This window comes from Hyperolius riggenbachi, chromosome 1 (assembly GCF_040937935.1).
Source record: "Hyperolius riggenbachi isolate aHypRig1 chromosome 1, aHypRig1.pri, whole genome shotgun sequence".
Taxonomy (NCBI): domain Eukaryota; kingdom Metazoa; phylum Chordata; class Amphibia; order Anura; family Hyperoliidae; genus Hyperolius; species Hyperolius riggenbachi.
Window position 1 is genome coordinate 512,077,194 of NC_090646.1, and position 116,462 is coordinate 512,193,655.

Here is a 116,462-nt window from a genome sequence, read left to right on the forward strand (position 1 = left end):
GAAGTATGACCATCCTGCGGATGAATGGTGTTGAATGTAGAACACTCCATGACATTAAAACAATAGCTACAAAAGAACATCTGTTCCTGTATTCTATCCTTCTTGCTCCTGAAATGCTAGATGTCTACAAGGTAACACAAATCATTAATACTTTACAAAACCATTAATACTTTACTAGCTGCTCACTAGTGTTTCATTTCAACAATCTTCCCCAAAAGAGTAATTTTAATGAAATAATAAAAAGCTCCCTCGATTTGTATAAAGAACCTTTGGATGAACAGAGGGAGGAGGGTTAATCTCCTATGTATCAGTCTTTGCTGAACATTAAATACATTTAGGTTATTGCTGCTCTTCAAAACCTGAGAAAGATTAAACAAAAACTTTCCTATACCAGCTGCCCCATACCCTGTCCAGTGTTCTCCCCAGAAATTTTTTCCAGCCGGGTGGCATGGAAAAGTAGCCGGGTGGGGCAAGATGAGGGAATACTGGGCCGGCGCTTCTCTGCACAACTCAGAAGAGATGACAGCCGGGTGCTCACCAAAACTAGCCGGGTGGAGCACCCGGCTAAAAGAGCCTGGGGGAGAACACTGCTGTCTAAGCTACTGATAATCTTAGCAGTGCAGTCAGTGCTTTTATCTACAGTAAGTTAAAACCTACTATGCGCCTTGCAACCCCAAAACCTATGGTCTTGAGGCTGAGGGGGTGACCTAATGAAAACTTGGCTACAGAAGACTGACATCTGGAAGAGTCTCTTTTCTGCAAGCCAGCCCTGAGCAGAGACATGTTGGTCACAACTTGGGCCTTCCTTTCAACAGACCAGTGCAGCAATGTGTAATCTACACACAAGGAATAGATCCCACCACCTCCTCAGCTGTCCATGTAGAGAGTTGCCACTAGGAATCATGGGAGGATGACTTGAAACTGGTCATTTAGGCACAGTCATTATGATGGGGAAGGGTCCTAAGACAAGTTATGTTTTTGTAACACAACCCTGGAGCTCCACTTCAAGCAGCAATGGGAGTGGTGACATTCAGCTGCTAATATCCCAGCTAATTCAAATCTGTAAACTAAATGATACTCTAAACAGTAGAAAACAAAAATTACACTGTATATCAATTGTACAGCCATTAAAAAAACACCTTGATATTGTTACAAAGTGTGGCACAACAAACTACAGCTGCTACAGCACAGATAACTGACTGTACATTATACTTCTGCATACACTAAATATGCACTTCATGTGGTCCATTGCACAGTGTAGAAAGCACTTCACATAAGCAAGAAAACAACTATATAAAAAAAACACAAACTCTTATTTTAAAAATATTACACCTGAACAGATATATACCTAGGAGCACGTCTAAAATCACAGAATTACAGAAACTAAACAAATATTGACAGCAGATTAAAGATACTTTTAGGCAGTGAGTTGCTTTAATAGATGCACATAAAATTTGCACTCCGTCTTCCTTTTGGGAAATCCCATCCCAGCTGGGAAAAAATCCATAGCCTTCAACAGCCTATATTTGGTAGTAAGAAAGTGCAGAGGAAACTGTTTATTTGGGCTGGCAAAGACTTTGAGTGAAGCAAGTAAACATCTACCACCCCACTAAGGGCCTGAGCCCACTAACGCAGTTGTGTCTGCTTTTCAGCATCTGTAACATTAATGTGTAACTGAAAAGCAGATACAACTGCATCAGTGGGCTCAGGCCCTAAAAGATACAGCGATATAAAGGCTGAGCGCAAAGTAAACGCAAATCATCAATCAATCCATGGAAAAAGCAAGTCATCACATTCCTGCTCTTAAAGAGAACACGAGGTGTGTTTAAAGAATGTTATCTGCATACAGAGGCTGGATCTGCCTATACAGCCCAGCCTCTGTTGCTATCCCAAACCCCCCCTAAGATCCCCCTGCACTCTGCAATCCCTCATAAATCACAGCCATGCTGTGAGGCTGTGTTTACATCTGTAGTGTCAGTCTCAGCTGCTCCCCCGCCTCCTGCATAGCTCCGGTCCCTGCCCCCCGTCCCTTCCCTCCAATCAGCAGGGAGGGAAGGGATGCAGGCGGGGACTGGAGTTCTGCAGGAGGCGGGGAGAGCAGCAGACTGACACTATAGAGATAAACACAGCCAGCTCTGACAAGCTGTTTGTCAGCACCGTGGCTGTGATTTATGAGGGATTGCAGAGTGCAGGGGGAGCTTAGGGGGGTTTGGGATAGCAACAGAGGCTGGGCTGTATAGGCAGATCCAGCCTCTGTATGCAGATAATATTCTTCAAACCCACCTCGGGTTCTCTTTAAGTCAATGAGAAAACATTGTTCTACTGTGACAGATCACTAGAAGTGGCATATTACTTAACTGACCCACTACTCAAAGGTTTAAATAGAAGCCATTAACTGTGTTTGCAAATAACCCGCTAAATCAATATTTTTTGCCAAAACACAGACAGTTTGCTTCAGGCAGTAAAGGTATTTGAGGCCAATGGAGATTTGCATGACTAAAAAAAATAAAAAAAAAATTGCTAAATGGGTTTATGTAATAACACTGGGGAAAAAAACAGCATAAGATCAAATGCACAATGATCTCTCTCTCTCTCTCCCCCCCCCCCCCCCCCCCCTCCCCAAAAAAAAATAAAAAAATCCTAATTTAGCTACACCAGAAAAGGGGAAATTGAAGTCGACAAATCACTAAACTATCAAGACAGCTGTAGGTTATCTAGATTAGCTACCAAGAGTGGATTTGCCATTTCCAAATGTTGCTTCCTGGGTTGGACAGATCAGGCTTTTACTCAAACTTCCTGATCATTACTCAACAGCTTGTTCTATTTCTTGAACAAGCCAGACCAACTCTATATTGCTGGGTGACTATAGGAAGGTGGAAATGAACAAATGTAATCTATATTTGATTAGAGGGCCTCAAGACCTGATAATACAGTAGATTAGACAGCACTTCCAGCATAACTAAACCCAGCCAAAGCTGATGTCTTAACTCCAACTGAAATCTCTCCTTGCAATCTACTATGCTGTGGCCAACATATCACTTCACAGCTGAACTCCCTGAGTGTACGCAGTCATAGTAGATACCCTTGCTTTGTAATGAAGGAAACAGGATTTGGTGGTACTGAGAATGGTGATGGGGATCTCATCTTTGGATTCCCAACAGGCATAAGTAGCATTAGTGTGGCTTGTGCGGACCGGACCTCATGGAAAAGCATGTGATCAGGTGAGATTTGTAAGGTTCCCATTAGTGATGTTAGCTACGATTCTATAGATACTCGTAATGAAAATTTGAAATTAGATAGCGCTGCCCGTGGCAGAGTAGGGTAAACTTACCTATGCCACTGCCTATAGCTGATGCGTTACACTTGTGGTCCACGTAACTCTACTACTTCCTCCTTCAAACCCGGACGGAGGAAGTAGTACCGTTACGTGGACAACAAGTGGAACGCATCGGTTATAGGCAGCAGCACAGCCCCCTTACACCTCCCCCTCCCCCCCCCCAGGACTATCTAATTTAACTTTTGGACTGCGAGAAGCTATGGACTCTTAGCCAACATCACTAGTAGCGAACATTGTTCTAGAGCAAGTATTGATCACAGCAAATCAAAACCTTACAAACCAATCACCTAATCAAACTAACCACATGCTTCCACGTGAGTTCTTGTCCACATGGGCAACACTAGTCACCATCTTATTCTTCCTGCCAGTAGAAAATGGCATCAGAGCAGTTGGCTTTTGTCTCAATCCATTGGATATTTATATTTAGAAGACCCAAACTCATGCAAATCTCCTCAAGACCAATATGTGCCAAGTATAATCCGCTTTGGAATTGTTCAAACTTGTTAAAAACCCATTAGAAAAAAAACAAAAACAAAAAAAAAAAAAAAAACTACTAGGATAAGGAACCATTTCAGTATACTAAAACAGTCATTTTTAAACTAAACGACCATAAGATTTACTGAAACCTACAGGTGATTAAATTGTCACAATCAACTGACTTTACGTACGCATTTTATAAGAAAACACCCAATTACATTACAGGTTCACTTCAAAGAAACAGTCCCTAAAGAAGAGTGGTTTATGTGCTAAACTGAGCTGGTGTAGGCTGAAGAGCTTCTGAAGATCATTGCTCAGTGGCTCTATCCAGAGTTTCAATGACTCTAGCGAGACGGATATTTAACAGCCTTATTTGGTTGTCCAAGTGGTCAATCTTATCTTCCAGGTTGCTGTTACTGTTCCTCCTCCAGTAGAGACCAACAGGCCCTGTCATGAAATAGATGGCCACAACAAAACACAGAGGTAGCATGGCGTGCTCTGGCTCTCCTTCATACTTGTGCAGGATATACACACAAGATAGTGCAAACAGGATGACTCTGACAAGCCAGAAGAACCGTCCAAATACCACATGTAGGATGTAGAAGAAAAATCCCAGGAAGAGAGATGCTAACCAGTACGCCAGAAGGACAGCCACTACCAGCATAACAGCTCTGGTGGGGTTACTGGCCACCATAGAAGGGCTAAAGTAGTGGGCGAAGTTCGATGCTGTAAGAAAAATAAAAAGAAGAAATGTGGTTAAATTGAACCGATAATGGGAGGAGCAAGTTTATTTTTATGTGTTGTTCCGAATTATGGACTAGATCTTGCTGCAAACAACTGGAGTTAAAACAAACTAGCTACATTTTATCTAAAAGGAACTATTCAACTAGCTATACACCATATAAGCTGATAGTACAAGCCTGGTGCAATTTCACCAACATCTATGTGGGATAAGGAGAAATGGATTGGATGCAATTGGGATATAAAGCTCACGTAGGACATACAATGGAAAATGACGGCAGCCTTATACAACATTGCATAAATATGGTACAATAGAATTGCATATTGTATGACTGACATTAAGTTTTTCTGCAAAATCTGGACCTAGTTGACTATGATCACCACGATAACTTACATCTTAAGTAAACCTGTAAGGATGGATTTTTTTTTTTTTTATAAAAGATATTCGGGTAGTGGGGAACCTCTAAATGGAGGTAAAAGCCATGTACCAGTGCTTGTGCATGCGCAATTTAGCAGTGCTTGTGCACGGATGGGAGTGCAGCCACGTAAAACAATCATCGCTTTTGTGAAATATGTTTAATGGAACCTAGTGCTGGAATGGAGGGGTGTAAGAAGATCAGGGAAGCTAACTATCCAGAGGGTTTTCTGTACTGAGGTAAATATCAAGTCTTTATTTTAAGGCTTCAGGTATGATTTAAACAAAATGTGAAATATTGCGGTACCATTAAAAATACATTCCTTTTCAACAATTCTAGACTTAATGTAAAAGCTTGTAGAAAGCTGCTTGTAGCCAACAGGCCTTTCTGTTATACTGAATGTTATTCCTGCTATTTACATACCACACTGCACCCCAGAGTGCCTAGAGGGAGCAGCCACAACAGCGATTAATTTAGTTTGCTTTGGCTGCAAAGATGAAAGCCTAGATGGTTTACGGCTGGTCAGGACCGCCTCTGTGGAAAATTTAGTATGTGTACAGCGGTGCTCAAACCCTTCCATTCACAATGGTTGATCAGCCTGGCCAACAGCATTTATCTGTCACTCACCTTGCCCACTCCGTCATGTGCCACACCATCATCCTTCCTCCCCCACCATGGCAATAGAACTTGAGGCTAGTGACGAGTCTATACTACCTCAGTCCCAAACTGTTGCCCAAGGGATTCTATCTTATAATTCCCTTAGGTATCTGCATACATTGTCTACGTCCGTGTATGTGGAAGTGACAGCGTCAATGCGGTATCACAAGGCCGATTCCCAAGACACTTCATGCAGAAATTGACTCAGGAATCGGCCTGCGGTGTATGGACAGGCAACTGATCCCTCTCTGATCTAATCCGATTGGAGAGCGATCTGTCTCTTGGTCAATCTGCCCATGCGTCATCTGATGTATAGGCACATTTATCATTCTTGGCAGGGCAACACACAACTAAATTGGGCCTCCCATCTAGGAAGTCTAGATATAGAGATCTGCCACTAAGAACTAGTGCCCCGTAAACAATGGTAGTTTTAACTAGTGATGTCATCTAATGTCTTCCCAAAAGAGCTATATGGCAGACAGAAGACTAAGCTTTAGAAGGGAAGGTCTATTGCTATTAAAAGCAGAGTTTCTAACATTACACCCATACATTACCCGTCTATACCTACTTTGTTTAGGTAGACAAGACTGTTTACAAAAACCATTGGAGGGACACTAGACTGCGGTGGTTGGATCTCTGTGGCAGATTATATTGGAGGTCCAGTTTAACATTTTGATAAACTTTGGGGGCAAACCGTTAACTGTACTATGCAGAAGTAGTGGAGGTAGAAGCAGACAGGATTACTGCAGGGTAGAGATTAAGAAGATACCAATTCAAACAAACGAGTGGTGCTGCATAAACATGGAGAAGTGGACATTTTGATAAACAGGAAAAAGGTCACCAGACACTTTTTTTTTTTTAAATCATTGGTGTGAACAGAAAAGTTAGTTAACAGCTGCACTGTCAAAATCTTTGTCAAGGAAATAATGGACACCCCTTATCTAAAGTATTTTAATGGAGCTTGGAGAAAGCTATGCTTAAAATAACTCACCATCAATCCCAAGTACTTCAAGCAGGTCTGTCCATATTCTCCATAACGTGTCCACCAAAACATCTACTCCATACACAAACCTCTCAGTCATTTTTGAGAAGAACTAATTAAAGAAACAGAACACAGGAAATTAGTTTAAGCATAAAAGGGATTTAAAGTATACCTGACCCAAGGCAAAGCTTCTCAAGGTTAGCAGAGAGAGGCATTCCTGGTGGATCCACACACCTCTGTGCATTGTCTGTTCCTCCTCATCCTACTGTAATTACGACAGCCAGGGGAGTGAGGAGAGGAACTGATAAAGCACAGAGGTATGTGGACTCTGCATGAGCATACCTCTGCTTATCTTCAGTAGTTTGCCTTGGGTCAGGTTTACTCCAACATTACAGTTATAATGCTAATGTGCCAGAGATGCTATGCAAGAAACTATTAAAAGGCCATTTTCATTGTAACACTACCAGTGTTCTCCCCAGGCTCTTTTAGCCGGGTGCTCCACGCTGCACCCGGCTGTCATCAGCTCACCTCCTCATCCTGCAAGTAGAATTACACCGAGCCCACATTCCCCTCTTACACCCCACCCGGCTACTTTTTCATGACACCTGGCTGGGAAACATTTTTGGGGAGAGCACTGCACTACTATAGCAGCACCTTAGAATTGTTAACATACAGCCACCTGCATGGGTTTATCACTTATTGACAAAACTAAGTAATCCTAAGACCACAAGCACAGCTTTATATGTGAACTAAACAAAACATTGTTGTAAATTAATTACTATATAGCTATATATGAGTTTTTTTCACTTAAAGCTTTATGCACAATTGAAATGTTCTTTTACATGCATGCGGGGGAAAGAAAAAAAAAAGTTAGCAAAAACTGGGGCCTTAAACAAAATCTGTAACTAGGAAAAAAAAAAAAAAAGTTCCCCTGGAGGGTACTCATCTCGGGTGGATCCGGAGGCTTCCCCCATCCGCCTGTGTCCCACGGCGGCAGCAATAAAGCTCCCTGAATGGCGGGGATGTAAATATTTACCTTCCCGGCTCCAGCACAGGCGCAGTAACTGCTCTCTGCTTGGAGATAGGCGGAAACCGTCAACCTCTGTCAGTCCGCTCTACTGCGCAAGTCTCCTGCGTAGTAGAGTGGACCCGACAGAGGTCGGGTATTTCCGTGCGGAGAGCCGCAACAGCGCCCCCACTGTAGCCAGAAAAGGTACATATTGCACAGCCTTGTCAGCTGTGCGTTCCATGGGCTGCACTGAGACTGCTGTGGGACACAGGAGGACGGGGGAAGCCTCGATTGGATCCAGAGGCTTTTCACTACTGAGGTGAGTACCCTCCAGGGGAACTTTTTTTCGTTACAGTCTCTTTAAAGTGTACCTGAAAAAAGTGCCCCAAATGAGAACTTACCCAAGTAGAGGGAAGCATCTGGATAATCCAGAGGCTCCCTCCACGTTCCAGTGCTGGAACCTCCTTAAGCTCGTTGACAAAAGCATGACGGAGTTAGGCTGCACTGGGCAGGCTTTACCACTGAGGCTGAGGGGCCCTGCTTGCTACTGTGCAGGGAATGAGCCGTCCTATGCCTGCACAGTGCAGATGAGCGCGTTCACATACAAGAGCTCGGCCACAAACTTCTGAGGGTCCCAGCACTGGATCAGTGGTCAGGAGGAAGATGTGGGGAGAATCTAATTTTTGACAGTTTAATCAAAGCTTACTAAAATCTGTTCATACAAGATCAGCTATATGGCAGAAGGCTGGGCAATCAGAACATAAATACCAAATTTTCACTTTGGACTTCAATGAACCCAAAACAAGCTGCAAGAACAGTGGGTTATATAGGCCATACACACATCAAAGTACTGATCAGAGCGGATGGAAGATTGTGGTTTATCAGAACGAGGCAGGAGATGCGGTCAATCGAGGGGGCTGGTGTGGGGGTCACCTCAATGCAACACTGTGGTTTGATAATTTTCAGCAGGGTCAGTGCTAGAATCTATTGGAAATTGCTCTGAAATGTATTGCTCGAATGTATTCCAAACAGAGAGGAAGTAAGGGCCCGTTCACACTTATAATCGTGAAACGCCTCGCGGGAGTGATTTTCCCGCGATTAACGCGGAAAAATCACTGGACACTTCGGCGGTTTTGGAGCAATCGCGATTAGCGTGCTTTGCACGCTAATCACGATCTCTAATCGCGGAACGCTCGTCGCCGGCAAACCGCTGCATGCAGCGCGGTTGCGGATATAGCTGACCGCAACCGCGGCAGTGAGAACACTGCCACTCGCTACATTGTGTAGCGGTTTTGCCGTGAGCGGGAATCCCGCAATTCCCGCTCAGGTGAGAACGGGCCCTGATGGTTTGGGCCCATTGGACAAAAGGCTGTGTGTGCGGCTACCTTCAGTATTGCACAGTAAAAATCTTATTAAGGTGGCCACTAACGGTCCAATTTCTAGCGAAAATTAATATGAGCGATCAGAAATTTTGATCGGATTGGGTGTAAATAATATCCGTTGATGGGCACAATGGATTATGAACGATCATAAAAACAATCGTCCGATTGGATTTTCGTCGAACGAAAATTTGGATTTTCTTGTTGGTTGTGATAGATAGGAAGCAAAGATTGGTTTATTGATGGTGTAGTGAACAATTTCACTTCCGATCAGAATTATCTGATCGCTTGAACAATTTTTCGCTAGATATTGGACTGTTAGTGGCCACCTTAAGTCTATTTAATATAGAGTTAATGATCAACATCTGGTTATACAGAGAGACTCTTCATGCAATAAAAAGGCACTTTTCTCACAAGCAAGTACTTATTGGTTGACTTTCCTCTGCATGTGAAGAGCCCAGCAGACACCCATCTTAATGACAGGACACAGTACAGGCCTGCAGAAAACAGATGAGTCATCACCTTGCCTTCCTCCTCCTGCAATCAAGCTAAAGCACTGTGCCATATATTGTATAGGCTCAGTGCAGCCCTGCAGCACACAATCTGGATGTAGTACACAGGAAAGACACTGCCATTTTAATGCAGCAAGCAACTGCTGGGTGACAGACGTGAGAGGTATATACACTTCTATAAGCCCAATCACATGTACATGATTTACTCCACATTATTCCAGATGACAGAATAAGTTGCCATTCATCAAATGAATGTCAACATCAACAGCAAATGACCCAGAAGCCTGTATGACTTGCATTAAATGCACGTGTCAGCACAACATTTATGTGAAAGGCCCTAAACTTTTTACAGACAAATCAATAATTTGCTATTGTTTCAACCATTAGTTCAGTGCCTGTAATACCAAGTCTATGCTTATCAAAATCTTAGTGACAAGCTATCAGCCAGAGCTATACAATTTATAGGTTTTTTTCTACACAGGAACTGGGAGGAGCCTCCTGTTTCTCTTCCACCACCCATCTGCATAGCACAGTACATGGTGCATAATTGAGAAACATCACATTTAGCTACAGCCAGCTACAGATTAAATTCATTGTAGACACTGAATGCATCACATGTGATGCTATCAAGAGCAAACCAAAGGCTGTTATATATAAAAAAAAAAAAAAAGGAAGCAGACTTTGGATCAGTGATGTAGCTAGAGATTATGGGGCCATCAGATGTAGGCACTTTTGGGCAATGCCTGTGTCTACCCTATGGATAGGAGTTAACTGAGCTATTGACATTCTCATGCACTCTACACTGCTTCTAGACCATGGGCACTGAGCTAAAGTGAGGGAGGCGGAAGACAAGAAAGTTAAAAGTAAATCCATCAAGTACTACCTGGGTCCCCTTTACTCCAGGGCCCCATAGCAGATGCTATGGCTACTGCTACGCCCCTGCTTGGGAAGGTCAATGATATGCAAATCGTGCTGAATTGAGGCAGGATTATGCAAATTTATGCAGCTTGAAAATTGACACATTTTCTTTTTTCTCTTTCTACTTATTCGTGACTGGGGTGTCCTTCAATACTATCTGCTCTACTGCTGGTCCTCCGTAGTGCTACCCGTGGCCAGAAGTGTTCTGCGCCTGTTTAGAATGCTCCCAGCCAAGGGAGCACAGCCTCTCACCCACCCAGAAGCCACTGACTAGGTTGGCAGCCGCTACGGAGGGGACCCCAGTACACTGGCAGAGAGTGGAGCTGCAGCAAAGGACACATAGGCTTTTAAAGGCTGGAGGAAGCCTTAAGTATATCTGATTTTCTTTTATTGGGCTCATGTATCCTTTAGGTATTTGCGATTATTCAGGTTGGAGTGAGCATCTGAAGTGTCCCACAATGCATCACTGCTAAATATGCAAATCATTCCTTTGTTGTCCCCACAGGCTAAACACACCTCCAGAACCACTGAAATGCAATAATGTGTTAGCTTAATTGTACAGAGCCACAACAATAATGAAATCAGTTAAAAAAAAAAAAAGAAAAAAAAAAATCTATGACAGGCTTACGGTAACTATAAATTTAAAGACCCAAATCGTAAGCCTGGTACATCATACTTATGATTGGCCAATCACTGACCCATTTTACCACCTCCATGTAGTATGAGTGTTAACAGATCTTGAATACTGTGAGCAGATTGTGTAGGCAAAACCCTCATACTACATGGAGGTGGTAAAATTAGTCAGTGATTGGCCAATAAGTTGTAGAAGTGTACCAGGCTTTACCAGTCTCCTCATTCATGCTGGCAATGACAGGCCATGCCAGCAGGTAAGTGTGTCAGCTTCCTTGTCAGGAGCTTTGTTATGTTCCCAAAAGCAGACCCCATCTAAACATAGCTAAAATTGCTAAGATTTAGCAAGTATGAAATTACTTTTATGTTCCATTGTTCCAGTTGACGTGGAAAATACATTATATTGAATAAAGAGGAGTCGGGGAACCATAAACGCATCATCAGCGTTACATGTTTATTATACTAACTCCACAGCCCTTATTGCTGTATTACCTGCCTGGGACATTTTCCAGTCATTCTGTTGCCAGCACTGTTGAAGATCCTTCTCTTCCTAGTGGCAATCAGCCATGAGATTTCACCTACTAAGCAGGACATGCCTAGAGTCACTACTTGCTGCTGCATGGAGCAGGATTTCAGCAACACAGGCCAAAAGGGAGAAAAATGCCTGCAGCAACCCTGGGGACACAATGATCATCTATCCAATATAAACACTTGTACAGACATGACACTTAAAGGATACCCGAACTGACATGGGACATGATGAGATAGACATGTGTATGTACAGTGCCTAGCACACAAATAACTATGCTGTGTTCCTTTTTTTCTTTCTCTGCCTGAAAGAGTTAAATATAAGGTATGCAAGTGGTTGACTCAGTCCTGACTCAGACAGGAAGTGACTACAGTGTCACCCTCACTGATAAGAAATTCCAACTATAAAACACTTTTCTAGCAGAAAATGGCTTCCGAGAGCAAGAAAGAGGTAAAAAAGGGAAATTTCTTATCAGTGAGGGTCCCACTGTAGTCACTTCCTGTCTGAGACAGGACTGAGTCAGCCACTTACATACCTGATATTTAACTCTTTCAGGCTGAGAAAGAAAAAAAGGAACACAGCATAGTTATTTGTGTGCTAGGCACTGTACATACACATGTCTATCTCATTATGTAACATTTCAGTTTGGGTATCTTTTAAAGAGAACCTGTACTGAGTAAAAATATTTAAAATAAATACATGAGGTAACTTCAAATGAACATTACATAGTTACTTTGCCATCAGTTCCTCTCAGAAGCTCACCATTTTCTTCTGACAATAATCCCTTCCAGTTCTGACAATATTTAGTCAGATCTGAAATATATCAGTTGCGGTCAGTAAAATATCAGTTGCTGTTAGTTATAGCTGAGAGGAAACTGATGTACCAGGTAAATGTCCATGTTTCCCTATGGCTCAAGTGGGCGATGTTACAGTTTAACTGTGTGCTGACCAGAAAGCTGTTATGGGTAATGGCCATTTTCAAAATGGAGGACAGAAAATTCCCTTGATCACAGTGAACAAACAGGAAGGGGGATGTGAGTGAGCGTGGCTAGTGTCAGCGGCAGCAGCCCCCCCCCCCCCTTTTTTCCCAGATTCCACAGTATAACAAGTACAGTTAGCCCAGTATAGCAAGTACAGTTAGCCCAGTATAGCAAGTACAGTTAGCCCAGTATAGCAAGTACAGTTAGCCCAGTATAGCAAGTACAGTTAGCCCAGTATAGCAAGTATAGTTAGCCCAGTATAGCAAGTATAGTTAGCCCAGAATAGCAAGTATAGTTATCCCAGAATAGCAAGTATAGATATCCCAGAATAGCAAGTATAGATAGCCCAGTATAGCAAGTATAGTTAGCCCAGAATAGCAAGTATAGTTAGCCCAGAATCGCTGCCCCAGTGTCGCCAGTACAGTTAGCCCAATGTAGCCTCTCCTCTCCCCCCCCCCCCCCCCCGCCGCTCCTGTTACCTGACGAGCAGGCAGTCGCTTCCTTATATTCCCCATAGCTCCTCTCCTCTTGCAGCACCTCGTATTACAGCAGCGCTTCCCGCGCAGCTGCTGTAAGGAAGGGTAGGAAATAGGGCAGCGGCTTCCTGTAGTGGCGATCGCCGTTACCATGGGAACGCTGCCCCGCCTCCTTACAGCATGCGCACAGCAAGCGCTGCTGAAATACGAGATGCTTCAAAGAGGAGAGGGGCTATGGGGAATATAAGGAAGAAAGCGGCCGCCCGCTCATAAGGTATCAGGAACGGCGGCCGCTGGGGGGGGGGGGGGGGGGGGGGGGGGGGGGGGGGGGGGGGGGGGGGGGAGAGAAAGGCCAGATCCGCCGCGGCCCCCCAGAAATCTGCCCACGGACCCCCAGGGGGCCGCGGCCCCCAGGTTGGGGACCTCTGCTATATGGTATGTAGCAAACCAACCTCCTTTCACACACTAGAGGACTTTTTCGGCATTTTAACACCACGGCCATAGTTGGCGTTTTCCAAGGTAAAATGAAAGTCCATAGAATTTCATTTTACCTTTCACACTTAACGCTGTGTTTTGGAGCGTTGCGTTTTGAAGCTCCCAGGAACTTTTTTTAGGGATGACCGCGGCATTTCTCATTACAATTGATAGTAATGTGTTGGCGTTAAACCGCCTGCAAAACATCTGCAGCCAAAATGCAGCGTTTTAGCCTTTTACCGCTGCCTGTAGTGTGAAAGGGCCCTCAGAGGAGAGTTCACAGACACTTTAGGCCTCTTTTAGACAAACAGCGTGTCAAGTGCCTTCCTATTGCAAAATAATGCAACCAAACAGGAGCATTAGTAACCACAAGCATGTCAGTGGTTGACACATGGGGCAATTACCGCCCTGTAAAAATACTGCAGCATGTAGCTACTAGGGCCAGCTGCTGCCAGCTTGGATGCACATGCAGAGAACAATGTGTCCAAGATTCAGAAACTGCTAAAGATCTGGCAATCCGGCTTTTTAAGGCGATGTTGGATGTGCGGCTCCTGTATACATGCTAGATTCTCATCCAAGGCGGTCTTTATAGAATGTACCGTCCGAGTTTAATCTAGCTTGTAAACTTTGTTTAAGAGATCATATATCAACAATGACGCATTGGTTTGACAACAGTGAGTAAAACATTAAACTTCTGAAACGGACCTTCGCCATGTATGTTAAGTGACAAGTATATTTTAATGGCACTACAGTATAATCTCAAACTCTGGTATAGTAAACATTCTGGTATAGTAAACTACCTCTCCAGGTCCCGGCCAATCTCCATTATAAGTCTATGGGAGCAACGCCTGGTATAGTAAACTCTGATATAATATAACTTCTGTTATAGTTAACATGTTTTGGCCCCATGTTATGCTGACTCTGGATATAGTAAACAGATGGTGGTGCATGCATCATTTGTCAGTGTGAAGCCTATGGTCGGCTGCTCTCTTCAGGCTGGTTGCGATGTGGATGCCTGATAACATTTATAAGACAAGAAGAATGGCACCGGCGCTGGATATACAGTACTGTACAAATAAGCAGCCTGTGGTAAATGAGGAATAATGTGAACATAAACCAAAGGATGCAGTGTTACCACTTCCATTTTTTAATCGCAGATAAAAGTATTGTCACAGTCCTCCCATGAGATTGCACCCACTCCCAGGTATCTCTTCCCTTATTAGCGATGATGCTTCTGGTAGCGTGTGGAGCGCAGTACAGGCTACTTTTACTTGTAGTGCAGATCAGTGTGGGTCTACTTGCTGCAAGAGTGCTAAGTCCCGTCTGCGAAGGTATCAGAGCCACTCCCATTATAGATGTGTGATTGGCTTCATGATTGACTCAAGTAAGCAGAAAGTTTTGCAGGACACATGCAACAAGTCCCCGCCCTTGGAGGTATTACATTTAGTTGTATATAAAGCTTTACGAGAGTGCCTATAAGCAGTGCTTATTTGTCCGTACTAGTCTAATTTAGGGGATCCATCAGGAAACCTCAAGGGAACAGTTCTCCAATCACAGTGCCCTCTACAGAACAAAGTGTTGTGGTTGGCTGAATAAGGCGGACATATCTGAAACCCAGCAGTTTCTAGAATTGCTCTATGAGGTTTCCTGCTGGGTCACCTAAACTAGACTAGAACAAATTTGTTTGGAATTTTAAGCCTTTCGTACAAAGCATGTTGCCCAGTGCAGACTGGCACTGGCCAAGGGCTGCTGTACACATGCTGGATGGTTGGAAGAGGCAATCACTATCGACCAAGTTTCATCTAGCATGTGTACGCAGCTTTATGCTCTAACTGTTCTATTCTTCAATAGTTATCAGCTGTTAATGAGTTTTAGATCAAAATAGTTTTCCTGTTTTGGGTTCAAAGTACAATTCTTCAGCTAAACTCCACTAGGAAGTCACTGTACTGGAACATCAGAAGGACTCCTGGAAAGTACAGTGTTTCCCCAAAAGTAGGACATTTCCTGAATGTAAGTCCTAGCCTATATTTCAAGCAAGTTTGAAATATAATCCCTCCCCCTAAAATAAGCTCTAGCCACAGTGAAAGTTCCCCTGCCCCAACACACACACAGACACACACACACACACACACACCTCCCTCCTCTAGAAGGTCAGATCCCCATGTTACACTGCCCAGCCGCATACTTCACACCACAGATCAGCGGTGACCTTCGGTGAAAGCAGCTAGACCTGCACAGTAACAGTGCCGTATACAGGAAGTAACCAGAGATCACTTCCTGTACACGGCGGTGCTGTTACTGTGCAATTCTAGCTGCCTTTACTAGAGATGCGAAGTTCGGATCTTTTCAATGATCCGGATGATTCAAATCGGATCATTGAAAAGATCCGGATCTTTGATCCGAATCTCGGATCATTTTACAAGGGAAGCATTCGGGGGTGAAATGACTAGCAGGACAGGAGAAGGGGAGGGGGGTGGACACACAGAGAAGGGAAGAAGATGGACAGAGGGCAGGAGGGATGAGCAGAGAGCAGAAATGTTTGTTTGTTTGCACACAATACCCACATGCTGCAATCATATGCTTTACATATATTTCACCTATATGTTCATCTGTATACTCCCAACTCCCAAAGCATTCCCAGAAGTGAAGTGCAGCTGTTTAGAGCAGTGCAAGAGGATCATATTGCACAGCAATCACAGTGCCTGCCCTGTCCTAGCCCAGCATGCTGCCTGTAACGTTACTGAGCTGTGCCAAAAGTTTCCAATGTGTTCACTGTGCACAACTGCGGAACAGACAGCCTATAATGAGCAGCACATTATAGCCAGTGTGTGTGCTCTACACATATCTGGCAGTGGTACCGATGTCCCCTCTCTCTCATCTACCTGTGGCTGTGCAAGGCAGCCTCCCCTTCAACAGAGCGATCCATCTCTGCTCTGCTTCCAGGACCCCGCTGCGAGGGGGGGGGGGGGGGGGGGGGGGAGTGTTGCTCCTGGCTCCGCCCCCTTTGCGATCCAAATCACTCATTTTGATTATTCGACTCACAAAATAGATTCAGATCAAAGAGCCGAATCGTTCATGATCCGGACAACACTAGCCTTTACCGCTGATCCGTAGTGCGAAGTATGCGGCCAGGCAGTGGAGCACAGAGATCAGACTATCTATCATAGATGTGGGGAACGGGTGCAGAGAAGGTAACGCAACAGCGGGAGTGAAGAGGATATACACAAGGGGGATCTACCAATACTTTAGGACAGGGGTCTCGAACTCAATTTACCTGGGGGCCGCAGGAGGCAAAGTCAGGATGAGGCTGGGCCGCATAAGGAATTTCACAATCGCGGCGCATCGCCGTTCCTGCCCGCCCCTCTCACTCTTCCTTCACAGAGAGGGGCGGGGAGAAGCGGCGATCCGTGCGGCGATTGACGTCAGGAGGGGCAGAGCTGAAGCTGAAAGCTCTGCCCCTTCCAGGAAATGCCTGCGGATTGCCCCCCGGGCGATTTGGATCGTTTAGCGGCAGGGATGCGGCGGATTACTTGGGAGCACTGAAGCAAACTATAAGGAAGCTTTTGCCTGCGAGGGCCAGAAAATATTGTATCGAGGGCCGCAAATGGCCCGCGGGCCACGAGTTTGAGACCCCTGCTTTAGGGGGGATCTGGCTACCCCCACAAAATATAAGACCTCCCCAAAAATAAGCCCTAGCACATATTTTGAAGGAAGACTCTGTCTTATTTTCAGGGAAATAAAGTATACACCTAAATGTCTGTTACAGCACCTGCCTTTGATATTTTGCACTATAAAATATCTTTTTAGCTTGCAAAGTTGAAGGCCCCCCCAAAAATATTTTCCAAGCAATACACATTAAAAGGAGATGTTTGTATTCTGACTCATAATTCTGCACACATCTGATACACTGTGCTTTAGATGGAAATGCAACATTTTGCATAGTATATGCATAAAGCCCAATAGGCCATTACAGCATACATGAATTACACATCTACCTAGTTTCAAAATATTGCATCAAGCTAATTATCAAGCCAACCACGATTCACCAACAACTAGTGCAGTCCACCCAGGTAGAAGCTAAATGACACTTGACCCTTTACATCTATATATTACAACCCGCCTAGTGCCGATTTTGGTACAGCGTAGGGGGATGGGTTAGTGCTCTCTATGCATTTGCAGTGTGTGCGCAAGCAGCGATGGAGAGAATAGCGGTAAGAGCAGCCATGTGCTCGGCACAGATCGCTTCCCACCTTCTGCAGCGCTCTCACGTTCTCCTCGCCGAACATACTGCTCATGGTCTGGTAGAAGCCGCTGGCGGCTTTGCGGAAGGAGTTGTTCTGCTTGTCGTGTCCCCGGTTCCTGGTGGCTTGTACACACAGAGCTCCCGCCACCAGCAGCAGGCTGAGCATCCAGGGCAGCTTGCAGCGCAGGCGAGTCATCATAGCCATGATGGGCCAGATACAGTCAGAGAGATGTCTTCTCAACCTCAGTGTGGTCCAATGTATGAGCGCTACCTTCCGTCTCCTCCCAGCACCGGAAGATCGGCCCCTTCTTTCCTAAATAAAAACCTCCTCCTCCTCTCCCTGGCGTAAGCAACTGCTGTCATCGTCACGCTAACAAGAGCCCCATTTCCAGAATCATAAACCAGCCTCCTTGTTAGAACCAATGGCTATCAGCATAAAGCGCCAACTACCGTCATGAATTAGTAATCATCCTCCTTATTATATCACTGAGCTGACTTCAAATATTGCTGCTAACCGCCATCATTCCAGTCTAGATAATACCAACCTTGTTGTTCAGACGATACCTCCTGCCCACTGCTGCCAATATGAAGGACTTCTTCTAAGGCAAAACCTTATACCTAATGCCCTCATTACCAAATACAATCTGCTTGCTATATCTACTGACTGCTATTATAAATGGTAGAAAGAACCTCTTTTGCAGCTATGCTTCCTAACAAACAAGTAAAATTAGTAAGAACTGAAGCTAGTAAATATAGCAGCATTTTTCCCTTTTGGGGCTAATCAGTAACCCTGTAAAGGTTTTTTCCTTCCTCTGGATCATCAGGGATATGTGAGGGTACAGGCTAATGTTGTTCTTTATTTTCTGGTTGAACTGGATGGACGGATGTCTTTTTTTCAACCCAAATAACTATGTAACTATGTTATTGAACTGGAAGTTGTATCTATGTTTTATCAATAGTTCTGTTGGAAATTTTGAGAAGTTACCAGGGAGGCTAGTGTGAGGGTCTGGAGATAAATCAGAGGTAGGTTATGGTCCAGCTACAACCACTTTTTGGATACATTTAGACCACATATTAACTACCTACTGTTACTTCCAGCTCAAAAATATTTCCAGAATCGTCCCTTCCTTTCACAGGAGGCTACCAAATGCTTGCATCTGCTCTAACCATATCCAGTCTTGACTACTGTAACACCCTACTCTGTCATCTACCAAAAACCAAACTGGCACCTCTCCAGTCCCTCCTGAACTCTGCTGCCCGTCTTATCCATCTCTCCTAAAGCTCCACTGTACAGTTCCTCTATACAGTGTTCTGAACGTCTCATGTATCTATGTTCCCCAATATTTGTTGTGTTAAGTTGTGTACTTACTATGTACAGCAATACAGAAGATGTTGGCACTATATAACGATAACCCCTGCTCTTTTGAGGTAACAGTTTTTTTTACTATTTGGTGCACAGATGAGCTGCTAATTCCCCTGCCAAATAGTGCATTTTGTCCGAGGCATGGGGGAGGGGGAAAACACAAAATAGATAATAGTGGTTGTTTATTCGAGGGAAATAAGGCCTGAACTGTTTATTGAAGGACATGCTGGCAAAGGTGAATAAGGTATCAGGCTTTTTAGAAAAATGCTGTTTTTTCAGTCTTGTTCCACTCCTTAAACAAGGTTTGACCCTGTTTGAATATAGTGTAGGGGCAGTATGGTAGCACCAGGGAGTAGTGATGGTCATGTCTTGGAGAACTAATGGAGAAGAATGCTTTTGATTTGCTAGTCATGGTCATTTGCTAAAGCAGGATGTTATCATAGCAAATCAAAGCTTTGCAAATCCATCTGCTGATCAAACAAATCACATGCTTCATAAATTCTCCTAGACATGACCATCACTACCAAGGAGGGAATGGCAAGGCTCCATTCATATATTTTGTTTTTTGACACCTCTTTATGCAGAACCAAGTTCAGCCCAAGGAGTTCCCCCCCCATCCAGTATAGGTAGCCAAAGATGCCACCCCCAACTATAGGTAGCCAAAGGTGTGTGTCCCCAGTATAGAGTGCCACGTGTGTGTCCCGAGTAAAATGTATTCCAAGGTAGCCAAAGGTGTCCCCAGTATAGACATCCTTCCCCCATTAGTTAGCCAAAGGTGTCCCCCATTTTAGGTAGGCCCCCTGCTAAAGGTGTCCCCCAGTATAGGTAGTCCTGCCCTATAGATAGCCAAATGTGTCTGCCAGTATGGGCATTCCCCCCAATAGGTAGCCAAAGGTGTCTCCCAGTATAGATATCCCCCTCCCATAGGTAGCCAAAGGTGTCGCCCAGTATAGTTAGTTCCTTCCCCTATAGGTAGTCAAAGGTGTCGCCCAGTATAGATAACTTCCCCCCCCCCAATAAGTTACCATAAGTGTCCTCCTGTATAGGTAGTGCCCCCCATAGGTAGCCAAAGGTGTCTCCCAGTATAGATATCCCCCTCCCATAGGTAGCCAAAGGTGTCGCCCAGTATAGTTAGTTCCTTCCCCTATAGGTAGCCAAAGGTGTCGCCCAGTATAGATACCCCCCCCCAATAAGTTACCATAAGTGTCCTCCTGTATAGGTAGTGCCCCCCATAGGTAGCCAAAGGTGTCCACCCAGTAAAAGTATTTCTCCCCCCCCCAATAGATAGCCAAAATATCCCCCATTTCCCCAGTGCTCCCCATCTTTGAGTCCCCGTGACAGTCTCTCACACCTGCTGATCAGCTGTGACCCGAAGAGGAGAGAGCCGCACAGTAATCACATGGTACACTTCTAACGCAGGAAGTGGCTTGTGATGTCAGTTCCACTTCTGAAGTCCTCTATAACTGCACGACACTCTCCCCATCACTGCTGATCTGCAGGTCTGAGAGACAGCTGTGAGTAATGGTCGGGGTGGTGCTGGCGGGTGCCCAGCATGGGAGGCGCCTGCAGTAGGTGAGGCCCCAAGCGGCCCTGGATATCTAAGCAATGTGTTTAGGGAATGCTTCTAAACTGCCACCCAAAATGATCACTGAAAATTGTTTGAGGCAACAGTTATTGAAAGTCCATACATAGCTGTAGATGGGAAAGAGGGTACCTTAGACTCTGCTTTAGAAATGTGGGGATGAGCTGATCACCATAAAGTGCCATTATTTCTGCAGAAGTAATGGCACTTTTCTGCTGACTAGCTGATCGTGACATAAGTAGAAATCAAATGCTTCTTGAAAGGCAGTTGCCTCCTTTGTTTTCATCTGCACTTTATTCCTGGATCATCATAGTTATTCAGTGACAATCACCATTTTATAGATTATCTAATAGCATTCACTAATTTAAAAGTGGAGAATGTTGTTCAAAAAGGAGTGGAGAACAAAGTGATCCTTTTCAAACACTACCTTTGGCATGCATCTCTAATTTAAAGAGGAACTGTAGTGAAAATAACATAATGAATAAAATTGCTTATTTTTTACAATATTTATTTATATTTAGTCAGTGTTTGCCCGTTGTAAAAGCTTTCCTTAACCTGATTTACATTCTGAAATTTGTCACGGTTGGTAACATCTTTAGTCTTACGAGTTAATTGAAGGGCGCTGCTATATTCATTTAGAGCTGCCTATTCCTCAAGGTCTGGGGTATCCCCTTCCCCCTACCAATACTTGGAGCAAAAAAAGTTAATACAGAGGATGGCACTACGAACAGGCAGAGCCGAGACTCAAACACTGGTTGCCTGTGTCAAAGGCAGAGCCCTCAACCACTACACTATCCAGCCACCACTGGCTGGACTATTCCGGGATGTATAGTTATTATGCACACAAACCAATATATATATGTAAGGATAACGTCAGTTTTTCTAGGTATATAAATTTGTTTATTAAAAGTACAATTTCACAAATATTAAGGTCTGATAAAAATGCCAGGCTTGCTCACAATTAAAACAATGGTCATCTGAATATTTCAAACCAACAACATTCACTCACATATTTCATACTATTCTTAGGTATGCACTCTACCTACCACGGCATAGGAGAGTGCATACCTAATAATAGTATGAAATATGTGAGTGAATGTTGTTGGTTTGAAATATTCAGATGACCATTGTTTTAATTGTGAGCAAGCCTGGAATTTTTATCAGACCTTAATATTTATGTGAAATTGTACTTTTAATAAACAAATTTATATACCTAGAAAAACTGACATTATCCTTTCACATATATATTGGATTGTGTGCATAATAACTATACATCCCGGAATAGTCCAGCAAGTGGTGGCTGGATAGTGTAGTGGATGAGGGCTCTGCCTTTGACACAGGCAACCAGTGTTCGAGTCTTGGCTCTGCCTGTTCGTAGCGCCATCCTCTGTATTAACTTTTTTTAACATCTTTAGTCTTGCCAGGTGAGTTCCATACACAGAGAGAGATATTGCTTGCTTGGCAGTCGGAAAATATTCTTTCCCACGATGCAATGAGGTTCACAGACAGTAAACTGTCAGGTCCTTGGTCTTTACTTCTCACTGTGGGAGGGGTATCAACACTATATCAGCCATACAGACGTTCCTGATGATCTTTTCAAGAAAAACAAAAGATTTCTCATGGGAAACGGGGTATCAGCAGAGCCGGGACAAGGTCCTTCAGCACCGAAGGCTGAGACACCAAAGTGCGCCCCTCCATCCCTGCCACCCCAGCCGTCACACACTGATTGCTATTAGACTAAGAGGCGCCACAGAGCCCACAACCTCCCCAACACCTTGATATCTAGTTATCTGGCATGCAGTCACTGCCATGTATCCCCTTTTCTTATTTCTTTCTGCTTCAAACACAATTAGGAATGACAGCTGAATAAATTCTGCGCCCCCTCCTACCCTGCCCCTGAGGCTGGAGCCTCTCCAGCCTATGCCTCGGCCCGGCCCTGGGTATCAGCTCTGATTGGTTTAATCCTTGATTAAAGTTCCTCTTTAAAAAGTGGCCCCTTTTGAAGTCAATGCTGGCTTAACTTTTCTGACGAACAGTTGTTTACCACTTCTGTTCAAATGACTGGAGCTTTACAGTGCCACACTGGGGTAATTGAAAGTGGACAGTCAAAGTGCTGTTTGCTATTCCAATTAAGCCAATTTCCTGCAGAATGCTGAACTGCGCACTTGTTGAGTAGTTCAGCCTCCCATCTACAGTCCACTGAGCGCAATTTCATGCAGCCAAATGGCAACGTCTGCAGTCTTACGCATGTCAGTTTTCACCTTGCTGTAGTTACTAGGCAGCAAAAAATGCATCATGTCACATTTGAGCCTGGGCTGTGACTGTGCTCGTATGTGACGCAATTTGGTGGCAGTCTTTCCACCACCCATGCCGAGCACTAGTAAGCATCCAGGCAATGCACTGGAGCAGCTGACAGGTGGTGAATTCACTGCCCTTTGCTCCTGTGTGAAAAAGGAAATCACCCCGAGGGTCCTTTCGCAACTGCACTGCACCATTATTCTAGGTACACACAATGCCATTTTCTGACATTTATTATTATTTATTTAAGTATTTATATAGCGCCGACATATTACGCAATGCTGTACAGAGTATATTGTCTTGTCACTAACAGAGGGGCTCATAATCTTGTCCCTAACATAGTCATATGCAGAGGCGTTTCTACCATTGAGCGCAGGGGGGGCGTGGCGCACCGGGTGACTGACAGCCAGGGGGTGTCACCACGACCCCCCATGGTGGCAGAGCAGGAGGGAAAGCAGCACTATAAGGAGAGGCAGCAGGGACAGCGGCGAGGAGGGGGGACATATCCACCTCCGCCTCACCTGGGTCCCCTCCTTCTGCAATCTCCCCCTCCAAAATGCAGTGGCAAACAGGCAGGCAGGGAGAGCGGGAGGAGAATAACTCACCTCACTTCCGCGTTCCAGCCGCTGGAACGCTGTGTCGCCGTCACGTGCCACTTTTGCGCCTTCAATACCGCCCACTGTGCTTCCTTATGAGCGGAAGCACAGTGACCGACATTGAAGGCGGAGATGTGGCACGTGACGGTGACGCTGGAACATGAAAGTGAGGTGCGTTATTCTCCTCCCGCCCGCCCTGCCTGTTTGCAGCTGCATTTTGGAGGAGGGGGAGTGAGGGAGGGGGGATATGTCCCCCCTCCCCGCCGCTATCCCCGCTGCCTCTCCTTCTTGCACTGCCCACCCCTCCTGGGGCAACTTTACTACCTACACTGGGGGCCACTATACTAGCTATACTGGGGGCCACTATAGTACCTACACTGGGGGCAGCTATACTGGGGGCCACTATACTAGCTATACTGGGGTCCACTATACTACCTACACTGGGTGCCACTATACTAGCTATACTGGGGGCCATTATACTACCTACACTGGGGGCAGCTATACTGGGGGCCACTATACTAGCTATACTGGGGGCCACTATACTACCTACACTGGGGGCAGCTATACTGGGGGCCACTATACTACCTACACTGGGTGCCACTATACTAGCTATACTGGGGTCCATTATACTACCTACACTGGGGGCAGCTATACTGGGGGCCACTATACTAGCAATACTGGGGCCCACTATACTACCTACACTGGTGGCAGCTATACTGGGGGCCACTATACTAGCTATACTGGGGGCCACTATACTAGCTACACTGGGGGCCACTATACTAGCTATACTGGGGCCCACTATACTACCTACACTGGGTGCCACTATACTAGCTATACTGGGCTCCATTATACTACCTACACTGGGGGCAGCTATACTGGGGGCCACTATACTAGCAATACTGGGGCCCACTATACTACCTACATTGGGGGCAGCTATACTACCTACACTGGTGGCAGCTATACTGGGGGCCACTATACTAGCTATACTGGGGGCCACTATACTAGCTATACTGGGGCCCACTATACTACCTACATTGGGGGCAGCTATATTACCTACACTGGGGGCCACTATACTAGCTATACTGTGGGCCACTATACTATCTACACTGGGGGCAGCTATACTGGGGGCCACTATACTAGCTATACTGGGGGCAGCTATACTACCTACACTGGGGGCCACTATACTAGCTATACCGGGGGCCATTATACTACCTACACTGGGGGCAGCTATACTAGGGGCCACTATACTAGCTATACTGGGGCCCACTATACTACCTACATTGAGGGCAGCTATACTACCTACACTGGGGGCCACTATACTAGCTATACTGGGGGCCACTATACTACCTACACTGGGGGCAGCTTTACTGGGGGCCACTATACTAGCTACACTGGAGGTAGCTATACTGGGGGCCACTATACTAGCTACACTGGGGGCAGCTATACTACCTACACTGGGGGCCACTTCTATTATTAGGTAGTATAATAGTAGGTAGTATAGTGGCTATACTGGGGGCCACTCTACTACCTATACTTGGGGCCACTATACTGGCTACACTGGGGCGCAGCAGCTATACTACCAACACCGGGGGCAGCAGCTATACTACCTACACTGGGGGCAACTATACTACCTACATTGCGGTCAGCAGCTATACTACCTACTTTGGGTGCAGCAGCTATACTACCTATAATGGGGCAACTATACTGCAACTATACTGGGGGCAACTATACTACCTACACTGGGGTAGCTATACTGAGGGCAACTATACTACATACACTGGGGGCAACTAGCTACCTATACTGGGGGCAACTTTATTACATATACTGGGACAACTAAATTGTAACTATAAGTAACTTTATTACATATACTGGGACAACTATATAACCTATACAGGGGGCACCTATACCTGGCATTACCCACCGTGGCGTGCTTAGTATGCCACACTGGCTTCTTTCCTTCATGTTTTTGGGATGTGGGAGGAAACCCACATAGACACCCCATGGCAGATGTTGACCTGGCTGGGATTCGAACCGGGGACCCAGCGCTGCAAGGCAAGAGCACTAACCACTATGCTAACCCACTACAGATCAATTATTTCCAACATGTCAAATCTGATTTCCAATAGATTTTCTGATAGATTTTCCATTTATTTCTATGGAAAATCGATCGGAAATCAGATCAGACCTTTTCCATTCATTTCTATGGAAAATCGATCGGAAATCAGATCAGAAATTTTAAACATCATCATCTGCGCCCCTTATATATGTATATATGTATATAATTGCACAATATCTGGTCGGTGAAATCAGGGGTAATCCACCGAGGTAGAGGTGGCAGCAGGTGGGAAGGTTTGTCTTTAGCCTCATCACGACAAACAGCAGCGCCATACATTTGTATATATAGGAAATCAGATCAGACCTGTTGGAAATAATAAATTTGACAGAAGATCTGTCAGAAAATTGCATGTGTATAGAACACACACTTTAGTATATGCAGCAGACTTTGTTGACAGGAAAATTAGAGGCAAAGAGCCTTTAAAAAGCACCCTTCTACTCATTTCCTGTGGGTTATGCATGTTTCTAAAGGTGGGCAAGGTGGGTCTTTTCCTGGGTGCAGGGCGGGGGGCAGGGGAACGATTGCAGAGAGTGAGCAGCAGGAGCATTTAAGTTAACTCACCTGATTCGTTTGCCGCATTTACTTCCAGATTCTTTGCTACTCACCTCTCTCCCTGGTAGCAGTAACGGTGTCCTCTAGGTGGCGCTGTTATCAATGAAAGAGACGGGATGCATGGAACCAGGAAGTAAATGTGGTGCGTGGATTTTGGCAGGTGAGTTAACCTGAATGCTCACACTGTGCACACTCTGCATGTGCCCCCCCTCCGGCTACCACAACGGAGGGCACTCTGGCTACTAAAACGAAAGTAAGGGCTCTCTGGCTAAAGCAGCACCCCGGGTTGAAATTACCTGCTTAGCCCTAGGAGCTCTATGGCCTAGAAACTGACCTGGTTACGAGGAGTGCTTTTCACAATGGTACGTTGCCACAAATTTACTGCAGCGCCAATTTTTCTGGACCTCTGAGCTCAGCGGAACGGAAGCTGAAGCGCTGCATTGGGGGCAATGAGAAAACGGAATGTTTCCTCACACAAGTGAAGAAATAGACCGTTCTAAAAATCCACTTTGGGGGTAGGGGTCTGGAGGGGGGATGTGGGGAAACGGAGCGGAAGCATCGGAGTGAAAATGGATCTGATTGACCGGTGATCAGATCCATTTTCAAAAATCCGTTTGCCACTCCAATGCAAGTGTGAACCGGGCCTTAGCTATTTTGATTTCCATATTTCTTTTGCAGCCAGGCTTTACGTTGCAAAAGGTTCTTTTATACTGGTAGACAGGAAGCATGTAGTTTAATCAGCATCAGTTTATAAGCACGGCACCACTAATGCAGCAAAATTCTAAATTTGCATGGTACCATTGACTTTCAGGCAGCGCCGCGGTCACACTTGTCTGCTTTCGTGCGCGTTTTCTGCACAGAAAAACTGATTTCAACTGAGAACTCATGTCAATCAATAGGCTAGGTCACACTTGAATGCAGATTTTGCGCGCAGAAAAAAAGACATCTTGCGCAATTTGTCAGTTTTCTTTATATATTACATTAGCTGCTGTGAGGCAGGGGTCACATTTGTCTTTTAGTTTTCTGAAAAGTGTAGAAAACTGAAAGACAAGTGTGACCGCTGCCTCATTGCTTCCGGTGCGCGATAACGCACTGCAGCTTCTACGTCAGCTAAAGCACTTCTGGCGGATCGCAGGAAGTGTAACATGTTCCAATGAGTTTAAAGAAAATCTATAAAAAAAACAAACAGCCCCTAAAGGTAATTACCTTGGGAGGGGGAAGCCTCTGGATTCTAATGAGACTTCCCCCTGTCCTCTTCCCACTCCAGGATCCAGCGCTGGCAGCCCCAGAAAGATCAGGAGAGCAGGAACAGCTAAAATATTTACCTTCTGGCTTCTGCGCAGGCACAGTAGCGGCTTTCCAATGGGCTCAGGCGGAAAAAGTCGAGCCCATTCAGGTCCGCTCTACTGCGCAGGCGACTCGATCTGGCTTGGCTGTTTCCACCGAAGCCCAGGATCGCGTAAGGTATTCTAGGGCTGCCAGAACTGGAACCCTAATGAGGCTTACACTGGTAAGTGTAAGCCCCATTAGGATCCATAAACTTTCCCCATACGAAGGTAAGTACCCAGTGGCATAGGCTAGCTAAGGAGCTATGGGCCCCCGTGCGAGTTTTATATGCCCCCCAATTACTCTATACATTACAATTGATACGAAGCACCAAAACCTGCCAAGGACAACCACAAGAGGGTATCGAGGTGGTCTATTAACTATTAACCCTTTTTTGGATGGATTGATCAGACAGACAGATAGATGCTGGTAGTGTGCAATATACAATAATAATGCAGTCATAGCGGTACAGCACTACAAGGTTGGATAGGATCTTAGCTGAGCATTACGTACTCTCTATCCCGGTTGTTGTTTGTTGGCATGGAAACAGAGCGCACTGTTAGTGTACACGTCACTTCCTCTTCCGGTGCACAGGAAGCTGCATGTGTCTTTCATGCACGCCACATTGAGGAATTGCGGTGGTAAAGTAAGTTTTGGTGTTCACGGTGTGTATCTGTGCTCTCTTTTCTGCACCGCAAACAGATCGGGCTCTGGTGGGAAAATTGCAGGATAGACAAGCGGCGGAGAAAGGAAATTACTAAAACCTTAGATGCATATTACATACATTGCAGATGTATTACTCTATAGGCACATAAATATTCAAAAGTATCGCCAGTTACTGAGAAAGAAGCAGCCTTGTTGAAATCAAATAGCTATTTTTATATTGCTCTTTGTGCGTTTTCACTTACTCCCTGCCCAACTTGTTTATTTTTTTTAGGCTTTGCTGCAGAGTCTAAGCATGGCAGCTCTTGCTTCACTGCTGACTTATTTACTTCCGCTGGAAATCTGATTGGAGTCAGATGAGGATTGTCTAGCCTGCATGTTGAATGGGATTATCAGTTATGAACAACACTTAGCCATTCTCAATCCATGTGTATCTGGTGTTCTAACATTTCAGCATACTTATTGAAATAGCATACAAAGTCTACTAATGCTGGGTACACACGTTGCGATTTCCCGCTCAATCCGCGGGATCGATCGATTATTTCCGACATGTTCGATCAGGTTTTTATCGATACAGCAGTCGATTTTGCATAGGTATGCAAAATTGATGGCTGTATCGATCGATCGAAACCTGTTCGAACATGTCGGAAATAATCGAATCGATCAGGAAATCGCAACATGTGTACCCAGCATAAGTCATGCAGCCGATAAATGAACGGTGCTAGTTCACTTTAAGGGACCCAAACCTCATAGGGGAATTCTTGTTTGCTTTGATCAAGGGATTGTAAAGAAATATACATATGGTTTATAAGTCCCAATAATTTCATGATACCTTCAGGTGACAATTTGCAAGTGATCAGTGTACAGATGTACTGCTTGGCACACTGTTGAGCATTCCTTTATGTTCTGTTTAGGGGAAAGGAGAAGCAGGAGATATCGTATGGCAAGTCACTGCAGAAAGTCACAAAATGGTAGAGTAGTTTCTGAGTGGATTGCTGAAGGGTTGTCTGGTGATTTTTGTAGATAATTGTACTCTTGCTAGATGAGTGATGTTTACAGGTGACTAAAATCTAGCATGTTTCTGCTTGCGATAATGTAAACAAAAAGCAGAAGTGAGAACTGGTCACATGATTGTGATCAGCCAGTCATAGACTTAAGCCTGGTACACACACAATGGGCTCTATCCATAAAAGGTTACCGCAAGTTTTCCGCTTAAAACAGCGGATTTTCCCGTCCATTTAGCAAAGTGGGCATTCATAAAAGCTGTTCCCGCATGAAAATCTACAATCCCCCAGCAGAGCGAGAAATTTCCGCCCTCCAGTGTTTTTCTAGATTTATCTTGAAAAAAGTAACAAAATGGCCATTCATAAAGTTTAGAGGAAGCGGTATGTGGACGGGAAATACCGCTTCTTCTGATTTTGCGGATTACATACAAGTGAATGGGACAGACCTCCCAGAGAGAGCAGTGCACGGAGGGACTCTGCCGGCTGAAGTGTTTCCGCATGCCTTCCGACAGCTTACCGCCAGCCTTCAGCGGGAGATCTCCGCACTTGCATCGCAGCTGGCAAAATTTTTTTGAATGACCACCCAGAAGTCTAAAATACCGCTGCGGTATTTTCCCTCCAGGAGTTTTTTCGCCACAACTTTTTTATGAATAGAGCCCAATATGTGTTGCGTAGTGGTTAGCGCTCTCGCCTTGCAGCAATGGGTCCCCGGTTTAAATCCCAGCCAGGTCGACATCTGCAAGGAGTTTGTATGTTCTCCCTGTCTCTGTGTGGGTTTTCTCCGGGCACTCCAGTTTTCTCCCACATTCCCAAAAAATCTTACAGATAAGTTAATTGGCTTCCCCCATACACTACACCACAGGTGTCGAACTCCAGGCCTGGAGGGCCAGATCCATGCCAGTGTTTAGGATGGACTGAGAAAGAAAGTAATGTGTTCTACCTGATGGACCACTCCTTTCCTGATTCAGACCCATCAATTCATTTGAGCTGTGTCAAAAATGTGTGAGGACCTCAGCCCTCGTAGGGCCGGTTTGACATCCCTGCACTACACGATACATACAAAGACATATGACTATGGTAGGGACTAGATTGTGAGCCCTTTTGAGGGACAGGTAGTGACAAGACAATATACTCTGTACAGTGCTGCGGTAGATGTCGACGCTATATAAATAATAATTCTCAGCCAAGACAGGTGGTCAGGGCTGCCTCTGCTGAGCATCTGAGCCACAGAACACATTCATCTAGTGCGTGCACTGTGGCCTTCGGCGCTTAATGTTGCGTCGCAAAGAGATCATGAGTGTCAGATCATGATGGGCAAAAGCAAACCGAGATTATTGCTCTCCTACTTACCCCCTCCTACTCTGTTATGTACTGTGCGTCATCCCTTCTTCCTGCTTCATAGCAACAGTACATGTTATTGGCCTGTGTGCTTGGGACAGGTCTTTACAGCACTCACCCCCAATCTGTTGACCAAAGGATCGAGTCCCAATCCCTGCAGACAACATTACTCATGCATGTGTATGCACCTTTACAAAAAAACTTGCTTGATCAAACCAGTGAAGCCAACTTACCTCTCTACTTACTCTCCTACTTACCTCTTGTGCTCTGTCATGTACCGTGCGTGATCCCTTCTCCCTGCTCCATAGCAACTGTACACGTTACTGGCCTGTGGGCTGGGGACAGGTCTTTACAGCACTCACACCTAAACTGTAGCCCATGATTGAGTCCCGGTCCCTGCGGGCAACAGTACTCCAGCGTGTGTATGCACCTTTACAAACCCCTTGCTTGATCAAATTGGTGAAATACATCTCTATGAACTTTTTCAGGAGGAGAATGTCTGTAGTATTGATCCTTTTATTGCATGGTAACTTTTATCATGGGTAATTCTACACTGTAATGATCATGCTGGTAGTAGAAAACTGCAGAGATTCTACTATGTGAATATTTTCAGAGATTTTACGATGGGTCGCATGAGAAAGAGGCATAACTGGAAGGCAAGGCAGAAAGAACAAACTACAGAAGACAAACCTGCAGATCCCATGCCAAATGTGCAAGTGGAGATAGAAGGTGAGGATTCCTGTGCTAGCTGGGGCATGTGAGATTTTTTTTTTAATTATTGATATATAAGGTGTATTTCCAACATTAAAATGAATATAAACCACATATCAACACCCTGCTACTTACTTCTCAAAAATATCTCCAGAATTAGTTATTTTCTTACACAAGAGGCTACTAAAATGCTTGTACATTTCCCATCCTGACTAATGTAACATCCTACTTTGCGGCCTACCAAATACAGACTGGCACCTCTCCAGTCCCTACTGAACTCTGCTGCTTGTCTCATCCTTTTCTCCTCCCACTCCTATGATGCCACCCCTCTCTGCCATTCCCTCCATTGGCTCCCAATTACCCAAAGGATCCAGTTCACACTCATAACACTATCATACAAAGCTCTACATAAGCTAGCCCCTCCATACATTTTTTTTTCATTAATCTCCAAATATCATCCCTCCCGGAACCTTTCGTGACTCCCACGGGACCCTCCTGTCATACAGTTGGTCACTTCCTCTCACTCTTGCATCCAGGACTTTTCACTTATGTCACCTCTCCTTTGGAACTCTCTTCCACAGCTGTCACATGTCATGCTCCAAACTTTAAAATTTTCAAATGTACCCTCAAGACATTACTACTTAGACAAGCGTATAACTTGTTATAGCTAAAATTTGAGGCCCATTGCCTTATCCGCTAACCCCTTTTGTCTACTCCCCTAGTGTTTTCACCCCACTACTCTCTAGATTGGGAGCTTACAAGGGCAGGGACCTCTAATAAACATGTATGAGCATTGGTGATGTTTTCAAACTACACATCAATTATATGTACAGTATTTGTACTTGTCACTAGATCTCCTGATTGTACAGCGTGTTGAACTACTGTATCTATGCTCCCCATTATTGTTTTTGTACTATGTACATCACTATGGAAAATGTTGGCACTATATAAATAAATATCTTTGTTTTTTTATTTTTCTGAATCTGTTTATAAAATATTTCAGTAAGTGAACAACTGAAAGGACTGGATGAGAGCAATGCTTTAGTTTTACCATCCAAGAAATCCAAGAAGAAACAAAATCGGGAGAGGATTCCCACTAAACAGCCCCTGAGCCGTAAACAGAAGAAAGCTCTGCAGAAGGTCCTAGAGCAGAAACAAAAGAAGGGCCAGGTCAGTCAAAATATAGGGCATGCATGTCAAACTCTGGCCCGTGGATCAAATCTGGCCCTCTGAGCCATCACATCACATGATCTATTTGGCTGCAGAAGTTTCTGAATCAAACCAAAACAAGCATGCAGCTAATTTTGTCAGATTTTACAAAAGTCAGAAACTTCTGATCTGCTGCATGTTTGTTTCAGGGTCTATGGCTACAAATATTAGAGAAAGCGGATCAGCAGGTCTGCCAGGCAACGGTTATTGCTTAAAGGGAATCTGAAGTGAAAATAAACTTATGATATAATGATTTGTTTGTGTAGTACATCTAAGAAATAAATCATTAGCAGCAGAGATATGAGTCTCATAGGCAAAAGCAGGGAGGGATTACAGCTGCCCAGAATCCCCCCTCAGACCAGGGCCATTGCAGTGTCTGGGGAGAAGCGCAAGTTGTGACACCAGAATATCTGCATGCATCCTGCAGCTCACAGCACTGCCCCCTTTCTTTTCCTGCTACAGTTCACTTTGGATGGAGCAGCAGCATGTGTACAGAGCATGGAGCAGCTCTGGGGAACTTAACAGAGTCAGCACAGCCCTGTGCCCTGTTGTGTGAATGCTTTACTTTCCCTTTCATTACCAATGTCGACTGTCATTATTATCTGTATCCAAACTGCTCCTGATCGATCCCGTTGCCGGTCAGTCGGACAGGAAATTGCATTATGTGTACCTGGCATGATGTCCTACCATATTATTATACTGTATTGTGTGTGGCTGAGGGCGACCTTTCTGGAATCCCTGCCTTAAAAATCCCGGATTTTCCCCTGAGTCTAATATTGTTTCCAGTACAGGTAGAGTTAAGAAACTCCAGTTGTTATCTACACAAAAGAGCTTCTCTAATGGCCCATACTCACGGGCAGCAAATGTTGCCTGTCGCCAGCACACGTGAGCGTGTGAGTGACAGGCCGGCGACAGCTCCTCGCCAGGTCCCTCCGCGTACACACGCGGAAAAGGGACCAGCGGCATGACGGAAGCTGTCGCCGACGTTCCTCCTCCCCCCCGCCGGAAGCTCTGTGTACCTCAATGGAGGTTGCTGTCGCTAGTCCGCGTACTCACACGGACTAGCGACAGCTGCGGCGGCGACTGTCGCCAGGCGATTGAACTTTTCAATCGCCTGGCGACGGGCGACAGTTCGGGGTGCGCACCCGTTGCGGGCGACAGTTCGGGGTGCCCATACTCACGGGCGACCTGTCGCCGCAACACGCGCGCGCCGCGTGTTGAGGCGACAAAAGTCCCTCGTGAGTATGGGCCATAAGGCTGTTTTCCAAGTGGGAGGTTAAAGTCCCACGTTACAGCAGCCAGTAACGCAGCCTAACTCACAGCACTGTAACATCAATGTGCTGTTCACAGTGCACACGTTGCGTTATATAGTAAGTGCTGCATGCTGTACGTTATACTGGGCTAAGCAGCGTTAGACTGCTTGCACATGCTCAGTAATGTTGGAGGAGGAGGTCTCCCCTCCTCCTCCGCAGCCAGCCACATGGCTAATTAATATTCACTGCACTGTGGAGACTCGTAGTGGGACTGTAGTGTTGTCCGGATCATAAACGAATCGTTCATTTGATCCGGATCTTTTTTTGTGAGTCGAATCATCCAGATCATCACAATGAAAGATTCGGTTCACAGTGGATGTCTGTCTGGAAGAAACAGGAACATACAGAATGTACAGTGCAGGGAAAGTCCTGTCCTGCTAGTCATTTCACCCAGTCTGCTTCCCTAGTAAAATGATTCAAATGATTTGGTTCAAAGATCCGGATCTTTTCAATGATCAGATTCAAATGATCCGAATCCTTAAAAAGATCCGGACTTCCTATCACTAACCTGGAGCGGCTGCTTTGAGAGCTGCATAACACAGCTCAATCTGACGTCCAACTTCAACACCACCATGCGTTGCGTTAGGGGCACGTTATGCGACCATAACGTCCCCTAAAACGCAACATCTTGGTGGGAAAGTAGCCTTAGCTCCACTTTCAAAGTTGCAGAGAACGCTATCTTCTGTCCACTGTATTTTGTTTCTCTGCAGAGTAAGGTTCAAAAGTTCATTAGCTTCCTCTGTGGAATCATTTAGAATGCTGAGTGTAGTGTGTAAACTGCAAATATTAGAGAATGGTGCAATGTTATAAAAAAAAAACTATATAACTGAAAATAAAAATATGAGACTATTTTCTATGCTACTAATGTTCTGTTAATTATCTGTACTACACATACAATTCGTTATATCATAATTTTTTTTCCTCTTTAGTGTCACTTTAAAAGGGAATAAATATGGCAGCCTTCATGTCCCTCTCATTTTAGGTGTCCTTTACTTGATTTATGACAGTTGGTGTGAAGAGTCTATTTACTTAACCCCAAGATTACGCTGTGTTTTTAGTAGAGAAAATGCTGTTTTCAGCAATTTATTATAACCTATTATAAGCAATGGAAAAACATGTATTTAAAGATGAATTGCAAGAAGTGGTATAAGCAGAAGAATACTTTTATGTAACACAGCCTCTAATTTTCATATAAAGATAATATGCCTATGAAGCCTGGTATGTTGTGCATTCACCTTTCGTCTTTTTGTAGAGAGCAGATATTCTCAGTAAGCTGAGTGAAGTGCAGGCTTCGGACAAGGAGTTGAGCTTGCTATATACAACCTCCAAGTTAGGCACTGGCGATCGACTCTTCAGTGCCAAACGGTAAGTTTGCAGTCATATTATTTGTCGAACTTAAACACTTCAGGCTAAGCAGACATTGCAACTAGGAATCGTGCAGAAAGAGCTACTGCAGGCCTTCCTCAGAATGTCCTACACTAAAAAAGAAATATTGCTAAGAAGTCCAGTTTTATCCAGTCATATTTATTTGTAGATCCATTCACCTTAAAGGGAACCAGAGATGAACGTTTCACACAAAATAAACATATCAGTTGATAGCTTGTAAAGAATAAATGCTCTACCTGATAATTTTGCCGCTCTGGTGTGCCTTTTTTAGTGTTTTTTTTTGCATTATTGCTCCAGGAAAAATCAAATATGGCCGCCAGCTCATATCCCTTCTCCTTCCGGGTTATATGAGTTGTTCTGGATGTGCTGTCTAGGCTATATGAGACTAGGCTGCTATCTAGGCTATATGAGAAAGGCTCATCTGTGTGCTTTCATTTTGGTATGATGTACTGCCTGTAGGAAGTGTCTCTCATAGGAATGAAACTGCAGTGATCAGCATCTATGCAGACAGAGCACACAGGGATCATATTACAGCCACAGAGCTTCTCTCTCAGCAGAGCAGCCCCTCCCAGTCATCACAGCTCTCAGTATGCAGGAAATCTAAGCCAGGAGGGGGAAGGCTTGGGCTTGAAAACACTTCACAGTGGAGTGACTCAGCTATAATGATTCCAGGTCAAACCTCGACTGAATAGTCGGTGGATTCTTATCACAGCTGCTAATAGACTAATTAAGCAGATAACAATGAAACTAAAAGCAGGGTAGGTGTTTACTGTCATGTTCCCACTGATAAATGTAATAAAATACATGAGGGTGCTTTGTCTCTGGTTCTCTTTAACACCTCTCCTTGCCACTAATAGGGAGTACCAGGTCTTGTACTTAAGGCCCTGTTCACAGTGGTCAGTAGCATTGCAGAAAAATTCTGCATGTCAATTTACTGCCCATACAATGCTATGGGCTTGTTCACAGTAATGGATCGCGTTATTCTAACTTGCTGCATCCAGGCTTTGTATTAAAGTCTATGGCCAGTCTCCATTGCAGATTACAGTCATTACAACACGTGAGTTATACAACTGACCACTGTGAACCTAGCCTTAGTGATAAACCTATATAAGGCCTCTTGCACACTACATACGATTTGTTATTTATAATAGATTTTTAATCAGTACTGCATGCTGCGTTTTTTCTGCATTTTTCATTCGAGAGCATCCAGGGAAAATAGGAATTGCAGATCGGATTTGCATTGTGCAGGGAGCCTAAGGGCTCTTGCACACTACATGCGATTCCGATTGCAATTTTGACGCGTTTTTTTTCATGCGATTCCAATTTGTGACTTTTAATCGGTACTGCCTGCTGCGTTTTTTCTGCGTTTTTCTTCTTGTATTGGTGGCATCCAGGGAAAATCGGAATCGCAAATCGGATTTGCAGTGTGCAGGGGGCCTCAGTGTGTTTAAAATCTGGTAGTTGAATATACAAAGACAAAGTAGTCCAGTGGTTATGGCTTTATATAGCTCCTTCTTGTTTTTGTTACAGCCACATGTTTGTGTTATGTGATATAAATAGAGATCAGCATGCATAGTGTTTCAGTTGTTTATAGTGAATCTTTGTAGTTATGAAAAGAACAAACAGATTTTCAGTACGGATGGTTTCACACTGTAAACTGGCATCAGCGGTGCGGCATGCCCACCACACCGCCAAAAAACGGGCCTTCAGGGAACACCGTGTTACTACACAGTATCCCCCTTCTGCCATCCGGCCAAACAGAAAGTGCTGCGCGCTTGTAGTCACTTTCCTGTTTTGGAAATACGGAAGTGCACGGAAGCGTATTGTAAAAATATGCTTCCACACATGTTCGCCGCACCACCGCCGCCATCATGTTTAAAAATAGACGCGTCTCCATAGACTTGCATGACTTTCGGACAGACACAGAACGCCACAAGCCACTGCAGGAGCCGCACGGTCAGATAAGTTTGGAAGCGTGTCAAATAGGGCACTTCCAGTGCAGCGCACCACAGCGTGTAGAGAGTGAACAGACTTTCATTAGGCTGTGGTAGCAGTGCGGCAATTTGCCGCACCACCACAGTGTGAAAGGGCCGCAGCACTTTGTAAAACAGAATAAGGATGGCAGGCTCTTTAATCTACAGGTGTCCCTTAAAAGCGATTCACTGGGAAATGCAACATGTTCAAGCTGTTTTGTTTTTTTAGAATTTGACAGTTATAGGGTGCTTTCTTTTAGATCATTAGACAGTGCTGAGGGCCCAGCCCAAGGTTGCATAAGCAGCATCAGTGGGATCAATAAGAAACCTAGGCGAAATGCTGAAGAGGAAGAGGCCAGTGAGGAGTCTGATGATGTGGAGTCCTCTGATAGCGCTAGTGATGATGAAGTTGATGATGAGGATACTATAAAGAAAGAACTGGGAAAGGATGTGGATGATAACAGCCATGAAGTGCAGCTTAAAGTTAAAACGCTTTCACAAAGCTCTCAACAGCCCAAAACTACGCCTGCTGAAACACAGCCATCCGCAGCGCCATCCTCTCAGCCTGCAGTCTTCATCCCTGTGGACAGGACACCCGAAATCCAGGTCAGGATTTTTTTTTTTGTTTCTTTGTTGTACATCTTTTTAGTGTAGCCTCACTTTCATGAAAAAAAATATTCCACAAAATCCATTTTGAAACTTAATTGTATGAAAAAAAAATTACTTTTTTATTTCAATTAGTAGCCACCTACATTTCTTTGCAGTCATGGCCAAAGTGCGCTGTTTGGTGTACAGCACGTCCCTATGTTGCTATCCTCCTGGAAATGTACTTGAGTATATGCAATTAGCAAATACTCTTATCTCTTGGCAAAAATAGAAGTATACTGCCACAACTATAACTTGTAGAGGTTGTAATGGTGATCAATGGAGAACAAAATGTGATTGCTCTTTTATAGAGATGGTCAATGAGATATAAATAATTTTGAGTTGATGCAGGATTATGGAAACTTTGTATGCAATTTTAGACAGCTTGAAAATGGACCAATCTAATCCCCCCTCAGCAGGATTTGGTTGGTCCATTTGCAAGCTGTATATATTTGAATACAAAACTTGCATAATTGTACATCAATTATTTGCATCTCATTGACCATTCCTACTCCTTTTTTTTATAATTTTGTACTATAAAAGTTTTTAAAAATGGAGTACAAGGAAAGGACGCTGTAATTGCCATATAAATAGATCTGTTAAGATGCCCACTAACTGTACATTTGTCAGTGAATGAGATGCGATTGGATTGGCAGAAGATAAACTTCGTTGATGTCCTGAATTGACTGTGAATAATTCTAATGGTAATCACTCAATGTCAGTTTAGTTGTTTGGAAAAATCAACCAAATGGTTATTATAATCGGTTGTAATTCATTGAAAGCACATATTGATCAATTGATGGTGATATAATGGATGTATTTAGACATTTTATTTCTGACCGCATTTATCTGACTATTCGAGCCATTCTTCGCTGAATATTGTACCATAAGTGGGCACCTTTAGTATTAAGTGTGTTAAGGGTGTACATTTTTTTTTTCTCCCTTGAAATTTGGTGTAAAGATGAGTATGATTTCAGCAAAATATGCTCACAAACTTTTAATTAATTACACGGTTTCACAACAGTTTTGCAAAGAACAGGTTTCTGTACCTTAGAGCGCTTTTCCATTTCAACTCACATTCAAAAATGTGATGTAATTCTGATTTTCAGCTTTTTCCAAACACAATCTCCCGCGTATTGTTGTACTGTTTTAGTGTGATCGTCGTTATGTATGATGCACTCTCATACAGGGCTGTGGAGTCGGTCCAAAAACCCACCGACTCCGACTCCTCAGTTTAGGATTCCTCCGACTCCTCTAATTTGCATATTACAATTTTGTTGATTAAAAGTATGTAACATGAAATTCGTCTCTTAACTGCCAACGCTTAGGAATTTTACAAGACAACTGAAGTGAGAAGGATATGTAGACTACTATATTTATTCCCTTTAGACTAAAACTAGTCCTTGGTAAGAGTACTTGTAAAAGGTACAAACCGGAACAAAGAATATCTATCAGGCCCTAGGCAATGTAAGTGTGGGTACATCTAAGAATGATGTGCAGGTACTCTGCAGGGGAATAAGGAGATTCTTCCTCTATTACACATTCTTCATGCACAATCTGAACAAGGTTTATGGGTGACAGACAACACCTCTGTGTTCAATGTGCACAACATTCTCAGTGGATTCCCTGCAGCTCTGTGGGGAGTGCATATGTAGAGTATAGTACTACTGTGTAACAAAGTAAACCTGAGACAGATGAAATTAAAGTTTTATACATACCTGGGGCTTCCTCCAGCCACCTTCAGGATAATCAGTCCCTCGTTGTACTCCTCCACCACCTGGATCTTCTGCTATGAGTCCAGGTACTTGAGCCAGTCGGGCGTAGTGCGCATGCACACACTCCGCCGCCAGGAGCATACTACACCTGTGCAGCACTATTGCGCAGGTGCAGAATGTTCCTGGCTGTGGGAGCGGCATGCGGCCGGACTGCGCTGACTGGCTGAATTACCAGGACTCATAGCAGAAGATTCGGGTGGTGGGGGACAGCGAGGGACTGATTAGCCTGAAGGGGACTGGAGGAAGCCCCAGGTATGTATAAAACTTTACTTTTCATCCGTCTCAGTTACCCTTTAATTTGTAGTCACCAAACCAAATTTTAATAACATATCAAATTATTTGATTTCATGAGCAAAGAGAGTGCATACATTTGCATAAATCAGCATCAATGCGGAATTATTTCCATCTCGTTGACCATCTCTATTAGTGACACGGCTACACATCAGGCTTTATTCTTACAGCATAGATGTTATTTAGTATATATAAGAGATTCCTGTGTACACATCATATATACAGTCACAATCAGATATGTATATCTGACCTTAAAAATACGGGGACTGCTTTATTGAAGCAGCACAAGTAACTAATTTTGATTGGTTTATTTCATTTTTGTGGACTAAGCACAGCTATTACTGTATATATACTGTATATATACATTATTTTTAATGACTATTATCTGAGAAATAGAACATTTTATCATATTTTCTATTTTAATTACAGTTACAAATTCATTAGGAGTCGGAGCATTTTTTCCCGACTCCGACTCCAGGCACCCAAAATTGCCCGACTCTATGACTCCGACTCCACGACTCCGACTCCACAGCCCTGCTCTCATAGACTACATCCTAAATGCAAATGAGAGAAGACTGCAGTAAGCAGTGTGATTGTTGGTAAAAATCACATTACGGCTGATCACTGCAGTTGGAAAGGCGCACCGCTATTACAGTGATAATCAAGACATCCCTGCGATTTCCTCAGGGCTGTAAAATCATGTCTGAGGAGATTTTAGTTTCGCAATGCATTCAGTAGAAAAGGACTCTAATTCCATCCTTAAACAGTGTAACAGAGCTTGCACAGTACGGCCGTGCTTGTACATAAAGGGGAGCATGGGCTGCGAATTAGGAGAGGGTCCCAGCCAATGGTGGTAGGGCTGAGGAGGACATGAGAAGCCTCTGGACCATCCACAGGCTTTTCTCTTTTCAGCTAAGATATACGCTCATATTTCTTTCTGTTCTTGTCCTTAAAGTGGGCCTATAATCATTGCCAACAAAGTAAGCCAGGCGTTGGGTGGGAATGTCAATAGCCCAGGTGTTTAGGAGCCTGCAGAACGTGCTAGACATGTTTGGAGAGGAGCAGGCCATGAATAATTAATTTGGAAGCACAGAACATCATGACAGGCTACTCAGAAGTAGTTTTACCGGTCATTTAAAGGGTATAGGTACCCATCATGGAAAATAATTTGATAAGTCTGAACATGTGATTGATTTGATGGAAGTCATGATTTCTTGGTCAGTCATGCATTGCTTCTGTTTCCTGAGTTGGTTAAAGCAGGAAGTAATCACAGTAAATCAGAAACCTACAAATTGGTCAGCTGATCAAACTGAATAGATACATTTCCATGTTCTGTCTCTTATGAACAACTCCACTGAAGATCCACAGGTCTGGCACAAGCATACTGCCAATTTCGATTTGCTGTCTGCATGTGGCTGTTAATGTGTGGAGGGTTTATTAAGGGTTTGATTTTAAATACTATAAATACTTAAGCAGAATTCTTATTCTCTCCTACAGGAAGCCAGATTAAAACTCCCAATTTTAGCTGAGGAGCAAGTCATTATGGAAGCCATAAAAGAAAACCCTGTTGTGGTATTATGTGGTGAGACTGGCAGTGGAAAAACCACTCAGGTGCCACAGTTCTTATATGAAGCTGGATATGGAAGGTGGGTTGTGGTTTCTGTGTTTCCTGACAAAGTAACCTTTCTTTCACCTTAGGTTTAAGACTCTTATTGATATCACATTTTATCATCTAAAACACTACAGAGAATATGCCACTTTTTACACCCCACATCTTTGTTATGGAAGATCCTAGCTGGTAGTGAACATGGGGGTCCCATAAAGCCCTGCCCCCTTTTCCGAAGCCTTCTCCATAAACTTATCATCATTGAAATGTTACAAGAAACCTTCTTGTAGCCGGCCTCTGCAAGTGTTTTTATTGATTTTTGGTGTTACCACCAAAATGTGATCATTCAAAATCGTAGGTATTCAACTTAGGTCCACCTTGCATATTGGGGTTTTGCCTGTATACAAACACATTAATAATATCTATGTTCTATGACTTGCTGGCCCTCTGAGGAAGTAGCAAAAAGCAGAGAAACGTGTCGGACACCACTGCAAGATCATAGAAATGTTTTGAAATATACAAAACACCCATATACACTTCTAGGGTTATAAACCATTTATATGAAGGACAGGATTTTGTATTAATGAGAAGCACATGGTTATGTTTTACTTATACATATGTAGTAATTGATGATTGTTCAAGTTCAATACCCATTTTCACTTTCAAGTGCAGTACATAAGCTGAGGAAGTATGGTTACAAACAGTCAAGTGTGATCATAAACACATCCTCTGTCTTTAGCAGAATGCACAGCAGACACCGGCACAAGGCATAAGGAAATGCTGTGTGCTGTGCATTCCGTTACAAAATAAATGAACATTTATAAGATATAGCAATTTAATGGTTGATTCTACAAGAAATCACAGCAGACTTCTTTTATTCATTCTTGTATTGCACTGCCATGTTATAATGTTAATAACATTGCTTGAAATAAATGTATCATGATGTGACTGATTTTAAATCTGTTCCACCATGTAGTGACAATGACCTAATTGGTATCACAGAACCACGACGTGTTGCTGCAGTGACTATGTCACAGAGAGTGGCATTGGAAATGAACTTGCCTCAAAGGTTAGTAATGGGTCATTTTTTTGTGTGCTGTAGTTCTATAATAGGAAACATCCAGCCCGAAGATGAATACATTTTTAGTAGGCTTAGGAGGGGTTGAGGCTGGGTTTACTGCTTATGGTGTGACTGAGAACCAGATTACTCTGTATATGGCCATTTTTTTGTGTCATTGTCCTTATGGTATAAGTAATTGGATGTTGCATAACTGGATATTTTACTGATCAATACAGGTGGTCATAGTGTGACCTGGAAGCACAATATTCTCCTGCTTTTTTCAGGGCTTTGCTTTATCACTGTAAAGCCTGGTACACACATTCGATTTCGATTGGCCTATTTTACAACTTGCATGTAGTATGAGGCCCAACAGATTTTGAATAAAACAGATTGCGCAGGAAAGCTCTCATACTACATGAAGGTGGTAAAATTGGCCAATTAAAATTGGGTGTGTGTATGCACCATAAAAGTCACGGCTGCATTTTTTTCTTTTTAGCTTTGTGAACAATGGACCTTTTTAACTTATTTACAAAACCTATTTTCGCTTTATTTTATTTAGCTTCATTCTATGTATGGTTTTCTTTCAGCGTTGTCTCTTATCAGATCCGATACGAAGGTAATGTGTCTGCTGATACCAAAATAAAGTTTATGACTGATGGTGTCCTGCTGAAAGAAATTCAGAAGGTGAATATAATGTAGAAAGAGCTGTATTATGTAATGTCTGGTGGAAATCAGGGGGTTGTCAGTCTTAAGTCATTATTTTTTTTTTTACATTAATTCTTTATTTGTTTTATTTCAGGATTTCTTGTTAAGTAGGTACAAAGTGTTAATAATTGATGAAGCTCATGAACGAAGTGTCTACACTGACATTCTAATTGGCCTTTTATCTCGGATTGTTCCTCTTCGCACAAAGGTTATTTTTATTGTCAACATCCTGTTTACTCCTATTGTTGCTTAGCATTTACTCATAATATTACTGTTCTTTATGTTGCCAGCATCATTTACATCATTCAGTTTGGTGCATAATGTATGTGCAGCATGTGCTGTCCTTAGAATGTGGGAGGGCGGAAGGTGCAGAAGGATGTCTGCTACTGCTGAGAACATGACAGGTGGCTGGGAAAAAAAACATGACTCTGACTATTGCTGTTCTCCTGAGTTTCATCAGGTGGGGAAAAAATGGATGCCCATGCAGATATGCATGACTTTAGCACAAATACTTACTGCTGATCAGTGGTAAACCAATTGCACAGGTTTGAATACCTTGTCCAAATATTGTTTTTTTTTTGGAAAAGAGATAAAGGTTATTCCTCTTCTTTGCACAAACACAAAGTTCTGGTTGAACTTAAAGGAAACATCAATCAAATGATGCTGCCCCATTATATACTTACCCAGGGCTTCCTCCAGCCCCTTGCAGCCGACAGGTCCCACACAGTATCTCTGCGCACAGCTGCTGGCCCTGGATCCCCGCCGGTGCACAAGGCGACCTCAAAGTCATCTCTAGTGTGCCTGTGTGAGCTCTGCTGTCAATCAAGCCCATGTTGTCCGCGGTGTGCTGCACAGGCACAGAGCTACTGCACCTGCGCAGTACACTGTGTACAATGTGGACTTGATTGACAGCGAAGCTTGCACAGGCGTAGTAGAGGAATTCGGCCTATGCACCAGCGGGAACCCCGGGCCAGCGGCTGAGAGTGGACATGCTGCGTGGGACCTGTCGGCTGCAAGGGCTGCAGGAAGCCCTGGGTAAGTTTATCATGGGGGGCAGCATTATTTGATTGATGCTTTTTTTAATGGACAGATGTCTTCTTTTCAACCAAACTAACTATGTTACAAACGAAGGCACTCATAATTGTGTCCGCTGTTAAAGAAACATCTATTGGCTCATTCAGATGCAATATGGGCCAACATTTCTCGGTTATTTCTGAGGTCTATAAAATTCCACTATAAAATACTAAGTATCAGTACAGTATAGCCTCCTACAGGGTGGCCATATATGCGGGGGGGGGGGTTGTCATAAAACATTTTGCATATAAAGTTGCTTTCAGCAGGCAGCATGATGGCTGTAAAACGAATGCAGGCATTATTTCAGTGTGACTCCTGGCTTACCTCTCTGGTATATCTCTGGTGATGGAGAAGGAATTGTTCACATTAACTTATCAGGGTGGATACCGACAGGTGGTTGGACCTGATATTCTGGCTCTGGCTGAAGGAGGAAAAGTAGGCAACCATCAGTCATGTGGCAGCCTCACTTTTTATTCCTGGCATTCATCATGTGCACCTGGCAGTCCAGCTAGGTAAATCTCCGTAGCTGCTTGGTATCATTCTGCTCTGAATAGCCCCGAATCCAATTCTACCAGAGTGCAGGTGGTTAGTGTGGTTGCAGAATTGCCCATGGAGGCCTCTGCTACTTTAGTTGCCTCTCTCAAAATGTAACAGGAGCACTTCACAGCACTAAGTATTGTCTGCTAGGGCCGCAGCCAAATTTGACGGCTATTACAGCAAACTTCTTATTAACCAGGGCAGCAGGATGATGCACACAAATACAGCCAGAGGATATCTTCTCTGGAATCTGCATTTCATAAAAGATTTATATTGCTGAACCTCAACGAAAGTGAAATAAGGTGAACTCCCCCCCCCCCCCCCCCCCCCTTCCCCAAGAGCTTTACTACTGATCAGTGAATAATAATAATAATCTTTACATTGGGTTAAGAACAAATTGGGGGGCTTAGGAACTGGAAGAGGCGAGGCCATGTTTGACTTGACAGAAAGCTGAAATGTACATTAACTAGTACCTCTAAAAATAGTGATAATTTAGGTGCATTTTAATTTGCCTGCTCTGAAATTTATAAACTTTAGATGAAAGTGAACAAAAATTTCATTGTAAAATGTTAGCGAATTACATTCTGATATTTATCACAGGTGGCAGCATATTTAGTCCTGGCAGGTGATATCTGCAGAATGTTTGGTTACTGAGAGTTCCCAAACCAGTACAAAACGTACCTCCCAGAATTCTCTGGTGAGGGGATAGGGGAATTCAGCATATCTATTCAGTCTAAGCTAAACATCAATGGGAGGGCATGGCTACATACCAATATACTGCAATACTGTATATAGATATAGGTAGTGTTTCTGATGCTGAAACAAGGGGAATTATCGTAAAAGTAAATTCTTCTTAAATGTTCTAGTGCCTCTTTAAAGTGTAACTGTCGGGCATAAAATCAAAAATCAATTCTTTATTTTTATCTGGTAAACAAGTAATAAGGATGAAAACCAGGCAATCCAAAAGTAAAAAAAATAAATCACTATTACTTTACTTCTTTAAAAATGATCATTTCCCAGTTTACCTGACTCTTATTTGGTACATCTGCCGGACAAAGGAAGTTTCAGGGCATGCTGGGTTGTCTTTTTTTGTTTTTTGGTTTGTTTTTTTTTGCTTCTTTACTTTACCCTCAGACTTAATTAATGCAGCCTGATTGGCTGAAGCCGCTTTCACTTCTGTTTTCCCCTCCCACACCTCTGTTCCTCTCTGTTTGGCCAATATTTATTATGCTGAGACAATGCACTTTCTATTGCAGAGCTGGGTGGGAGTGCCTAAAGACTGGGAGGAGGGCGGGCAATGCATACACAATCAGCAGAGGAGAGTAAGAGAGGAAATGACATCAGGATTGGCTTCAAGATAGACACAGTTAAAATGGAAAATCCTTAGAAGGATTTTCTCTTTTTTTCTACTATAGAAAAATCACTAAAATCAAAACGTGGACAGTGCAATACATATGGTATGGAAGTAGAGCAAGTATTTATCTACTTATATATGTGTTTTTTTTTTTCTGAGAAAGTATGGCTGACAGCTCCTCTTTCAAGGGAACCAGATACGAATGACGTTTAAAAATGAAAAAAAAATGTTATACGTACCTGGGGCTTCCTCCAGCCCCATAAGCTTGGATCGCTCCCACGCCGCCGTCCTCCTCTGCCTCTATCGCCGGTACCGGGTCCGGTCACTTCCGCCGGACGCGGCCAGTTTTCCGCATGCACAGGGGCTCCCTCCGGCTCTTTACGCCTGCGCAGTGCAGAGGGAGCGCACTGCGCTTGCGTCGACTGGCAGAAACGACGGGACCCGGTACCGGCGGACAGAGGCAGTGCAGAAAGGCGGCGTGGGAGCGATCCAGGCTGATGGAGCTAGAGGAAGCCCCAGGTATGTATAAATATGTTATTACCGTATATACTCGCAAGCAAGCCGAATTTTTGACCCCCCAAAAGTGGGCCAAAAGTTGGGGAGTCGGCTTGCTTGCGAGTCATGGGTGGGTGGATAGGTGCTGTCCCTCCCCGCTCCCCCCACGGCCGCTGCCGCTGCTATTACCTTAGGTGGCGCCGCTTCCTCTATCCCCGTCCTCCGGTAACTCATTCACAGCAGCGCGCCCCCCGCTGCTGTGATGACGCAGGAAACCATAGAGAGCGGTTCCCATAGTAACGGCATCGCCGCTACAGGAAGCCGCTCTCTATGGTTTCCTCGTCATCACAGCAGCGAGAGGCGCGCTGCTGTGAATGAGTTACCGGAGGAGGACGGGGATAGAGGAAGCTGCGCCGCCTAAGGTAATAGCAGCGGCGGCCGCGGGGGAGCGGGGAGGGACAGCACCTACCCACCCACCTACCCACCCATACTGGGGCACTATGCTAGCTATATGGGGCACTATGCTAGCTATACTGGGGCACTATACAAGCTATACTGGGGCACTATACAAGCTATACTGGGCCACTATACAAGCTATAATGGGGCACTATACTAGCTATAATGGGGCACTATACTAGCTATAATGGGGCACTATACTAGCTATAATGGGGCACTATACTAGCTATAATGGGGCACTATACTAGCTATAATGGGGCACTATACTAGCTATAATGGGGCACTATACTAGCTATACTGAGCACTTAGCACTTCACTAGCTAAACTGGGGCACTTCACTAGCTATACTGAGCACTATACTAGCTATACTGAGCACTATACTGGGCACTATACTGGCTATACTGGGCACTATACTGGCTATACTGAGCACTATACTAGCTATACTGAGCACTATACTAGCTATACTGAGCACTATACTAGCTATAATGAGCACTATACTAGCTATAATGAGCACTATACTAGCTATAATGAGCACTATACTAGCTATAATGAGCACTATACTAGCTATACTGAGCACTATACTAGCTATACTGGGGCATTTTACTAGCTATACTGAGCACTACCTACCTATACTGGGCACTATACTAGCTATACTGGGACATACTGGGGGGATCACGCGGCCAGCGTTTCCTACCCCCGGCTTACATGAGGGTCAATCATTTTTTCCTGTTTTTTGGGGTAAAAGTGGGGGGGTCGGCTTACATGCGGGTCGGCTTGCTTGCGAGTATATACGGTATATCTTCTCTGGTTCTCTTTAAGGGATAAACTTTCACTTGCTGTCTTGAGACTCTCTTCATGGATGGCAATCATTTCAAAACTGATACTGTGTTTTACAACAGAAAGGATGCCCTTTAAAATTGGTCATCATGTCTGCTACTCTGCGTGTTGAAGATTTCACAGAAAACAAGCGGCTTTTTCCAGTCCCTCCTCCAGTGATTAAAGTGAGTATGTTTTCCTCAGTTGTTCATGCACGTAATTTGATCTGCCTAAAAGTGCTCATTAATGGTACAATTTTTTCACCAAATGCGATCTTTTGTTGCGATTTTAATGATCTAATTGTATAAAAAAAAATTGCTGTTTATGAAGGTAATTGATGAGGAACGATTCTTTGGTTGATTGCTAAATATGATAAAATGGACACGAAAGTTGGATTTTATGATTGTATTTGAAGAAAGAATCGCTCAGTAAATGTGAACAATCGATAATTACCTTTCTCATTATTTTCTATCATAAAAATCTCATTGAAAGATCGCACTTAGTGAAAAAAAGTTCCATTAATGGTCACCTTTATAGTTTACATTTTGCATGTTACCAGTAAATGACATAGCGCCACTTCTGCTAAAGATGGTTGTTTCACCTGTTACTGATGAAAGAAGCGATGCTTCCCTTCCTGTAAAACAGTAAATCAGTTCATTTCAGACAACTCGGAGGGGGAATAGCATTTTACGACGCCTGGGAGTTTAGCGGCAGCAGGGAGAGTTGTCATTTGGCTAACCCAGCGCCAAAATAATACGCACTCGTAAAACAGATCTGCTGTGCTCTAATAATAAAACAGACATTTAGAGAGTCTCTAATATAATTAATTACTGACTTACTGACACAAATGGAAGTTCCTTCCCCAGTTCAGTCTTTCTTAATGTTCGAAATAGTTTTCTCCATAATTATGTTGTTAATCCTATTACTAATTCTAAGCTGTTTCTAGCATATATGTGACTTCCTCCACGTTGGAGTCATGCAGGGATTTAGCACATACCTAAGGCTTAATCACTCCAAGCCCCAGGAGAATGCCAGAATTGTGTGTTTCATTCATTGTGTGCGCTAAAGTTCCCTAATCACGGGCAGCACCCGTTCAAACCAGGTCAGCGGTTTATGTGTTTGGCAAAAAAAGTAGCCTATGCTGACAAAACTGTAATTTTACAGAAATGTTATGCAAATACTGGCTCTTTCTTAATCAAATGCAAGTCCCGGTGAGGGTTTGTAAACCAAAATCAATAGATATAGCCATACAAAAAAATAAGTACACCCTATGCACAGTTTTTTCTTTAACGTAAGTGGACAAACTGTAAATTAAAAAAAAGGCAGTCCTTAAGTTTAAAAAGTGATATTTGGTTTTCTTCAGTACAAGTACAAGGTTAGTACAAGTTACATCAATAAAGTTAGGTTCCGTACAATGTCCCTTAAAAAAAAATTCAAGCCTTTATTGAATCAAATAAAAACAGTATCAACGAGTAGCTTAGTACAAGTTATAGAATTCCTGGGGCCATATGCAATTCACTTTTTCATCTAGGACAGCGGAGGCTAACCTATGGCACGTGTGCCACTTCCGGCACGCAAGGCCATCTCTGTGGGCAACATGCTGCCCCGTCGCCACAGCTGAATAATCGCACAAATATTTTGCCTGTCCGAAGGCAGACGAAGGAGAAGCAGCAGCCTGAACAGACACAGATCCCTTAGGACCCCGTTGTGCTCTGTAGGCTGACTCATAAGCGCCCGACTGAAATATACACATTTTCCTTCAACACTGGGAAACAGATGCTTTTGAGTCAGCCTGCAGAGGAAAGAGGAAAGCGGGTCCTTTAGACTGTGTAACTCGTGCTGTCCCGGGATACTGCTGTTTCCTGAGATGTGTGTGATTCCTGTGCTGCGATTCCTGGTTTCTGAGACTTGGTGAGTCCAGTTTTTTTTCCCTATTTCTCTACCCTCCATGTGGCTGTCTATCCTCCCTCCAGCCCCCCCTGTGGCTGTCTCTGTCCCCCCTGGTGTGACTGTCTCTCTCTCTGTCTCCCTTGGTGTGGCTGTCTCTCTTTGTCTCCCCCTGGTGTGGTTGTCTCTCTCTTTGTCCCCCCTAGTGTGGCTGTCTCTCCCTCTTATGTGGCTGTCTCTCTCTCTCCCCCCTTATGTGGCTGTCTCTCTCTATCTCTCCCCCCTTATGTGGCTGTCTCTCTCTCCCCCCTTATGTGGCTGTCTCTCTCTCCCCCCCCCCCCCCATGTGGCTGTCTCTCTCTCTCTCCCTCCTTATGTGGCTGTCTCTCTCTCCCCCTAATGTGGCTGTCTCTCTCCCCCCCTTATGTGGCTCTCGCCCCCCTTATGTGGCTCTCTCACCCCCACTTATGTGGTTGGCTCTATCTCTCCCCCCTTGTGTGGCTCTCTCTCTCCCCCCCTTATGTGGCTCTCTCTCTCCCCCCTTATGTGGCTCTCTCTCCCCCCTCCCCCCCCCCCCCCGATGTGGCTGTCTCTCTATCCAACCTAGTGTGGCTGTCTCTCTGTCTATGTCCCCGTGGTGTGGCTGTCTCTCTTTCTGTCCTCCCTGGTGTGGCTGTCTCTTACTTTCTGGCCAAATGCTGCACTCATTGCGTTTATTTTCTGGGGAAAAGCTGCACTCATTGCGTTTATTTTCTGGGGAAAAGCTGCACTCATTGCGTTTATTTTCTGGTGAAAAGCTGCACTCATTGCGTTTATTTTCTGGTGTCTGAGGTAACTGTTGCTGCATTTATTATTTAATGGTCATAGTTGGCTATACTTGCTGCTTTGGGGTTACGGCGGGTATACTAATAAATAACATCACAAAGTAGGATGTGCGTAATTATTCAGCCCCCTGAGTCAATACTTTGTAGAATCACCTTTTGCTGCAATTACCGCTGCCAGTCTTTTAGGGTACGTCTCTACCAGCTTTGCACATCTAGAGACTGAAATCCTTGCCCATTCTTCTCTGCAAAACAGCTCCAGCTCAGTCAGATTAGATGGACAGCGTTTGTGAACAGCAGTTTTCAGATCTTGCCACAGATTCTCGAGTGGATTTAGATCTGGACTTTGACTGGGCCATTCTAACACATGTTTTGTTTTAAAGGATACCACAACCAGGAAAAAATATAGCTGCAGTGTGTTGGGGGTTTTAAGTACATACCTCTGGTCCTCCTGAATGGCGGCAGACGGAGGGGGGGGGGGGGGGGCAGGAGGACCAGAGGTATGTACTTAAAACCCCCAACACACTGCAGCTATATTTTTTCCCGGTTGTGGTATCCTTTAAACCATTCAATTGTTGCCCTGGCTTTATGTTTAGGGTTGTTGTCTTGCTGGAAGGTGAACCCCAGTCTCAAGTTTTTTGCAGATTCCAAGTGGTTTTCTTTCAAGATTGCCCTGTATTTGGCTTCATCCATCTTCCCATTAACTCTGACCAGCTTCCCTGTCCCTGCTGAAGAGAAGCACCCCCAGAGCATGATGCTGCCACCACCATATTTGACAGTGGGGATGGTGTGTTCAGAGTGATGTGCAGTGTTAGCTTTCCCCCACACCTAGCGTTTTGCATTTTGGCCAAAAAGTTCCATTTTGGTGTCATCTGACCAGCGCACCTTCTTCCACATGTTTACTGTGTCCCCCACATGGCTTGTGGCAAACTGCAAACGGGACTTCTTATGCTTTTCTGTTAACAATGGCTTTCTTCTTGCCACTCTTTCATAAAGGCCATCTTTGTGCAGTGCACGACTAATAGTTGTCCTATGGACAGATCACCCCACCTGAGCTGTACATCTCTGCAGCTCGTCCTAAGTCACCATGGGCCTCTTGACTGCATTTCTGATCAGCGCTCTCCTTGTTCGGCCTGTGAGTTTAGGTGGACGGCCTTGTCTTGGTGGGTTTACAATTGTGCCATTCTCCTTCCATTTCTGAATGATTGCTTGAACAGTGCTCTGTGGGATGTTCAAGGCTTTGGAAATCTTTTTTTAGTCTAAGCCTACTTTAAATTTCTTAATAACTTTATCCCTGACCTGTCTTGTGTGTTCTTTGGACTTCATGGTGTGGTTGCTCCCAATATTCTCTTAGACAACCTCTGAGGCCCTCACAGAGCAGCTGTATTTGTACTGACATTAGATTACACATAGGTGCACTCTATTTAGTCATTAGCACTCATCGGGCAATGTCTATGGGCAACTGACTGCACTCAGACCAAAGGGGGATGAATAATTACGCACAGCCCACTTTGCAGTTATTTATTCGTTAAAAAAAAGTGGAATCATGTATGATTTTCGTTCCACTTCTCACATGTACACCACTTTGTATTGGTCTTTCACGTGGAATTCCAATAAAATCGATTCATGTTTGTGGCAGTAATGTGACAAAATGTGGAAAACTTCAACAGGGCCGAATACTTTTGCAAGCCACTGTAATTTTCATATTTTCTTTAAAATAGCTTTTCAAAATTTTACAATTGAAAAAGTGACCAAAAGTTGGTGAAAAGGTGCTACTGAATTTATTTTGAATGTTTTCTGGCTTGCTGGAGGTTTAAAACACATTTTACGGCAAGGTGTGAAAATATCACCTAGAGAAAACTCAGGTGAAAAAGTGAATTGCATATGGGCCCTGGTGTTTACCTTGATGTTTTTTTGTGCAAGTTTTAGTCTTGCCTTGATTACCTTTTAGGGCTAACGTTCTCCTCTGGCACACCACCTCATACATTTTTATCATCATATTAATGCCAAAAAATTTCTTCTTGCTTTATATAGTGTGGTAACCCCTTACCACACTATATAAAGAATCTTTTGAACTTTTAGTGAGGGAAGACTAATAGGAGATACACACACATATACTTTCTACAGTATTCCAAAATGTATTTTTTTTTTCTGGAACTTGCCCTTCAAACCCCACTTAAAAGAAAATGCCTGTGAAGATAACGAAGAGAGAGACAGGATAAACCCTGGCCTGACATTGGGGTCATTGCACGGATTCTGGACCAGAAAGTATCACCAAATACTCCTGACTTACTTGAGCTCCATAGAGTCTTGAGTTTGCTTCAAAACCCCACTTCAATCACAGTTGTTCTTTTAAACCTGTGCAAGCACGTTAGCCCCATACACACGCACAAGGCATGTCGCCCAGTAGGGACGGACTGGGACTTGATCTCTTAGACAACATTGTGGGGCCGAGGCTGTACGGACATGTTGTGAGACTCCAGGCTAGAAACGCGTTCCGTTGCTGACAAGAGGGGAGGCGGGCCATTGGAGCTGAACACGAGGGGCATCACTGAGTTTGGAGAAGAATGCCCTTGGTCAGTGCTTGGCTGAGTTGATCAGCTAGTTGGATTGCTCGCCAACATCCCAAGGGAAATGGGGGGGGGGGGCTGTACACATGCTAGATCAGGGGTCAGGAACTATTGTAGGATGAGATCCTCACACTTTGGCCCAATAGGCTGGGAACATGTCCTACAAAGTCACTGGACCTGACAGGGTCCAGGGTGGGACAATTGAAGCGGCTGTTAGTTTTGGGGGGAGCATGAGTAAGATAGTAGTGCATGCTACAGCAGTAGCATGCCTACTTTGAAAATGTTTCTTGCGCTGTCACATTAAGCTGTGCTGCTTGAGCAGTGTAACTTTGTGAATCAACCCCTACTAATTTGTCTGTGAGCCAGATGCAGCCATCAAAAGAGCCATAGGTTATCTACCCCTGTGCTAGATACTTAGCACAGGTGGTCGTCTTTGGCTGCCTTGGCTGAGTTTAATCTAGTGTGTAAATATCTTTAGTTATAGCATAGCTTGGTGTTTGTTTGTTTTTTTAACAGTTAAACTTTATTTTATGTTTGAATAAACATGCAGAAAAAGCATAGATTGCCCAGAGCAATACAATATCATCCTTCAGCATCATTTAATGAAAACATATATTTCCATATCAATTAAGTATGATTAATAGCGATACAGGTCCAGAAAAGTGAAGGTATTGATATGTTAATATTCAGACATTCAGTTGTGCTATAGCATGCAGCTACACAGCTTAGCTTGTTTTTATCACCATTAAAGCTCCCAGACTAAAAAACAAAATCACTTCAGAAGTACCTAATCAAAAGCTCTGACCCTGCCCAGGTAATGGGTAGGATGGAGGCATCCAATGTGTGTTCTATTTTAGTATTTTAAAATACAAATAAAAAATAATATAATAAAAAGAGAGGTAATCGCTTAGGGCTTGTTCACATCTAGGGTTGTTTTTCTTTTTTAAGTGACGGCGATTTTTAAAATCGCCCTAAAAGCACTTGTGCAATGATTCCCTATGAGAGAGTTCACATCTGAGAGGTTTGTTTCCGATCCGCTCAGCAAAGCGCTGCCTGTACCGTTTTCTGAGCGTTTTTGCTGAATGGAAGGTATTGGGAAATCGCAAAGCGCTTGGTATAGCGATTTCCCCAGTGATTTCATGAATAAATACATTGTATTTATTCATTTCCGGGTGAAAGAGTACACTTTCTGACTGACAGTGAAAATACTCTCTGCAAAAACGTTTAGAAATCGCTCTTCTGAGCGCAGGGAAAAGTGGAGGAAAAAACTCTTAATAAATCACTCAGCGCTTGTGATAGCGCTGTCGAATTATGATGTGAACAAAAAGCAATCTGACAATGCTTTTCACGGGTCATGGCCCTCTTCCTCAGGTCAGTACAAAATGCCTTGATAGCATAGGGGATAGAGTATAGGCACCTGACCCTGCCCACTTCTTACATTGTAGGCTGCCTTTACTATATAGGTTGCTATCTTCTTAAAAGAGAAGATCTCATCCTGATGTTCAGACCCCCTTGTGGTGTGAACATCAGGATGATGGAGTCCATGCAACAGCCGTAGCTAATCCACCCACAAAGCCTAGCACTTAGGCCTCGTTCAGACTATACGCGCTGCCGTCCGCATTTTGGCAGCGCGTATAGTGTGCGACACGCAAGAACGGTAGAAGGGCATAGACAGCCCTTCTACCGTTCCCATCATATGCGCTGCGTGGCAGCGCGATTGCGCTATCGCGTGCTGCACGCATTTTTGGGAATCGCAGCGCAGATCCCATTCATTGTAATGAATGGGATCTGCAGCGCAGCGCATAGGAGCGCAGATGGCGTGCGATCGGACGCGTTGCGTTCCAATCGCACAGCCATCTGCGCTAAATGATGTGAACGAGGCCTAACACCTTCAATCCAGCAAGTTCTGGATATGATCTGCAGCAGAAGCCTCTTAATATATTTATTTTGTATTTATTTATTGTATTTATAAAGCGCCAACATATTACGCAGCGCTGTACATTAGTTAAGGTTACAGACAATATTTAGGGGATAAATACAGCAATAAGACAATACAGGAATACAAGAAAAATCAGATCATGCAGATCACTCAAGTATACATTTAATCATGTTGTGGAACTTTTTTTTTTTTTAAGCATGGCACCTCCTTCCTTCATTATTAAGAAAATGGAAGACTACAAGGCTATTAGCTGTCGTAGCCTATGCTTTGTCTACCATTATATTTAATCGTTATATTGCTTGTGCTTGTGTTTGTTGAGCAATTGCTAAGAAGTAATATCTTGTAAGTGTAAACTGTGCTAAAAAAAATCTGATAGACTGCAGTGTTTATTGAAGGGTGAGTGAGGTGAGTTGAGTGAGGTGAGTGCTTTCACTTGCACATTTGTTACTGTTATTAGCAGCTGTTAGATTGCAAGTATATTTTTCAGACTTTGTTGTGTTGAAGCTAGCAAGGTCCTGAGAAGTCAGGGATGAGATATCGAAATGCTGTGTATTGGTGCTTCTAAGTACTCATGTTGAAAAATCTCGGGTTTTCTGTGTTTCCAGGTGGATGCCAGGCAGTTTCCAGTCACGGTCCACTTTAATAAGCGTACCCCATTGGATGACTATGCTGGGGAGTGTTTTAGAAAGGTTTGCAAGATTCACAGGATGCTTCCACCAGGTACAGTGGCTTTGTGGAATGTAATTCCTGACTGCAGAATACAGTATGCGACCCCAGTAACACAGAATATCTGACAGACAATGTTTCATCTGGTGGGCTGGAGAAAATCCACTCCCCTAATGTAAATTGTGTAAAATATATAATACTTTGCAGTGCACAAAGCTTTACAATAGCCCAGATTTTGCATTATTTATTTTGCATTGTACGGATGACTCCTTTGTGATTGTCAGAAACGGCTTAGCTGTACTTAAAGGGAGTCTGAAGCAAATTTAAAAAAAAAACATAGTCGCCTAAGGAGAGGGAAGGTTCTGGATCCTATAGAGCCTTCTCGGTCTCCTGTCGGTCTCCGCATTCCCCCGCACGCTCCCCCGTTAGCAGTCCATGACCAATTGGTTGTGGACTGCTCTCTTTCGGGATAGGGAGACTTGGGCATCCAAAGACGTGCTGCTCCGTACTGCATGTGCGCGCCCACTCTGGCGCACTTGCGCGTGTGCAGTACAGAGCCGGTGGTCTTCGGGAGCCCGAGTGCTTACGAAGACTGCCGAAGTCTCCCGTGGTGGTATATTCAAACGGAGCAGTCTGCAGGAGAATGGGAAGGCTCTATAGGACCCAGAGTCTTCCCGCTCTTTAGGTGAGTATCTGTTTTTTATTTTAAAATTGGCTTCAGATTTGCTTTAACACCTTTCTTCAAGCTGTCCAAATGCCTCCCCACATACCATTGTCACCCACAGGAGGCAGTCAGGGAAGAGCTTGGAGGGAGCCACCTGCTAGTCTTTTATTTATTTATTTATTCCCTGTGAGCAAAAACTGATCCTTCCCACTCTTCTCCATGTGATCCACAGGAGGGAACAGGGGAAGGAGGTGGGTTACGTCAGGTGATATCTCTGCTTAGGAAGAAACTCCGAATATGCTTGCAGCTCTATGCTGCGCTTGCCAACATAACTCTGGGTCATGTGACTGACAGTTCCAAAGTGTTTTGCTGAGACAGCTGTATTCAGAATAGAAACTGTGAATACTAGCATAATTCCCAGCTCACATTTACTCACAAAGAAAACCCCATGGGTTTGGCCCAGGGATTTCAATCATTAAACTTGGTCTGCATGTGTCGGTTTTCAGTTTTATAGTCAAAGCTCTGCAAGATCCCCTTCCCTTCAGATCTCTCAGCATAATACTCAGAGCATCTCTAAGAAATAAAGGTCTATGTTGAAGGACTGTTATACAAGAACTTTCTTTGTTTTTAAAGTTGCATATGGATCATCTTCTGGGGTGCCTAGTGAGAGGAGTAAATTAGTGTAAGGGCCTAAGCCCACTAACACAGTTGTGCACAGCTGTGTGCAGTTGAGCCTGCTTTTCAGCATCTGTAACATTGATGTGTTGCTGAAAAGCGGACACAACTGCGCACAACTGCGTTAGTGGGCTCAGGCCCTAAGCAGGTCCCTCCACATGTGCAATTGATGCACCATTTGAGACAAACTGCAAAATTCATGCATCTGATATGTTTTTTCAAATGTGTTTTGTTGTTTCAGGAGGCATTTTGATGTTCCTGACAGGACAAGCAGAAGTCCATTCCATGTGTAGACGGTTAAGGAAAGTGTTTCCTTATAGAAGCAAGAATCTGCTTCAAGGTGGGCTGATTGCAATCAAACAGTAAAGGATGTTACAGAGCTGAATCAGTTAAATTAATGAGAGAATACCAGTGTACAGTAGATGATCATGTCTAGTGATGTTCTTACTACAGTACTAGTGTTTAGAGGTGCTGTGTAAACACTGCAATAAATGTAGAAAGAACAGCAGCTAAAAATGAGGCATGGGCTTCAATTGTGGCAGAGTAGAAGCTTGTCAGAAGTTCCCGGGACATACAAAACTTCTTCAGTTGGCGTATGAAAAATAGCCTCTGCTGTGCTTTCTTCTGAATGGAGGTCGTGTTCGCTTTCCAAGTAAGGTCCTTGGAGATTGTACCGTAGTACCTAGGAGGCGTGCACAGAGAACATTTTCCACTTCTGTGCCATCAATACTGATTGGGGGTGGGGGGAGAGCGCGCCTTCTAAAGTCAACAATCATCTCAACTTTTGCAGTGTTGAGGACCAGGCCATTTTCCCTACACCAGTAATAAATTCTGTCAACCTGGTCGCGGTATTCTTGCTCATCATTTCCAGAGATGAGGCCAACTATAGTGGTGTCATCAACAACCTTGATTACTTTGACAGGGTTTGCCGTGGACCTGCAGTTGTTAGTATCTAGGGAGAATGGCGACAGAACACAACCTTGAGGGAGCCCCTGTGTTGGTAGTCTTTGGTTTGGAGATAATGGTGTCCAGCTTGACAACCTGAGATCTGTTGCTTAGGAAGTCTGTGATCCATTGGCAAAGGGTAGGGTGGACCCCGAGGGCAGCAAGGTTTTCCTATAGTGATTGGGGGCTGATGGTATTAAACGCAGAGCTGAAGTCAAGTGGGAGGATCCTGGCGTAGGAGTTCGTTCTGTCTAGGTGTTCATTGACAAGCTCCAGGCAGATGTTTAAAGTGAACCTTAAGTCTGTTAAAAAAAGAGTTTAACTCACCTGGGGCTTCCCTCAGCCCCCTGCAGCTGATCAGTGCCCTCGCAGCTCCGCTCCGATGCTCCTGGACCCGCCGGCGACGACGACTTCTGGTTTCGCCGTCACCGGCTGACAGGCATGGGAACGCGAGTGATTCTTCGCGTTTCCAGCCACAATAGCACCCCCTAGGCTACTATTGTGGCAAGAAGGCAGGGTGGTGCTCTGCTGCTAATGGTCTGACATATTAGAAAAGATTTTGAATAAAGTGCTTTAATTTTGAATAAAAATTAGGTTGAAAAGTGTTCAAGTGAAACCATACTCAGCATTTCCCCTCTGCTTCAGCATAAGACCTTCTAGAAAATAAATATTTGTATAAAGTCAGTGAAAAGGTTAATAGATCCACACAGCTATCAGAAGGGTTTAGCAGCTGTTTGTCCAAGTAAACATGGCAGGAGCTGGTGTAGTTAAATCTATGCTGTGTTTAATTTACAGAAAATCTCTACAAGTAATCTGCTGGGAAGAAGAAAAATATAAGAATTCTAGTTTATTAATTAGCTTTCATTAAAGATAATCTGAAGTGAATATGAATCTTACAAACAGGGGCATAACTAAGAGCTACCGGCCCCCCCTGCAGAAATTCTGAGCGGGCCCTCCCTCCCCCCAGGGCCTGTTCGTGGCCGTTTTGGGGGGCTGGAGGGGTCGCAGCATGAGGGGAAAGCTATGGCCACACTCGGCGGGGAAGGGGGACCATTCCCCCCCCCCTCACCTCGGGCTTTCCCCTCCAGCTCCCCTCCAGCTTCAATAGCTATATAAGTGCGGCGGGCAGCGGCAGACAAACATACCTTCCGTGCGTCCGGACGCTTATTGCTCTAGTGACTGATGCTACTTTCTGTTTCGCGTCAGTCAGTAGAGCGAGAAGTGTCCGCGCTGGAACGCACGGAAGGTATGTTTGTCTGCCGCTGCACGCCGCTCTGCTGCACTTATATAGCTGCTGAAGCTGGAGGGGAGCGCAGAGGGGAAAGCCCAGGGTGAGGGGGGGGGGGGGACGCCCCCCCCCCCCTCCCCGCCGAGTTTGGCCATAGCTTTCCCCTCATGCTGCGACCCCTCCAGCCCCCCAAAACGGCCACGAGCAGGCCCCGCGGGAACGGGCTGCATCCCCCATTGTTATGCCCATGCTTATAAATAAACACTAAAGATCTTAAAATTATAAGGTAAATGTGCCAGTTACCACTGCTCCACTAGGGCCATGTTTGTACACAAATCAGTTTTGAAAAAACGGTACTTCCTGTTTAGAGATGGCCACGGCCCCTGAATAGCTTCCGGGTCGAGACCATTCATTCAGTGCGTGCATGAGGGTGGTATACTAATTAAGAGGGGGTGGAGAGAGGTGGGCATAGGCAGAGATGGGCGGGGATTGATTGTTGAAGAGGCAGAGCTATGATAAACAGCTCTGCTTCTTCCTGGTAGCATATTCTGCGACCCAATGGGTCGGAAAAAGTAAATAGGACATTTCTGGGGACAGGATTGCTTGTTCTGCTGCGGGTTTGTGGCGGCTCACTTTAAAAAGGTATTGCTAATAAGGTTTTTAGGCTAAAAAAAAGAAGAAAAAAAATCTGGCGAGGTCGGCTTCTGCACCGTCGGGGACCTGGAGCCAGTGGCAGAGAACGGTGCTGCGGCGAGGGACATAACGGCTGCTAGGGGCTGGAGGAAGCCACAGGTAAGAAGTTGTCATTTTTTTTTTCCCAGCTCGGATATTACCTTTAAAGTGGAGCTGAAAACCACACTAGGATTTATACACTTACCTGTGGCTTCCTCCAGCCCTCTGTAGTCCGTGGGCTCCCTCGGCGTCCACCTGTACTCCCGATGTCATCCCTGCGCATGCACGGCTCTGCTTGCACGCCTCCTTGGTCGCACTCCCAGGAGTTTTCTGTTCCTGTGTTATTGGTTAAGGCTTGTAACTGCGTAGGCACAAAACACTCCCGGCCTTGGTAACGCGACCAAAGAAGCACATGGCCAGACCTGCACATACAAAATAGTCCCACGCTGCCTCATTCAGGGACTTTACAGTGGCTGTCAGCAGTGAATCGGATAGACACAGAGGGGAGTCCATGAACAGCAGGTCTCTGAAGGCCTCAGGTAAGTATAAATCCTTGTGGTGTTTTCATCTTAGGTACAGTTTAATACGAAATCTTCTCTAGTGCTGCAGCTAGAATAAAATGAGTCTCCTTGTCCATCATGGAGCTACAGATCCCAGCATTTTTCTCACAAGTCCCGACCATTACTTTATTTAGTCTTCTTCCACACTAAACCCACTAATGTTTTATATTTTCTTTTTTATTTCACACTTGCTCAGTTGCAGAGCACAACCAGATTCAAAACTTTTTCAGACAGTGAACACATCTGCCATTTAGGACTGAAAGGCAGCTGTGCCGCATCGGAAACCTTGTGCGTTGCGTTACACTTTTGTGAAAGTGCCCTTTCGGTTGCTGTTACAGTGCTCATTTTCTTTCAGCGTATAATGTTGATTTCTTTGCTGTGAAGGTTATTTGCTACTTGCTTATCTTGCTTTGAAATCTCCATTTTTGCTGCAGAAGAAAATGATGATAAGTCCTCGGAAGCAGTAAAGAAATGTAAGAAATCAAAACTCAAGAAAACTGTGGTGAGTATAGTACATGATCAAAAAATGTACTTACAAAGCACAATTAAAACCCTGTTAAAAATTATCATTGTGGCTGCTAAAACTGATGCAGGTCTTGTGTTCTATGACTATGCTATACCTTGGGGCCATTAAACCCTGGTGGCTTTGAGTATGTTTTTCTTAGTACATTGTATTTAGTGCAGCAGACTGCCAGTATAAGTTTTGAAGAGGATTATCTGAAACTAAAAAAGATGTGCTTATTAACTGTGATATTAACTGTAATTAATGGCATGAGGGCTAAGTGGTTTAGCAGTCTTGCCTTGTAGCTTTGGAATCCCAGTTTTGAATCTGGATGGAATGTATAAGTTTTACCCATGTTTGTGGGTATTTCTTCCCAATACTGCAGTTCCCTGCTTACTTCCATGCCATGGTAGGTCAACTTTTTTTTAACTAAACTGGCCTTATACTTTGGTAGAGACGTTACATTGCAAACCCCATTGAGGGACAGTTAATAATGTGAATTGTTTAATGTACTCTGTAAAGCACAGTAAGAATAGTTCACAATGAGTGAGAAAAGTTTATAACAATAATTGTGGCTCTCTACAATTGATTAAATATTCTATAATGGTTGAATCATGCTATACTGTAATATAAAAAATAAACAGTGCTTCGATATTTGCAAAAGGAAAAGTTGTCGTACTGTGTTGGCCAAGAGAATTATGTAGTGAAGAAAATAACAATGTATTGTAAAAATAATACCTTTTAATAACTAGCTGGAGAAGTTTCATAGTGTGACTTTTTGGGCAGCTAGTTGTCTTCTTTAGGCATGTATTGAAAATATGCCTGAAGAAGGTGATTAGCTTTCTGAAAACTCACACTATGGAACTTTTTTCAGTTAAAGGAATACTATCGATTGAAACGACTTTTTTTTTTTAATACTCTATATTAGTGTACACATTACCACTAGTGCTAGGGGCACTTTATTTATTCACCCAGGTCTCTCTCTCGCTATCCCTGCTTAAAAATTCATTTCTCACACAGCTCATAGTAGTTTGGGTCACCCTGAGCTGCTTGGTTACTCTGTCACACAGCTCACAAATATATTTCACTGTGTCACTCACAGCATGCAGCAGACATGAGGAGAAATAGGCTGATCTGAGGTGGTAACAGGTAACTAAATGAGCTGGAATATTGCTGGAATATAACTAGCTATACCACGAGTCTGTGTTTACACTCAGACTGGCTGCCTGCTTGAGGTGATTCACTCCAGGCTGCATCCACTTTACAAGCTGCTGAGAGGGGCAGACCACTGTCTACAATTAGCATTATTAGTATCTTTATCAGTCAAGAGAAGCAAAGATAATAAACACACATTGCTAGAATCTTTAACCCTTTACCACCATATCAACAAGAATCTTTCAGCAAGGTGATAATTAAACTATAAACTGAGGAGTTGATAGCATCTCCCCTGTGCAGAGATATGGTCTAGCCCTCTGGGAGCTCAGTATTAAGCCGCATCTACACGAGTAGATGCGGCCTCGATGCTCCTTATCAATCGAGCCGCTGATGCGGCTCGATTGATAAGATCCGACAGGACGGATCTCCGCACCGCCGATTCCCTGCTCGCTCCCCACAAGGGGACAATGGCAGGGAATCGAGCGGAAGATAAGCGGCGCCAGCGTAAACGAGCGGGCATGAGCGGGGAATCGAATGCGGGGACGCGGCGGGCACGCGGAAGAGGCGATCCGGAGGCTAATCGAGCCGCAGGATCGCAGCCTCCCCCCGTGTAGATGAGGCTTAAGATACATTTTGTATCCAACACTGACACCAAAACTGATGGAGGATTTTACAGCTGAGAGGAACAGCTGTGTGAGGAATCAAATTGCTCCTAGTACTTGCCCTAATGTGTGCTACAACATACAGCATTTAAAAATAAATGCATACATCGATAGTATTCCTTTAAGCATTAAAGGGTATCATTTTTACTAGAAGGAATGGCGTGGGAGCAAGGCTCCATAGCTTTGTACTGCAGTAAGGAGAGGGATAGAAGATCAGATCTTTGCTAAAATCTAATCAAATATGAAATGCAGCAGTGCTGTAGTGTAGATGTCTGTCATTTACCACATCTAGATAGTGTGTACCTTGTTTAGTATCCTCTGAACTGAAATCCACTGATTGAGTTTTTAAAGTTTATGAAGCATTATTTATGTAGTTATGTTAATAATCAGGAGTTTTGCTCCCTTCTCTTAATTAGCCCTTGCCTAAAATAAACCTAGACAGTTACTCAGCTTTACCACTAGATGAAGGCGATGAAGATCGGGAGGCTGGAGGAGATGGCAGTGATGATGAAGATGGAGGGGAAGAGTCAGACTTGGACCTGGATTTAGGAGATCCCGGATCTGATGAAGGTAATTTTACTGGGGCATAAATACTGTATATACAAAAAAAAGACGCTCACACACTATTTTACACCTACCTTTTTGTACACACAAAAGGGTGCATTTCTGCATTCATCCACTTAGCATTTGTAGTCATAAATGTACAATACACCGTTTTGATACATGATTGTTTTATTTATTCTAGATGAAAAAGAAGATTTTTCCCTCCCACTTTTTGTGCTGCCGTTGTATTCACTGCTGGCTCCCGAAAAACAAGCTCAGGTGCATTTTTAGTTTAGTTTTTTTAGTTTTTTTTTTTTTTTTTGGGGGGGGGGTATGCATATACAATACAGGATATACAAATTGAGGCCCACAAATCCCAAAAATTCAAACTAACTCAGTACAGCATACAGGAATGTACAACGTGCATATCGTCAAGCAAGACGTCCAAAATCTACTATGACTGTACATTTATAATTAAGAACATACATTTAATAACTAACATATCGGCTGCATTAAAATAAGAAAATATGCTATATTACTTCTGGTCAGAGGATAGCGTGTCCTAAGATTCCATCCAAAAATTCCATATTTTCCCAAATTTGGCCGGGCACCCGCGGTGGGAATAGAGTGTCTTTTCAAACTGGACCAGCTCATTCACCAAGAATTTCCAATGTGCTAGCTGTGGGCTATCGGAGGCAAACCATTTTAAAACTATATACTATAAACTTCCTGACTAAGAACAAGGTTTACCTCAGGAAAATCTGGTGATAATCCATCAAACCAAATATCATCCTCTTCATCCATCAAACCAAATATACATAGCTTGCGGTCCAAGGGGGCGGTGATGCCCACCATTTTAGCTCTTATTTACAAGTTTATTGAATGGATATCCAAAAGATGCTCACAACTTAGTAGTCGTACACTTAAGAGTCAAACAGCATTGTTATAGAACAGCTTGGTGCTCGGTACACCAAAATTTGTCAGTGGATGAATCCCCATCCCCGACCACGAAAATCACTAACTTCTGTATGCTGACCTTTATGTGCTGTGCAGCCTGCATTCACCTTAGTGCCCTTTTACACCCACAGGATTTCAGATATGCTCATTTTAAACATTTTAATCTTACTCTTTACAAAAGGGACATCAAACTATCCCTCTTGTATTGTGATTAAAGACAAGCGTATGAGGAGTACCTAATCTGTATCTAGACCTTTTTATTTTGACTTTGCCTTCTTAAATTCATAAAGGATTTAACAGTTCAGATATGTAATTGCCGGGTTCCATTTAGTGTATGTGGACGTGATGGTAAGCTGACTTTTAACTAGTTTATGAAAAATGGATGTTTTAAAACGATTGTTTTGCATTATGTGACGGTCGGAGAAAACGCACAGGTGCCGTGGGGGCGCTCACGTTCATATTCTACCATGTACTTGCCCGGCAACCATTCTCACTTGAATTCTGCCCTCTTAGTGCCTAAACTTAACATCTCCCCCAACACACACAGCCCCCTAATGATTAACAGTAACCATGACAATAACTATGTTCATTCCTTACAGAGGCTGAACAGGCAAGTAACGCATTAAATGCCCAACGCACCGCTTGGGCACCCGATTGACAATACTTTGTGCAGGTGTCTATTAGATGCCTGCTGATCCCTGCATCCATATTGTCTGCTTTGCTTAATTGGGTCTTTTTTTCTCTATTATTATTATTATTATTATTATTATTATTATTATCTGTAATTCAGTTTTTAAATATATTAGTTTAACAAAAATGTCTCTCTCAGGTTTTCCGCCCCCCACCCAGTGGTAGCAGATTATGTATTGTGGCCACCAATGTGGCAGAAACATCTCTTACTATCCCTGGGATAAAGTATGTGGTTGACTGTGGTAAGGTTAAGAAGAGGTTCTATGACAAAGTCACTGGTGTGTCCTCTTTCCGGGTGGATTGGACATCCCAGGCCTCAGCCAATCAGAGAGCTGGAAGAGCAGGACGTACAGAGCCTGGTCACTGCTATAGGTATGTTTCCACTTTATGTATGGCCAGTTTGTTCCCTCATTATCAATTATTACATTTTCATGTGGTTACTGATTCAAATTTCATACTTGCGCTGCATAAACTTGCTGATCGTATACAGGTGAGCTGCTCTGTCTTCTGTAAAGGCAAACAGGAACAACATTACTAGCCAGTAGAGTCACTGAAGGAATAGGCTACCAAAGTTGAGGCATAATTTATTCATGCCTTAAGTTCAGTTGAAACAATCACAGATAATTGTTTTGGGCCATGAAATTTAATTTTGTGTACTTTGATTTAGGATGGCCATACATCTTAAAATTCTGATTGTAAAATCTTTGTGCAATCTTTCCAACAATATTGTATGGCCAAAAGCAAGCTATGGCAGGAAGTAACAGTGGTTGGTCCTGGTTTAGCAGCTAATAACCAGTCTGCAGACATGGGAGGACATCTGTACACACACTGGAAGGGCACCCAAATGAATTGCAAATAGTTTAATCACAGGTGTGAACGAGTCCTTTTGATCTCACTAACAAAGATTGGGTGTATTTCATGTTTGAATGTGGCTCATATACTGACAAAAGGTCTAATCTAAAACCAACATTTATGCATGTTCAATATTTAAAGGAAACCTGTAATGGAAAAAAAAACAGCCCTTGGAGGGGTATTTACCTCGGGAGGGGTAAACCTCTGGATCCTAATGAGGCTTCCCACGTCGTCGTCGTCCTGGCGATCCAGCGCTGGAAGCCCCTGAACACCCGGAAAGTAAATATTTACCACAATCCAGCGCAGGCACAGTAGCAACTTTCCAATTACACCTCGCAGAAATACCTGAGCCCCATCAGGTAAACTCTACTGCACAGGCTGCCAGGAACCGGCCCTGCGACATGCCTGCAGATACGGTTTACACAACTGCGGGTTTGACCAGATCAAGCGGGGAGAAGCCTTATTCAAGCTACAACAAGGCTGTCGCCCCTCAAAGCACTTCTCACTGCCACCACTAGCTGCTGCTAGACACTAACGATTCCCACTGCTGTCGAGTGATCTGCACGCAGTCCGCATTTTCGTATTTGGGTCAGCTTTGCGCTTAGGCCAAACATGGGAACGCCACACACATAAAACATTAGTACAGTAGCAAGGCACAATCAGGCACTGAACTTGTAACGTTAATTACACTGCAGTCTCTTTCTAGGCTATGAGCTAGTTTAGTACATCAGAAGTCAAACTTATTAAATAAAGATTTAATATTCCAGAAAAAAGTGGAACAATGCAGAAAATAATATATACAAAAGATTTACAAAAAACAAAGTAAAAATTACAAACTACAAGAAACAAAAATACACACGACCGTTTTCTTAAAATAAAATGGGAATAACGTTACCAGCGTTGCTTGATCGTTGTTTGCAGGAGAACGCAGTTCTGGTCAGACCAGGTTAGTCCTAGCGTCTTGCTATCTCCAAAGAACTACAACTCTAAACCCTCCTAGCTGAGGTTTTATAGCCAGATTTGTGGCCTGGGGCATTTAATGTTTAGTCCCAAAACTAATGCAATTTCCCAGATTGTTCGCACAGAACGTTGTCATATCCTTTCTGTGATATGTAACTTCAAAGCTTTCCTGTTTTAGCTTCCCACTGTCCAGACTCAGTTAGTCCGGATTGTATATTTGGTCAACAGGTTGCTGTTTACATGAATACAAAGTTCAAAGTAATGCAACACCTTTTCAGGATGCAGGACAAAAGAGGGGGTCGTTATCTAATTACCTCTTTTCTTGCTGGGGACACAGGTTACAGGTGACAAACACACCTGAGACAGTATTTCCGAGCGGATCAAAGGTAAGGACATGGCTGCTATTGGCTAATTAGCCATCTCTTAATTAGGGGCTAGCAAACCAATTTAGTAGTTCCTGCTCCTGCTATTCACAAAAGTTCACCCTTCAGATGCAAATGTACTATATACTGGCCTACAGAAGATCCAATTAGCAGCTTTAACTTCCAGAGGAACTGAATACAGAAACTCAAAGTAGCAGCTTCCTTCAGCTATACACATATGACACAGACAGAAAAAATGACAAATATGGCTTCCACGAGATACAATATGGCTGCCATGTTTTGCATATTACCGTACATATCAGCATCACCCCATGGATCCTCACACAGACAACTCGCGCCTGGGCAGTAGAACAGACCTGATCGGGCTTGGTTGTTTCAGCTGGAGCCCATCGGAAAGCCACTACTGTGCATATGCTGGAGCCTTGAAGATAAATATTGCTGCACGCTGCTGCGCCTGCGCAGTGCTTGTCAGGGGAATTTACAGGGGAGCCAGCGCTCTATCCCTGAGGCTACAGAGGACGGGGAAGCCTCATTAGGATACTGAGACTTCCCACTTCCAAAGTAAGTACCCATTAGGAGCTGTTTTTTTGTTTGTTTTTGTTACAGGTGTACTTTAAAGTGAACCAGAGACGAAGCACCCTAATTGTGTTTTACCATATATATCAGTGGGAACATTAGAGAAAACGCCTACCCTGCTCTCTGTTTCATCCTTCACTGCTCAGCCTGCTTCTTATCAGCCCCGATAAAATCCCAGACTGAGCATTCAGTCTGGCTTTGCTAAGGAATCATTATAGCTGAGTCTGTTTTCTCTGATGTCTTTTCAAGCCCAATCCTGCTCCGTTCTGGCTCTGCTATAATGACTCAGCTATAATGATTCCTGAGCAAAGCCAGACTGAATGCTCAGTCGCGGATTTTATCAGGACTGCTAACAAGCAGACTAAGCAGTGAAGAATGAAACAGAGAGCAGGGTAGGTTTTTTTTTTCTCTAATGTTCCCACTGATATATATGGTAAAATACATGAGGATGCTTTGTTTCTGGTTCACTTTAAGTGTAAGGCCACTTTTGTTAAAAATGGTTTATCTACATGTCAATGATATACATGCTTACTATTAGTGGTTTCTGCAATTTGTTTACATTGAAGTGGAGTTATACTTTAACAGTGAATTCCAAGATTTGGACAGAATGTACATTGGTTACCCCTACCATGTATTCAGAATAGTGGTAGTTCTGTGAACAAAATTTTCCTTTGTTAATTCCATTATTAATACTAAAACACCTGGGCATGTGGCTTGTATTGCTCTCTGTTCCTGGAATTCCCTGGTACTGTGGGAAGAGCTGTAGATCCCATTGAAGTGGGGTTCTGTGATAGAGGGCGTGGTCTAGACCAGTGTTTCTCAACATTTTATAAGTGTGTACCCCTTTTAAAACCCTGTACTCATCGAGTACCCCCTAGCATAGTAAACATGATCACAAGTACCCCTTGACAAATATATATTTAATCGTAGTACATGATAATTGGTTCTAAACAATGTGCAAGCATTTATTATTGCTTTTAATTAGCTAAAATACTAATTTGATGATGTTTAAATAAGAATTATAATTTTCTAAATCTCTAAATTTGTTATTCTTGGTTAAGTATATCAAGCCCGAGTACCCCCTGGACCCATCAGAAGTACCCCCTGGGGTACGCGTACCGCATGTTGAGAACCTAGGGTCTAGACTAGCCAGGTGCTTGCTCCTACATGGTAGTCCTAAGCTTTGTCGATGGTGTGCTTAAAAAAAGGATTTAAAGAATTTATTTCTCCCATTCATCAGCTGGTACACCCTCTGGAGGAATGGCTCCGCCCAGTCCTGGGGAAACACAGAAGTAAAGTATAAAAAGCTCCCACCCCCCCTAATCCCCAGTTCATTTGTGTTTCTGCCCGGGAACACAAGAGATTTTTTCTGCTCCCAATTTCTTATTTTTCTTACGCTCACCAGAGGGTGAGTTTCCTCTTTATCTGGCGGTGGTACCTGGCAATGATGCATGAGGCTCCGAAGGAATCCCTACTCCAGGGCTAGCGTGGTCGCCGGAGGTGCTGCCGCCATTGACTCTGAACGCCCACGGGTGGAATTGGGCGTCAGAGTTTGCTTCCGCCTTCCTCGCGCGTAAGTGCCGCTCTGAACTTATGCCAGGCAGTGAGGTCACTTCCGCCGACGTCAGAGGAGGCGGACCGGAAATTACGCAGCGGGATCTAGCGTGGACGCACTATTTAGGCTCCGGGTGGGCGTGCGGGCGGCGGCAACATGGAGGAACAAGGAGCTAGCGTGGTCGCCGCCGCTGCCGCTCCTGCAGATCCCGCTGCTGGTACAGCCGCCGGTTCTAATGCGGCCTCAGCTGTTCCTGCCGCCTCATCAGCAGTGCCCGCCCGTTCTCAGGCTGATGGTGTGGTGAGTGGGGAGACTTCCCCTCCCTTAAAGAAAGATGCTTTCAATTAATGTTACAGAGTTTAATTCTTTAATGGGCAATGTATGTTTTTTCTCCTGTCTTCTGTTTTCCCTTTTCTGTAGACAAGAGTGGAGTCTGGGTCTTCTTCTAGCAGTAGGCCCAGATCTAAAAGATGCTGTCAGTGTCTGACAAAACTATCTTCTAGCTATGCCAAAGCTTTGTGTCAATCATGTATAGATGCAGTCATAGCAGCAGAAACTTCCTCAATTTTTAAAAATATAATGAAGTCAGTTAAAAAAGATATGGACGAGACTTTAGGAAAATTTAAGGAATCCTTATTATCCAATCCTGATTTAGTGGTTGCAGGTCCCTCAGTACCACCTGTGCTTAATCCGACTGAGCCTTCTTCAGTGCCGGCATCAGATTCGGTACAGGCTGAGTTGCCCCAAATCCCGGCTAACATTGATTTTTTTGGGGAGGAGGGGGAAGAAGAGGAGAGAGAAGGCAGGGAGGAAGTTTCGGATCTAGAGGAAGGGGAAAATGCCTTTTCAGGGGAAGAATCTGATAGCGATGCAAGGGCAGCTAGATTCCTCTTTAGCACTGAAGAAACAAATGAATTACTTAAAGCTGTTTATGCCACAGAGCAAATCCCTGAAATTCAGAGGGAAGTCTCGGCACAGGATCAAGTATACTCAGGTTTGGCGCAGCAGTCGGGTAGAGTTTTTCCTTTTCATAATTCTCTTAAAGATATTATTGTATCTCAGTGGCAGGATCCTGAACGTAAATTATTCATCCCTAAATCGGCAAAGAGGAAGTTCCCCTTTTCCCCGGTAGATATGGATCAGTTTACTAAATGCCCCAAGTTGGATGCAGCCTTATCCAAGCATTCTAAAAAAGCTGACCTATCTTTTGAAGATACGGGGGTGTTAAGGGATGTTATGGATAAAAAAATTGACTTACTGTTAAAGAAGGCCTGGGAATCGGCCTCATTTGCCTTTATTCCCAGTGTCGCGTCGACTTGCATTTCGCGTAATTTACGTGTTTGGATGGATAATTTACTTTCCCATGTCAAAACCGGTTCGGACCTTAACACTTATGTTAAATCTCTTCCAGTGGTGTTAAAAGCCGTGGCTTTTTTGGCCGATGCAGCGGTAGAAATTGTGCGCATCTCCGCACGTACAACTGCATTGGTTAATTCAGCCCGGAGGGCCCTCTGGCTCAAAACTTGGGAGGGAGATTTAACATCTAAAAATAAACTTTGTGCAGTTCCCTTTGAGGGTAACCTTTTATTTGGTAAAGAGTTAGATAATATACTCTCAAGATCGGCGGAGAAAGGAAAACAATTCCCTACTAAACATAAAATTTTTCGTTCTACCAAACCGAACTTATTCAAAAAACCATCTCAGGAACAGAACAAACAGCCCTTTCAACAAAGGAAGTGGTCTTCTCCGGCCGGTAGGGGGCGAGGAGGTTTTGCTCTCGCCAAGCCAGGCGAACCCAAGAATAAATGACGATTTGCCGGTGGGGGGGAGACTTCGTTATTTTTTGTTCCATTGGGAAAAGATCAAACCAGATCCCTTTATTTTAAGAATTATAAAAGACGGTTACCGTCCACAGTTTTCGGTGACCCCTCCCCCCAGAATTTTTGTAAACAAGTTTCCGAAAGACCCAGACAAGGCACTTGGTCTGCAGACAGAGATACAAAAATTGATTTCAAAGGAAGTAATAGTACCAGTTCCGCAAATGCAGGAGTTCAAAGGGTATTACTCCCATATCTTTTTGGTGACCAAAACCAGCGGGGAATTCAGGTTCATACTGAACCTGAAGTCATTAAACCCCTATTTAGTTTACAAAAAGTTCAAAATGGAGAACATTTTTTCGGTCAGAGCAGCCTTACAGGGTCAAGAATTTTTTGCGTCAATAGACTTACAAGACGCGTACCTCCACATCCCAATCGCCAAGCCTTATCAAAAATTTCTGAGGTTTGCGATTCGAATAAGGGGGCAAACTTGTCACTACCAATTTCAAGCTCTCCCCTTTGGGATAGCGTCAGCACCACGCATATTCACAAAGGTTCTGGCGGAGGTAATGAAAGTAATAAGGGAACAAGGAGTAAATATCATCCCCTACTTGGACGACCTACTCATTTTTGCCAAGACAGAACACGACCTGAAGTTGCACACAAATTTAGTCATTCAGATTCTGTCCCAATTAGGATGGAGGATAAATTACCCCAAATCGAATCTGGTGCCTTCCCAGTCCATTGTATTTCTGGGCTATACGATCAATTCTATACACGAAAGGATTTTTCTAACCACAGGGAAGGTGGAGAAACTACAGAATGGGATCAGGCAGCTGCTCTTACTCCACGAGATTTCAATAAGAGAAGGGATGAGAATTTTGGGTCTCATGACAGCCTCCATTCCGGCGGTAACTTGGGCACATTTTCACTCCAGGGTTCTTCAAGCTTGGGTATTGGAGGTATGGGACAAGAATCAGGAGTCTTTGGACTCTCAGGTTTACATACCAGCACAGGTGAAAAGAAGTGTTCACTGGTGGCTGCAATCGAGCAACCTAACTCAGGGCAGAGTCTGGAGGCAGAAATTCCCTATAAAGGTGTTCACGGATGCCAGCGCCTGGGGTTGGGGGGCCACGTCCATGGGTCAGCATGGCCAGGGGAGGTGGTCCAAGATGGTAGCCAGGAGATCTTCCAACTTCAGGGAACTCGCAGCAGTGAGAGAATCTCTGATAAGGTTTCGGGACATGTTCCGTTTCAAGCATGTCCGAGTCTTTTCAGACAACATTTCCACGGTAGCTTACCTCAACAAACAGGGAGGGACCAGGTCTCAGAGTCTTGCCCTGTTGGCGACGGAGATTTTTGTCTGGTCAGAGGCCAACCTTCTGTCTCTAGAGGCGGTTCACGTAAAAGGGTCGCTCAATCTCGAAGCGGACTTTCTGAGCCGCCACGAGATCGATCATGCCGAGTGGGAATTGAATCAGGAGACATTTCTGGAGATCACGGAACATCTGGGACGTCCAGAAATCGACCTCTTCGCATCTCCAACGAATGCCAAGGTTCCTCGGTTTTATTCTCTTCACAGAAATGCGAGTTCTCTGGGGTTGGATGCTCTTTCAATCCCTTGGAGTTTCCAGCTGGTTTACGCTTATCCACCTCTAAAGTTGATTTCACATGTACTGGAAAAAATTCAGAGAGAAAAAGTGGAGCTAATACTCATAGCTCCTATGTGGCCCAAGAGAATTTGGTTTTCCACTCTGCTTCGATTGTCTGTCCGACCTCCTCTGAATCTCCCAATCAGGCCAGACCTTCTTCGTCAGGGGCCGTTGTTCCACCCCAAGCCAGAATTATTCTGTCTGGCAGCCTGGACCCTGAAAGGGTGATTTTGAGGAATAAGGGAGTTTCTGAAAAGACTATAGACACACTATAAAAATGTAGGAAGCCAGTCACTCAAAAGATTTATAGAAAAGTTTGGAAGATATACACGTCGTGGTGTACAACACGTAATCGAGTTCAGACGAATAGTGCAGCTGTTCTTGATTTTTTACAGGAAGGTCTAGAGATGAATCTAGCCTTAAGTACCTTAAAAGTTCAGTGCTCGGCCTTGTCAATTTTATTGGACAGGCCGTTAGCACAGGAAAAGTTGTTTAAAGATTTCTTTCGGGCAGTTCAGAAATCCACTCCGGTTAGACAAAAGGTTATCCCTCAATAGGATTTATCCCTAGTTCTGAATGTTTTAGCTAGAGCCCCATTTGAACCGCTAGAGGATATAGAGCTAAAATTATTGACGCTGAAGGTAGCGTTTTTGGTCGCCATTACTTCAGCTAGAAGATTGGGTGACTTACAGGCCCTTTCGATTAAGGATCCTTTTTTGACTATTTTTCCAGACAAAATTGTTTTACGTCTGGACCCAAATTATTTGCCCAAGGTCTCTTCAGATTTTCACAGATCCCAGGATATAGTTCTTCCCTCTTTCTGTGATAAACCCTCCTGCCCAAAGGAACAAGAATTTCATTGTTTAGACGTCAGGAGGGCCCTGCTATCATACCTAGCCAGGACTAGAGAGTTTAGGAAATCATCACATTTGTTTGTATTATATATGGGTAACAACAAGGGTCAGCAAGCTTCAAAACAAACCATTGCTAGGTGGATATGTGAGGCTATCTTTTTGGCTTATAAGACTTCAGACTCCACTCCACCATCCAACATAAAGGCACACTCCACCCGATCGATGGCTACGTCTTGGGCAGAGAGAGCAGGCGCTACAGTCCAGCAGATATGTCAGGCGGCAACTTGGGCGAGTTCTTCCACTTTCGTCAAGCATTATAGAGTGGACGTTCTTTCTCAGCAGGATTTGTCGTTTGGCAGGAAAGTGCTCCAGGCTGTAGTCCCTCCCTAGGTGGGTATTTACTTTGGTATCCCTCCAGAGGGTGTACCAGCTGATGAATGGGAGAAAGCACCAGTTAGTCTTACCGGTAACGGTGTTTCTATTCAGCAGCTGGTACACCGTCTACTGCCCAACCCTACTCTGTCGCACTTCCTTATACCTAGATCTATGATTAGTGGTCACTTGGAGGTGCTTCGCTCCTCCCTTTTTTCCTGGTGTTCGGGCGTTTTACTTTATATACACTGGGGATTAGGGGGGGTGGGAGCTTTTTATACTTTACTTCTGTGTTTCCCCAGGACTGGGCGGAGCCATTCCTCCAGAGGGTGTACCAGCTGCTGAATAGAAACACCGTTACCGGTAAGACTACCTGGTGCTTTTTAATTGCGCTATTGTAATACTTGACAGGGTATTGGAGCAGTCACAGTTGAGTTTTCACAAGTCCTAGGAATCAGCAAAATATACTCTAATAACATAGAACAGTCTTGATTAGAGTGAAACTCCTGAAAACCTTATGAATTTAGTTTGTGCAGTATGTTAAGGGGTTTCTCTCCTTTTGGTTTCTAAGGGCTCTCCGTGTCCACAATTAATTTACTCTTCCCCTGGCTTGGCATGATATAGGTCATGTTTAGTGCGGTTCCTGCTAGACTCTGGGTCCTGCAGTGTTTGAATTAAAGCCTTGAAGGTGACAGAGACTGGGAGTGAAGAAATATCTCCCTGGTAGAGCCACTGCAGTAAAGATCCATAGATGGATTTACCTAGTGTTAAGTAATACGCAAATTCCAGTGCAATGGCAAACATATTTTGCATAAATGGAAATTGAACCTTGCATGAGTTACTCCAGAATTGGGAACTGTCTATCAGTTAAATAGCACCTGGATTACTGACCCTATGTTAGGCTTTCTTTCTTTAAATGCAAATTCTGTTTGCCTTCACACTGGGATTTGCATGGGCGTACAGTTTTTTTTTTTTTTAAACAAGTTTTATTTGTTTTATAAATTTTCACCCTTAAAATAAGACAGTACAGACCATATCATGAAATAAGCAGACGCAGCTGCTAATAACATAACAAAGGTTACACAGCAGATAGATATAGTCCAATGGAGAATAAACTTTCAATTTAACCCCAACAACCCCCCTGAGTATCCCATACCCTGCCAACCCCCCTCCCCCCTCCCTCTTCTGCTCTCTCTTTATTTTGTGATCAGATGATACAGGGAGATATTTCCAATTCGTTGACTTTAACAAGACATGAGCTCCTCCATCTATGTCTATCGTGTGATTTCTAGTCGCCCTAAGGTACCCAACAATTGATGGTATGCATACCAGGAACAGTACTTGAAAGGCTCCATGAGTTGTTTTATTTGATCATCTGAGTAATTAAGAAGTATATATGGTTTCCATCTTTTAAAAAACTTTTTCGTGCCTTTCTCTACATTCAGGGTTGCATCTAATTTTTCCATTTTAAACAAGAAGGATAATTCATCATGTACATCAGTTAGACTGGGTGCCGTAGGATATATCCACCTATTATAGATCGCCTTTTTTGTCGCTGCTAATTCTAGGTGACCTATGTCTGGTATTCTATGCGATGTGCGTGATGGTCCTTCTATTTTATCTTCCTCTTCATTATAATGAAATAGATATAGCATTGGGTCTTTTTGGATCTGTCTTTTACATAGCTTGCTCAGGAGCTGAGAGACGTCTTCCCAAAGTTTTGTAATATTCGGACATCCCCAAATACAATGTAATAGATCTGCTTCTACCAACTGACATTTTGGGCATTGATTAACATAATGTAACGGGGGGGGGGGGGGGTTATATTTTATGTTAAAGGCGTATTTGGCTTTATATATGAATAAGAGATGGGATTCTCGCCATTTTTCACTTACTAGAAGAGATCGTAATAAGTTGTTTCCCTTTATGATTTTATCCTCAATATTGGTGCCAGGGAAGGCCCGTTCCCAAGTTTTAAAATTTGTCTTGGATATTATTTCTATTTTGGTTTGGGCTAGGGTCTACTGCAGCTCCGACAGTGATAATCTCTCTCCACCTGGTTTTAGGAAGCGGTCAAAAGGAGTTAATTTCGCTATAGAGGAGATATTGCTTATATTTTTTTTTTATGAAGGACTTAATTTGTGGGGCCCACAGTTTTGCAAAAAAAAAAAAAAAAAATCTTATTTTTGTCTGCTGTTATTATACTATGTATCTCATTGGGCTGATTCACAAAGCTTTTCTGTTGAATTTTCTCACCTTACTTATTAACTCACAGTTTATCTCTCCTGGTTGACTCGTGGTTTATATCTCCTTATCGATTTATCTCATTAATTATCTCTCCTTATTTGTTTATCTCATGCATTAGCTTTTCTTAAGCTACCCATACACTACAACGATCACTGTGATCGAATCTGCTGGGAAATCTTCAACGCAATTGTTGACCGACTCAATGATTTACACCAGAAATCGATCGATTCAGTCGATCTGTCCAGGCGAAAAATTTAGCTCAATTGCCAGCGGGTCGGGAACGTGGCGTTCGTTTCGGCGGCAACTGACACAGAAATCCATCACCTGTCCACCGACGCGAGTCCCAGGATCCTTGCAGTCTCTCACTTCTTCAGGCGTCTTCTCCGTCTTCTGTTCACTTCCTGTCCTGTGAGAAGGCGTAGTTCAAACACTAGAGGGCCTTCTACTGTTTGAACTTCCGCTTGTCACAGGACAAAACAGGAAGTGAAGAGAAGATGGAAGAGGACTGTGGGAGAAGGGGCAGCACGGGCCCGGGGACTTGCGCCGGCGGACAGATGATGTATTGTGGCTGGCCGGGGGAGCAGGGGCGGCGAGGCAGGCGGCAGTTCCACAGCTTGTGAATCGATTTCATGCTGAAATCGAATCAAAATCTGTGTGCAGTTTATGGGCAGCCATTAGATACCTCTCAGATTTGGTCAGAGAGGGATTTATCTGTTGGTCGATCTGGTGGCAATCGACCAGTGTATGGCAGCCTTTAGGCTCTGTTTCCACTTGAGCGGAGGTATGGAAATTTTTTTGTCCATTCCCTGCTCCACACTGAAATACTCCTATTTTATAAATAGGAGCCGTTCACACTTGTAACGCTGCATCGGATCAGCAGGATCAGATGCAATAAGCGGACCGCACTTCTATGCAGTCCGCGATAATCCCGGGCACTTGGATGTGTTCCTCATATAGCATATGGGGAAGCGCATCTGCCTTGGGCTACAGTGGGACCACGGCGGATCATCAGATCCCACTGGCCGCATATGGTCCAGCACAAGTCGGAACAGAGCCTCACAGTTAGGCTAGGTCCACACCAGGCACGGTTGCAGGACGGACGCTGCAGTCCGGGATCAGGGGAAGTACCACCAGACCGCAAACTAATCCGTTTTAAAAAGAAGTGCATCAGTTTTGCATCAGTTTCCGTTCAGTTATTTACCCCAAAAAAACGGACAGAAATGTCTCTATCATTAGGAAGTTAGTGGGAGGAGTTTTGGGGCCAATAATAAAGTTCAGGCTATCCGGTTTTTCATCCGTTTTTGGTGCTATTTTGCCTGTGGAGATGGAGTTGCGGTTTCTGATTGCTTTTCACTACCCATCCGTGTATCCGTGGCCCGTAAAAATGCAGCAATTCCGGACCTTCCGTTCAAGTTTTGAAAACTGGTCCCTGCAAACGCTGCAGACGGATGCGGTTTTTTTTTTTGGGGTGGGGACGGCTGCTATTTTTAACATTAGTATCCGGGACTCTGTTTTTCATCAGGGCTGAAAAACGCAGCCACGGATACGTTTCCGGACCTAGTGTGGACTAGGCCTTTTGTGCGCGGTTTATTTTTTTCTTCTCCCGGCGCTCCTCTATGTGCTGTGTTTTTGTTAAAAGCGCTTTTCTAAGCACCTTTTCAGAGTGGTTTTGTAATTCACTCCCTGACGCAAGTCAGGAAGTGAACTCTTTGACCCGGAAAAGGATAAATACAATGTATTTATTCCTAAAAACGCGAACGCAATCGCTGCACAAAGCGATTTTGTGGGCGTTTTGCGGTTTTCCCATACCTTCCATTATAGCAAAAACGCCTCAAAAATGGTAAAGGCACCGCTTTACTGAGCAGCTCAGAAACAAACCACTCAGCTGTAAACTCTCTCATAGGAAATCATTGCACAGGCATTTTGTGGGTGATTATGAAAATCGTCTGCGCTTGAAAAAAGGTGGAAAACGCCCTTAGTGAGAACAGGCCCTCAAGGTCGAAAAATGTACGCTTTGTGAATTAACCCCCTATTCCTTTTTACTGAGCTTATTGGAAGTTATTGACGCATTTTGCCAATGAATAGAAATGATGTATTTGGTGTTATCTGTGTCTTTTCCTCCAGGTTATACTCCTCGGCTGTCTTCAGCGATTTTGAGAAGTTTTCTCAACCTGAAATCACACGGCGCCCTGTTGAAGATTTAGTTCTTCAAATGAAGGATTTGAACATTGAAAAGGTGGGATGGAAAACCAGCCATTCATTTAAAAGCAAAGTCAAGCCACTTTCCAAACTGTGATGTCTGTTCTGCAGTCAAATGTTTAGGCAGGCTTAACCTGTAGATGGGAAAAAAACTGTTCTGTGTACTCATTCACATGTGTATGTTTAGTTTCATTTGCATACTTGTTCTGTAATTTGTTTATAGTGGACCCAAATTAAAAATACAAGATTTCAAAAATGAAATCTATTTTCTAAATTATAATAATAAATAGCAGCCTTTTTTCAGCTGCATGATGACAAATATAAAATATTTTACATTTATTGGAGAAACCCCCCTCCCTTTCTTTCAAATTGCCGGGACAGAATCCGGCAAACTGGTGAAGTAGATGGTGTCCAGCAAAGGAGGAATTGCTAATGGCTGCCACCTGTATAACCCTAGTTATGAAAAGAGAAGGGTGAAAAGCATGCACTGAAATGCTCATAGGCTTGAAGGAGTGATTATTTATCTTTGTATGTGTCAGAGTGGTGCAACTAAATATTTTGAATTAAAAAAATGTTTGATTTGGGTCCGCTTTAACTGAATTTGGAATGTTTATTTCCCTTTAGGTTGTAAATTTTCCATTTCCTACACCGCCCTCTGCTGATGCCTTGATTGCTGCGGAGGAATTGCTCATCTCTTTGGGAGCATTGCAGGAGCCGCCAAAGATTGGAAGGTACTTGTCAGTCAATAGCTAAGTTTAAAGGGAACCTTAACTGAGAGGGATATGGATCTTTCATTTTTAAACAATACCAGTTGCTTGGCAGTCCTGCTGATCTCTTTGGCTGCAGCAATGGCTGAATCACACACCTGAAACAAGCATGCAGCTAATCCAGTCTGACTTCAGTCAGAGCACCTGATCTGCATGCTTGTTGAGGGGCTGTGGCTGAAAGTATTAGAGACACAGGATCAGCAGGAGAGTCAGGCAACTGGTATTATTTTAAAAGGAAAAATCCATATCCTTCTCAGTTCAGGTTCCCTTTAAAAGAATCAGAGAATCAGGCTGCACATTCCCTGTGTATCCCTGAGTTGCTGGTTGGGGAATCGGGGTGATCCTCAGTAAGTGCATCTGCGCTGTGGATTCCTGACCTGCTGGTTGGTGAATCAAGCTGATCCGCACATAGCGCGTATTCACTGTGGATCTCTGATCTGCTGGCTGCAGAATGAGGCCCTCTGTACACTGCAAATCTGATTTGCGATTGATTCTGATTTTCCCTGGATGCTACCAAAACAAAAATAAAAACCGCAGCATGCAGTACCGATTCAAAATCTGAACCGCATGTTAAATCGTGTTGGAATCGCATGTAGTGTGCAAGAGGCCTCAAGCTGATCTGAAGTACCTGCACATTCCCTGTGGATCCCTGATCTGCTGGTTGGTGAGGCTGATCCGCAGTAACTGTATTTGTGTTGTGGATGCCTGATCTGGCGGTTCGTAAACTAAGCTGATCCACAGTATTTGCATTTTCACTGTGAAGCCGTGATCTGCTGGCTGGTGAATCGGGGTGATCCACAGTAACTGCATGTTCACTGGGGAATTCCTGATCTATTAGCTGGTGAACTATTGATTGGACTCCTTGCCAGCCTAATGAGAAGCTCATGCTCTCTCCTGTGAAACGGGAGTTAGTGAATGGGGATTCTTCATCAAGCAAGCCTTTACAATATTATAGAGAATCTATGGATATTCCTGTTCTGCCATTAATTTGAATTCCATTTAGTTTTAGATCAGCACCAAGTTCCTTCATCATTGCCCAGAAGTAAAAGGTTAGCCAATATTGGCAGGTTACATATTTACACCTTGATCTAATTTTTACTTCACTGATAGCTATCTGTATGGAAGTACTTGTCTAGACAAGACAAGACTAAACATTTATATTGAGCTTTTCTCCTGGCGGACTCAAAGCGCCAGAGCTGCAGCCACTAGGACGCACCCTATAGGCAGTAGCAGTGTTATGGAGTCTTGCTCAAGGTCTCCGCACTGAATAGATGCTGGCTTACTGAACGAGAAGAGCCAAGATTTGAACCCAGGTCTCCTGTGTCAGTGGCAGAGCTCTTAACCAGTACACTGTCCAGCCATTTTTCATGACCCATTATGAAAATTCTGCTAACTCTCTTGCATGGAGTTCTGGGATTTCTGGCTTGTACATATTTACAAGTAAACTATGTTTGTTTTTTTTCAGGCTAAAGGACCTCCAGAAGGCTAAACTTAGTAGCCCAATCACTGCACTAGGAAGGACCATGGCATCGTTTCCAGTATCACCGCGTTATGCTAAAATGCTAGCTCTGGGGAAGCAATATGATTGTCTGCCTTATGTTATTACCATTGTGGCTGCTATGACCGTGAGGGAACTGTTTGAAGAGCTGGATAGGTGATTATTGCATTTATTTGTATAAGACAATAGCCAATATTATCACATGCTTTTCAAAACTCTGTTGAAAGTTCCCTTGAGGTTAATTAATTTATGGTAGATTTTATGTCACAGTTTTCACATGTAATTTTAGACAACTGTCCCATAACTAGAAATAGGGCCAGCCATGAGCAGACCACCAGGGCAGCACTGAGAAAGGGGAGTGCCGCCTGTGTTGGTTTTATTAGGGCCAAATCACACAAGCAACCACTGGTGTCTGTACATGTCATTTATCGCCAGGATCCGCCCCGTCCCGCCCCGTCCCGCATTGAGATGAATGGCAGCATTCAACTCAAGCAAATTTTTCAAGACTCTGCATGTAGCTTCTAGCGTTGGCTGTGTTGGTAGTTCCATATCCCCCTAGGAGCTCAAAACGCTATTCTTCCCGGTAGCAGAAAAGCGTTTGCCTACGGCAAAACGAGCCACCAGCCATGTGAACCAGCCCTTGAGTGCAGTTCAAATAAAGCCTGTGTCCACCACCTCCTCTGCTCTTTGCTTATCAGAATAGCTGCCTGCTGCATCACCCTTGTGATAATATATGAATGTTTTTCATGGGCAGCAGGGCTTCCAGGGAATGAAGGTGACTTGTGGCAGTCAGCGTGTTTCCAAGTATGGGTCACGTCTTGAAAAGTGTAGTGGGGATAGCAATCTAATCTTTTGGGTATGGTGCTGGGAAGGAGCTTATTTTATGTTACAGCATAATGTAGTTATGGACACTGGACCCTATGTAAGGTGTGGCTATTTGTAGATGGCAGATGAGTGAAAATGGCTGCAGTATATTGCAATTTAGGAGCTGTGATTAATGTAAGCTGGTGATCCTTAATGTATACCCGAGATGAAAGACTTCTTACCTGGGGCTTCCTTAACCACTCGAGGACCACAGTGTCAAACCCCCCTAAAGACCAGGTCATTTTTTTATAAGTTGGCCACTGCAGCTTTAAGGGCTCGCTGCAGGGCCCTTAAAGCTGTCAGCACACAAGTGATTCCCCACCCCAAATGTTAATTTTTTGGGGGAGGATAAGTATTTATTTTATTATTTTCATAATAAAAATGTGTATTTATTTATTTGATATGCCCCCCTCCCCCCGCCAGCCAATCGCTGTGATCGGCTGTCATAGGCTTCAGCGGATCACCCCCAAACCTCTGGAGGGGACAGCCGTGTCATACGACTGTCCCCAGCACAGCGCTGCCTTAGATCGCAGCGCTGTACAGGGTAATTAGAAGACGGTTTAGCCGTCTAACAGTCTCCTAGCGGTGATCGCTACGAGAACTTCACAGTTGGGATGAGGTTTTGATGTTGGTGTGCTGTCTCTTTTTCTCCACTCAGTGCTGTGAGTTTCTTCCAAACAATTCAACTTTGGTTTAATCTGTCCACAGAATATTTTGCCAGTGCTGCTATGGAACACCCAGGTGCTCTTTTGCAAGCTTTAAACATGCAGCAATGTTTTTTTTTTTCTTGGACAGCAGTGGCTTCCTCTGTGGTATCCTCCCATGAACTCCATTCTTGTCTAGTGTTTTATGTATCGTAGATTTGCTAACATGGATGTTAGCATATGCCAGACACTTTTTGTAAGTCTTTAGCTGACACTCTAGGATTCTTCTTCACCTCATTGAGTATTCTGTGCTGTGCTATTGCAGTCATCTTTACAAGACAGCCACTCCTTGGGAGAGTAGCAGCAGTGCTGAACTTTCTCCATTCATAAGCAATTTGACTTACCGTGGACTGATTAACTGCAAGTCTTTTGGAGATATTTTTATAACCCTTCTAGCTTTATGCAAGTCAACAATTCCTAATCGTAGGTCTTCTGAGAGCTCTTTTCTATGAGGCATCATTCACATCAGGCAATGCTTCTTGGGAAAAGCAAACCCAAACTGGTGTGTGTTTTTTTATAGGGCAAGGCAGCTGTAACCAACACCTCCAATCTCATCTCATTGATGGACTCCAGCTGGCTGACACCTCACTCCAATTAGCTCTTAGAAATGTAATTAGTCTAGGTGTTCACATACTTTTTCCACCTGCACTGTGAATGTTTACATGGTGTGTTCAATAAAAACATGGAAACATTTAATTATTTGTGTAGTATTAGTTTAAGCAGACTGATTGTCTATTGTTGTGAAGATCAGATCACATTTCATGACCAAATTGTGCAGAAATCCATATAATTCCAAAGGGTTCACATACGGTTTCTTGCTACTGTACATATAAATATACATCCATACATACATTGAGGTATAAGTTGTAACTGTCTTTTTTGTTATGTTCTTAGACCAGCTATTAGTGATGAAGAGAAGGAGACCCTAAAAGCCAAGAAGGCAAGAGTGTTACAGATGCAGAAGATATGGGCTGGACAGGGTCCTGCTCAAAAGCTTGGCGATCTCATGGTGATGTTAGGTATGCTGTATACATCATTTTTTGTGGCAATCCATATTTTCTAGATTTCTGCATATCAATGCTGAATGGCACTCAAATGGCTAAGCACTGATAAAGCTAATTGTGTTCCTTGACCCATGACCCATAAGCTATTTATTTAAAGCATAGGTTCCAAAATCAGGCATAGGAATGTAGTTAACATCAGGCTGGTACGATTCTGTCTCAGCAACCATCACTGTTTTGGGAGTAACCCCTTTGTCAAGCCATGCACCCATACATCTGATACACCCTGACAAAGGGGTTACCCCCAACAGTGGGTTGTCACTGTGCCAGCATGCTGACCTAATTCAGCATACTATGGCTTATTTTGAAACTAGGATTTAAATAGAGCTTTTAAATACTACTAGGTGGTGCCCACCCTAGCAATTATTTTTGACATTTACTCACCAAAGTCAAGCTAATACTGTAAATGCCATTTTAAGCTGTTACAAATAAAACTACTTACTACTACCAACAAAACTACCAGGAGCAGAGTAATGAAATGTATTTCAGGCTTCATTTCATAGCTGTCTGTAATTTAGCCACTTGGTGTTTGCAGGTGCTGTGGGTGCTTGTGAATACTCAGGCCTGACTCCCAAATTCTGTGAAAGGAATGGCTTGAGGTTTAAAGCCATGATGGAGATTAGACGTTTAAGAGGACAGCTTACTACAGCTGGTAAGATATTAGGAACTTCCCTATGGATCTAGGAATTGATGTACCAGTGGATGGTTGATAACATGTACTTTCTTTTATAGCCAATTCACTGTGTCCTGATGTCTCCATATTCCTTGACCCTAAGATGCCACCGCCCACAGAAAGCCAGGTGAACTATTTACGGCAAATAGTGATGTCTGGTTTAGGGGATCACATAGCCAGACGGATTCGTCCAGAAGAACTTCTCGATGAGAAATGGAGGAATGCTTATAAGGTCAGAAAAATTGTGAATCGTGACACTAAAGGTGGCCATACATCAGACAACTTGGCGGCCAATCGACTGTTCCAATTCGATTATTATAATCAAATTGGATGAAAATCGGTGCCTCCACGTGCATGCCTGATCGACAAAGTGACCAATTTTGTAACCAGCAACAAAACCCTGCCACCGCAAGGTATAAATGTGCCCCTTGTGTGTGCATTTATACATTACTTGCCCGGTGTCTCCACACGGTTTCCGTACATCTCTCTGGGTTACACATACACGCTAGTGGCGCATAGCGTCTGAAGTCAGATGCTATGTATTGCTAGCGTGTATGCGGCTGTTAGAACTCGGCGAGATGGACGGTCACCGCGCACAGGCTGCTATTGGACAGGTAATGTACAAATGCACACACCGGGGGGGGGGCACATTTATACATTGGGTGGCAGCGGCGGTGCAGACGCGGCGGGCTCAGCTGATTCCCTGAAGATTTCACGCTGAAATCGGATGGGAATAGGCCAGTAGTTTATGGGCAGCTTCAACAAAAGACAAATGTATCTCTAATCAAATTCGATTGGAGATAAATTTGTCTCTTTGTCGAATCTACCCATAATCGTCATGTCTATGGGCACCTTAACCCTCTGGGCGATACAATTATATCGTCCAGGAGGGGGCGCAGCACTTTTTTTTTTAATTTTTAATTTTTTAATTCATGTAGCGAGCCCTGGGCTCGCTACATGATAGCCGCTCCACAGCAGCATCCCCCTAGGAAAGCAGGAAATCCCGTTCAGAACGGGATTTCCTGCTGGGCTTCCTCGGTCGCCATGGCGGGATGACGTCACCGACGTCATGGACGTCGTGACGTCAGAGGGAGTCCCGATCCACCACTCAGCGGTGCCTGGCACTGATTGGCCAGGCTGCGCAAGGGGTCGGGGAGGGGGGCGGCTGCGCGGCACAGCGGCGATCGGAAGTTACACGCTGCTAGCAAAGTGCTAGCTGCGTGTAACAAAAAAAATTATGTAAATTGGCCCACCAGGGCCTGAGAACTCCTCCTGCGCGACATACCCTGAGCTCAGCTCGGGATTATCGTCCAGGAGCTTAAGAAACTATCTTATACTTCAAGTGTTTTTTGTTTGTTTGTTTTTTTTTACCTGCGTTAACACAGACCTCAGATTTCATCCTGCTTTAAAGTACACCTGAAGTGAGAGACTCTCATATGTTTTTCCTTTTGAACAATACCAATTGCCTGGCAGTCTTGTTGATCTTTCTGGCATCAGTAGTGTCTAAATCACATACCTGAAACAAGAATGTGGCAAATGCAGTCAGTTAAGGCAAACATCTGATCTGCATGCTTGTTCAGGGTCTATTTCTGAAAGTATTAGATGCAGAGGATCAGCAGGACAGCCAGGCAATGTGCATCAGTGAAAAGGTGATAAATATTGCCGTCTCCATATCCCTCTCTCTTCAGTTTTCCTTTAAATGGGGTTATATTAGTAAGGGGGGTGGGCGAAGCAGGTGGTTTCGTTGCTTGGTGCCGAGTGCTGCAACTAGGCACCCCAGAGCAGTAATGTCTTACTGCACTTAAAGGACACCCGAGGCGAAAATAAACTAATCAAAGAAACAATTGTATCTATCTTCCTTCTCCTAAAAATGACTTTTTAAGATATTCAACAGTTTTATTTTATGTTTAAATCTACTTAAGTTTTAACTTTTAAAATTTTTTAAAATTGTATTGTTTTTGTTCAATGAAACATTCATTGAAGTATGCCAGGGCTATAAACTATTGACCCTTTTTATCTCTTTCCTGCTTTCAGAAGCCATTTTCTGCTAGGAAAGTGTTTTATAGTTGGAATTTCTTATCGGTGAGGGTCACACTGTTATCACTTCCTATCAGGACTGAGTCAGTCCTGTCAGGACTGAGTCAGCCACTTACATACCTGATATTTAACTCTTTCAGGCAGAGAAAGAAAAAAAGGAACACAGCATAGTTATTAGTGTGCTTGGCATGTGTGCTAGGCACTGTAATTATACATGTCTATCTCATCATGTCACGTCACCTCGGGTATCCTTTAAGGGTAATTCAGGGCAATCGTCGGACCCCAAATGACATTTCTCTCCGAGTTGTGATGACTCAAAGCAGGAATAGTATTTGATGCCGCAGGGATTAGAGAGGCAGTAGGGTGAACCATCATTCCAGCACACCGGCGGCGTACACATACTGTACATACACCAGGTGGGGGTACTAGCCTCCGCATAAGCTTGACTGGACTTCATAAGTAGTGGTTCCTGCGGCGTTCCAGGGTTCCTGTGGTGCTCCAGTTCCAAGTCACTTTGCAAGCAAAAATTTGGGATAAATCCCCCCTGCACAGAGACCATTCATTTATAAACCTTTTGTTTTCTGGGGAAATTTCTCTTTTTTTACTGTCAAGTCTCTTTATGAAAAGCTAAGAAGAGTCGGAATGACTTTTCTTGCCTTTAGAGGAGTCTTAAAGGGATTCTCCGGTACCTTAAAAAAAGCTAAAACTGACACTTACCTGTGGCTTCTATCGGCCCCCTGCAGCTGTAATGTCACACACTGTGCACCTCCAATGCTCCATTCCCCACCACTGGTAATCTGCTAATTGTTCGTCTAAGTAGACGAATAGCACTGCGGATGCGCGGCTGTGGCTGTGCGTTTGCTCATTCCCACGCGTGTCAGTGGGAGCTTATTGCGCAGGCGCAGTACGAAGCTTTCTTGTACTGCACCTGCGCAGTAAGCTCCCGATGACGTGCGCGGGAGCGAGCACATGTGCGGCCTTGGCCGCGTAGCCGCAGTTCTATTCATCTAGTTAGACGATTAATTAGCAGACTACCGGTGGCGGGGAACGACGCATCGGAGGAGGACAGCACGGGACATTACAGGTAAGTGTCAGTTTTGGCTTTTTTTTAGGTAACAGAGAACCCCTTTAAGTTTACAAGTCCGCTTGGAATTGCACACCACTGTCGAGGTGCTGGATTGTAGTAATATGCAAAACATCCAGGAGATCCACACACTCTGAATGAACCAAGTTCAATATTTTAATTCAGATAAAGTGACACATGCCACTCCATAAAACACCGACGATTCGTTTCGGGGCCCCGTGGGGTCCCCTTTGTCAAGGTAACAAACACAGAATGGTAAGTTTAAACATGCTCATTTCAAGAGAGCTTAGAGGCAGAGATAGCCTCTTAGTGCCTATAGAAAGTATCAGATCTTGCTTAGAAACATGATTTCTGCTGGAAAGATAATGTTCAGAATTTGTAAGGGATCTGGCCCCAAATGGGCATATCCATTCACAAGTGGCATTGCAGCTTTTTTCTGGCCATTATAATACCTATGTTAAAGTGACTCTGAAGCAAAAAAAAAACACAAAAACTATGATATAATGAATTGGTTGTGTAGTACGGATATTTACTAGAACATTAGTTCAAAGAAAATAGTGTCATATTTTTATTTTTATTTTCAGGTATATAGCTTTTTTTTCCTATAGCATTGCATCATTCTCTAATAACTGCAGTTCCCACATTACACTCAGCATTTTAAATTACTTCACAGAGCTGGCTTTTGACCCTTTGAACTGTTCTCTGCAGAAAAACCATAAACAAAGAAGAAACAATGAGACAGTTGAGATAAGAGCTTCAAAAGACAGTGCTGTCCACACAGAAGCTCTTTTGCATAGATAAAAACTGGAGTTTCTTAACTCTTCCTGTACTGGAAACAATATGTGACTCATATCTGTGCTAATAATGTTTTATTTCTTAGCAGTACTACACATACAAATCATTATAGCATTAGTTTATTTTCACTTCAGATTCCCTTTAAAGTGCTTCCCTCCCACTTTAGAATACTGCTATTAATTTACTGCCCCTTCATTCGTGTCCCTCTCCCCCATTCGTGCCTCCTTCATTATAGTGGCCACATTAGCGTCCTCTATATTTAATACCCATAAGTACCCAATGTATTATAAAACTGTGGGTTTTTTTTTCATTATTTTGCCACCAATTTCCTCTTTGCCTCCTGTTACTGCCCTCTTAATTTCTGTGTCCCCTTTCTTACAATTACCCATGTAGCACCTTCTATTCCCATTATTACTCTCTCTGAATGTGTGCACATATGTTTGTGGAGTGTAGCATAACATGTGTACACACGTTTACTATTTCCAATCAGTGCAGTATTGTGTTTTAGTATGATGAGCCAAGTACCCACATGTCTTTCGGCAAGGATTAGGCATTGATCCATTGGCTGATGCTGTACTGACATGTCGCTAGTTTCCAGGCTAGAGACACATTCTATTACTGTGGAGGGGGATAAGGGCAACAAGCAATGCATGATTGAGCAGGAGGGGTAAGGCGTGAGAATAATCAGCATAGACGATCTGTTGCCGATGCATCGGGGAGGGGAGGGGAGCCGCTGTACACAGACAACATTCTTGTCAGAGGCATTCTTTTGTGGGTGCCTCAGTCAAATGGGTACTAAGCTATAGTCTCAAACATTTTGCAGCACAGTGACTCTCATTTGCATTTCTTTGCAGTCTTTCTGTCATTTAAAAAAATGTAATTAAGAGATTTTTTTTGAGGTTTATTTTTTTATTCATGAAACCTGTTAGTGTTCAGCAAGCACCGATGTGTGTTTGGTGTTTTTATTTTCCGTTTACATTTTATTTGTATTTGCAGACTCCTCTTCTGGAAGATCCCGTTTTCATCCATCCAAACTCTGCCCTGTTCAAGCAGCTTCCTGATTTTGTTGTTTACCAGGAAATTGTGGAGACAACCAAAATGTACATGAAAGGTCTGTTGTGAGGCCAATGATCTTTTGATCTTTGCATAACCATCTGTAGGAAATACATTGCATAGTAACACAGCCTTGAAACACTTCTGTAACCAGCTGTGAACAAACTGCTTCTTGGAGAGAAAGCGTAAAATTGGCTATACACGAAACAATAAAGTGATCCTATTTTATGGAAATTCGATAAAAACAGATCCGATTGGATTTCACGTTTTGTTTTTTTTATTTGATAAAAGTCAATTGGAAGTGGGGGATTTTTCTGATCAATTTTTATGAAAATTGAATGGTGTGTGGTAGCTTGTCAGTTTATTAATATGTACACCCAAGCAATTTTCTCAGTTTACAATTCTTTTTTATCATAATTGGGGAAAAACTGGACACGTGTGCGGTACATTGGTAAGACTTTTGAAATCTCACATTCATTCAGAAAATTGATTGCAATTCTTGAATTGAATAGATATGTAAAAAATTGGATGGTGTGTTGCCACCTTCATACAGTAATAATGTCCTGCACCAGATAAAATATTAGTAAATCCAATAGAAATAATGCCCAGGCACTGGAGATCCTTATGTTCTTTTATTCAAAATAGGGTGAATTGCAGATATATTGAGGTGGTGGATAATAGACACCAGTGTTTAGGCCTTTGCTCTGTTGAATTTACCGTATCTCTGTAATCCACTCAGTGACCGCTTTGATTGAATCTGATAGAAATGTTGCAGCCAGCCGAATCAATCAATCTTTGGCTGCAGTCCATCAAGTTAGACGCTCCATGTACTGCAGTGAGTATGTCACTGGGTGAGGGGTGGCAAAGAGCGTACAAGAGGGGGTGGGGGATAGCGCTATGTATATGACCCTGTTGGCACACTCTGCCGACCGGGTCATATGTATGTATTTTTTGGTGTTGCAATGCGAGGGGGGTGAGCACCGTAATGCTCTTAGCCAGGTGGTAAAACCAGCCTGAATTAAATACTACCCCAAAAATATGCACATTTTTGTTTGCTTGTTTTTTTTGTCCAATAGATTATCCTTATTTCCTGTCTAGCAGAAAGTGAGGACATTTTCCCCACTGCAGGAGACTTCGAAAATACATGAGCGTTTATAATCCTCTTCCACTCTACTGAAAATGGGGCCTTTGTAGAGAGCTAGTTGGGAGCTAAGATGTCCTAACAACCGGTTTCGCTCAATGGGGCTGCCTACTTACATGGCGTCACAAGCAGTATTTAAAAACACATCCTATATTTTGCTGAAATTGTTTACTTGGAAGCTATAATTTGGGTTGGTTCTCTTACTGGCTTCTTTGGCATTTTGCACATTCAAAGGCAGAGACACCATGTAGAGCACTTTTTAATACATTTTTGTCTTTTAAGAAGCACTCTAATTGACTTGCATGGAAATTGCAGCAAAATAGCTGCTCTCACCATTTTTTTAAAAAAATCATGAATGCGGCAATTTTACCATAAATTTTACTGTGATTTTATTGCAAGTTAATGGGAGCAATTTTTATGAAACAAAAACTGATTGAAAAGCGTTTGGCGGTGTGGCAGAGTCCTTACGCTTGTCCTTCGTAAAAATGGAAACCAAATTGCATCTTTAGGCTGGCAAGCACCTGTGGCCATGTCTACCATCAGCAGACAAGTCCTTGAACAGTGTGAAGTAATGTTCTCTGAAAAAGCCTATTGGCTCTGTTTTTTTTTATCAACCAGTAATGTTCCAGAAAAGATATGTATGGAGTTTTCATCTTTTGTCACCAGGTAGACTGCCATGTGACACTCTTCCAAGTCTTGGTTGAAAATAATCCAACCTTATGGATCTGGTTTGAGCCAAGAAAGATTGTTCGCTCAAATAATTTCTGCAGTAGGTGGTTGTCTGACGCGGCTCATAACCGTTTCAGCCAATCAATGTATCGAGTCTTTGACATGTTTAATGTTCAGTAAATATTTATTTTTGTGATTGCAGGCATTACATCCATAGAACCGGAATGGATTCCTTCCTTACTTCCACAATACTGCCATTTTGGGGACCCACTTGAACAGCCTCCACCATTTTATTGTGCTGAAACCGGAAGAATAAAATGCCACAGACCTAGCACATTCTGTATGTGTATTATTTCTTTCTGTGTCTACTGATCTTCTCTTGCAAGAATTCTCTGCCTCTTTTGTCTCTGTATATGTAATGCTGCCAATGATTGATTTTATGAAAGTCAATGGGATAATAATTAAAAGACAAGTCAATGCCAGTTCACACCGCTTCACAAATCCTGATTCAAATTGGAACACTTAGAACCTGTTCCCATGGGTAGTGTAGACTGGTCCACAAACTAGCAGTATAGAGTGCGCTGCCAGTTTGTGGATTGGTCCACAGCACCCATTAGGGTTAAAGCACAACTGTAATGAGAGGCATATGAAGGCTGCCAGATGTATTTCCTTTTAAATCCTACCAGTTGCTTGGCTACCCTGCTGATTCTCTGCCTTAAATACTTTTAGCCATAGACCCTGAACAAGCATGCAGCATATCAGATGTTTCTGACATTATTGTCAGATCTGACAGTATTATCTACATGCTTGTTTTTTGTGTGATTAACACACTACTGCAGCCAAACAGACCAGCAGACAGCCAGGCACCTGGTATTGTTTCAATAGAACTAAATATGGCAGCCACCATATCCCTCTTATTACAGTTGTCCTTTTAAGTTGGGAACAGGGAACAAGTTTCAGGTTCTAAGCGTTCCAATTTGTTTTTGAAGCAGTGTGAATTGGCATTGAATGAGTGGTAATTTTACAGTACAACTTGGTATTTTAACAACATACCGTATATCTATTTATTATTTCCTATGCATATTTTAGTTGTGTAATGTTTTATTGCTCCCTGGCGTTTAGTTTGCCCAGGATTTCTGTGCAAAAAGTGATCCAATTAATTTCATAACCTTTTTTTTTTCTGTAACTTGCCAAAATGTGTCAAGCAAAGGTCTAGTATACAGTGCAGGAGAGTATTAACTTGTATGCATGTCAATACTGTTCACAGCATGTTTTGCATTGACATGTATATCCGTCAATACCGCTAGGGAGGGTAAGTTGACTAATACTTTTATTGTTGGTTACATTTCTTTGAATGCAAATATTTTTTGCATGAGTGCAGGAGTAGTACTCCTTTCACTGTGTTTATACGTGGTGGGGGCAGGAGTGAATCCACTTTCTCCTCACAGCCGACACAAAGCATTATTGTGCAAGCACTGCAACTGAAACAAATTGTATCCCTTGCATATAAATATAACATGAACAGTACATCCTTGTGTTCAGCCATGGAGAACTCTATCCAGGAATCTTTCTTGCAGCAAATGACCTGCTGTTTTGACTATGCAAAGTATCGCCCTGTAGATACCTTAAAGGGACTCCGAGCAGTGCAGAAACTATGGAAAACTGCATATCATTTTAAAGCTCTCTTTCTCCTCTTTCCAAACCACCGCACTAAAACTAAAAGGCGTAGGGCGACGATTTACGTGTCGCCAGAAAGAGGAGAAAGAGAGCTTTAAAATGATATCCATCTTTCTATAGTTCCATTGTATTACACAGGGCGACTTTTTCTCAAAGTTAGCAGCTCCATTCAGCAGAAAAAGTCGCCCTGTGTAATACAATGTAATTGGAGATGGATATCATTTTGAAGCTCTCTTTCTCCTCTTTCTGATGACACCTAAATCGTCGCCCTACGCCTTTTAGTTTTCTCTATTTTCGCGGTCGAAATTGCGGCCGTGGCAATTTCGATCGCGAAAATAGCGAAAACTAAATGGCGTAGTGCGGCGGTTTATATATCATTGGAAAGAGGAGAAAGAGAGCTTTAAAATGATATGCATCTTTCCATAGTTTCTGCACTGCTCGGAGTCCCTTTAAACTGTCAGACGACCAGCAACCAGTTCTTGAAGTCACACTGGATTGACACTTGGCATTTTTAACTGGTAATATTTGTGGTATTAGTGGCTTTTTACATTGAGTCTTGATTAAAGGGAACCTGAAGTGAGAAATATATGGAGGTTGCCATATGTATTTCCTTCTGAACAATGCCAGTTGCCTGGCAGCCCTGCTGGTCTATTTCGCTGCAGTAGTTTCTGATTAACACGAGGAACAAGCATACAGCTAATCTAGTCAGATCTGACAATAACGCCAGAAACACCTGATGTGCTGCATGCTTGTTCAGGGTCTATAGCTAAAAGTATTAGAGGCAGAAGATCAGCAGGATAGTCAGGCAACTGGTATTGCTTAAAAGGAAATAAATATGGCAGCCTCCATATTCCTCTCACGTCAAAGCTCTTGCCTGGTATTAAAACTATGATAACCTGTGAGGAAATGACTTGTATCCCTAGGAGGCCTTTCTCCACTAAGGGGAAGGGTTTATCAATTTTTTTTTTCCTCCCTGGTTAGCTTTTATATTTTGCCTGGAGATAGGCATTGACCTGTTCAACCTGTTACAGTATTTCAGGAGGTCTTTTCTCTAACAGCTGTTCCTTTCTGCATTTGTTTTCTGATAGCTAACTTTTTAATTCTTTATCTTTTAGATCGAAGTGGATGGCAGCTCCCTGAAGTTATTGTAGATTACCCAGAAGGCCTAGAGCGCTACAAATATTTTGCCAAGTTTTTATTGGAAGGAAAGGTATTATATAATTCAAAGAAATTGAATAAACCGGACAATAGATTGGGGCTGATGCAAACAAGTTGCTGTATGTAAACAAGAGATTTCTGGCAGTGCATTCCCCTTAGGCCTCGTTCAGACTATACGCGCTGCCGTCCGCATTTTGGCAGCGCGTATAGTGTGCGACACGCAAGAACGGTAGAAGGGCATAGACAGCCCTTCTACCGTTCCCATCATATGCACTGCGTGGCAGCGCGATTGCGCTATCGCGTGCTGCACGCATTTTTGGGAATCGCAGCGCAGATCCCATTTATTGTAATGAATGGGATCTGCAGCGCAGCGCATAGGAGCGCAGATGGCGTGCGATCGGACGCGTTGCGTTCCAATCGCACAGCCATCTGCGCTAAATGATGTGAACGAGGCCTAAAACCAATGTTTACCAGTCATGTTTGAGTTCATAGAATGCACACACTGGCATCCACCTACAACTGCACACCTGTCAAAGAAAACTCACTCTTTGTACAAAACTTCAGGTACACTAGCCAGGTCCCCTGCCTTCATGCTTGATCTGTTGGGTGGAAAACACAGCAGGCCAGTTGTTTGTTTTTTCTTCTTCGTTAGTCTCTGTTGTTGATATATGAGGTATTGACTGTAGTGTACTAAGGACAAGTAAACTCTTGCACTCTAGCCACCCTAAGAAGTCTGTGTCCATCCCAGTTTATATCCGGCCATACCAACCCCACTGCCACTTCCTCAACCAGAGCTAAGATAAGATTGTATATCGTTTCACCTGCCATACGAATGCATACATCTCATCTCTATAAAGGCTGTCATTATTTTATTCTGGAATTTCTTAATCTGCTCTATTAGGAAACGTATACTGTTTGATTTTAATGGATAATCCTTGTATGTATTTATATAGTTTAAAAAAAGAACTCCAGACAACAAGGCTGGGCTCCCTGTAATGCCTTAATTATTGGTATCATTTACACCTATTGCGAAAATTATAGCTGGTGCTCAAAGACTCCCATTGCTGTCTGTTAAATAAAATGTGTACATCTGCAGGAATTGGCTAACAAACTCATTTGATAGTATAATCTCCAGACAGGAGCTGTTCCCATAAGAGGGGGTCTGTTATGTAATTGGGGGTCTGTTTTGAACCAAATTAACTTCTGTCTAGTTTCATTACTGTTTACTTAACACAGTCCTCCTTTAGGAATTTCCCTTTTAGCTGCAAAGCATGCTACTCGATTTATCGGAAAAGCTCCGGTGAGACAGTATAGTAATAAATGTCATTTTTTAAGCAGGTGTAAATTTTAGTTCTGCTTATGGGAACCCTGGTGAACTGCATGGAGTGTTCTCTAGTTGTTTGCGTAAGTTTAACTTACCACAGTGACATAACTAAGAAAACAGAAATGTATTAGCTGTTAATGCAAACATAAGGCAGGCAAAGCAGGTATTTGGAATCCGCCGGCGCTTTGGTAAAATGGGCACCACATAGACCGCAATACTAAGTGCATTTATATCGGCTAGTATTTATAGCGGCTACCATTGACTAATTTGGGCACCAGCGGCACCTGATGAATATTGTAATTAGATCTATAGGCGGAGGATGAATTTAACGGCAAAGGTGGCACTGATATGGTAAGAGGTTTGGTTAGGGTTAGGCATTGATCGATGGTTCAAGTAAGAATAGGGCCAGGTTTAGCAACAGTAAAATGTTGATAAAAACTACCAATATTCTACTATCATATTACCCATTGCTCAGTAGTAGATTATTGGTAATTTTACCGATTTGGAACTAACTGCTTATCCCAATGCTGAAATTACCATGGGGCCCTTTTTAGATGTACACTAAGGCAGATATGGTTAACCTCTGATAAGATGATAGTAAGGATAGTGTGAGCATTTTAAACTGGCAAAAACATAATCCATAAAAGTAACTGATGATGTCTTTCCACAGGTGATTGAAAAATTGGGCTTGTACAGCAAGATCCTCTTGTCAACTCCCATAACGATGCTTAAGTCGTGGGCCAAGTAAGTACAATATCCATCTATTCAGCTTCCAATGCCATATTAAAATAAATCGGTCATGGTCTGTTGGGAATTCACCAGCATTATTTGTTGGTTTGATTAAAATTACCTTAGGAGCCATAAAAAGCAGTAATATATGATTTGTTATATCTTTTGTCCTGAGATGCCTTGATCAAGGGGATTCTGTGAGGCCCCGAAACGATCGTCTTTAGATGAGGATTGTACGTTTATGTGTATGATGGGACAATAAACCTATTGTACCGGACCACGTTGTGCGGAACCTTATGTCTACCTTGTGGACTTTGCATTGCACTCCATCACCTAACCATTGCTTGAAGGTGTGCAATCTCAGCAATTTATTCTGACCTAGAAGAAAGCTAAGGACTAGAGTGGCTTCATACATTTTTTTAAGAGGCATTTTAGACATTTCTAAACCATGTTAACTGAATATTATCATGCAGGATTTTTATGTTGCAAACTGCAAACAGAATAAAGATGTTTTGTAAAGAGTAATGTGACACAACAAAACAAAGTGAAGCCTACTTGTAGAATCAACTAAACCTACTGTCCAGAATGTTTGGTAGATTGATTTTTAGTGTCGATATCTCCGCACTGTGACAAAGTTTGTCTTGTTCTGGCACAGCTCAAGGCCACACATAGTTACATAGTTTGGTTCAAGCAAGTCGAACCAGAATATAAATAAATAATTATACATTAGGTACATTTCTTTTTTTCACAAATGCCAATTGATCCAGGGAAAGGTGAAAAAAAAAGACCTTTACAAGGCTGCTTGGGCCAATTTAAACTTTAAAGGGATACTGTAGGGGGGTCGGGGAAAAATGAGTTGAACTTACCCGGGGCTTCTAATGGTCCCCCACAGCCACTCCCCAATGCTCCGGCCCCGCCTCCGGTTCACTTCTGGAATTTCAGACTTTAAAGTCTGAAAACCACTGCACCTGCGTTGCCGTGTCCTCGATCTCGCTGATGTCACCAGTAGCATACTGCGCAGGTCCAGTATGGTTTGTGTCTACACGGTACGCTCCTGGTGATATCAGCGGGATTGAGGACAGGGCAACACAGTCGCAGTGGTTTTCAGACTCTAAAGTCTGAAATTCCAGAAGTGAACCGGAGGCAGGGCCGGAGTATCGGTGAGTGGCTGCACGGGCACAGGATGTCTGCGGGGGGCCATTAGAAGCCCCGGGTAAGTTCAACTCATTTTCCCCCGACCCCCTACAGTATCCCTTTAAGGGTAAAAAAAAATCCTTCTTGTCTCAAGGTGGCAGTCAGTTAAAATCCCTGGATCATCTCTGCAGGTACCTAGTAATTATGGCCAAGCAGGTATCCAGATCTATAGGGACCTTGTAGGGATTTTACCCAAAGCCCTCACACTTCATTGGTGTGTAAACAGTGACACAATGTCTCTGGTCTTGTAATGCCCAAGAGGGTGACAACTGCTGCAGCCCACCGTTCCAGTGCTGGGTCCCTCTAAACATATTTGACGAGCTTGTCTAATATGCCAGTATGAGCTTCTCCATACTGTTTTTGTCTGAATAAGATCCACGCATATCTAGTAGAAGGAAGTCACTTGTGCATGGCTACACTTTTTACCCAGTATAGAGAAGCTTGTGCTTGGACGGGAGCTTAGCTACAGGAAGAAGAGTGTCCAGGGTAGCAGCAGTGGGCTCAAAGAAGATATGGGAAGCTTTTGGGCCATTCAGAGTCTACCCACTACTTAATAAATTTTAACCTGTTGTTCCTCACAGGTTTGCTTTGCGATGGTAATTGTGAATGAGTAATGGTATACTGTTGGTTGTAGTTGGGAAGACATTTGGGAGAAGTCTTTTATGCGAGAATTAGTGTCTTGAGGGCAAGACTGGGGAATATTGTTAGTAGAATGGACATTGCATGTAGAGAGTTATGTGGATATAAATATAGTTAAGTAAGAAGAAGATAGACTGTAACGTGCTTTGTAGGTGAGAGTCAGGGTGTTGAATCATAACCTTTCTGTGTTTTGCAACCAGTGGAGGAATTGACAGAATGGGGTAACAGTAAGGAAGTGGTAAGAGAAGTGGAAGATTCATACCCCAGAGTCCATGATGGATTGGAGTAGGGCCAATAAGTTAGCAGGTAAGCTTCAGAGGAGGGAATTGGAGTAATAAAGCCGTGACGCAATCAGGGCACAAGTAATTTGCTTGTGTCATTTGGTAAGAAAGGGGCAAATGCAGGAGATGTTGTTTTGTAGGAGGCAACAAGAGGTGCATAGTGCAAATGTGTGGTTGGAATGTCTGTTGTATCTTCTAGTCACTCAGGTTGTGCAGCTGTGGAAAATGAGCAAATGTGGTTTCGCAGCTAAGTACTTATGTAGGAAGTGGAAAATACCTGGGCTTCTTATACTGAAACGATTGTAATACAGAGTCCAGATTCCAGACTAGAAATGTAATGAAACTTGGCTTTTCTTTTTTTGTCCTGTAGACTTCAACCAAGAACAGAAGTGCTACTTAAGGCTTTGGTTTCAGAAAAAGCAGACAATCTATCATCATTACTGGCTACATGGAAAAATAACCCAAAGTGTAAGTGTATGAAAATATATGTATTTTATAGGTGTCTGCTGTGCTTCCATTCATTTCTGTAGGTTTGCATCCATTCAGTTTAGACATTTTGTTTTCTTTCTGACCCACAGACTTGCTACATGCCTACAATCAATGGATTCCCGAGGCTGTACATGAAGAAATAGCCAAAATCTGGCCACCAGTTACATCTTGATCCCTTCTGAATGAACTCTACTTCTACTGAGCCATCAACTTGGATTCAGAGAATGTTTTATAGAACCTCTGCTTAGAAGTGCCTTAAAAGTTTTAATGTTGAGAAGAATAATTTCAGAGCTATGATCACCCAGAGATCGTGTTGTAGAGTCTCGCTCTGATATGTTTATGATGGATGCCATACAAGGGTTTTATGGATGTTCTCCTATTTACAGACTGTTATTGAGGTTCTACAGCTAGACCTACATATTGTATAATATGTACATACTGTATTGACCTTAAACCAATGTAACTATATTTTTTACTTTTTTTGTCTGAAATCATCTTTGTGTAATCTGAATTTGTTTCTTGTCCAATATGCAAATAAAAGATGGAAAAAAAGCTCTATAGAAATATCATAATACACCACTTTGCAGCTAGATTGTGTTTCCATTGCCTGGACATGGCTTTGATGACTGAACCAAAACCGTTTCAGAAATGTCTCCCCCTTCACAAATGCCACTGGGATATACACAGCATATGGGGAAGAAAAGGTACTGCATTTGTGTTTTCTGAATGTTCAGTCTAGTTCTCCTTATAGCACCATTATCTTCCATGGTGCTGTACAAAGTAATGCAAACCACACACTGGCGGACAGAACTTGCAACAGGGCACTGAAGGACATGTGCGGTGAAGAGCATGAATTTTCACTGTTAATGTTAAACTTTAGAGCCTGTTTCCACCACATGCAAATTCGTGTTCATTTCCTGCACACAGGTTGCATAGCAATGTATTTAAAGGGATTGTTTCCATTGTGTGCAGAATCTGTATTAAGATCTGTGCAGAAAAAAAATCTTTTTGTTGATGTAAATAAAAGTGGGGGAAAAGGAAAAAAATGTAGTAAATTCGCACTTAAAATATGCATGTATACGTATGGGAATTTGCATTCACATGCAATTTCACATCTGGAAAATAGCATGCGAATTCACATGCTTCTAGTGGAAACGGGCCCTTAATGTGACCATCCATATTTTTTTTCTTATTACCTGATTGGATGTTTAAAAATTAACACTGTGAGATTGCCAGGTGATTCTGTTAGTGTGTGGCCAGAATAAGATACTTCAAGCAGGTGATGGCTCAGTCCCCCTCAGAAATGGGAAGTGGAGTCAAGCCAGTGATTGCTCCACCCCACTCAGAAATGCAGCCGTGGTTTTTTTTTTTTTGTTAAAGTTCTGCTGAGGCTTTGACCACCCCCATCTTTGTTGCTGAAGCCGCGGCCCTATTGGTGGCTGCCGCACTGGGGAGAGACTTGCTTAAATTAAAAATGAATTGGGTCACTTTCACACTGACATGTTGCGTGGTAACAGACAATATATTCATATTGCAACCGTGATGCTATTATATTGTAATGGTACGTTCACAATGGCACTTTTTGCGGAATCTGGTGAAATAACACACAGCATGCACATTTACAGCTGCGGTGAAGCATCTTGTTTTTGGATGATGAGCAATGCAACATCCCCATGTGTAAGCAGCAGAGGAGGACTGGGACCATACAAATGTTATTGTATTGTATTGTATATGCCTTTGGGGGCAAACACAACCAAGTAGGCCTTGGAGAAGAATGATTGGGACGGAGTAGTTCCAAAAAAGTGGGTACTACCATAAGAGTCAAATATAGCATGACAGAGGTCTTGTAACCCAGCTTATTAGTGCTTTCCAGTATATATCCTGCTATTCAGTGTCCTGTTGTGTCTGAACTTACCCAAGAAAAGGTGCTTTTTCCAGTAACCTTTAAGGACAGGTACACTTCGAGATCTGACTCCTCCCTGGAAACATCCAATGGCCTCTCTGTAAATTAAAACAAACATCAGCTGTTCCAGGGACAGGTCTCTCTATACCAAAGTGCTTGGAGAGCCTGGGAGGCTAAGGGCTGGTGGTACTGTGGGTGCGTGGAGGGACATTAGGTTATGGTTCCCGTGTGTTGCGTGTTTACCTCTCTTCATGGCATGCATTTGACTGGTCTTGGAGTAGAGATGGCCGTGGTGGCATTTTTTCCTTTGTGGCTATAGCTGCCGGCTGGGAAGCGGAAGGAGCAGGTGTGGGCTGAGGCCGGAAGCCGCAGACTTTTGTTCTAGTATTCAAGATGGCAGCACAGAAGTTTTCAGTTGCCGAGTGTTGACACTTCTGGGCGCCAGATTGAAAAACTGCGGCGTCCCGGCGTCTGTGCACTTGTGGCTGGCGCTGCATGGAGACTAGACCTGAGAGTGTGGGGAAGCCAGAAGTTGGCCGGGTGGCCGTACAGGAATAAGAGCACAAGGGACAGGAGGGTGAGAGGTGTTCACTGCTGCCTTGGTCTCTGAGTTGTCTCTGGTGGTCTGGCTTTTAAACACAGGTGATGCCTCCGTGTATTTGGGATACTGGTGATGGTTGCATTCCCTGTGGGGAATTATATTACTGGTGCAATATATATATTGCTTGTAGTAACTATATACTAGGTTACAATTGTGTTGTTTGTTCTGGTTTATTTCAGAGCATAGCTACTGAATCATCAAGAAGCTGTTAAGTCCAGGAAGCAGTGTCCCTGTTGAAATGTTAGTTTTCTGATTCCTTGGAATAAAACGCAATGGGGTTGATTCACTATAACAAATAGCATGCCTTATCAGAGTTAACACGCCTTATCAGAGTTACCGTGGCATTATCAGAGTAGGGTCTCAGGGCAGGACGAGTGGAGCTCTCGTCATTGCCAATTAGCAGGCATACGGTCGTAGCGCTCGCTATGCTACGCTGATGAGGCGTATTAACTCTGATAAGGTGTGTTAACTCTGACAAGGCACGCTACTTGTTATTGTGAATCAACCCCTATGTCAGCAGTGCTCACTTAGGGCCATATTCTATTGCTGAACTCGCCAGCGCTAAGCACTGGCGAGTTCTTAACTTAAGCGATGGGGGCATCGCCTAATCTTATTAAACTTTAGACCCCCCCAGGCGGAAAAAAACTCGCTTGGGCGGTATAATTGCCCAGCGAGTTCTTAACACGGTATCCAGTTACCCTTTGCATGCCTCCGGGAAGCGATGCTTACCGGCAGACATGAGCGTTAGCTTAGACCTGCAAAAAGCAGGTCTAAACCAGCTAACGCACGTCGGCACCGCAGCATCTGGGGGTCTCCTTTAATAAGGAGACCCCCAGAGCTCCCGTTGGGTCGCCGCACACTTTAGAAGCCCCCCACGTAGCTCTGCCAGGCACCCCTGTCATTATACATACTGCCGCCGATCACCCGACGCCTCTCGCCGCAAATTCCGTCGCATAATTACAGTGTATCTAACACTGTAATTACTGTCCGCATAGGAGCCCGGGCAAAGCATCTTTGAATCTGCAGCTGGGGCTCCCCATTGGTCTGAGCCATTGTATTGGTTCAGACAGCGGACCAATGGGGAGCCCCGGCTGCAGATTCAAAGATGCATTGCCTGGGCTCCTATGCGGACAGTAATTACAGTGTTCGATACACTAATTACACAACGGATTTTGCGGGTGATCAGCGGTGGTTTGTATGACAGGTGCCTGGCAGAGCTACGTGGGGGGCTTCTAAGGTGCGCGGCGACCCGACGGGAAGCTCTCGGGGTCTCCTTATTAAAGGAGACCCCCAGATGTTGCGGCGGAAGATGGCGGCGGATGTTTGGCGTGTTTGCGCATGTGTGGGGAGTGAGGCCGTGGTGCTGAAGGACAGCACCAGAGCATTAACCTCACTCCCCATCGCCCGGTAATAGGGAGCATCGCTCAGGCTTTTGCCTGAGCAATGCTCCCTAACGATCGGCCATCACGCGAAGGATATGGGCAATCGGATTTGTCAGTAATCCTCACGTGATGGCAAGGTGATAAGTAGCTCGCATCTGCAAGCTACTTATCACCTTGAATAGGATATGGCCCTTATGCTGGGAATACACGGTTCGTTTTTGCCTTCGTTTAAACCTTCGATTCGTTCGGTAAACGAATCGAGTGTTGAAAACGTATGTGAAAATAGTCATAATCTCATTATAGTTTCGATTAATAGACCCCAAAAACGAACGACTAGTGATCGAACATGTTTGATATTATCTCTCTTTATCCATCTAATCGAGCCATTGGTAGGCTTGATGGCTGTTCAGATCGATTATATATTCGTTTATGCTAGTCCGTCCCTGTAAAAAGGGATTTTCGTTTCGTTTCTTTGCAGCCTTCGATCATTGGAAAAACGAAACCATCAGAATCGAAAAAAAAAACGAAACCGTGGGTGGTGATATTAACCGTATGACCGATTATTTCGGGATCGAAAAGGACAAAAGGCACAATCGAAACGAAGGTTTAAACGAAGGCAAAAACTAACCGTGTATTCCCAGCATTAGAGTGTTGAATGAAGAATCAGCAGGTTCTTATAAAGATTTCCTTAAACTTATGATTAATGAATTGTTAGAATCTTATCAAGGTTTTTAGAGAAGCTATTTCAAGTTCTGTTGTTTAACCTGTTGCTAATCAACCACTTGTAGCAATTACTCAATCGCCTGTTACTACTGTGATTACTCAGTCACCTGCTCCTGCTTCTCAACCAATTGTTCAATTACCTGTTAGTACTGCTGATAAAGCTGTTGCTTCTGGGTCGGCTGTACAAGATGATATTGAACAGTCTGTACCAGTGCATGTGCATAAAAAGGCTATTGCTAAAGCAGATTGTCCAGTCCTGTCGGATTCTGAACCTGAAGACTATATGGATGATTTATCAGACTGTTTTTTATTTTTTTTTTCTCAAACTCCGCATACACCCGGGACTTTGACCCAACTCAGCGCTGCGTAATATGTTGGCACTTTATAAATACAATAAATAAATAATAACTTAAACAGACTGGCTTCACTGCAGCACTCCTGTGTTGGATTAGGTTTGCATTGTCGATTGATACTCTGTTATCTTACTCTATTTTCTCTTACATTTTTTTTTGACCAACAGATTCAGTCATTTTTATTATACAAAGGTGTACCACAAGAACACAAACATTTATCCTGCCCTATCACCCCTAACCACTTGATACATACACACTTCCATTTACACCAGAACATTATGGTCCCTAAAAACACGGTTAATTAGTTTGAATTCTATCTTGTGGGCAATGTTTCCACCACTTGCATGTAACAGAGTGGCGTACCGGAAAGATTCTACTAAGGGAAACTACATCTGCCAAGTTCAAAGGGAATGCTAATCACAACAGAGAAAGAACATGTGTGCATCAACCAAGTGAACCTGACAAATCTGGCTTTGCAAATTTGGCCTATTGGCTAATCACGAGACATTGCTCATGCAAATAAGCATTTGCTTTCGCATGCCTAAATATGCAGGGTCAAAAACCGCAAAACAATCGCCCTGCGGGAATTAGTTCATGCTATATAGCACTATCCAGGGGCGCCACGAGGAGGCTTCCCATTGCTGTATAGCATGAACTAATTCCCGTAGGGCAACCGCTTCGCGGTATTGGTTTTTGACCCTGCAAAGTTTGGCATGCGAAAGCAGATGCATTTCTGCGTGAGCATGTCTCATGGTAAGCCATTTTAGCCAGACTTGAAAGGGTTAAGCTTGGTGTAGAGCACGCATACATTTTCTTGTGATTGAGCAAGTTCAAAGGGAACCCAAACTGAGAGTGTGAGTGTGATTCTTAGGAGGAAATGTCTGACAAAGAGAAAGATAAACCTTCCAGATTTAAGTTTGCTGCCAGTGAAACAGATGAAATGTTGAAAGTGATTTCTAATTCATTAGTACTGAAACTAGAGGTTGCTGAGACTGTTTCTACTCCTGATGCTTTACATGTTGGCATGGAAGGGGATCATCCAATGTTTTTTTTCCGGTTCATGCTTCAACTGAAACTATTATTAATAATCAACGGAAAAATGCTGATAAAAATGTTTTCTTTTCTGGAGGTTTTAAAAGGAGATTCTCATTTGCAGAGGGAGATTGCAAACACTGGGATAAATGTCCTAAATTGGACACTGCCTTCTCTCAAGTAGATAAGGATAATGAACTCTCTTTAGAAAATCCAGGTCCCCTCAAAGATCAGTTAGATAAAAAAAAAGCAGAATTTGCATAAAAAAAAACCTTGGTCAGCAATCTATGCAAATTTCCGCCCTGCTGCTGCAACCATGTGTAGCACGTACGCTGGGTCTGTGGAAGGGGGGGGGGGGGGGGGGGAAGAGTGTGGGTGGCAACTGGGCTCATTTCTACTACAATGGAAAAAGTTTGCTACCAGACCATTCATTTGAACTTGATTCAGGTGGGTTATCATATTGTGTTTCAGGAGAAACCTCCAGAAAGATATGGAGGAGGAACATGTACCCTTTAATTTAATTCTTCAGGACATGTTAGTAAGGAGAGGAACAAAGAAAAAGAACAAAGGAAATTATTTTACTCAAATTTACTTGTGAAGAAACAGGAACATTTTGGTTAATCCTAAATCTGAAGCACCTGAATTTACCAACAGAGAGAACACAAAATGTTGACGATTCTTTTCCCTTAACATCAGAGATTGTCCGACAGCAGTAGACACATTGGGGCAGATATGGGACTTCAATCTTGCATTTGCCTTTCCTCCTCTGAATCTTTTACCTTTAGTACTAAGGAAAATTGTAGTGCCCAAATGACAGTAATTTATTATTATTATTGATTTATATAGCGCCAGCATCTTCCGTGGTGCTGTCATTCTCATAGCACTGAATTGGCCAAAGAGGTCATGGTACCCTTTACTCATTAAGTTGAGGATAGTGGATCCATTAGTCTTACCCCTTCAGAAAAACATATGACAGTCCAAGGGCAGGAAGTTACGTAAATATCCACAGTGTCGGGCATACCGCTAAGGAAGATAAACACAGCCTCCATTTAATTCTGTACAAGATATGGACTTGCGTTTACTTATGATTAAGACGGTATTCTTGATTTCAATCACCTGTGCAAGATGCATCAGTGAGTGAAGCCACATACACATGTTCAGCAAGTCTTTTAAATGCACAATTATCATTTTTGTCAAGTATGACTGATAAGATGCAGCTCAAGTCAATCCAATTGTTTGATTGACTTGAGCTGTGTCTTATCAGTCATTGGTCTCCTCTTATCGGTGATAACACCTTGTCATCTTGACAAAAGTTGTCCAACTTCTTCAAGTTGTTTGATAATCGTGCATTTAAAAGACTTTTGTTGAGCGAATGAGCGAGTGTATGAGCCTTCAGAAGTATCATTTTGGAAAGAGCCCTATTGCACCATTCATAAAGATAGAGTAATTCTGAGGACTAGTGCAGAGTTACCTAAAGTAGGGGATTTATTTTACAGAATGCAGGAAATAATATTGCCATCTTCTTATCCAAATAGCAAAAAAAAAGAGTGGCATCAAGTAGACATTAGAGAAATATTAATAGCTTATTTGAATAACGTAGAAGCCATAAGGAAGTCTGAAGCCTTATACTTTTTATTTATTTATACGTAAATTTTACAGGCAAATTGATTGGTTCAAAGGCATCAAAAAAGACTAAAGCAAATTGGATCAAGTTATGTATCTTAGAAGCCTATAAAAATATGGGAATGGATTCTCCTAAAGATCTTATGGCTGATTCTACCAGAGGGACAACTATGACCTGGGCTTTCATAGCTGGTGCTTCACTTCTGAAGATATGTAAAGCAGCGACATGGAAGAATCTGGGGATGTTCATGCGCCACTACAGACTGGATCAGATGTCTGCATCGGATCAAGACTTTGGAAGGAAAGTGTTGCAGGCGGTCAGCTCACCCTAAGGTTGGTGATGTATTTGCTTGTTCATCATCTCAAAGTATACTTGTCCTGGAGGGTTATTGAGAAAAAAACAGGGATTAGCTTACCTGGTAATGCTATTTTAAGTAACCCACTCTATATGAATATGCAGTTAAATTATGTTTTATGAATTATATGATTACTGTGATTTGTTTATGTATTATAACTGATATAGTTTTGATGTTTTATAAGATATCTTACACTATTGTAGTAGTGTTATGGTGTTGAGGTAGTTTATAGACCTGTTAGTTTTTTTGCTTGCATACATACTGCCTGACACCTGACTTTGTTTTAGTTTATAGGCCATTGGATGTTTCCTGGGAGGAGTCAGATCTCGAATTGTACCTGTCCTGGAGGGTTCCTTTAAATAACATTACCAGGTGAGCTAATCCCCGGTTTCTAGTTTATACCACAGTATATCCTCAGCTTTGCAGTGCTTGCTAAGATTGTGGCCAGCTAAAGCCTTGGGCAAGACTCCCCAACACCGCTACTGCCTATAGAGTGCGCCCTAATGGCTTCAGCTCTGGTGCTTTCAGTCCACCGGGAAAAAAGCTCAATATAAATGTTCTTTGTCTTGTCTGTATCTGCTGGTTGATATTGGGATCCATCTATTAATATTTAGTATTTTAGCCCTGCCATCTTCTGCTTTTACAGAGTGTATATTCCTGTTACCAACAGTCCCTCAGAGGGTCACACAATCTAATACCTACTGCTGGCAAATGCTGGGAGCTCTCTATGACTGGTGGCATGTATTTGGAGCCATCTATGATATTGAGAGCCACCTAAGAATAAATATAGGCTATTACACAGGCCCTAGAAGTCTCTGCATCCCTCAGCACAGTTCCACTCTCACCCGGCCTTCTGCTGTCCCCTCCGTAGTGGGTGGCGACCCACCCGGGTTGGCGGCTTCTGCGCATGTGTGCACAGCTCACGGTTGTGCTGTGGGGCCGAGAGCATTCTGTGCAGAACCACGAGTGGCGCGTGCATATGCAGATGCCACCAACCTGGCCAGGTCACCGGCTGCTTCGGAGGGGAAAGCAGAAGACCAGGTGAGAGCACATTTTAGATGTGATATCGGTATTATGTAATTTTTTGATTAACCACCCTGGCGTTCTATTGAGATCGCCAGGGCGGCTGCAGGAGGGTTTTTTTTTAATTAAAAAAAAACTATTTCATGCAGCCAATTGAGATCGCCAGGGCGGCTGCGGGAGGGTTTTTTTTTAATTAAAAAAAAACTATTTCATGCAGCCAACTAAAAGTTGGCTGCATGAAAGCCCACTAGAGGGCGCTCCGGAAGCGTTCTTCCGATCGCCTCCGGCAAGCATAAGTAACAAGGAAGGCTGCAATGAGCAGCCTTCCTTGTTTGGCTTTCCTCGTCGCCATGGCGACGAGCGGAGTGACGTCATGGACGTCAGCCGACGTCCTGACGTCAGCCGCCTCCGATCCAGCCCTTAGCGCTGGCCGGAACTATTTGTTCCGGCTGCGCAGGGCTCGGGCGGCTGGGGGGACCCTCACTCGACGCTGCTCGCAGCGGATCACCGCAGAGCGGCGGCGATCAGGCAGCACACGTGGCTGGCAAAGTGCCGGCTGCGTGTGCTGCTTTTTATTTTATCAAAATCGGCCCAGCAGGGCCTGAGCAGCACCCTCTGGCGGTAATGGACGAGCTGAGCTTGTCCATACCGCTAAGGTGGTTAATGGTAAACTGTAGTGTGTCTCACAGTAATACTAGCAAAGTTTTTTTTTATTTTTCTACCCCTTTCAACTAAAGAGAATAAAAAGTTTATTAAAAAAAATAAAGTAACAAGCTACTATTACTGCCATACGGTGCAGCAATATGGCTTCTGGCTTTGAAAAAGAGCTACTGAGCTTGAAACAGCGGGCTGTCAGCCGCTAAGGCCATTTTTATCGATGACTTGTCATTTTTTATGACTTTTTCAATAAAGAGCTAATAATTTACTGAAGGTGGTGCCTGCTTCGCTTGGGTCTGCAAGCACATTTCTCAGGTTTGCGTTATAAATTGTGATGTCATGATTAATACACTGACTGTTCACTGCATATCTGTATGTCACAAAGAAGTAAAAAAAAAAATATTTGCCTCCCCGTCGGGGAATCGAACCCCGGTCTCCCGCGTGACAGGCGGGGATACTTACCACTATACTAACGAGGATTGGCTATGAGGTATTGTGCTTTTCAGAGTCTTTTATACTGTCGATGCCAAAACAACTATGGTAATGAGCAAATGACTGGTGTTTTTCAGTCTCTCCTGCTATCCTTGCCTAAACAATTATACTGAGGAGGACTGGCTGTGAATAGCTGTGCAACGTCTAAACTATTCTAATGCATATTTGACTATGAATGCCTGCCTGTGCTTCTCAGAGTCTCTTATTCTGTTCATGCCTAAACTAAGTGGACTTGCTATGAATGGTTGTGCTTTTCGGAGTTTCACTGTCCCTGACTAAACACTTTTTGTCATTATCTCTAGTGTTCATTACTGCATATGTGAAAGTAATCATCCATTCCACTGTGATCATGTTTGCTTTGTGTTCGCTGTATTAGAACAGTGTGTTGCAGGCTCGTCTCAGAGGGATGATGTAATACAGCATGACTTTCATTGTTCAGGACTGTCCTTACCCACATGAGCAGAGCACTATGCTGCTCACACACTGTCTGTACGGTTAAAATAAGAAAGATTCCTTGGAAGCTGGACAAAGAAATCCTCACAAGAGAGCAGAAAAAAATGTTAGTTAAACCACAATAAACGAATGCAAGAAAAAGACTGCCGAAACCCGGGATCGAACCAGGGACCTTTAGATCTTCAGTCTAACGCTCTCCCAACTGAGCTATTTCGGCACCGCATGTTTGCAGGACTGTGTGGTCAGCTGTGATAAAAGAAACGTGCAGCTTGAGAATGGCCTCATTGGTGGGGAATCTCTGGAATGGGTGCAGTTGTAAATAACGCCAATGCTCTCATCTATAATACTATCACTGAGCACTGTTGTGAACAGAACTCAACAAGCTCCTTGTAGGAGCAAATCTTAAATAGTCTATCAGGAAGGGGATGTAGCTCAGTGGTAGAGCGCATGCTTTGCATGTATGAGGCCCCGGGTTCAATCCCCGGCATCTCCACTTTTAAAGATGACAGTAAAATTCCCTAAGGGCACAGTCACACTAGGGATTGCAAAATCGATAGCTATTTACGACAGATTTTTTTCACATATATTTCTTTTGGGTAATTTTCATGATTTTTTTTTAGCGATCGCAATTCACTTTTTTTCATCATTTCAATCGTGGTCACTGTAAAATCAAGAAAAAGCAGTGATTGAGGCAGTCACTTTTCAAAGCGCTAGCAATCTACAGGAATCGGTGGTAAACACCCGCAAATCGCCCTAGTGTGAATGGGCCCTAACTATGTAGCCTGCATCTATGTGATATTGCACTTCTATGTCCTGATAAAGGGGCTGCCTTTTTTTTACTACTTTACAGTTATATTGTAGGTGACAAGTTAGGACCCATTTCCACAAAAAAAAATAATCACAAATGCATGACAGTGCCCTTGTCCACATTTTACAACATGCTATTTTCCATGCAGTGCAATTTTTGTGTGATCGATCAAATTTAAGGGTTCAATTATGTTTGCAATTTTCTGACAATTTGCTATGGAAATTTTTTTGCAGTCACTGCTATTGAGTTTATGGCCTAGTGCACACGAAAACCGCTAGCAGATCCACAAAACGCTAGCGGTTTTGGGTGCGGATGACAGAGTTTAGTCCCAGTGCACACCGGGCAGATCTTGATGCGATCCGCCGGGTGTTCACCGGCCGCATCAGCATCCGCATGGCTAATGTATCTCTATGGGCTGGTGCACACCGGCGGTTTGAGGTTTTTAGCAAACCGCAAACGTGCAGCAAGAAGCACGTTTGCGGCTTGCTAAAAACCTCAAACCGCCGGTGTGCACCAATTCAATTCAATTCACTCAATTCAATTCACTTTATTGTCATTGTGTAACACAACGAAATTACTTTTCATGACAACCCCACGGTGCATATAGGGAACATAGTGATAGTAACAAGGAAGAGAAATTATACAAGTATGCCAGGTATTACAGATTTAAGGAAAGGTGGGGGGAAAGGCTGCGCATCCCTAAACACATGTTGCAATTGAATGGTTAATCGCACAGGCATACACCGCCTCTGCCAGACTGAAAAATGCATGCCCTGCATCCAAGACAAGTGCTAACATTTATTAAACTAGGAGGTACTTTAGCTTCCAATATGGTTTGCATGCAAAGTTAGGGATGCGCAGCCTTTCCCCCCACCTTTCCTTAACTTTGTAACTATGTAACTGTCAGGTTAGCTGCTCCCAGCCCCTCCTCCTGAGTTTCCTGTTTGCATGATAAGTAGTAGCAGATCTGCATATGATTTGCATCTGAATTGAATGCGAAGTGTGCAGAGAGTCTATATAGGTGCTGCACACTGAGCTGGTGGTCATTTCAGATGCAGCCTTAGTGGTATGCGCTGGCGTTCTCCTCGCAGGTATTACAGATGTTTAAACAATTTGTACACAGTGTTAATTATTTCAGAGAGGATTCAGAGTTCATCAAGTTTATGGCAGATGGGAAAAAGCTGTCTTTCAGTCTGTTTGTGTGAGTGTGCGGATTGATCTAAAACGTTTACCTGATGGAAGGAGCTCAAACAGGGCATTTCCAGGGTGAGTGTTGTCCTTGATAATGTTTTTGGCCCTTCTCACGCTGCAAGCCCATAAAGATACATTAGCCATGCGGATTTTCAGGTGGATTCGGCCGGCGGATCCGCCCGGTGTGCACTGGGCCTAAAGGTGGCCACACACCATACAATTTTTAAAATATCTGTTCAATTTAAGAATTGCAATCCATTTTTCTGACTAAATGTAACATTTCAAAAATATGACCAATGTACCACACACGTATGTTCAATTTTTTCCTCAATTATGATAAAAATGATTGGAAACTCAGAGAAAATTGCTTGGGTGTGTATATTAATAAATTAACAATCCAACACACACCATACAATCTTTAGTAGAAATTGAAGAGAAATATCTGGCATTCCGGATCGATTTAAATCGAAAAAAACAGGAAATCCGATCGGATTTTTTCAGTCGAATGAAAAAGCTTTAGATTTTTTTGAGAGATATGATAGTTTTTATCGAATAACTGTAATCGGATCATTTTATTGTATAGTGTGTGGCCACCTTAAGTCACATGCAGGATTAGGCCTGGAACCCACTAGCAGCGCTTTTCTAAGCCTTTTCTAAGTGCTTGTGATTTAAAAAGCTCTTGCTAATGTAATGCTATGTGTGTGATCACACTTGAGCAATGTGATTTTTTTAAATTCACCCATAGCATTACATTAACTGGAGCTTTTCAAATCACTGGTGCTTAAAAAAAAGAGTTGCTAGTGGGTCGCAGACCTAATTGCAGCATGCATTACATTCGCATTTGGATAAAAATCAAATAACAGCAGTGGGAACAGGGCACCATGGTTAGATTGATAACCATGGTGCCTTGCGAAAGCGATTTTTAGGATCGAAACATGGCCAGTAGAAAAGCACCCTTAAAGAAAACCTGAGGTGGAGGAAAATAGTAGAGTTGTACTACCTGGGGCTTCTTTCAGCTCCTCCCATTGTCTTTCAAGTCTCTTGATTTCCACCTGGTCCCCCCCTCCCCATTCTGCCACTGTCCCCTTTGGAAAGATTGACGCCTAGTGGGCTACTGCACATGCACAGTCTCGGCCACATGCATCTTCGATACTCGGGAGAGTTCTTGTCATGCACACAATGCTCCCGGCCACAAGGAGTTGGCATATGCCAATTCACAGTTACCTGTGACAAAAGGGGGACAGCGGCAAAATGGAGGGGACCCAGAGAACACGGAGGAACCTGAAAGACTATGGGAAGGGGGAATGGTACGCCTCCACCTTGTTAATGAATACATTTGATTGATTTCAAGCAGTTTGCTCCAGTATACCTGTAAGAAAAAAAAACTCCAATGGAGTACTTACCTCAGGAGGGAAGAACCTCTGGATCCTAATGAAGCTTCCCCCGTCCTCTTCAACCTTGGTGTACCGGCACTGGCAGCCCCTGAAAATCCGCCGCCAAGCTTGTTGGCAGGCGCAGAAGGAGCTTCAGCGTGGTAATATTTCCAATCTACGCTCCTGCGCAGGCATAGTACAAGCTTCCCCTCAGGCTCAGGCTGAAATAGCCAAGCATGATCAGGTTCGCTTTACTGCACAGCCGCCTGCACACTAGAGCAGACCCTGTCCAGTTCGGCTATTTCCACCGGAGCCCGAGGGGAAGCTTGTACTGTGCCTGTGCAGGAGCACAGATTGGTAAATATTGCAGCATACTGTTTGGGTGCTGCCAGCGCTGGATCCCCGATGCTGAAGACAGAGGGAGACTCATTAGGGTCCCTAAAGGCTTCCCCCTCCTGAGCTAAGTGCCCCATATGGACCGTTTTTTCATTACAGGTGTCTTCTAAAGAGTACTTACAAGCTCCGTCTTAATACAGGCGGAGGGGGGGGGGGGTGTTAGGGGGTTAGAAACGCTCCGGTCCTATCGTCTTCAGAGCATTGGTGATGCTCCACCCCCCTCCTCAGTACAGTGGCGGCCATGTTTCTGAAGCTTGCCAAAGCTCTTCAGAATCTTCCGCCTGTGTGGCCATGGCCTGCCGCAACCTGGCAGCCACCAATCAGGCCGTGGCTGCTGAGCTTTAGGCAGACCACAGCCACACAAGTGGGGCATGGCCAGAGCCTCAGCGGCCAGTTTGATAAAGAATCACCAGGGCCCAACAAGGAGGGGGGGCGCCAGGATGAGTAAGTATTTACCCTCGCGACCCCTTCCTCCCCCCCCCCCCCTTGGGATGTGACAGTAATATGATAGCAGGATGAAAGTGCACTTTCTGCAGATATATTTATTTTATATGTCTTTTTGTTATGTTTTGTTCCAGTGCTGGTCGTAATGGAAAAGTCTACGCTTACGGATCATTACGCGTAATTTTACGCTATTACGCATTACGCAATTACGGTTACGGCGTAGGAAATTATCTACGGTTCATCACTGTAATTACGCGTTAACTTACGCAGTTACGCGTAAGGATACCGTAATGTAGGCGCTTACGCTACGATGTTACGCGTAGTGCCGTAATACCCATTAATGCGTACTTTTTGACGCATACGGACGATGTGTACGCAATAGCCGTCAATGTGACAGCTATTGCGTACACATCATTCGTATGCGTCAAAACGTACGCTTATATACTGAAGGGCGGGAGAAGATACTATTGGTTGCTTAGGATGTTGACTGACTGGCTACTCTTAGAAAAGGGGAGTTTTTACGTTAGTAATTACGCGTAAAATTACGCGTAAGTCTTTGTAAAATTACGCATACCTAGTAATTACGGTAGACAGCATAATTACGATACCACTTAACTGCTTACGTGTAAATAATTACGCGTAAGACAGTAAGTTACGCGTAGCGCTTAAGCGTAAATTTACATTGAATTACGATGCGTAATTACGCTCATGCGTAATTTCGGCCCAGCACTGGCTGACACCTTCTGTCCCAGAGAGTGGGTGGCTACAATGGAGGACTGAAGGGATTTGAGACACATCGCTGGAGGAGGTAAGAGACTGTATTTCAAATACCACTGCTGAGCCACTACTTTACCTATAGGGGAGCAGAGGATTATAGGACCCTTGGAGAGCGAAGGAGAAAAGAAGTCGGGCACCCCTCTCCACGGTTGTGCATGGGCACAGTTACTTTTGAGTCCCTGAAATGAAGGAATTGTGTTAAAAAATGCTTTTGTTGTCTCACATTTTTATGCACTAGTTTGGTTCACCCCACTGAATTAAAGCTGCTATCCCAATTGGACCAGGGCTTTTATTTGGATTATTAACACAGGATTTTCTACCAACATTCTTACATTTATAATTCCAAAGAATACAGCAATTCCATAGACTGCTCAGACTCTATCCAGTTATTATTCCTACTTTACTTTTTCCAATATTTTACGATATCATTCTGTTCCTTTGATACATCATTTTTCTCATGTTTCTGTACTCCCTTTCATGCACTATTTTGTTATAAAATAAACAATGAAAAAATTATTTAAGTGCTTGTTCTGAATATACTCCTGCCTTTCAGAAATGAAATTTACCATAACTGTTTTATCAATATATACAGTGGCTTGCAAAAGTATTTGGCCCCCTTGACGTTTTCCACACTATGTCACATTACTGCCACAAACATGAATCAATTTTATTGGAATTCCACATGAAAGACCAACACAAAGTGCTGTACACATGAGAAGTGGAAAGAAAATCATACATGATTCCAAACATTTTTTTTACAAATCAATAACTGCAAAGTGGAGTGTGTGTAATTATTCAGCCCCCTTTGGTCTGAGTACAGTCAGTTGCCCATAGACATTGCCTGATGCGTGATAATGGCTAAATAGAGTGCACCTGTGTGTAATCTAATGTCAGTACAAATACAGCTGCTCTGTGACGACCTCAGAGGTTGTCTAAGAGAATATTGGGAGCAACAACACCATGAAGTCCAAAGAACACACCAGACAGGTCAGGGATAAAGTTATTGAGAAATTTAAAGCAGGCTTAGGCTACAAAAAGATTGCCAAAGCCTTGAACATCCCACGGAGCACTGTTCAAATGATCATTCAGAAATGGAAGGAGTATGGCACAACTGTAAACCTACCAAGACCAGGCCGTCCACCTAAACTCACATGCCGAACAAGGAGAGCGCTGATCAGAAATGCAGTCAAGAGGCCCATGGTGACTCTGGACGAACTGCAGAGATCTACAGCTCAGGTGGGGGAATCTGTCCATAGGACAACTATTAGTCGTGCACTGCACAAAATTGGCCTTTATGGAAGAGTGGCAAGAAGAAAGCCATTGTTAACAGAAAAGCATAAGAAGTCCCGTTTGCAGTTTGCCACAAGCCATGTGGGGGACACAGCAAATATGTGGAAGAAGGTGCTTTGGTCAGATGAGACCAAAACTGAACTTTTTGGCCAAAATGCAAAATGCTATGTGTGGCGGAAAACTAACACTGCACATCACTCTGAACACAACCATTCCCACTGTCAAATATGGTGGTGGCAGCATCATGCTCTGGGGGTGCTTCTCTTCAGCACAGGGACAGGGAAGCTGGTCAAAGTTGATGGGAAGATGGATGGAGCCAAATACAGGGCAATCTTGGAAGAAAACCTCTTGGAGTCTGCAAAAGACTTGAGACTGGGGCGGAGGTTCACCTTCCAGCAGGACAACGACCCTAAACATAAAGCCAGGGCAACGATGGAATGGTTTAAAACAAAACATATCCATGTTTTAGAATGGCCCAGTCAAAGTCCAGATCTAAATCCAATCGAGAATCTGTGGCAAGATCTGAAAACTGCTGTTCACAAACGCTGTCCATCTAATCTGATTGAGCTGGAGCTGTTTTGCAAAGAAGAATGGGCAAGGATTTCAGTTTCTAGATGTGCAAAGCTGATAGAGACATACCCTAAAAGACTGGCAGCTGTAATTGCAGCAAAAGGTGGTTCTACAAAGTATTGACTCAGGGGGCTGAATAATTATGCACACCCCACTTTGCAGTTATTTGTAAAAAAAATGTTTGGAATCATGTATGATTTTCGTTCCACTTCTCACATGTACACCACTTTGTATTGGTCTTTCACGTGGAATTCCAATAAAATTGATTCATGTTTGTGGCAGTAATGTGACAAAATGTGGAAAACTTTAAGGGGGCTGAATACTTTTGCAAGCCACTGTATTGCTATTTCTAGTGAGGTTGTTGAAATAAACCTTTTTCCTACAGGATACGCTAGAGAGTTTGCATAGCATCTTCTCATATTCAAATGAGAAGTGGTGGCAGCTTACTTGATCTCTGAACGATATTGCAGATGGTATACATTCAGACGCAGACTGGGATGGGAGATTTTCCCTAGGCCACCTCTTGCCCGGGCCGCGGCCGCCACATCAAGAAGACCATCTCCACCTCATT

At 43.5% G+C, this 116,462-nt stretch overlaps 2 protein-coding genes and 3 non-coding genes across 5 annotated transcripts; 2 read left to right on the top strand and 3 right to left on the bottom strand.

The window, feature by feature from the left end:
* Nucleotides 1–3,992: 3,992 nt before the first annotated feature.
* BRI3BP (BRI3 binding protein) lies at nucleotides 3,993–18,040 on the bottom strand. Its single transcript, XM_068243826.1, has 3 exons — nucleotides 17,768–18,040; nucleotides 6,620–6,722; nucleotides 3,993–4,540 (listed from the first exon to the last, which is right to left on the bottom strand). The coding sequence occupies exons 1-3, from the start codon at nucleotides 17,963–17,965 to the stop codon at nucleotides 4,122–4,124; spliced, it is 720 nt and encodes a 239-aa protein (XP_068099927.1). The 5' UTR covers nucleotides 17,966–18,040; the 3' UTR covers nucleotides 3,993–4,121.
* Nucleotides 18,041–28,177: 10,137 nt separating this feature from the next.
* Nucleotides 28,178–98,983, top strand: DHX37 (DEAH-box helicase 37). Its single transcript, XM_068243840.1, has 28 exons — nucleotides 28,178–28,239; nucleotides 31,212–31,327; nucleotides 32,313–32,479; nucleotides 35,084–35,196; nucleotides 37,451–37,796; nucleotides 41,399–41,547; nucleotides 42,484–42,576; nucleotides 43,155–43,251; nucleotides 43,367–43,480; nucleotides 48,088–48,189; nucleotides 55,827–55,941; nucleotides 57,468–57,566; nucleotides 61,066–61,133; nucleotides 63,367–63,520; nucleotides 63,696–63,772; nucleotides 65,280–65,512; nucleotides 78,533–78,644; nucleotides 79,232–79,338; nucleotides 80,840–81,028; nucleotides 83,335–83,459; nucleotides 84,037–84,153; nucleotides 84,234–84,406; nucleotides 89,087–89,201; nucleotides 91,156–91,293; nucleotides 93,746–93,840; nucleotides 95,783–95,856; nucleotides 98,326–98,423; nucleotides 98,534–98,983. Exons 2-28 carry the CDS (start codon nucleotides 31,222–31,224, stop codon nucleotides 98,614–98,616), a joined length of 3,459 nt encoding a protein of 1,152 aa, XP_068099941.1. The 5' UTR covers nucleotides 28,178–28,239; nucleotides 31,212–31,221; the 3' UTR covers nucleotides 98,617–98,983.
* A 9,521-nt stretch (nucleotides 98,984–108,504) lies between these two features.
* TRNAD-GUC (transfer RNA aspartic acid (anticodon GUC)) lies at nucleotides 108,505–108,576 on the bottom strand. Its single transcript has one exon. It is a non-coding gene; the product is annotated as a tRNA-Asp (tRNA).
* A 610-nt stretch (nucleotides 108,577–109,186) lies between these two features.
* TRNAF-GAA (transfer RNA phenylalanine (anticodon GAA)) lies at nucleotides 109,187–109,259 on the bottom strand. The gene has a single exon. It is a non-coding gene; the product is annotated as a tRNA-Phe (tRNA).
* Nucleotides 109,260–109,463: 204 nt separating this feature from the next.
* On the top strand, nucleotides 109,464–109,535 carry TRNAA-UGC (transfer RNA alanine (anticodon UGC)). Its single transcript has one exon. It is a non-coding gene; the product is annotated as a tRNA-Ala (tRNA).
* The last annotated feature ends 6,927 nt before the right edge of the window (nucleotides 109,536–116,462 follow it).

Excerpts from the sequence above, each read along its gene's own strand:
- BRI3BP (XM_068243826.1), bottom strand. The coding sequence starts at position 17,965 with ATGGCTATGATGACTCGCCTGCGCTGCAAGCTGCCCTGGATGCTCAGC. Across the intron at positions 6,723-17,767 it reads ACGTGAGAGCGCTGCAGAAG|TTCTTCTCAAAAATGACTGA; the intron begins GTGGGAAGCGAT and ends TTCTTTAATTAG. Across the intron at positions 4,541-6,619 it reads TGAAGTACTTGGGATTGATG|CATCGAACTTCGCCCACTAC; the intron begins GTGAGTTATTTT and ends TTTTTCTTACAG.
- DHX37 (XM_068243840.1), top strand. The coding sequence starts at position 31,222 with ATGGGTCGCATGAGAAAGAGGCATAACTGGAAGGCAAGGCAGAAAGAA. Across the intron at positions 43,481-48,087 it reads TTGTTCCTCTTCGCACAAAG|AAAGGATGCCCTTTAAAATT; the intron begins GTTATTTTTATT and ends GTTTTACAACAG. Across the intron at positions 61,134-63,366 it reads CAAAACTCAAGAAAACTGTG|CCCTTGCCTAAAATAAACCT; the intron begins GTGAGTATAGTA and ends TCTCTTAATTAG.